Here is a 110,592-nt window from a genome sequence, read left to right as displayed (position 1 = left end):
TGTCTCTCATATTGAGTCAACATTAAAAACCGACTCATCTTTAATAACATTGTAAAGTTGCTGTGTAAGGTGGAGGAGCAGATCTATAGTACATGGAAGGGTGAAAGAGATTTTATGAAGATGCTCAATCAAATCAATCATTTCATTGATTAAATAAACGTTTATACATACTGACTCTCTAATTAACCCTTCTATTGTGTTAGGGTCAAATTTGACCTGTTTTCAAGTTTAGATGTGTGAAACATACTTTTAATTTTCTCTGATCAAAACAAGGCTTCATATCATCCTCTACCATGGCCTACGGAATATGATAAAAACACATTTTGATCTTTATTCTTTTTTTAAATGCCCATTAAAAAAACAGGTCAAATTTGACCCAGTTGTAATTATGGGTTGTTTATGCAGAGAAATACATATTAAATGATGCCAAACCATCATGAATAACAAAAAACACAACAAAACAAAAATAATAGTAATAAAATCCTATAAAAAATAGTGTAATAACATTATTTAATGACATAAAAATTATGTTTCATGCCAAGAAAGCGTATTGACTTGAATTCAATTGTAGAGTGGCACGCAGCAAATATGATCCCAAGCACATGCAATCAATTTTGGGCCATAACACAACAGATGCAACAATAATTGCTCATTTTAGCATATAAAAAAATATAAACAAGTTATTTTGGGAATTATTTTGTTATTTTGCCATTAGCCTCTCATGGTCTTATAATGTATTTGCCTATTCTATTCATCATAAGCAATAAAATAGATAAAGTTTGCTTATTTTAAACTAAAAATGATTTGTACATTGTAAGTTAAATGTGGTCTAAGGTACATAAAATATCAAAGTAAGTATATATATATATATTATGGTTATGGTTGAATAACAAGTCACTTAGCAGATAAAACATGTTTCTGGATGATAATTAGGTTTTTTTTCAGTGCTTGTTGATGAATTCAAACACAACTAAAGGTGTAAACCCTTTTCTAACACATTAGAAGGGTTAAGTAAATCTCCATTATCCTGACCAAAACTGAGAGTATACACAGCGCTATAGTCTGTTGCACCTATGACCCTACCCATCATCACTGATGGACAGTGTTGGAGAAGCTACTTTGAAACTGTAGCTCCTGAGGCTACCCTTCATTGGAAGTAGTTCAGTTACAGCACTTAAGTTGAAAGGAACAAGCTACACTACAGGGTAAAGAAACATTACTGGTAAGTAACAAACAAATGCCCATTATTTTGTGGTGTGATTCATTCATTGGTTGTCAGAGATTCCACTTTGCAGTCTAGTTCCATACTCTTCTACATACTTCTACTATACTTCTTTCCTGCACTATAGATACATTATAAGGATTGAATTCCAGAGTTGAAAATGGAGCCCCTTCACTGAAAATTGCTCAACAAGTGCATAAGCCAAAAAGTTTTCTAATTTCCAGATTTAGCTCTGCGTTGTTCAGCCCACTGCACTGGCTCATTAGTGTTTCTCCTTCTCTTTTCTAGGCTCTGGGAAAGTTTAAAAAATATAAAATCTTCATCATTTAAAAATTCATAGTACATAGTGTGTCCTGTAATAAGTTTCACAGACATCTCTTTTATGATGGAGATCTATGGGGAAAAGTTCTTTTTAGGCCTATTTAGGCTTTTTTGTTGCAGTACCGTGAGTGGCCACCGGGACATATTGGCAGCAAGACTAAGTTGCAGCTCCACCTCACTTACCTGTCTGTTATTGGGAAATGTTGTTAAATTAGTTCTGTAGCTTCACTACATGTAGCACTGGTACTCACCAACACTGCTGATGGACATGTTGCTGTTATGTCATGGTGCACAGTAACACCCTGGAGCACACTTCAGCCTAGCAGAGTGAGAAGTTAAAACACTGGAGGTCATCATGTGAAAAGGTTTGTGCTCTTCCTTTTCACTAGGACCTGGATCCCAATGTTATCAGTCATCAGAACCAGCTATCCATGGGCCCTTCGACTGAGCTCATCTGTCCTGCTACACATCACATCCATCCAGATCTTCAGCTACATGCTCTTCACTCCATCACCACCACCAGCAGTGTTAAGACTCCATCGGGAGATATTCCTATATTGCTCATGGCTTGACTGCCCCCACTAAAAGAAAATCTGACACTGCAATGGGGCTTGTTGATCCTAATACAGGAGGACATCTAGTAAATTATTTGCTTAAAATATTGATGATGCACATGAACTAGGAGGTTTTTCTGAAAGTCATGTGACGTCATCAGCTCATCATTTTTGCAGAGAAGATTTGCCACTCTGTTGATCTTGCTGAACTAAAGCACAGGGATACAGTGGTGTTACAGAGTTATGTGTCTTTCAATCACAACTGGTCTATAGTTCTAGAGAGATCCTAGCTTGCAGAGAGCACATTAACCAGAGAACAGCCAAGTTTCATAATAGCCGATAAAGGATTTACGTTAATTAGAGCTGATATAATCTTCTGCTGGTGTCATTTTAACCAGTGAAAGCAGCAGTCAATGAGGACATTGCTACCTGAATACTTTCTACAGTACATTGCTCTTTACTAATCAAAAGTAATGAGAAGAGGTTTGACAGGGGATTTGAACCCTGGGGATTTTGCCTAAAGGATTTTATTGTTCACTATACTTCTGCAATGTGTTTGTGTTCCAGGCAATGAAGTTGTTTTTTTTTTACTACAACAGGTACTTAATAAATCTTGTATGTCACACTAGTATCAGCCGTACATTGACTGCAATATTTCACACTAAAATACTTGTCAGTGTAAGCTAATGCACAGCTTGTCTGGGTTTTAATAGACAATGGGCTCTATTTTCTCTTGTGAGTGGAAAAATTAAACTAATTGAACCTATTAGGATGATGGCATTATGTAATGACTTGTATGATTACAAAACAAATGAAGCTTAACAGAAGTCTACTTCACTCTCATTTATTCCTCTACTCTTGTATTCACCACTTCTATTATGCACCTCACCTTTTCCCCACTTTCAATTGAAATTCTACAGCCCACTCCCTCATAGAGTGAATCATCCAATCATCACTATTTCCCTCTCCAGCCCACAGTGCATTGTGTTCATCTGCCTTCCCCCCGCCAACACCACCAGCATCAGGACTCTCTGGAAACAAAATGATGATGGCTGGCAGGAATCTGTTGCTGTGTGATGAAGGGCTCATTAGCCTGAAATGGAGTCTGTGGAGCTTTGAATTTATGAACTAGTCTCTCCTGAATTGGATTAGTATTCAGACGGTCTGAACAAATGTTCTGTACGAAATACTCTGGCGTCAGACCTACTACACAGCCTCTACAGCAAAGCATTTCCTGTATTTGTATTTATTCCTGTTTTCAGCATTACGGTTGTTATTAGGGTAATCTAATATATAACAAAAAAAAAGAATACTGATTCCATACTGTTATGAAAAAAAATCACTTCAGTATTGAATTTTTATGAATGGTTGATACTTTAACACATTGTGTCCTGCAAGCAAGCAGAAAAGTGGTTTAAACCTCACCTGAGAAAGAAAATGAAGACAAAGTGGAATAGTGCAGGACACCATGTAGTCCACCATGTGTTGAAATAAATCTATGTGCAAAAGTTTTAGGCACTTAAAGTAAAGTGAAGAGGAATTTATCAATTAACTTCAAACAAAGTTAAATAAACAGAAGAAACCTAAATTAAATTGTTATTTGTTGTGAGCAGCTTTGCCTTTAAAACAGCAGCAGTTCTCCTCAGTACACCTGCACACAGTTTTTCAGGTACTTGGCAGGTCAGTTGTTCCTGCGTCTTGGAGAAGTTGCCGCAGTTCTTCTGTGGATTTAGGTGTCTCAGCTGCTTCTGTCTCTTCATATAATCCCAGACTGACTCCATGATGTTGAGATCAGGGCTCTGCGGGGGTCATACCATCTGTTGCAGGACTCCTTGTTCTTGTTGATGAAGATAGTTCTTTATGACTCTGGCTGTGTGTTTGGGGTCATTGTCATGCTGTAGAATAAATCTGGGCCTGATCAGATGCCTCCCTGATGGTATTGCATCATGGATAAGAATCTAAACATCTAAAGTGCCTAAATCTTTTTGGCCAGTGCTGTGCAGGACAACTGCTGTACAGGAAAGTCTCTTAATCCCTTGTAGCTCTGCATAGCGGTCCTTCATGTTGTATCTTATTTTGAAAAACTGATCATCACACTTTCTGGACCAGACAAATGGACAGATCCTGACTGACAGGAAGAGAGATCTCTATTAGCACCCGCCTGGCTGCACTCTGCACTGAGGGCTGTATCTGATACTAGTTGTTAGATTTCACCCCTAAGAGGCAACTTAACTGGAACCATGACTATTAAAGCTGCTCAGCTTCAGCTCAGTTTCACGATTCCTCTTGATACAATATTGCTAGATCATTAAATATATATATATATATACAGTATATATAAAATTCAGGTTTATTACAGCAAGGGTATTTTATTTATTTTAGTGACTTCCATGTTCTGTTATGATAACAGTGTACTCATCAAGTTCACTTCTGAAATCTAAGAACATTGTAACATCACTACAACGAAGTCTGATGGGTCAACACACACAAGCAGTCAGACAAGTTGGAAACAAACCAATTTTATCCAGATTATGTATGTATTTATTTGGTAGTCAAACTGAAAGACAGCTCACCTGAAATGTTACTGATAGTCCTTCATTACACAGGATACTGTGTGCCCACAACTAGAGTAACTAGGTCAAAGTTGAAGCAGGAAGTAAACTGTGATGGATGTTTATAATAGACATGAAGTAAAATAAGTTTGGCTGTTGGTGGTTTACAATCTGTCGGATGGTCTGTCTGATAATGTTTCTTGCTCCATCAGAGTTCTTTTTGCGTTTCCAGATTGAATTAACTTGGTCAGCAAGCTACGTATGTGAAAGCAGAATAAATTATTTGTTTGTGTTACTGACATGAATTCTAGCTGACCAAATATAAGACACTGATTTTAACAGTAGTTAGTGTTTGAGCTATTTTCCAACAAACAACTGCTGGTACAGTAACTGCAGCATCTTAAAAGTCCTCACTAACTTGCTTGCCAGCTAATAAGATGTAAGTCTCAGAGCCAATGGCATATAATGTAAGTATATACTGACTTACTATATATATCATCCTGATTTAGAAACAGGAGTATGTGTGCTACTTTTCAGCTAAGCCATCATTCTGTTCTCAGGTCTTGCATGGAAGACAGAAGAACAGTTGGAGTAAATATGCTGTTTAGTAGAAAGCAGCATAGTATTTTCTGACATCCTAGAATAGTAACGGTCATCAGCTTAAGGGCAAAGTGACCCTGCACCACAGCAAAATAACTAAATCTGCTTTTGCAGAGCCAACAAAACTTGTTCACCATCTGACACACTGAGTCAACACTACTGGGCTGAAAGGATTTGGGTGGGTATTTTTTACATGTAGTTTCAGAAAAGAACATTGTCACACAGTGGTGCTTCTTCACACTTACTGCAGACTTCCAGTGGAGGATTGTCATGACGCATTTTCTTCCAGTTTCAGACAGATGCACAACACTTCATGTAGAATCATTAAGGAATTTCCATGAAGTTTACTGTTATATCAAGTGTATCCATATTTCTTTGCAAATAACAGCAACAATAGAATTTGACAGCAAAAAATGAAAATTGTCAGCTTTCAGAAGATAAGAATTGTTTCCACTAACAAGAGCCTCAATAAACCAAAATACACTGCAGCCAAAAAGCCACGTTAGCCCTTAATTACAAAACTGTGCACGGTAGGATGATTCCTGCAGCTCGGTAATTTGTGTTATTGTCAGCTGTGTCCTCGGTAAAAGCCAGTGAAAATGATCATATTAATGAGGTGTTACATATTTAACACAGCTATGACCAGTCATGTGTGAAATCACAATGGAGAGTCATGTCTGAAAGGCTGACTGTCAGCAAGACAGTTAGCAAACAAGCATTTTCCCCCAAATATCCAACTGTTCTTCTAATCGAGCTATTCTTTAACCCTAAAGGTGCACTTCTTTGCACTGATGTGCCACTTATTAGACACCACATCAGCTTTTCTGCAACAGCTCACTGAAGCACAAACTGCAGCAGCCTGATTTATCAAGGGGAGCGAGCCATCTGGACATAGCAGGACAAGCTCTCATGTGGATCTGAGTAAAAGAATCTCCAGAGACTCTGTCGATGAGACAAAAGCTCATTTGACAATAGATGTGTTTTCACAAGTGTCATGTGGCAGCCCCGATAGTGAATAAACAAAATGAAATCTACATATATAGTATGTACACTAGATGTGTCTTATAGGAGACACTGTGTCAGTGAGATCCCACAGGGAAAGGATTGTTAAATGGTTCAGTAATTCTACACAATTAGATGTGATGTCAATCATTAATACAAGGAGAATCACGTACAGGAAGGCAAATTTGTACATCTTTAGAAAAATTAAGTGAGAACATGAGCAGGAGAGGGATTTAAAAGATAATAGTTTGAAGTTGACAGTGGTTACACAGAAGAGTAAATAGTGAATGGTAATAGTTTTTGTAAGACAGGATTGAATTCACAAGCCTACATTGTCAACAACAATAATGGAGCAATAAAAGCATTATGATGCATATATTCACTGTGATGGATTATAACTCAAGCAAGTTTCAAGTCTCTGGAAAGCAATGCAGATTGCAGCAATTCCTCAAGTTCTGAGGTTATATTAACATGAAAAGGACTTTAACCCAGCCACTGGGGATGCACAAGCCAGTGGCATCCAGCATAAACCTATGCCAAATCAAATATATAATATATATAAATCAGATTTCCATACGAGGCCCAGGTTATCAACGGCCACAACCAGTACTGTTGACCAGCAGGATGTTGGTTAAAACTATGCTACTGTTGGGTGAAGGAAAAGGAGAGGGGGAAGGCATGTCCGGAGGCATCAGGAAAGGAGGAGGGTAGGAGTGTGAAGGTGAGAGTCCGAACTTTGAATGTCGGCACTATGACTGGTGAAGGCAGAAAGCTGGCGGATATGAGGGAGAAGTTAGGTAGATATACAGTGGTGCAAGAGACCAGGTGGAAGGGGAGTAAGGCCAGGGGCATCAGAGGTGGGTTCAAACTGTTCTACCATGGTGTGGATGGGAGGAGAAATGGGTGTGCCCAAGAAGGAGAGAGTGGTAATTGGAGCAAACTTAAATGTTGGTGAGGTGATGTGGAGGTGATGGGCACGTATTGTGTCAAGGAGAGGAATGTGGAAGGACAGACGGTGGTGGATTTTGCAAAAAGGATGGAAATGGCTGTGGTGAGCAAAACAAAGTGCATACAGGTGGACTATGTCTTATGCAGAAGGTGCAATCTGAAAATGAGTGGAGACTACAAAATCTAAGGAAAAGGCATATGGTGAGTTGGATGAGAGGTTGGACACTAAGGAAGGAGAAAAGGACTTGTAGTGATTGGACAGACAGAAGGACCAACTGGGAAGGATGTGCAACAGGTTAGGGTGTTGAAGGCGACCCCTAATGGGAACAGCCAAAAAAAGAAGATTGACATGAAAAGGACTTTATATTCTGCAACTTGACTCTATACATATACTATACATAATAGGTTTCTAAAGCTAATTTTTAGACTATTTTTAGTTTAAAAACCAAACAAACTGTAAATCTCTACAATAATGACATATCTGGCATCAGACCCTAATGTATAAAGATCAAATTTACAAAAAAAATAGAATTGAATAGTTACCATAAAATGCTGAAATTGTATTGAGTTTCTTTTACTGCCATGTAAAATGTGGTTTCCCTTTACTTTTTATAGTTTCTGGCATAATAGTATTGCCATACCTGAAAAACGATTGCAAAATCTAATGTTTGGTGTTCTGAATGACCGTTTTATTCCAAAAATTCAAAAATGATCAAAAATCATATGCATGCTTTATGAGATGCTCTACAAAAAAGAGTACAGAATTTTGTTTTACTGCTGGAGTTTTCACATTAATCAATTTGTTGTGAGTGTGTAGCTGAAACAGTAGTGAAACACTGCACAAGCTTAAATATTTATCCATGATTTTACATTCAAATAATGTCTGCAGCAGCCTGGTCCCTGTTTCAAGCTAGTAAGAACTGCCACCACATAATTTGTTTGTGACATTTATTTCTCTAATTTTTTACAGTTTGTCAAATATGTCTTTTTTGTAATGCTGTTGTGTTTCCTAAATTTATGTTCTGTTTTCTGAGGTGGTGTGTTATCTGTTTTTTGAAACATCATTGTGTTATCTGATTTGTTGAATTGTTTTTTCCAGTGTGCTTTGCACCTCAGGCCATTGTAGAAAGGACTTTTCTTTGCAAACAAGGTCTAAATCTCAATCTGTTTCTCACAAGGCCAGCAGTACAAGACCATACACACACACACACACACACACACGCACGCACACACAGATAAAGATAGATTCTGAGCATTTTCATGAAGACATTTAGAATCTATCAGCTTTAATAAATAATAAAGCTAATCTTAGCAGCCATCTGAGGATTCGAACAGAAATCTCACTCTTCCAGTCCTGATCCATGTGCGGCCCAGAGGAAAAGTATAGCAAGCCTTTCTCTTAGTGAAATGCCTCATAAACAATGTATGACACGTATATGTCAGTGGAAGTACTCTCTGAGATGGCCTTTCCTATTTTAAAGCATGACAGAGAAATGTCCCATCTATCCCATCTTCTACCAAAAGCTTTGGTGCATTTAGACCCAACACTGTGCCGGAAATGGATTATATGGAAATAGGAGGGCTGGGGAGAGGTCATATATAATGGTTGAGCACTATTACAAACATGTTTTTAGTACATACATTACAGATCAGGGACAGCCTGAATAAAACATGGTGCTTTGATTTTTGACAAAATCTATTCTTCATTAAACTACCACCTGCAGCCCCACAGTGAAATAATGGTATCATACAGGAGAAATGGACAGGAGAAACCAATCTGACAGCTGTAGTTACTAGTTACTTTTAAGAGTAAGATTTTACATAAAAACATATAAGCTTATAAAATGCAATGCTTTGTTACAGATTAAGCTAGTGCTTCACAACCTTTTTTGCTTGTGGCCCTGTTAAAAAAGCAGTGGTTGGGGCCCCTTGTCACATTTTAGATATCTGTAAGTTGTTAGCCTTTCTTGAAAAGAAACATTTCACTTTTCAGTTGGTTTCATTTAAATAATGATTCAAAGCTGAAAAAGGTAAAACTATATAGAACTACAAAAAAGCAAGGAGTGGAGAATATCCTTCTTTCCTCTCCCATTAATCATCCTATGACCCCTCAGATTTAGCTTGTCACCCTAAATTGAACATCTAGACTTAACAGTATATGAAGTAGTTCAAGCTCACTTAAATCAGCTACAACGGTAAACTGTGGCTTACTTATGTTTGCTAATAATGTTATAATGATATCAGCCACAGGGGCCTATTTTCAAGAATGATGACTTTTACTTTTGATACTAACCCTTACATACACTTCATATTGTGACCCTTCACAGTCATTTTTGACCATGCATCCCATAATAATAATTAGTCTCTATAATTAGTCTCTATACCAAATTTTGAACCACAAATCTATTTTGCATTGATAAATACCTTATCAGTCCTGATAAATGGGTAATAAACCCCTGATTAATGTTTCAGAGAGCAGAGATGTAACAACATTTTTGAATGGTGGGTTTCACTATAAACATATACATTTTGTGGATAATCCGTTTATTTTTAATTATTTAAACTTACAATAACTGTTTTTTGGCCACTTGGGGGCAGCAAAACAAGCTGTGAACATGACAATTGACATATTATCACCTTTTAAGTTGATATGTTGTACTTGTCAGCAAATAGTTGCTTATTTCCACATCTAACAGTTACTAAGCAACATTATCATTCATTCAGAGTCATGTTTCTGTCCACCTGGTGAATGTAAGTCCAATATTCACTCTCTTTTAACCTTGTTTTTGCTCTCTACCAACTCCTGAGGGAAATATCTGACTCTTTAGCTGCTAAATGCTCCACTATGTTCACCACCTAGTCTACAGCTAACTGTGTCTGTTTGCTCTTTGGTGCTGAGCAGGTAGTGTACAGTGGCTTTACCCTGGTGTGTTTGCTTAATATCTGTAGTGTGTGTCCGATTAGCTAGTTACTATATTGTTTAAAGACAGAAAGGGAAGGGACATCTGTGCCCAAGCTTGTCCTAAAAGGTGCTTTGAGACAGTAGGTGGTTGCAATGGGGCTGCCTTTGGACAGAGCCAGGCGAGCTGCTTCCCCTGTTTCCATCCTTTATGCTAAGCTAAGCTAATGGTATAATGGCATTAGCTTCATATTTACCGTACAGCCATGAGAGTGGTATTCATCTTCTCATCAAACTCTTAGAAAGAAAGCAATTAAGTTTATTTTACAAACTGTTCCTTCACCCCACCACCCCGCCCCTCACCCGCAAACATGAATTGCTTGCAACTTATAAATCAATGTGAGCATCAGCTCAGACAGCAAACTCCAATCAGTTGTTTGCAGTGTTTACACTGCATGGTGGACTGAGATTGAAGCCTGGGAGCTCTGCTTTCTTTTGACCCTTCAGGCTGTGTTGCTGTAATCAATACTAACATTTCAGTCAGGTGGAGCAAAAGTTAATTGATTATTTGCATGTTTACCTTCAAAAATTAATGTAGATTATGGTCTGCATGGGTGCCTGTGCATGTACGGGTTAATGAGGACATGGCTTCATTATTGTAGCCATTCTCATCAGAATACAGCAGTTCCAGAGATGCTCTTGGACCTCTTTTTTTAGGTGAAAGAACAGCTGATATATGGTTACAATGATCAAGTAACACATCATCCTGCAGCTGCACAAATGGCATATAAATTCCCACTACCCCACTTTCACAGGCAGCTGGTGCATGACTTATTAATGCAACAAGGCATATGGGTTCATTATTTAAAGAACACAATGTGAAAGTGCTCCCCCCCTTCAGTCTTGATATAATGGAAGCTGAGGCTGATGGGCTTTGGCATCATAAATAACCTTTAGGAATGATGTCACATTGGATCACGAGAAGGATGGGGGATTGATGTGTCTTCAGAGAGTAACATATACACTTAACAAAACCCTCTACTGATTTTAAAGACACTGGTATTGATAGAAATTTCCCCCAGTAAGTAGTAATTGCTGACAGTGAACATTTAATGGCTCTTAACATTAGAACCGCTAAACATGCAAATACATGTTAAAATAAAACTCATAAATCTCTCAGTTCTCCTAAAATGCATTTATTAATCATCTAGTGAATTATGGGGGGTGTGGGATAAAAGAAGAAAAGTATGTAAATTTGTACTTCGAACCACCTAGAAATCATTTTTACCCCCCATAGAAACTGCTGTATAATGCCTTGCTCAACGTTTGCGCCAAGTCCGGTTGCTTAGCAACACCCATTGCTAAAATGTCTTTTGATAAGCAGGCTGCCATATCACGAGCTAGCGCTAGCTAGATTTGATTGAGGAAGAATTACAGTGTAAAACGCAAGTGCGCAAAAAACAAAGCAACAAAAATGTGCATGAAGTGCCTAAGTGCACCGTGGGAGTCTACGACGTGTGCTGATTGTGAGTGGTGTCCGTGTGTGCGTGTGTACTGTATCTTTCTTGTTGAAACAGTGGGCAAGGCACAATTCTTTGACTTGATAAAGAAAATGCCTGTAAGTCTGTTGCTGCATATAGCAAGACTTTACATTCCCTCATCATCTCCTTGCAGTTTGCTGTCTCTTGTTGCAATAACAAGTGAGAATGGAAATTGAAAACCATGTTCAGTTCAGGTTCATTTTGTCTCAATGTATATATTGTAATAGCTCCCAACCCTACTCATCAGCAGTTATTTTTAAGCACACAGATAATTTAGCGCTACTGTATATGATCCATGGGTGAACAGATGAAGAGTGCTGCCAAAGCACTGTGTGTGTGTGTGTGTAGGAGAGAGAGAGAGTAAGCTGTTTCTTTATTCACAGTATAAAACAACACATTATTATCCAAAATCTGTCCTCTTCTACAATAATTAAATTACTTAAATGTGTTAATTATTTTGTTGTTTATTTGTTGTAGCCTACAGTTTATTGATGAATTTTAAAATGTATTTGACCTTGTCGATCTGTAATGAAATAGCCTAAAGCAATTGTAAAAATAATAAACCCCATAAACTGAATTTTAAATTGTTATTTTGTCAAGTCTTACTTATTAAAAAAATAGATGAAAATGAAAACTTAACTGCTTCAAGAAATAACATCTTTGCGATTGCTGCAGCAGGGGGTAAAAACAACCCCCCAACCCATGGCTGTTTAATGTTAAATCTGCACTTTCTACCTCCCATTTCATCCAGTAATGCTGAACGGCTGACAGTTTAACTGATGTCAAATGAGTGTTGCTTTTCAGTCCAGTCCTGCCTCTTGCTGTGAACACATAGGCCTGCCATAAGATGAGACTTCATTGATCCCTGAGAAAGAGAATTCAGTTTGAGCAGCAGGACAGAACAAAGGTCACAGAGGACACAGATCAATACTGATCTGAACAGGAGGTAGTTAACAACAGGTCAACAGAATTAGAATAAAATTGAAATTAGAATAATACTCCATAATACCATAGTCATGGACATAGCAAGAATTCAAGTGAAGCACATCAAGTGCAGAGAATAATATAGAATATGATATAAACATTTGGTTTGGATCATTATGATGTTGATGATGATTGTGTTATGATGTCACTGTGTTGTGATCTGAAGTGAGATAATATCCCAAATCTCTGGCTACACCTGCAGATTTGATGAGCAATTAGAACCAAAACCATCATACTGATGATGGTTTACAGTGATGGATTCATGATACAAGCACTATAAACAGTCACAGCCATGCATGATAGCCGCATGTAATGACAGCTGCTCTGCCAGTGTCGGAGAACATCAATGTGACACTATCTATGAAATCTTACCTTCATTTTCACTGACAGGTCTAACAAGTGATGGAGCAGACAGGAGTGTTGATATACATAGATTATTAACGCTGTGTCTACATCCAATTATGTCTCACTGTGGGAGTGGAAATCAGGCTCATGCACATGCACCCAGTTTATAAAAAACAACTATGAGTATGTATGGCTTTATAAAGCTGACAAAAATGCATATTTCTGTCATTGTGATGGTTCATAATGAGTTTTATGCATCTGGCCCCTGAGGATGTGTTTGAGAAGCAATCCAACAAGTTTGTAGGAAGAATAACAAACAAGGACATCATGTTACTGTGTCTGAGGCAGAAAGAATAGCTACATCAACTGAAAATAATGACAGAAAAATGACAACAAAATGGTGACAAGCACAGATGAGATTGACGCAGCAGTAAAGGTTGTTGTAAGTTGACATAATATTGTGAAAAAGACCAATACCAAAGCATCCATGACAACCAAAAATAACTATGGCAGGACAGACACGTCACACATTACAGATTGATTTTTAAAGTTGTTTTTAAAGAAACATACACACATTGCTTCTGGTGCACACCCAACATGTGCACACTCAACCATGTCCATTCACATACACACACTGTCTCTCACATATGCGCACACACAGACACTCTGTTTTGTTCTTTAGTTAAGTACATTGAGTTAGATTACATATTGTGTGTTTTTAGCCTAGTTATCTTTTAAATAAATGCTTTTGAGTATACATGCTATCGATTTAATGTTGCACAAGAGTGAATGCTGCCAAACTCTACTCTTCAGAACTCCAAAACCCTTCAACCTTTACTAGCTATTGATATGTCTCTCTCTCTGTCCTGTGTAATGATGTAATGTCTTTCAATATTTGGCGTGAGTAGCTTTGCCTTTAAAACAGCCGCAGTTCTCCTCGGTACACCTGCACACAGTTTTTCAGGTACTTGGCAGGTCAGTTGTTCCTGCATCTTGGAGAAGTTGCCACAGTTCTTCTGTGGATTTAGGCATCTCAGCTGCTTCTGTCTCTTCATGTAATCCCAGACTGACTCCATGATGTTGAGATCAGGGCTCTGTGGAGGCCAAACCATCTGTTGCAGGACTCCTTGTTCTTCTTTTTGCTGCAGATAGTTCTTTATGACTCTGGCCGGATGTTTGGGCTTTTTGTCATGCTGCAGAATAAATCTGGGACAGATCAGATGCCTCCCTGATGGTATTGCATTATGGATAATAATCTAAAAATCTAAAGTGCCTAAAACCTTTGCACAGCACAGGGTATATGAATGCCATCAAAACAAATTCCATACAGTATTATAATGTCCCCCTGACAGGGTGAATGTGGCTCCTCATCATCCTGTGTTGGTGTCAGTGTGCTGTCCAGATGTCAGGGGAGGTAAACAGGCCCCAGTGGGTCAGGCACACTGTGTTATGGTCTCTGTGCTGCTGGAGGACCTCAGCTGTGCCGTCCTGCCTTACTCCTCTCAATGCGTGATTATGTAGTCCCTGTTGGTTTGTCTCCTCAGTGCCACTCTAACCCCTGATGTGTCAGACTTCTTTCTCTGATGTCTCTGCGTGCACTCTGCTCAAAGTGTCACTGACAGTCAAGATCATGTGAGGACAGATGTCACATTGCATACCTATGGAACTCTTTACACAAACTTACTACTGAAACAACTGCTTATAAAAGTAATTATACAACTGCAAGTGGTACTGGAGTTCAAAGCTGTGATGACTGTGATGTGTTTTGTTTTTGTTTTTTTTACATGTTGGTAGTAGGTTTACCTCAAAGGAACTGTGTTGAATGAACTGACATTACGGTGAATACAATAGGCATGTTTGCCACCTTCAACTGAAGTGAAAATCAATATCGATTTCATCTCTGTATGTTCAGTAGAGACATAGGTTCTGCTTGGACAGTAGGGGTGGGCCCGAATACAAATACATTATTTGGCAAAGCACAAATAGTTGGTTTATTATGAGTATTTGTTTCATACAAATTATTTGTTTTTGGGAAGAACAAAAAACCATTTCAAATACCAGCGGGCCGGTCGGTTACATCGCTATCTCAGTCTCTCTCCTCTGCTCCCGTTATGTCTATCAGCCGGTCTCAATAAGGAGAGTCACATCCACCTGCTACATGACGCACCTTTCCTAATTTGGACATCACTCTCAGAGATAAAACTGAGCTACTGACACACATGAAGTGCTCCCAAGGGACTCTCCATAACCTGTTGTTCCCTTTCTCCTTTCCACAAAGTTAGGTTGTGAAAAATAGGCAACAGATAAGTGCAAAGCAAGAATTGCCTGCACGTTACATGCTGTGCTATCTCTGTGTTATGGGTGTATAAATAAGTAAAGACCTGTTTGCATATTTGCAATTAACTCAGTAGTCAATGCAGTCATCTATGATCTGGGAGACTGAGTTCAAGACCTGGTGTGGGGACTTCCTTCGTACGGTAGTTAATTCATGAACACTTTTTGTAACACTTTAATTTTCTAAAATTAAAAGCGTAAAAACAAAAACAGGTTTTTAAGCCTCTTTCCACCTCTTTTTTTTAAATTCAAATACAAGTACAAATACAAATACAAATAATTTTGCTGCCTCAACAAATACAGATACAAATACAAATACTGGGCTTTCTGCACATCCCTGTTGGACAGATGACTTATTTACACAATGTAACCTGTTTATTTCACACATGTAGGAGTCAAAGTGTGGCTTCAGATCAGTCAACACTGGACTGATTTTTGACAATATGGTTCAGTGACTACAGTATCTAAAACAGCCTGTCTTCATAGTGGGGTTGTCCAGTTTGAGCTCTGTCCTAATTCTGAACAAAACCCAGCTAAAGCCTAGCTTGCTCAATAACAAGATACAATATTTATCTTATAGTCTACCTGATTTGTCTCCACATAGAATAATCAATTCTCTCATCTGACTTTAGGTAGGACAGCAATCAAGTATATTTTACATAAATGTGAATGATTTTACATGATTATAGCATTTTCAAAAAAATGTTTTTGTTTGAGGAAAAAAAGAACAACACCTGTGCCCACAGATTGGATACATGGGGGCTGAATTTTCAGATTCTCCTCTTAGAGAGTGGAGATTCATTCTGGACTTTGGTAAAACATACTGTATCTCTGGTAAATCCTGGCACTTTTTACCATTTCCCAGAGCCTTCTTCTTCTTAATTATGGTAATTACAAGTTTCTGACGTGAAAATACTAAGTGAACTGAATAAGTTCAAGACACATGACCAAGAATTATATGGTACTTAGGCCACAAGATGATAACTAAATTCCATTAGCTAAAGAAGGCCATTGGATATGGTTGAAGGCTCACATGAATAGCTCGCAGATACAGTTGCTTTAACTCAGATACTTTTATCTATCTATTAATTTGAATAGGATAGCGTTGATGCGGAATAGTTAAAAATTTTGGGAAATACACTAATTTGATTTGTGAGATGAAAAGACTGATACCAATCTCACCTCTAAAGCTCACTACATACTAGATACATCATATCACATTTGTTTGTCTCGTTTCTTGAGGTTGCCAGGTTTGGTATCATTATGTCTGAAGAGTCCAAAACCTGTGCTTACTGACACAGAGGTATGAGTGGATGGATACACTGTTGTTCAAGAAATTAGTTCCAGCATATTACTCCCCCTGTCTTTATGCTAAGCTAGGCTAACCATGTCCTGACTCCAGCTCCACACTTAATGCACACATGAGATTGATCTTTTCATCTCACTCTTGGAAAATAAGCAAATAAGCATATTTCCCAAAAGGGTAGAGGGCTCAGTCAGTTGCACTTTATTTTTCAATACATTAATAAGATGTAATAAGCCATACTTTTATCAAATTAGACAAATACTAGAAATAATGTTCTTTATTAGACAGTAAACAAACATGGTTAATCCCTAATTAGACACCATACACCTAAATTATGCTGAAACTAGAAATCGCATATAATGCTGTATTAGACCCAAAATATACTATATATTTAGACACTATTGTATCAAATTATACTCTAATTAGAAACCACATAAAGATACACTCGTTCATATACATAGTCTGATTAGAAATCAAATACAATGCCATATCAGATCCAAAATATGCGACAGTTATACACTATTCTACCCTTACTACCAATTTATGTTGTAATTAGACACCAAATTTAATGCCATATTATATCAGGCATAGCATAAACTAAAGTGAAATCACATATCTGCGACTTGAGACATACCTACACCCTCTTCGGCTGGTCCCATGCTGAATGTCCTTCCTGGGTGTCCCAGTAAAAAATATAGTTAAAATATGTTGTTATTATCAACGGGCATATTCATCTATTGTACTAAAGTTTATGAACACAGTGTGCATTCTGCAGCTTTATCCATCCTATATGTCCAGATTAACACTTAACATACTTTACAGTCTGAAATTGTCTAACCAACGTCCTGTCAGACCCGGTCATCTGTTAAACATCTTAACAACATTTTCAAGATAATCGTGATAAATGATCAATGATATATAACTTAACACACAGCAAACATATTAAGTATGTTAGTTAATACAAGACATATGCATCATTCTGCATCATCATCTCTCAACTCTCATGGTGAACTGCGTGTATTCTCGCAAGACAGGGTCTGTCTCTGCTTCATCAAACACAAATGATATCATATGAATATGAAGATAATACATCCATGAAGATATGTTACTATATGTGATAATAAACCCGTCATAACATTTATTTACCCAGATAAAGCTCATATCATTGCTAAACTGTTGAAAACGTATAATTATTGATATTTGGTTTCAAATTAGAATATTATTTGGTATAATAGTATTTTGGGTCTAATACGGCATTGTATGCCGTTTCTAATTACAGCATAATTTAGATGAATGGAGTTATTAGGTTATAACTCTGTTTGTTATTGTCTAATGAAGAACATATTATTTCTAGTTTTTGTCTAACTTAACACAAAATACAGCTTATTATGTTTTATTATTGTACTGTATAATAAAGTGTGACTGCACCATGTTACCTTTTTGATGGGAAAAGATACATTCAAAGATGTGCTATAGAGTGAGAAATACTACGATATAGTACCTGTGTTGAATAAGTCAATAAAAGCAAGCAATAGAGTCTTAGGTGAACAAAGTGCTGTGGATACAGTGATGCTTGTCTGTCCTATTGTTGTCTGTGTCTGTGTGTTGTTGTCCTGTGTTGCTGGATGTGCTGGATTACTTCTTGTCACGTTCACTCTCCATTCCTCATCACAGCAGCTCAGTTTCCATGGAAGCAGACGAGTCATGACCATGAATAGCATACTAGTGTGCTGAGCGTCAGGTCAGAGCCTGCACACATGCACCATGAGGGGAGGTATAAGAGTGGTAGAGATGAATCATGAGCAGGGTGACGCAAAGTAAGAAAATATTTGCTGGGATGCTGGGATTAATGTGTCTCACTCAGCACCAAATAGGTTTGACCAATGGAGCAATCCACCTGAGACACTGGGGTGTGTCTGTTAGTATAAATGTGCAGTGAAATCTAAATCTTGGGTTTGATTTGGGTAATGGAAAAATCCATTATTGAAAAGCACTATTTGTGTTTGACATCAGTGAAAAGCAAACATAAGAGTGCAAAATAAAGTGAGCAAAAATAACAGCTTCCCCAAAAATGGTTGAAATGGCTAAATGTCTCCTATGATATGAACACAGCCCTTAATGTTTAAGTGTAAGGGTAAAGACTGTCTTATGAGGATGTAGGTGGAAGTGATCTGACTGTATCTGCAATCACTCCCTATTTCCATATAGTCCACTATATTTACCCCCCACCTTTTTATTAGAGAGTCTGAATTCTGAGTGTGTAAATATATCCGCTATATTAAAAAAAAATCCACAATGGAATTAAAAGAGTAGTGTCCATGGCATATAAACTACTTTCTGCTAACAATCCCAAGTGACCACATGAGGATGAACAGTGAGTGTCTGAAATCTCGATTCGCTGCTCACTATAGAGTAGACTATTGAGTGTGTATTAAATAGGGAGTAGTAATGATTTTGGACACAGCCTCACTGTCATTACGACAGTGGCATCTCACTTATAAATCTGAACAATAACACTGCAATGTATGATAATTATTTACATTTTAACTGCTTTTGCACAACTTCCAATAAAATTTAGTCCAGTTTTAATAGACAGCTTGACATCTTTTCACCTGAAAACCACATTTACTTGGCTGTGCTGTAATCAGCTGTTCCAACAATAAATTTGAACTTTTGAAAGAATACAGAGGGCAAATTCCCATACCTAAGCTCCATGCAGAACTGTAGCCCGGTTTTTAGGAACAATGAGAACATCAGTCCATGTCCCCTAAATGCAAAGGTTTAATTATTTGGATTTTTCACATATTACTTATTAAGTTAACAGTTTCATTGTATAATCAGTAAAATGTATTTCCCATTATGAATAAATGCTGTTTTAAAGCCTTCTTTACTCTTCCATAAATAAAGTTCATGTCCTCACCTGGGTATCAAACCTCAATAGTTGAGTTAAGTATCAAAAAGCATCAAAAGTTGGCCTTGTTTGGTCTGATTCATAAGCTTTTTTTCTTTGTTCAAATATTTCCTGGAAACATTATCTGGAAACAAACAAACATTGCGAAGTTATATATTTCACACATAGGCATTGAGCTATATGTGAAATATATATATAGATATATTTTGTTACAAGCTTAAACATTTATATTCCACAAACTAAGTGCATTTTATAAGCACTGATAATTATAATAATACCAAGTCCTACTTTATGCATATCAAGTATCATCATACATGAATCAGCTAGTAAATACCCACCATGTGTGCATATTTAACTGTAGATGGAAAACTCCTCTTATGTTGTAAAAAAAAAAAAAAATCCTAGAAAAAAAATAAAGATGAATGTTTCAGATTTTTATTAAATGATGTATTTAATCCAATTGCAACGCAAGAAAACAGACTGCAAGCTTGTTGATTTGTAATTATAAACTTGCGTCTTCCATACTGTGGAGATTGGATGCTGTCACACTAGTTTGACTAAACAATCCCAAGCTTTACTTACTAGCTTTATCTGGAGCTTTCAGCTGTATCAAACAGTCTTCAACAAAGATACTTGAGATTGTGTTGTGATAGAGCTGATAGCATCTCTATGGACAAAGAGTGAGGCACAGAGTTAAATATAAAATCTCTAATGATTGCTTGGGCATGGATGGAAAAGGCAGCACAGGTGTATATTATCTGTGATAAATCACCAGAAATACACAGCAAAATTTTAGCCCATTACATGCCTGTGGTCAAAGACATCCTCTGCTGGCCAAATAGTACAAACATGATAAGAAGTGACCACATGGTAGGTTGTGGTGAATAGCGCCGCCATTGTGTACATGTGCATCACACGTTGTGCGTAGGACACCAAGTGCCAGAGAGGGCACCAAACAGCACCTCGGTAAGGTTGGAAATATGTTTACAGAACTGAAATTCTCAGATCAATAACTCATAAGCAAAACTCACACACAAAACACAAACAACGCCTCTTTCCTACCATAGCAAGGTAGACAAAACTACAACCTAATTTTCACCCAAACAAGCCATCCTCCAAGCTGGACTAATAACACTGATCTCTATGTACAGCCGACTGTGAGACAAGTGCGCAGGGATCGTCTAAAAAGTGCAACACCAAAAGATATTACAAAAATATTAAATAATGTGGAGTTAGACAGCACAACGTGAGAAGAGTCAGTATTGAAAATCAAAGTCATCTTAATCTTGTTGTGAACGGTTTAAAGGGATTGTAATGAAATTAACAGATATTTCTGTTGATAGCGTACACACTAAGGCAATGCTTTCTTGTGTCATTCAGTCACATATCTATAGTATAATTAGGAACCAGCATGATGTGAACGTCCTCCATCAGATATGCGATGTTCAGCTGCTGCACAGAGGGATTCCACAGACCCCAGGGCTGTTTCACACTGCAGAGCATCATGAGAAACCACTGGCTGGCAGAGGCTTACCCGATCAGTAAGGCTGGCAGTTGCCATGGTGACAGTGCCCACACTCTGCCAAAGGGGGATGTCCAACCCCCCATCTGAAGGGAATCCTAATCATTCCCAATCATTCAGTGAGATGCAGAGTGAGGGGCGAGGGAGGATGAAGGTGAGGAATGAAGGGGCTGCTGATGTCTCTCTGTTCATTTATATCACACACATCTGATCATGTTTAATGTACCATCATATTTACAATGCTACTCTGCTATAGCACTAACAAAAACAAGTCATTTGGAATACCAACATTTTTTCTAAAGTATTAAAATAAATTTTTGGTTGGTTGAACCAACAAGCATTTATCAGTTTAAAATGATAACATTTTGACACCTGGTTTTGATTTGGTTTTAGTCTTTTGATGAAAATGTGTAGTCAAATTTCAGTGACATTTATAATCTCATTTTTGTCGCATTTTTAATTTTTATGTCTTCGAAGCATTTTGGGGCTACAACTGTCACCATCTTTGTTGTGTGCAGTTACCATGGTTTCAAGTGTTGCTACAGGTTAGTAGACAAGGCAGTGTGGCACTTGTTAACACACACAGTGTCCATGTGACTGTGTTTGTCCAGCTGTTTCTTATCTAATTCTCGGTAGATTGTAGATGAATTTAGTCCATAAATCTTTTCTTCCAAGAGGCGCTAACGTCAGATAACATTACTGACAGAGACAGGATGTTACTGAATGCAAGATGCTTCTTATTAACATTAGTGCTACAGGTCAAACAGCTATATCAATGAGATATAATTGGCTGCTGGCCTTTAATGAGACTTTGCATTAAAACAGTAATTAATTCATTTGTCCATTTGTCTATCTCTCACATCATTGTTTAGTTTTTATTCATTGATGAAAAATATAATACATTTGACCATAGCTTTCATTTTCAAAAGTTATTTTTTATTTAGTTTTAGTCTCATTTTTGTTGTGTCAAAAAAAAGTTTTCATTGATAAAATGAACACTGATTGATTTAAATTTTTGTTGCACAACTGTACTCTCCACAACCATCATCAAAACATCAAATGAAGGAATATCTTTTAGAAGAATGATGTTCATCTCTCCAGAAGAGTTCAGAGACTGTAGAATCAATGCCAAAGTGCACTGAAGACACTTTATACAGTTTTTTCCTTTTATTTGTCACCTGTCTGGGTAATTCTTTAGCTTGAGAAATGTCAAATCTATCTGCAGCAGCATCACAGGAGACTCTTTTTTCCAGACCAAGGACACACCAGTGACATGAGAATCCAAATTACACTAGAGGTAAGGGGTCCTTTTGAATACCCAATTATTGTTGTTGTGTGGTTTTGGAGGTCTGTGAAGCTGGAGTCCCAAAGAAGTTGACGCCATCCCGAAATTTTGTTGTATAGTTGTGAAAGGGGGTTGATGAAAAGGTTAAGAGGTTTACTCTGTAGAGGGTTAGGGTTACTCTGCAGAGATGTATAGGAATGTTTACATTTTTTATAACCTCACAATCTGACTTGGTTGTAAAGTTTGCTTGCCTCTTCGTAGCTTAGAATCTGACTCACTCTTCTCAAGGTTTTAATATTTCAGGTAACAGAGATAGGAAATAGAAAATGGCCAATGAGAAATAGAAAAGACCAGTCCACAGTGTTTGGAACACTGAGTGAGAAATAGGCCAATGCAGGATTGGGAGGCAGAAGTAGGGACTTAGGGATATATTTAATTTTTGTAGGGATCTGATTAATTCTCCTTACACAAATGGGAATGACTTGTATCTTCTGAGTAGAATGTTGATTGGAAGGATTAGAAAGTGAATTGTAAAAGTAAGTGTAAATGAAAGTTTTATTGAAGGGATTTTACAGAAAGTGTTAAGAGTGGATTAGGTCTCCCATATTCCCTGTGTTCTCCTCTGTTTTTGCCTCCCTTGTGTATGGGTTTGTCCTCAGTTTGTCTCTCTTTGTGTTTGTGTGTGTGTGTGTGTGTGTGTGTGTGTGTGTGTATGCTGGACATAGCATCCTGGTTTCCTGCTCCCACTGTTAAACCAGTGCACCCGCAGCTGATCACCTATTCAACTCAACAAACCACTGCAACATAAAACTTTGGCTCATTCATCCAGACTCTGCCAGATCATTCTCTCTACCACACAATACAAACGTCAAGGCCTGTTCTAATATGTTGTTCAGTTTGCACATTCACACCACACAGTTGCCTGCCATGACCAGCTTTGTCCTTGTCACCTGTGTCTGGTTTGGATCCTTAACTCACTGCCTGCCCAACTCTGCTGCAAACCCTATTCCTCAACCTGCTTAAACAATGCAGAACCTTCACCTGCTCTGCTTCACCTGCTCCGTCTGCCACTCTCTGCCTCACTCCTACATTGGACTCTGATGATATCCAACCAAACTGTTTTACAATAAACTCTTTTCTAAACTGCTTCTATCTACGAGTCTGTGTCCTGGATTTTGGATCCTAGATTGAGTAATTATAACAGAAAGATAATGAGAAGTTTTAGTAGAGGGTCAGAGGATGAGTTAACTAATCCTGTGATATACATGTATGATAGTTGGTAAAAGCATAAAAAATTTTTAAAAAGTAATATGTGATGAACAAAACAAAAATATGTAGGAAAATGTTGTATGACCAACATTTACAACAAATGAGAAAAATGCAACTATGCAACCTATACAACTTAAAGCCTAGTTCATTGCACAAATACAAAAGAGAAAAAACAATGCAGAGTTGAACTAGTGCAACAACTAGAGCAATCTAAGTCTTCCTGAAGCACCAAAACAAACATGATTAAATTGAAAGATTTAATCTTATAGTGCTGGGTTATTGTTGATGTTTGTCACTTATGTGTCTATTTCCGTTACTGTGGTGAAATGTGTCTTTTGTTTTCTTTTCTTTTCCAAATCTTAAAGTTACTTTGATGAAGAATTATATGGTGATATGGCACGCAAACTGCAAGTATGCACAGAAGCATTTATGCTCAGTGCATCGTTCGTTGCGGTATTCTCTGAAACGCCAGAGGGCATACCAACAAAATATTCTGTGAATAAGTAGGAAGTCAATGAGTGTTACCGGAAGAACGTTATTATCCAACATGGCTGCACGTGCTGCCCTGGAGGTTGTTGTTGCTGTGAAAGAAATTATATGCTTATGGCTTTTAAAAACTCAAAGGCAGTGCAAGAGGAGATGGTCTGTTCATCCCTTACATGCAGAGAGACGTCTCGATGGGGAATATAACAGTATTGTGAGGCCGATGCGTGCTATAGACAAGGAAATGCACTTCAACTAATTCATTGCATTGAGCCATACATACAACATGGTAGGACCCACAGTAGCCCGGTCAGTTTGCAGGAGAGACTGGCTGTAACTTTGAGGATCCTTGCATCGTTGGCTGCAATTGCAGTCAGAAACGACCGGAATTTGTACTTCCAGACACCACAGGGTCTTGTGCCCTGGCAGGACACAGTTATTAGGAGAGGCTGTTTGAACTAGTGATGTGTTTTTGTTTTTTACCAACCAGACGACTCAGGATCTTCAAGGTCCCATCTGAGTACAGTTCATAGATTATGAGCTTCAAAATGTGACTTGTAACTTTGATATAAAAATATTGTGCTGTTTTAATATGTCAACTCATGTTTCTTCCTGTATCCTTTTGACATTATGATTGTTTATATGGAAAAGAAGCTTGGCAACACCATGTTCTGTTATCTTTGAAAATGATGCTTCACAATAAAAACATTTGAAACATAAACATATCAACTCATTAGCATAATTCCGCATTCAATTGGTCATTAATATTTGGAGAACTTATATTGACAAGAAAAAAAGTAAGATACAGGGGGCCTACACTCTTTCTTAAATCAAATTCAAGCACTTCTCAGGCTGTTTGGTTGTTTATAGCACAATAACACCTGATTTAATGTGATGAAGTTAAATAATTATATATATAGTATATAATTTACCACACCCGTAAGGTGCCTGATAGCTTGAAAATTTTTGTGTGAAATAAGCCACACACCCAAACACTGTAAATACAAAAACTTTTACTTAAAAACACATTTTATGTTGTTTACACACATTTAAATCAAAATTAAAAACAAAACTATATATATATATATAAAGCATGTCCATGGTCCTTGTATGTGTATGTGATTATTCTTTTGGGAAGTCCCTCTTTGCTTCGAAGAGCACCTGGTAGACTTTAAATTTCACATCCCACTTATGTGCTGGATGGACATTTGCCAGCATGTCCCTGATGATGTTGGCAAACTGACTGCATTGTCCTGTTCAGCCAATTTTCTCCCTCAGGTGGTCCAGGTATACCAGTCTCTTCAGAAGAAAATCTTCTGTGCACCTCTTCTTCTGAGCTGGGGTGCAGGGAGATGCTGAACATGCTGGAGTGCAGGGAGATGCTGAGGGTTGAGGGCAGGGTAGAGGTGTCTGTAGAGGTGAACCTGTTCGGCCAGTCTACCTTTGAAGGCATCCATCTTTAAATGAAAAGCGCAGCAGGCGCCCAGTTACAAAAATTCAGAGGTGCACAACCAAGTATCGCAACAACTTGAGGAGCCTTCACGCTCAACGTAAAAGACATTGTTGTTGGTGCATGCACCCTCGTGCCAGAGACACTGCACTGACCATAAACCAAGCTTTAGTCTTTCCTTAAAGATTGAGATGGACTCTTTGGTATCGCGTGACTCATGGTAATGCGTGATATTACAAGAGCCTGGAATTACATGACAAACATGAAAGAGGATGAGAGGGAGACAGCAGGCTCCATTGTATGACATTCTGTACCAAAGAGGTACAGGTACCAAGCTCTGGTGGTAATGCCCATTAAATTATTTGCTTAACATTACTGCATACATATGACACACTTTGAGGGATGAGGGCAGTGATGGATTTCAGATCTAATTCTATATTCAAAACACAGGAGTAAAGAAAGTTCAAACAATATATCCAATAGGCAATATTTCTCAGAGCCTTTGCACATTTATGAAATGTGACACACAAACAGCGTTATCTGAAAGGAATTTTCATAATCAGAAGATTTACTCACACAACACCGAAGCCTATCTAAGTTGAGATTTCTCATTTTCTCATGTGCCTGGTCTCCCAAATTCAACCTAACTCCAGTGGTATCTACCCATGGAGATAATTTTGGTTTTATTTACCAAAGTCTTAATCTTTGGAGGGCATGTTTGTAATCACCTGATGGAACAGATATGTTTCTATTTTAATCAATACAGTATATTCAGTTTTACATGTGTAACACAGTGATTATTCACCCAAGGCTTACAGTAAGTCCAGAGTTGAAGATTTGCAATGACATGCCAGTGTTAACATCTTCAGAAATGTTACAGCAGGCACCTTGTTGAGATTAGATCAAACAAAAACATTCCAATTTTTAGTTTTCAAGATCCAGACATGATTTAGGACATATTAAAAAAATCTGTTTGGAATAATAATTTGTGTCTGATACAAACTTTCCATGAAAAAGGTTTAATTGCCTCGTTAGACATTCTTAAAATGACATCTCCTCCTTCTCCAGATTGAAAAATCCCAAATCTATGAATTGCTCATTTCAAAAGTTTACCTGCTAGACACAAGATGTCACCTACTCCTACTACTCTGTAAAGTCCATTCTCAAGTGCACTGGAGGCTTCAAGTTTCAAAATCACACTTGTTTAAGTTGCATACTAGACAGTGATTGGCTCCAAATTATTTGTGATGTCACAAATCATGCTCGTAGGTGCACGTCTTAAACTGGCATTTAAGATGAGCACAGAGAAAATTTCCTCCTTCAGCAGATGAATGTGAAAACAGAATTCTGCACATACATCATACTGCACAGAGAAGAGAACAACATCCCACTGAAGGAGTAAAAAGCAAGACAGATTTTTGATTGGACTGGGACTTTAACTCTAGTTCACACTAGTGACATTAGCCCTGTGTTTGAGGATAGGAAATTGAGGAAATTTTGCTCTAGTTTGGGGTTCAGCTAGTTTAATGGCTAAGTGTGGGGGGATCCCACATTCCAAGCTGAGAGTGTGAAATTACTGATATGGCTAAATAGGACTGTAAGCCTTGGGCTAAATGTAGAGAGGTAATCCCTTTATCAAGCAGAAGAGCCTATTGCCAACTGACTTTCTTCTGCTGGTGCCACATCATCATAGATCCAACCAGTTAATAAAGCATATCATAATTCATCAGCATGTTTAATTACTCTATTTACAAATAATTACTGATAAAAACAACTGTTAAAACATCAGAAAAAATGAATAAAATAGTTTACCAAAATACTATTGACTCAAGGCCCACTCATTAGCTTTCAACCACATCTCATGGCCTTCATTGGCAAAAGGAGTTCAGTAATCACATGACCTGAGTGTGAGTGTGTGAGAACTTGTATCATGTGGTGTATATAGGGGGAGATGTTAACTTCTGTCTCTCACTTTCATACTTCGTCATATGATGAAAACTCCATGCCAGTAGAGGTCTTCACAGGTCCAACAAAACCCTAGGATCTGAGACCCGACCTGGGACACGTACGGATTCGGATCCACGTTTTATATGGTCAGGTCCAGGTCGGGTCCCATTCTATTCCCGCAGGTCTCAGGTCTGTTTAACTTTAAGTGTAATACCGAGATCAGACAGTGCTGATCATGATGGAAGTGCTGTGTGTGTGGTTGTGTAGTGCAACAGCAAGCAAACTGCAAAGTGCATCTGTGGCCTAAAGGTGGTACCAAATGACATGCACGAGCGAGTGCCCCTGCTCAGGAGGTGAAGGGTCAGAGGAGCAGAGGTCAGACTCATCTCGGAGAGCACAGATGATAATAAATTAGCAATGCTTACATTAGCAGCTGTGGCAATGACTGAGAAATCGTTACTATAGTTCAAAAGGGCAGACAGTCAAAGCTGATTCTTAATGAGTTGCATTTGTCATTCATCACTGTGACAGCAAGTGGACTTTTAAGCTGAAATAACGAGTGGATTAGCCATGTTGTTTCAATCAGCAAGAGAGGAATACCAGAAAACCTGTACAGACCAAACCCCTGCGTACACTTCCACATCACTGCAACACTTAAAAAGTTTAACTGCTGGAAAACAAGATTTTCAGTTGCTGTAGTTTCATCTTTGCCAGCAGTTGGATCAGCACATTTGAGAAAAATCGGCCCCAAAATTTGAATAATAAGAAAGAAAATAAGAATAATGGAGTGTGACATCTATTGTAGCCAATGATGTCACAAAATGGCCTTCATAAGTTTACTCTTATTCATGTGAAGTCACAGTCATGGAAGATGACTATCAAAACAGATCTCTGTAGGGAATGTTCATTTGAGAATGAGCCTCAGTTAATTTCCAGAAAGCTGGTCACTTGACCGAACCTGGAAAAGTGAATATTTACTCACTATGTGGATGGGGAGTCTCAAAGGTCTGGCTTGTCATAGAAATTGATTTGCAGAAGCAGTGGGAAGCAGCAGGTGAAGAGCATCGTCGGAGGAGTTTTATCGGAATGTCAGATACTGTCAGCATCTGCCCTGATCACTGATGCAGGAAGACACTGCTCCATCCCAGTCCAGCTGAACACAGGGACTGTGTTCATACTCAGTGCACACACACAAAGGGCTGTAGAATACTGCAGTGGCAAATCACAAAACACTCAATCATCTCATAAGAATAGATGGAAAACCAGGCTTTCACTGAACAATAAATAATCAGACTGAATTCGATACCACATATCAAGGAAAAGTGCAGCAGATACACTGAAGTATATCTTTGTAAGGATGACCTGAGCAAACAATAGGCTGTTTTTAATTTGATTCTGCAAGAGAGTTTTGCAATCAAAAGGAACTACAGTCTACAGGAGTTGACTGTAGTGATAGCTGTGAGCAGCAATAAGGCAACTGGGCTTCAATCCAGCAGTGTAGGCATTATTTCTGTTTCTGCTCACAGAGTGTTAGCTGATACTGTGTTACAATGTATTTAGGTGAATTTGGATGAAAATGACATGATTTGTTAATGTATGTGGCACAGGTCTTTCTGCTGAAAACAGTGGCAATGTGTCAGCAACAGTAAGTGTGTGCAAATTTTCCATCCAGTAAAAGCTGTAATTTGTAGGTAGTGTGATGATTAACAGCCCTGGAGAGCAGAGGTTTGGACTCAAGTCACAAGACTTGGACTCAGACTGCAATCAATCATTTGACTTTAGACTTGACTCGACTTTAACACCATACTGTATATCTCGTGATTTCACCTGGACTTTCACTTTTTGACTTAGAATGACTTCCCAAGCTCAAAGATAAAAGATTATCTTATAAAAAGGTGCAGTGAATCAACTCTTTATTTTCCTACAACAAATATACCTAGAATCAATCAGACATAACTTGAGGATTGTTGGTCTTGACTTGACACACTTCATAGTCGAGACTTGAGACAATGGTGGGACACCACTGTTGGAGGATTCTCTGTCACTGGAATTAAGCAAATTTGAAATACATTCTTATTATCTTAGATTTAACTTATTTTCTCAAGTTAGCAATTTTATATTAGCACAAGTAGAGACTGGACCAATTATGATGTTTCTGAGTTCTGATTTGACTAAGGTCAGACTCTGAGAGAAAGGTATGGTAACGTTACAATTTTGGTGGTGGGTTCTGTATGGGGAAGTGTGAACACAGTATGCCTGACCTTCAGGTGAGTGTACACTCTGCAACTGCTGGTTGAAAGGTCAGATAGCTTTGGAAAGCCCTTCCTCACACACCTTTCTGACATGGGAATTGAATGGGCTGTGTCATTCATTTCTGTAACTTTCCAAATTTATTTGATATTAACACCCACTCCACACAGTGGTAGACCAGGCTTGTGGAGGTGAGAAAGTAAGCAGGGTTTGAACTTTGAACACTCTCAAGCTCCCTTTTTTACGGTGGCCCTGAGGGTCAAAACACAACAACATTTCGGAAAACACAACAATATTTCAGAAAACACATTTCACAAAATACACTATTGGACTGTTTTCCAAAGTACACCATCCACTTCTATGGTGAATTTTTACCTTACAGGAGAAATTTTATCTGGGACTTCCTAATCAGTTGCTAAAAGTCATGCGCTATTGTACAAATTAAACCCAAAAGGCAAATACTAAGCAGTCTTCAGAATTACAAACTAGAGAAATGTAATACCTGATACCTTTTGTTATACCCAATTTGATAGCTTTCATCAGGGTCTCTGCACATTGTCAGTTCAAAATAACATACTTCAGAGGAGCTAAACTATTTGTTCAGAGTTTGAATATGATGGGCAGTGACAGTAACTGGGCTATATGATTGCCAACAAACCCATATCAAACTATGGATAAATATCTGTTAATAATGTGATATTTCACATATATCCAGAGGGATAAAGAGGGATTTGTAATAAGATGGAGCACTCGTATCACACCCTGCCATTACTTTTATAAACAGCTGGGACATGATTTACATGATGAGGACATTGATTAGCACATAGACTAATAAAGCCTTGTTCATTAGTATGTAAAATATGTAAGCGCACTTTCAAACAATCAGAAGTAACTTCTTTTCGAGAAAAAAAAAGAAAGAATTGCCTTCTGTCTTCTCTCTCATGTCTAATCTGTATACTGTGAGCTGGGTTATGTAAGAAAAGTACTGGTTCTTATGATGTGTTGTCCGACCATGTTGAAAATCAAAATCTGTATCGAATGGCCACACTCAAGGAGAGGTGAAATCCAGCTGTCACAAAGAGGGGGGAGACACGATAACAAATAATAGAATAACAGTGGTCTCTATTGGCAGTCATTCAGTGTTATGCTTGGTTGTGACAGAAGTAGAGGAAAAAGTACAGAGGCCCTGAGGGTCAAAACACAACAACATTTCACAAAACACAACATTTCACAAAACACAACAACATTTCAGATTACGGAAAGGGTTGGACAACACTTCTTGTTTGTGATTGGATAGAAATGGTATGTCTGCTTTGAGTGACAGGTGGACCAGTTTCCGTTATATATCCTCTTGGATGTATAAAGAGAACTTAATACAGGAACAGTGCTGGGCTAACCCAAACCATGTAATTACAACGTCATGTGATGCACACTGGCCCAAAAAGATTTTTTCCTATAGACTTACATTGTATCAGTGGATACATTTTTTTGAGCGCCACAACCCCCGCAAAATGACTCATTTCACTATCAGAATTTGATTCATTCGGTCCAATCACATTTTGAAAGTCTAGAAGAGCCACACGATTGAATTATTTTATCCCCATTCAAGTTAGCCGGAGGGCTAAACTAGAAGTTAGCCGTCTCAGCCGGCAGAAGTCTCTAGTGGGCATGCTCCATGGGTGCATACAGCCCATAGAGCGTGCACAGTATGTTTTCATCCGGGTAATTTCTTTACAGGGAAGTTTTGGCTTCATGCACCACTGACCAACTTTCATAGGAATGAACAGGGCCCCGCCTCCAACGCTGTCTCCAGTTCTCTTTATACATCCATTGGCTGGCTAGCTGTGCACTTAAGCTAACAGAGCGATGAACCAGAGCTCTAGCTGCAGTTGCTGTTCCTGATGCTTTTGGTGACTTTTGATTCCAGTATCAGACTACAAATAAGACGACTTGTTGTGTGTTAGACTGTAGACTGGCCAGCCAGAGGAACCTGACCCACCTTTCACTCATAGCAGACACACTGGTTCTGTCCAATCACAAAACAGAAGTGTTGTCCAACCCTTTCTGTAATCTGAAATGTCATTGTGTTTTGTGAAATGTTGTGTTTTGTGAAATGTAATTTTCCTCTACTTCTGTCACAATCAAGCATAACACTGAATGACTGCCAATGGAGACCGCTGTTATTCTATTATTCATTAACGTGTCTCTCCCCATTTTGTGACAGCTGGATTTCACCTCTCCTTGAGTGTGGCCTTTCAATACAGATTTCCATTTTCAACATGGTCGGACAACACATCATAAGAACCAGTACATTTCTTACATAACCCAGCCCACAGTATACAGATGAGACATCAGAAGTAACTTCTCAAAAAGAAGTTACTTCTGATTGTGTGAAAGTGTGTCTACATATTTTACATACTAATGAACAAGGCTTTATTAATCTATGTGCTAATCAATGTCCTCATCACGTAAATCATGTCCCAGCTGTTTAATAAAAGTGATGGCAGGGTGTGATACGAGTGCACCGTCTTATTACAAATCCCTCTTTATCTCTCTGGATATATAGATGGGTGACAAATGAAAGGAAAAACTGGTCCAGGTCTGCATGCTTGACCCCTACAGTGAGGGGATCTGGTGGCTCTGTTATGCTTTGAGGGAGCATTTTGCTGGCATGGTTTGGGTCCACTTGTCCCCTTAGAGGGAAGAGTCACTGCAAATCAGTACAAAGTTGTTCTGAGTGATTACCTTTATCCTATGATGAAACATTTCTATCCTGATGGGAGTGGTCTCCTCCAGGATGACAATGCCCCAATTCACAGTGCACGAGGGGTCACTGAATGCTTTGATGAGTATGAAAATGATGTGAATCATATGTTATGGCCTTCACAGTCACCAGATCTCAACCCAGTTGAATACCCATGGAAGATTTTGGACTGACATGTTAGACAGTGCTCTCCACCACCATCATCAAAACACCAGATGAGGGAATATCTTTTGGAAGAACAGTGTTCCTTGGCATTGATTCTACAAGTGTACGGAACTCTTCTGGAGGGATGAACACCATCGGTATATATTTTACCTGAGTCCTTCAGCTACAAATGTGAACATAGTAATCATTTGCACATAGTTGTTTTTTGTGGAAAATGGATAAAATGTTGAAAAAATAATTTGACTTATAACTTATAACTTTTTATCATGTCATGTGATATCACTGCAGCATACATATTCAAATAGCCCATGTTGATGTTGATGAAAAAATGATATCAGTTACTTGCTTGTAACATACAGTACTGAATTTATACAAATGTTTATATATTAAGAGAGTCATAGCACCAGTAATAAGAAAAAATGGCTCAGACCCCAGAGGTTTTAAGAGTATTAATGGAGGCAATGATAAAGTACTTTTATGAAAAGACAAAAATAGAGGAGTAATGATGATGTAATGTGCTAACAATAATGTTTTCACAATACCTATATGGAAATATTAGTGTAATACCTTCACAATTACAAGAAAACAACTGTACAATTCTACATAAAACACTTTTTTTCCCAGGAAACACAGATGGTAGTTTTAGTGTAATTACCATAAACCAAGTGTTTAGTCTGGTGGGTTAGGTCCAGGTGCAACAATGGTGTCACGTGTCAGAGGGCTCAATAGATTTATGACAATTTATGACTGCCTGATACCCACTCATGATAGTTAAAACATCATTTAACATCAGGACTGAGCTTCCAGGTAGAAATGCTCACCCAATTTTTGGCACATTTCACCATGTGTATTGCTAACTGCCATGTATCAGAGCTAGAAAATGATAAACAACATAGTTCTTCAGTTGCATTGATATATTACTTTAAACTCAATACTAAGGCCAAAGTCACTATCTGGAAACATAGGCAGCCTGTGAACACCTGTTTCTACTTCATTTTACAGTTATATTACTTTGACTTTATGGCTGAAACACATATGACACTTCAAATATTACCACATTAATGTAGCATATTACCCTATTGTTATCAGTTCATCAGTTTTCATTGTTATTACTGTCATTAGATATTTTTTCACTGATATTTTTTCCCATCATCACTGGGAAAATATTATAATTAAAGCATTACCTATATATAACGATATTATATATAATATAACTTAATTATTGTACGACGATGAGCCTGTTGTTACCCCATTATTACCATGTTATTATTGAAATGTTCTGCCCCATTATTACACTATTACAGATATTAATCTGGACCTCTTGTTGTTATTATTGCCAAGATATTTACAAGTTATTACCTTTCAGTATTAAGGTATTAAGTATTACTAAGAGTAGTATTAGTCACTACTACAATTGCTGTTGTTCTAAGCTATTAAACCCCCGGTAGTACTGAGCTGTAATGTAAAGTTCTACCATTTATTAATTTGTATACCTTGGTTAATTCTCCTAATCTTCAAAAGGTCTTCATCAAAAACTGGGCTATAATCAGGGACATTGACATTTGATTCAGTACAGCATGTCTACAGCCACAGGATGTAAGGGGTGAGGTGAGTATGTGGTCCTGACTGGGTGTCACACCTACAGACCTGCTATATACCGATGGATTATACAGCCTTTAAATAGAACATACACCCATGTGATCTCTCTGAAGAGCCACAGTGGAGCTGCAGGTGAGCTGTTTCATGCTGTGTAGGACACTGTGCAGGCTCAGGCTATCAACGAATTAAGTCATATATTCCTGATTGCAACTACTGATGGTGAACACATTGTGCTATTAGAGGTAAATTATTTGTGGCACTCATGATGCACTCAATGCTGATGAGCCAAAGATGTAAAGACACTTTCTTTTAGAGATTTTAATCAGTCAAATTGACTGATATATTAATTCTATCACCCAACTCTAGATGCTACATGACCATGAAAAAACACTGGATATTACTCCATGCCCCTGTCAAAACCTTTGGAGAGAATCCCTGACATGTTAACTATGGCTCAATATAAGGACTGAATAATCACTACAGTACATGACTGTTTTCTGGATGCATATCTGCACCTCTCCTCATTTTATGAGCTTCCCAAAGTCCACACAGAATAGCTCTCAAGTTTAGAAGAATCTAAAGTTTAGAATCTAAAAAACAACAGATTTAAATAGTATTTTTCAAAATTATTAAAAACACATCACTGAGCCACACTAGTGCACTGAGTGACATGTCCCTTCATTACCATGAACACACACACTGTAGTTTATTTTGACTCAGTCCCACACACACCGTCCTGCTGCTAGAAATACTCACTAGAACACTTAAAATAGTCCTCAACAAATGCATTATTTCCTCCTGTATGAGAAATGTTAAAAACTACAGTGATCAGCTGTTTTTTGAAACTCATGAATCTTTTTTAATTTTATTTAATTTTATTTTATTTGATAAATGTGTATTGTACATGTACGAACACATCTTTATCAGTGAATTTGGAAGTGAACTGACTATACTGTCAGCTCAGCCGTGATTCACAGTACATTACCTCCTCATTAAAGCTTGAAAGCTACAGAAACAACCATGATGTGATAACTCTGTCATAATAAACAGCTTGGACTAGCAATGGACTGAATGTACTACTGAAATGAAGACAGTCAAAATCAGCTCTGATTGTCAGGCCATAGACTGGTGATGCAATCACTTACTGTTGTACATAGTGAAGTACATTTTAACAGTGATGTGACTGCTTAATTTAGGAAAAAAGTGAACAAACTACATAGTCAATGACTGTGAACTGAGCAAAGTGATTTGTGATTTCCGCCTCCAATTTGTGAGTCATTTTAAAGTTTTACATCGTCAGGAGGCACCACTGGTGTTAGGGCTGTGAGCCACAGACAGGGTAAGGAAACCAGAAAGTACTGATGCACTAACACATTGTTGGTTTGGGTCTCTTCTTAGGGTTTATTGATATTTGTAAAATTTTCAGCTTTAGAAAATGGTGCTGCATTTCCACAAGTAGGTTATTGGCTCAACTGAAACATATAACAACACACTGTATGTCATTCCCCTTTAAAGGCCAAATAGGTCATTTTTGACCCTGTAAATTGCAGATATATCTGCAGACATGATTGGAGATGTAAGAAGGGTTGAAATGGGTATGCTAAATGGAAATCAGTCAAAATGATGGTTAGTGGTGTACTACTCAAATAGCTGTATAATGTGTTCTGTGGCTCTGGAGGAGCTTTGTTAAGTCTGGGCTCAGGTTTAGAGACATTTGCCAGGCATGAATGCTCTAATAAAACGACTTTATTTTATTGCATTATGGGAAACTTTGCCCATTTTTGTCCCACAACTTTATGAAAGTGCAACACCAAATTGTTGGAGTGTTCTTTTGATGACATCAGTAAACATGATTAACTAGATTCAGATGTCTTTTGTTAGTCTGTATTAAAACACCCGTCAGTTGCTCTGTGAAGGCTGAAGTCTTCAATCTTGTGGTCTGAAACTTGGTAGTGGAGTGATTATTTTATTTATATTTCAATCAAAGATTGTTTTTGACAAAAGCTTTCACTGCCCTACGGAGCCCCCAAAGTCCCAAAAGGTGGTATTTTTTTTATCTTGTGCATACAAGATGATTATCTTGTGGGAACAGGTTAATACCTGTACAGTAAAGGCATGATAGGCCTATGCTTTGAAGATCATGGAGGTAAGTTGCATTTATAGCTGTCAATATTTTGTTGATTTCTCAAGTGTGTTAGAAACATGGCGGTGTTCATTGCTTTATTTGAATAGTCATACTATGTTATTTACAGAGCCCCTAAAGTCCCAAAAGGTGGTATATTTTTTATCTTGTGCGCACAAGTTAATATCATGTGGGAACAAGTTATTATCTTGTGCGCACAAGATAAAAAAAATACCACCTTTTGTGATTTTAGGGGCTCCGTACTGCCCCAATACCCCTCCTACTCACTATATCTTCTAGTTTTTAGCCAGGCCATTGTTGTACATCAAAAATTTAATTTCCTACAACGTCACCACAAGGACCTGTATTCTGTTTGCTTTATCACACATTCAAATTAGAGAAGCAAAAAGCAACTGTCAGATTGTTTCATCAGAGAGGAAAACACAGAGGTTGGTGTGCTGCTGTCATCCTGCTGGCTGTTTAATCAGGTCTCGCTGCATTATAATAAAGTAATTACTCACTTCTTATAGATGTCATATTTAATCACCAGCATGAATTTCAGAGGTGCTGAAATGCAGACACATCACTGTTCACTGTGTCAAACAGCTACTGTGAGCCACACTGAACCTGTACCTGATTCAAGCAGGCAGTACCACAGTGCATCGTGCTGTTTGAATGCAGGCAACAGTCCCCACTGAAAGCATACTCAGAGGTAAATATGAAGTGAAATGTGTATAACTTCCAAACTTGCATACAATTAAACCAAAAGTACAACCTGGTGTTATGTTACATTCATATTTAACATTTCATTCATCCATTGCAACAAATTGTGAGGTAATTGTAACAGTAAATGAAACCTCTCTATGATGTGTGCAATTGCTATTGATGCTATTGATCGATGCTATTGATATGTGCTATTGTGATGCACTTACAATGTAAGTGATGGGGACCAAAATCCACAGTCCTTGTTTTGAGCAAAAGAATATTTAAAAGTTGCTTATATGAGGCTTCATCAGTCTGAGTTAGTCATATCAAGTGGATATCTGACACATTTACTGTCTTTTTAGCATCAAATTCCCTCTTTGTGTTTCTTCAGACAGTGTTTCCCTGTTGAGCTGTGGTGGAAGTGTAGTAACAAAAAGAGGACGCTGAAGCTCCATATTAGCTTCACATAAACTTTTAAATACATTTTTGCTCAGAGGGAGGACTGTGAATTTTGTCCTCCATCACTTCCATTGTAAGTGCATTATGAAGGGATCTTCTAATGGTCAGTATGAACAAGACAAATTATTAAAAAACATGTTTCACTGATCATTTGGGCTCCTGACTGTTTAAGACAGACTTGAAAAATTGTGAACTTACCCTTTAAGGTTTTGAATGATATTGTGAACGAATGATGTGTGAACTTTGACACTGTTGACCACACAGCACCGTTTCATGCTGTGTAGGACATTGTGCAGGCTCAGGTTATCAATGAATGAAGCCATATATTACTGCTTGCAACTACTGATGGTGAACACATTGTGCTGTTAGAGGTAAATTATCTGTGGCACTCATGATGCACTCAATGCTGATGAGCCAAAGATGTAAAGACACTTACTTTGGAGATTTTAATCAGTCAAGGATGAGTTAATTGGCTGTAGATTGAGCCAGTCACAGATAGTTGATATATTGATTCTATCACACAACCCTGATTACCAAATACTACCTCATGTCCCTGGCAAATCTTTTGAAGTGAATGAAAATGAACCTGCTACATCACATGACTACATCTACACCTCCCCTCACTTTATATGTTTCCTAAAGTCCAGAATCCACCAGGCGGAACAGTCAAACCTCTACCCAAATTCACTTTTTCATTGCACACTTTATGGCTGAACCACTTTCACACAATAAAGATTGTACTCAAGTTCACAAAAAAAGCATTCAAATACTGTTTCCAGTCTTTATGCTAAGCTAGGCTAACCAGCTGCTGGCTGTGGCTTCTTGTTTAATGGGCAGATAGAAAGAGGTAGATATTGATTTTCTCATCTAACTCTACAGCAAAGTGAATAAATCTATTTCCCAAAATGTCAACCTATTCCTTTAATCAAATAGAATCAATTGAAAAGCCTCTCAATGAAACTGGTCACAATATAAATCCTTGTACCAGACGAGTTTGGGAGAAATAAATCAAACTTTTGTTCATGCTGCTAACACTGCTATCTGCACACACAACACACTCACACGTCACTCACCACTCCATTCTGTTCCCTGAACTTCTCCTATGTATTTGAGTTGATATAGTATTCAGTACCTTTTTACTTTTTCAGTGTTAATATTGTATGTAGTAGGTACACATAATGTACTAGATATTAAAAGTTACTGATTTATTCTATGAATTTGTTGTTATACTTCCTTTAGCTGCTGTGACACTAACTTCCCTGCTCTGGAGCAATACAGTCTGACAGTGAAACTCTTCTGAATTCATGTGTCATTATAACATCTCTTTATTTAACTTAAATCAACTTCTGACTGAGTCAATGATGTTGTGTTTGCACTAAAGATGAAAATTCACTGACAAATAAGACCAAGGTGCTTCTGTGATCCAGTGTTTGTCTATATACACCATTTCTGTTCAATCCATTTCATGAGCACACATACTGTGGGTTTCCATTGAGAGCTGAGGAATGACTGCCACACTGTGGAAAACAATGGAACTGCATTACAACACAGATGGATAAGAGGGGTTTCTGACAGTGTAATCTTTCAGAAAAAAGGATGTCATTATCCCCTTCACCTTCTAATACTTAGTTCATAAAAGACAAGAACGGAGCAAAAGATTCTTAGCAAAATTTTTATTGTCATTAGAAAATAAAGAGTTAGAAACTACAGTACATGTGCAAAACCACTGACTAGAAGTTGTAACTGTAACAGCCTGTTACAGTTACAACTGTAATCAGGAGGAATGTTGTAACCAAACACAAAATATGGAAATTAATCTGATCTTTACACTGGAGATATTTAACAGCTGCAAAATGAAACTGATTATACAAGTGAAATGCTGAATAGATGCATCATGAATCCAGGTGCTGCAGTCACTGTAAATTTAGTTATCAAGGTCGTCTTTACACTGACAATAGTTAACCCTTCAATTTCCACAGAACAGGAATGTGGAGGTGGGACAGGCATCTGCTGCAGTGACGCAGAAAAAGCAGCAACTGTCATTGAATCCCATTTAAAATAAAATCAAAACAAATATGTTTAGTATGTTTTATTTTGTAAAGCTCAGCTGCTTTGAATTGTCTTGATGCAACAGTCCAAAACTAAACTAAATGGGCTGTTTTAGCATTGAAGATCATTCTTGACATCAGGATGTGACAAAATAATCTCAACTCAAGGTTCACTGACCAGCTTGTTCCCAGCTTTCAACCACATCTCACAGTCTTCAGAGACTGGATGAACACTGCAAACACCAGCAGCTACAACCACCTGTTATCATGTTACCAAGTATTGAACTTCATTCACATGATGACAACTTAGCAAACTCAGTTTGTCAATGAAAGCTTTGACAAAGCTAATAAGACCTGGAGTTGAGACTGGTGTGTCTCACATAAAACGGGTTGTTGTTTTGAAAATTCAAGTTAAATTCAGTGAAGGCTCAGTGGTTTGGATGTGGTTTTGTGTCCAGCAGTGGAAGATGAAGGCTGGAAGTGTGCCAGCAGAAGCAAGAGGCTGCTGAGACTTCACATTCCAGGGACACAAAAATGCAAAAACTATACAAAGGCAACAGAGTGGAAGTCAAAGTTGACTTTCAACATCATTTGATTGTATTAAGGAAAGTTTCACATTTACACATTTAATTTGAAAGTTATTACACATACATGTAGTATTTGTTTCTTCTGGCCAATCACTGAATCACTGGTGAATGAACAAAGCTAACATAAAGAAAAGTAATTAAGTATATATTGTATTGTTTCACTCACAGAGAACAGTCACTTTGGCTTCAGTCTTCACTCTGAACAAACCATGAAGGCTTTATGTTTACCATCATGACTTTAAATCTAGCCTTCAAAGTTCTCATACTGAAAAAAAATGAAGAGGGCCAACCGAGACCTCCAGCAGTGATTACAAAAAGTAAACAGGTACTATCCCTTTAAATAGCTAAACAAAGACCCTGAACCTCCACAGTGCAACTGATGAGTGCAGCTGTTTCATGATTACATCTAAAATGCAAGATGCCTGCTCATTTATCTCTCATTAATTAACTGTAACAGTCTGATGCCACAATGCCAACAGGCAGTCTGTGGCCATGACAAACAGTTCCTCAAAACCAGAGTAGTAAGGCCTTTTTCAAACCAGGGACTGGGGATCAGGAATCATGTCGAAGTCTGTGGTCCTTGGTGGTCTTCTCTGTGTTACTGGTCCTTGATGCTGAGCACTGGGTCCACCAGTTTATTATGAACGTGCATTAAACCTACAATGATAAAGACAAGAGTAAAACAGCATATTAGATAAAGAAACACACTTTTGCAAAACAGAAAATTACTGAAATGGTTACTTCATTGTGTGTATTTGTGAGATCTAACAAATCTGTATTGTTTATGAGCCTGTCTGTTAGCTAGCAGTCAAATCAAATTGCAGTGCCTCTAAGGAAGTCATGCATTCTTTTTTTGAAAATGAACACAGATGATAAAAACAAGCTGGTTAATGTCCCACTTTTGTCCAACATGACCTGCAACACCATGAGTACACATATGATTTTGGCTACTCTCACATCACAGACCTTTCATGATCAATTCTGATTTTTTAGTCAGATCCTGCCACCCGTTCCCCTTTTTTGGTATTGACATAGAGAGGGGGTGAGCCTGAATATTTTCAGTTGACCGCACTCACGTACGCTAATTTATGATTCAGTCATTGGTACCAGTCGTGTTTTCACGTGTTTATGATGTTGGATGTTGTTTATAAGGCAGTAGTAAATTGACTGATCGTTGATTGGACTGCTTGGATTCTTGGATGATTTGTTGTACGTAGGAAATGGCAACAGGTGGATCAAAGTCAAGTTCAGATGTCAGTGGCTCGAAAATGGATGAACACAAGAGAGAAATCAAACTCACTACCAATGCTTTGGTGAATAAATTTAAAGGCTCCAGAAAGAGCATTAAGCAAAAGTTCACAAAATTAAAGGTCTAATAAAGGCAATGAAGGATCTCATGCAAAAGGATGATAATGCCCCACAAGTGCGACCTCAACTTGAGAATATCATTCAAATGATTGAAAAAAAAACACCCTGTTACATGATTCTGATTCCTTTACTCCCTAATGAGGAACCAGAAAAACAAAATGAATGGTTTGCGAATGTACTCAAATGCAACAACAGATTTATCGAGGATGTAAAGCAATGGTTTTCTGAAACCCATATGTGTAAGACAACGGGAGTCAACTCACATTGCGATATCTGATGTACACCATGATGAGAATGAGTCTTGTGTTTCAAAACACTCTTGGCAAAATGTTGAAGCATCTGTCACAAGATGAGATTAAACCAAGCGACAGTGTGTCAAACACAGGAAGCAGAGGGTCTAGCAAGTGGAGCTCTGCTGGAACTAGGTCCAGTGTCTCAACATCATCATCAGCACGCATTAAAGCTGAGGCTGACATGGCCGCTCTCATTGCATGACAAAGGCTACTAAAAGGACAAGCACGCATTAGAAGAACAAGACGAGCAGCAAGGAAAAGAAAGGAGCAACTTGAACTTGAATTGACAATAGCCGAATAATTGGCTGAAGTGAACATGCTAAGTAATACATCTGTGAATTCCACTGGTATGAACTCTTATTTTGAGAGGGGACAAAGGAAAGTTCAAACACTCAGTGCTGATGCAGAACCATTTGTGCCTGATACAAACATTTCAACAGGTGGCCAGCCCGATTCACATTTTTCCAGGCACAAGACCTTAATTGGAAAATGTAGCTCAGGATCTACAACCTCAACTCACATTGTCAAGACGCTAAGAGTCCAAGAGACATCAAAGTGCAATAAAAACCGCTCAATCACATCTGCAGTTTGAGCACCAAAGCAATCACCCTGCAGCACTGGTGCCAAGCAGCAGTAATCAGAGTCACATAATTACTCTTGGAAAAACAAAATGAAATAACAGCCTTGTTAGTTCAGCTACAGTCTCTTTCATTTTTGCCCAGAAAAGACATTCAGATTTTCCACAGTGACCCTGTGCAATATCACACAGTCATAAGGGCTTTTGAGCACAGCACTGAAGAGAAGACTGACAACCCTAAAGACTGCTTATACTTCCTAAAACAGTACACCAGGGGGTAGCCTAGGGAGCTTGTCAGAAGCTGTCAGCATTTGGCCCATGATAGAGGATATGCCAAGGCTAAGGCTTTCCTACAAGAGCATTTTGGTGATTCACAGAAAATTGCTTCTGCCTACATGGAAAAGGCTATTTCATGGCCACCAATAAAATCAGAAGATGTGAGAGCTCTGCAGGCATGCAATCTCTTTCTGAGAGTATGTTGCAACGCCATGGAAGATGTTGAATACAGGTATGAGATGAACACACCTGCCAATATGCTAAATATCATAAAAAAGTTGCCCTACAAACACAGGGACAGATGGAGAATTGTGGTCTGCAGGAAAATCACAGCCAGAAAGCTATGTTTACTGATATTGTTGACATCATTGGAAGACAAGTGAAGATTCCAAGTGATCCACTGTTTAGAGGTATACAGGACACTCATCAATGGCAGCAGCCAAGGATGTGAAGAAATTGAAGTTTCAACATAGTTCTAGGGCAAAGGGGAGTAGCTTTGCTACCACCATTACAACAGTGGAATTTAAAGTTGAAACTGGAACAAAAATTAAGTTGAGAAGCTCATCTGGTACGAGGATTTGCCTGTTTTGTAGAGGTGGACATACATGGGATCTGTGCCTTCAATTGGAGAAGAGGGTGCATAGCAAGAAAATTGCTTTCTTAAAAGAACATGGTGTGTGTTTTGGCTGCTTGTGTATTGGCCACATGAATAAAGACTGTAGGAAGCGCCTCTCATTTAAAGTATGCAGTTTGAAGCACATTAGCATATTTCATGTTAACCCCAAAGAAAAAGAAACGGACTCAATGCGAGCCAAAGGAGAATCTGAGTTAGCAACAGGCAGCGTCTGATCTCTGTTAAATCTAGTGGTCTCACAGGGGCCAGTGAACATGACTGTACATTCTCTATAGTACCAGTTCAAGTCTAACCTAAGAAGGGGCATGAGACATTGATTACTTATGCCTTGATTCAGGGGTTGACCTGTTGATTGGAAACAATATTCCCAAGGCACTGAGCCATGGCAAGTTGTTCGGAATGTAGACAGGGGCCCATACGCAGTCAAAACTACGCTTGGTTGGACTGTGAATGGACCTCTCAGAGGAGACGGTAGTAGTGAAACTATTTGTGGACAGCCAGATGTAGCAGTCAATAGGATCTCTGTTGCAAGCCTTGATGATCTGTGGAAGCAGCAGCTGAAGGTCTATTTTCCTGAATGCAGTCAGGAGGAATACGTCACAAAGTCTGCTAAGTTGATGGATGGCCATTACAGTATTGGCTTACCTTTGAGGAAAAGGGATGTAAATATGCCTAACAACAGGAGAGTTTCAGAACAGCGTGCTCTGACCCTCAAGAGGAGATCTGATAAAGAAGCTTCATCTCATGTTGATTACACTACTTTCATGAATGACATAATCTCCAAAGGCTATGCAGAGAAAGTGCTAGCTGAGGATCTGGAACGCAGTGATGGTAGGATATGGTATACACCACACCATGGTGCATACCAACCGAAGAAGAGAAAGATCAGGTTTGTACGTATTCAACTGTGTAGTTACATTCTAGGGAACATCATTGAATGTGCAGGGGACCTACAGGGACCAGATCTTACTAGCACACTGATTGGAGTCATGACCAGATTCAGAAAGGAGCCTGTTGTACTCATGGCAGACATTGAGGCCATGCTTCATCAGGTTAGAGTACCAGCTGAGGATTCAGATCTGTTGAGGTTTCTCTGGTAGCCAGATGGAGACCAAGATCAGAACCTGGCACAGAATGGTTGCACATCTGTTTGGAGCTACATTCTCACCAAGTTGTCCAAGTTTTGCTCTTAGGAAGTGTGCAGCGGATAATCAGGAGCAGTTTAGTTCTGCACGATTTCTATGTTGATGACTACCTTGCATCAGTGGCTTCTGAGGAAGAGGCAGTAGCACTCTATCAAGACCTTCGTGCCCTTTGTGCTAAAGGGGGCTGTCATCTCACAAAGAAGATTAGCAACAGACATTGTGTTCAGTCTGACATCTTTAAGTTCAAGATCATGATCAAAGACAGCCCCTTAACCAGAAGACCACGGTCAGTTCAATGTATGAGCCCTTAGGGATCTTGGCACTTGTGGTCCTATCTGCCAAAAAGGTCCTTCAAGACTTGTGCAGAAAGGAACTTGGTTGGGACAATGCTATACCAGCCTCAGCTGCACAAGAGTGTCTTACATCTTATTTATTTATTGGGACCATGTACAGTGTTAAAAATAAATGTTACCATCTGATGTACTGTACCAAAGCTAGGTTATAGCTAATTCTGATCTGGGCAAATTGGCTGAAGGAGCTCTGTCAGCTTGAAGATTTTAAAGTTGACAGATGACTGAAACCGTTGGATTTTGGGGAAGTGACTTCTGCTCAGTTTAGAAGTAATAGGTTAGAAAGTTAGAAATAACGCTCGGAGGAATAGTACAAGCAGAAACAGCCACAGTGAGATGTTTGATGAAGAGCTGTAGACAGGCTCTTACTGCATTTTCTGCAAACCAGCACACCTCCAACAGGTAAACAACTTCTTTTACCTTGCTGTGCTGTGCTGTGATGGGACAACACTGGCAGCGTGCCAGCTTGGATCAAGTGCTCCCAGCATGGCTCGGCGCAACGACCCCAAACACAATGGAAAAACACCAAAAGATTCAAAAGATTATGAGTGAAAAGACTCACCACTCTGTAACACCACTGTACTGCTAGTGGACTGTGTGTTTTTATAATTTCAGAATGGAGACACTTCTCCAGAGAAATGATCAGCTGATGATCTCATGTCACTTTAAGAATCCTCCAGTTAAACTTTGATTCAGATCAGATCAACATATGAATCTGATCAGCTTCATAGTTGTCATTCAGGAGCTTCAATATTTGGAATCAGTACCTGGTGAAGTACAGCAGACTGCAGCTTTTAATCAACATTTCGTATACTGTATTGGCCCGTATACAAGACAATCCTGATTATAAGACGGCCCCCTCCTTTTTCAAGACTCATTTTTGGAAAAAGACTTACAACTTGGATTAAATTAGTCTTATTTGCTTTTTATTCAAAAAACTTTTATTGCACTCACAGTAATGTAATGGATGTAGTTGTCAACTCGAGTATTTCACCTGGTTCAGTGTCTCTCCTCTACCACGCTGAGCACCGTGTGTGGAGAGCTCAGCCTCGCCCACAGTGAAACAGAGTAGAGAAGAGAGCCTCAGCGCAACCATAAATGACAGCAAAACCCAGTACAAACTATGTTCATTCATGTTATTTATCTAATTTATGTGCACTCGTTTCATTTCAGCACAGTGTGAGGCTCTCTACTGCTGCTGTTTTGCTGTCAGTTATAGTTGCGCTGAGTTTCTCTCCTATGTTTCACTGTGGGCGGAGCTGCCGCTCCACATACACACGGAGCTCAACACAGTAGAGGAGAGACAGTGAAGCAGTCGGGTTGACGACAACACTCGTTATGTTAGTGTTACTCAGTTTTTGAGTGATTGAGCTACTTTTGAGGCACTTTGTTCGAGACGATCACTGTGTCTCTCCATCTTTCAGGCCCCTGGCTCTGTAGGCTATCTGTGACAGATGGTGGCTCGCTTCAGTCAGGAGGGGAGCGCTTGTTTTACAGATTTTTAGCACCATCTGTTGTTGTGAATGTATATTGACATTTAAAAGTATAGACCCTGAATATAAGATGACCTCACTTTTTTCAGACTTATCTCCAGGAAAAAAAGCCTGTCTTTCATTTGGACCAATATGGTATTATGCTGCTCATCTCATTTTCAGGTTATAAACATTAGTTATGTGCCAGTAAAAAGTTCTCTGTCCCCTCAGCCAACAAAAGCTGATTAGACATCTTTGAGTTATATATTTCAGCCTTTAGTAACTTGCAAATCTTTAAATCAAATTGAATTCCATTCTTGATTAGAATTAGCTAAAATTCAAACCCCATCCTTAATCACAAGAACAACAGACTGGAGTTGTGAATTCTGATCTTCTGTCCAGTTGCCACTACTGCTGATACACAAGCGTCAACACAGACACAGCAAGCTGCACAAATTATTGTTATTTGTTATAAGTGATTGTACAGAATATCATTAAATCTAGAAATGTGTTTTTGGACCTGGTTTGAACTTCTAGCCCTCTAAACAGCTGCTCACAGTGTGGACAAGCAGTATTTCCATAAGCCAGCCACAGTGCTGCCGTTATTGGTACCTTTAAAGTATTTGACAGTTTTGACACGTAGCTCCAGGGTAGCATCCTCGTCGCAGACAAAGATGGTGCGTGGGTGCTGCTGGAAGGCTGATACTGTCCACATGTGGTTCACTCCCTCCTCTATGGCTTTATACAGAGCAAAGGCTTTGTGTGCTCCAGTGATCAGGATCATCACCTGAGCAGAGAAGAGGGACAGTATGATACTGCTTGGTGTTTATCCAGGAAAGTAGGAAAAGACTAGTCAGGCAACATATATTCTTCAAATATATATGAAACTGCCATAGGTTTAAAGTCCCCTTCTCTAGACTTAAAAAGTAATTCTGAACAAGAGTGTAAGTTTGGTTTTAACTTTGATAGGGACATTTTTTTTGTGTTGTGTACGTGTACTTGCTCTCTGTCACTCTTTTCTCTTTCATAAGCACATGTGCACACACACATACACACATAAAGAGCCTGACTCTGCAAAACTTTTACTTTACAGAATATACATTTACTGACTTGCCTGAAACTGGACATGCATCTGATTTTTTTCTGTGATTTTTACATTTTATTGTATTGATTGACTGCTTAACTATAAATCTGAGACCCAAAATTAATATTTAAAAATAACAGATCATAGACTGTCACAATAAATGTTACAATAAAATAAATGTATAGAAACCTGTAGGTAATGTGCTGCTCTGTAACTCACTGCTGTAAGGTTTCCAAATCTCACCTGAGATTCTGTCATTTCAGTTTGTGGATTTGGGCGACACAACTCAAGAGTTCATGACAACCACACTGATGCTCAAACCTATCTTTAAATCATCTCAAAAACATCTGTTTGTATTATTTTTCATTCAACTCCTGAACTTCTGGTCAGATCTTTCACTATGACATCAGAGCTCAGCTGAGAGGCTGCAGCTCACCTGTCTGTGTGTCTCTGTGCTGCTCAGGCTGCTGCTGACAGGATTTTCAAAATTTAGCTTATAAATAATGTTCATATCTTAATGACACATATGCAATAATAACTCTGCTGTTGATCCACTCATGATAAAGGGGAGAGATGGCATTAAATAGTAAATATTTCTCCCACTAACCTCAAAAATTAATGTTTGGATTGATTACAGAACATTCTTATTAAGTAAGTTCAACTGTTACTGACACTTTGATTCTTCTTTTAAAAAGGACCAGATGTCCTTATTTGCTTTTCGGAGGGATTTTCACCAACAGTAATGAAGTTGTTTAATTAAACAGCATTTTTGAGAAACAATCACAAATTGGCGAACAACACTTAACACCTGAAAATAAATATAATATCAAATGGTCTTAGTTTTGTCCAGTTTTCAATGCTGTGAGGTTTGGAATGTTTAAACTATAAATACTGATCTCTTCAGATTCTCCACTTCACTGACTCCACTACTGCTGCTGGACTGCTGCTAGTCAACAATGTCTACAGCTGGAAGTTAAAGGTTGCCAGATCATCAGATCAAGTATCCCCCATATCCTGCTCTTTCACTCCTTATCATAATAGCACACTCTTTTGCAGAAAACACACAAACCTGCCAACTTGGCAGAGATCTTACAGTTAACATTACATGGAGTTAGATTGGATGGAGTTAGTGCTAGATTGTTTGAGATTGGTGCAAATACTGGTAGGACAATCAATCAACGTCCATACCCAAATCTACGCCCGTGATTCTGAAATACTTGAGGTAAGATTATCTTATGGAAGGACAATGGAGGAATGAAATAACTGTCCTCCCCTCTGACCTCTTTGGCATCCATGACAGTTCCTACTCCCACAGTCAGAGCCATGGTAGGAACCTTGGAGAGGTCGTTGCCAAAGAATCGAGCATTGGCTACAATGGTGTCCTTAGCCAGGGTCTTCACTCTGGTCCTGGAAACAAGGCTGGAACCTGGCTCATTGAACGCTATGTGACCATCAGGGCCGATACCTGCAGACAGACAATGAGTAGGAACAGGACAAAGAGTGAGCTAAAGAGGAAGCTTTATATCACACATGGGACAAAACGATCCCTGAGACATCTGCAGCAGACTGCGTGTGACTGACGAGATCTGGCAGACAAAACAATACAAACATTCAACCGCTTGTTCCTGACCTCCTACGAACAACTGGATCCCTCCAGCCTCTGAGATCTTCTGCTCGTAGGCTTGACACTCTGCTTCCAGGTCCTCTGCATTTCCATCCAGGATGTGAGCGTTGGCTGGATCAATGTCAATCTGCTTGAAGAAATTGTTCCACATGTAGGAGTGGTAGCTCTCTGGGTGCGCTCGAGGTAGACCTGCAGAACAAGATAATTAGCTGCAGTGCCATGAATCCAGCCTCCAAAGTGCTGAGAGGACTGCAGTATTCTGTCCTGTCTTATTCTCAGGCTGAAGGTAAAACAGTCCACAACTGATAGAAGTAAACTCTCTGTAACTGGATGAAACTCTGCAGCACTGCTGTTAATGTCATCTTAAATGATTCCTGGCTGATTCCACAATACAAAGAGTACTCTCTGAATAAATGTGATGCTCAGTCTTTCTTTATTATTTTATAGACTTTTATTTTGCAACAATTTTCAAAAATGTCTTCTGTGGCCATTTTGCTTTGCATGTATATATGGATGGTAGGCACCATAGATATGTACAGTATACAGTATAACAAAACTGAGTACACCCCTGGTCAATATCACTAAAATGTTAAGTAATTACAAATCCTGTCTATTAAATACAAATTTATTTGTTTTAGACAAAACCCAAGAAGAATTAAGCCAATTAATTTAAAAACTATAATGAAAGGTCCATATTTAAGAACAAACTGCAACCAAAGTCAGCAGACCCTTCATTAGTGAGACACATTCTTTTATTTGTCAATATTTAGTATACTTGATTACCCGCCTTTATTTCTGATAACAGATTGATTCTTCTGGGCAGAGATGATACCAGTCTTGCCCAAATCTGTGGAGATGTTCTGTCATTCTTCAAAGGTGATTATTTCAGCTGCTCTTTGCTAGAGGGATTTGGTTGCTCCACTTTCCTTTCTAAAATACTCTAAATGTGTTCTATTGGATTCAGGTCAGGGGTCATACTTGGCCAAGTCATGCTTTTCACTTTTTTTTCACTAAAAACTTTTACAGTGTGTTTTGGATCATTGTCATGTTGGAAAATTCCTCTACTGCCAAGCTATTTGAGACTGGGAGTCATCTTTTCATTCATTCATAGTGCCATCTATAACCTTTTGCACTCATGCAGCCCCATATCAGCACACTAACACCTCGATGTTTCACTGTTGCCACTATACAGTCACTGTGGTAGTCCTGGCCAAGTCCACGCCAAACATCCTGGACCCCGTCTGATCAAAACTAATTTATTTTGGTTTCATCTGACCAAAGAATGTGCTGTCAGTATTCATCAGGCTTCTTTTCATGGTCTTTGACAAAGTTTAATCTTGCAGTTTTGTGCCATTTTGTGAGCAATGGTTTGTGCCAAGTCAGACGCACTTGCCTGTCTGTTTTTCAATGCAAGGTTGCTTAAATAGTGAATTGTGTGTGCTGTCATTTTTCGAGGACAGCCTCTGTGCCTTCTGTTTTTGGTAGTATGGGTCCTCCTGTACCTCCTAACCACTGCTGCAACTGTGTTTTGGCTTCTGTTCAGTAGCCTACTGATGATCTTCTACCCTCTCCCATCTCTATGAAGTCTCACAATCTGGTTTCTTACTTGTTCGGGCAATTCCTCACCATGTGGAGCCATGTTGCATCAGACACAACCCAGGTCAAAATTGAGAAAGTTGTTGTGTTTTTTCTGCTCTTCTTTTATAACCTTGTTAGAGGTTATAAAAAATTTATCAGCCTTTAACTCACCTACATATTCATCCATGTTGAAGGTTTTCACATACTTGAATGAAATATCTCCATTTTTGTAGTATTCAATTAACTTCTGGTAACAGCCATATGGAGTACTCCCTAAAAGAGATGAGACACTTTAACATACATTAAACTCAAAGTTGGAAAAGTGACATGAATTGTTCGACCGCTTACACTGCCACCTCACCTGTTGGAAGCCCCAGAGTGAAGTATCTGTCAGCAGAGGGCTTGAACTGGATGATTCTGTTGCGGATGTATTTTGCTGCCCACTCACTGGCCAACTCATAGTCGTCCAGAATGACCAGCCTCATTTTGTCGGTTTACTAAAGAAACACAAGGAATGTGATGTTTCAGTTTGAAAAACAGCAAGAGATTTAATTGGATAGAAATGTGAGAAATTACATCGCATAGCACCACAGCACTATACTCCATTCAAAAAAATCAAACAACTTTTTCATCATATGTTTATCTCAATAAAGACTAGGTGACTATTGCTGCACAAACAGGTCACCTGTTATGGTCCATAACAGTACCCATTGGCCATCATGCATGAATGTTTTCTTATTTTTCTCTTATATTTGTTCTTGCACAAAGCAATAAGAGGAAAATAAGAAAATCCTACATGGGAGTCAACAAACTCTCTTAACTGCCTGACTTGTAGTAAATCGCTGGTTTCAGCCTGATGACTGCCACCTGTTCATGAGAGATGATTATTAACATAATCCAAGCCCCTACTAATTGCCATATAAAGCTCCATGTTCCGCTCTGTTTGTGGGTGACTTTCATTCACATAAATCCCCAGGAATAAAAACATTGCGCAGCTTCGAGTCCTGCTTTCAGAAATCAGAAGACAAACACATACATTTAGGAGTGAAATTAAGAGACCTGAAATAATTAGAAAATATGAATCAAGCTAACATCATCCGAGCAGCTCTGCACTGTGACAGAAATAAAGATGGAATGATTTGACATGAAGTCAGATGATAAAAAATCTTTCTAAAGCAAAGTGCTCGTGATGAGAGGTGGTCATGTGACAGTCACAGAGACGTTAGAAGAGAGAATATTACAGCCTACAGTAGGTGATGTTACACTGTCAGCTACAACACAACATGATACTGGACAGAGAGCTAAAATGGTAAACTGAATATATATTTTGCATTAAATTTGTTTTACTTATACATGTTTTTGTCACTTCCGGTATCATATTTAAACTCAAAATTAATCCCGGTCCGGACATTATAATTGCAAGTCGAAGTGTTTCTCCCCCTTTCTCTTTTCATCACTCGTACCACAGGTCTGGATCACTCGTAAATTTCGTTCGTACCTCAGAGGAAACTTTAGGTACAAAAAAAATGGATGAATGCCGCAGATATTGTTATTATTATATTATATTATCGTACGTGCATTTCAGAATGGATCTGTTCGTACGAGTACTTTTTGCATGCCGCCCCATGTTCGTAAATAAAACCATACTCAATTGTCGGATTTTTCAATTGAGTGTGGTGGGCAGTGGCTAACGTTAGCAAGCGAAGCAACGTGAGCAGTAGAGGATTATTGCAAGTTTAGTTAAATGTATATTTACTGTTAACTAGTCGACTAATGTCCATCCGCTAATCTGAAACTAACAGTTGGTAGTTAACACGAACAAATATGACAATAACGTGTTTTCACCTGTTAAAGTACGCTATTTGTCCGACGAGATGTTGCAACACTTCAGTCACATGATCCTCCACCGGTCAGGTGATTAACAATGCCCATGTATGGAAGTCCGTGTAGGCCAAAGTAAAATAAAATAATAGTAATGATAATTGAAAGTTTTAATTAACACATTTAATACAATTTATAATAACAGTATGACTATGTATATATACTAAGTAGAGAGAAAACTAATCTCATCACTTTTCATGACAGTGTCATTGTCACCATTTCCCACACCTGCCAACACTACCGGATCCAAAAGTTTTGTATGTTTGTCTGACTAATCCAAGTTGCCAAATCATCTATGAAACACAATCTGAACACATAATCCACATACAACATACAATTTCAACCCATCTGTCCCCACAACTTCATTCAAAGGCACGCCCACATTTCTGCACAACCCTGTGGGAAGTTGCAGCATTGCCGGATTTTGTGGGAATGCAGCTGAAGTGCATGCCTATCCTGTGCACTGTGGTCTCTCTGCTCTGCGTGTGTGTGTGTATGTGTGTGGCTCAGCCCTGCCTTCAGTCAAACAGACACACAGACAGCAGAGGAGTAGCACGCTGCACACAACAGAGAGATGGAGAAGCAGGGCAAACACTGAAGCACATAAAAAAAACAGCAATGTAACCTATGCTTCAAGTCCTGACTGTTATGGTTCCATATGACTGAAGGACCCACACCCTGTGCGCTGGGGGCTACACACCCACTGCCCCAAGGTTGATGCCCAGAAGCATCCCAAACACAGCAAAATAAGAAAATAAGCAAATACAGAAAGAGGGAAAGGTCTTTGCAGATAAATACACCGCCACACACTTCTAGTGGGTCAAAAGTTATGATTGAGAGGGATTTCTTTTGTGAGTGTATACATTGTTTTTTTTAGGAAAATCCTGCATAGTATACCTTGAGGGTTGAATTTCTAAGTTTAAATACATTTTAAGTGCAAAAAATCTTTTCAATGGTATCTATGTCTATATTTATGATTGAATCCACAGATATACACGTAGATACCACAATGGGTGATGCTAGCCACTGTATCAATATATTAAAGGACATGTTCATGTTTTTCAAGTCTGTGTGGACACACTGTGGATTTTGGCCCCGTCACTAACATTGAAAGCACATTTGAAGGGGATATTTTAATAGCCAGTATGAGCAGGAGGAATGATTACAGCGAGGAAAACCTCTTTCACTGTTCATATGGACACCTCACTGTTGTTTTAAGATAGATTTGAAAAAATATGAACCTGTTCTTTAAAGGCTCTGCAAACTTGAGCCGTTTCCACCACATGGTACCGGCTCAACTCTACTTGCTTTTTTTTTTACCAGACACTTTTCTAGATTTCATTTTCCACTGCGGATAGTGCCCCCTCAATGTAGCTGATCATCATAGCGACGCTGCATGAAACTGCCATGATGTCATCTTCAACGCGACACACACAGGAACAATGGAGGATATCCAAGGGATGGTGTTCTTGATTCTCAGTATGTGGCTGTTTGTCAGAGCAAGGAGACAAATTATGTTTCAGAAGATGCTGAGGGCAGCAAGACAAAAGACTGTTGAGGAAAAAAAAAACAGGAGCCTTTCGTGTTTTGAGTAGCCCAGTCAATTAAAAAAAATTGAGGCTGCTATGGTAGTTTGGTCTGCAGTGTAACGTCACCTATTAGTATCAGCTCAGCTCACTTGGAAATGTGATGGAGGTGACACTAAAAAAAGTACCAGATACTAGGTAGTATCCACAACTTTTGCCTTTGAAAAACCAAAAAAGAACAGTTCCAAGTGAGTGGAGTCGAGCTGCACTATGCGGTGGAGAAGCGGTACCTACTAGAGAACACTGGTGTTTTTACTCATTTATTTATTCATTGGCTGACCTCATATAATTCCCTGCATGGCTCCATCCACCTTCAACCTCAGCATTGGTGTAATCACTCAGGCTAACTGAAAACCTCAGTGTGCAGTTGCATGCAGTCAAATCTTAATTGATAAGGTTTCGGTGTAATTGTTGACCGTCTTGTTCAGACTTTCAGGGTACCACTATAACATCAACAGGAGTGGAGAATCTAATATTTCATTAAAGCAATTCTGCTCACTGATTTGCTAAATTGCCCACAATGGCCAACCTAGAGATAATAAAGAGACGAGTACCTTTATGTCTGACCTCTGACTCATTCTATCATCTCAAAGTACAGCTCATCCTGACTCAACTTGAAAATTACAACCTCAATTACAACTGTAATTAAAATATAGCTCTTAGTACCTTAACATAAATGTTCTGTCTTTTACTGATGAGCAGTGATGGAAAGTCACAAAGTTCTTTATGTGCCTGGCTACAATTTTGCTGTTAATCCTCTGTACTGTGGTTTTGAATGCAGGACTTTTACTTGAAATGGGAATATCTTCATATTTTGTCATTACTACTTTTACTTAAGGATCGTCTTCCACTGCCGCTGTCTTCAGTCTCATCCAGGGGGTGTGGTTTACCTGCAGCATTATCAGCAGATATTTGCTCTTCATTCTCCTTTTTGTTTCCTTTCTATCAACAGTAGTTGTTACTCTGAGCACACCAGACAACCAGAGGACCCAGTTTAACAGTGCTCTCTGGCACCATGAAACCTTAAGGAGCATCCAGCAGAAAAGTCAACTTTAAACTCATTCATTCTTCAAAGAATTATCTGTAAGCCTTATTTTAAGGAGACAAAATATACACATAACGAGCAACATAGTTGTGTTTAAAATTTAATGTTGTAACATACTCCTTCTAAAGGAAGATGTACAATACAATTTTCATTGCTTAAGAGTCAATGTGTTGGAAACAGTTGGTTGTTGGGATGTGGAGTGGAATTGTCGCAGAGGTAGAAGAGTGAAAGGTAAAACTTGTTCCACATTCTTCTCAGGTGTGGAATATGATGATGATGATGATGGTCCCAGGTTATCTCTGGAGACAGGAAGCTGGATTCACCAGGTATTAGACTGTTAAAATGTCCACTTTTATTCTTTCTTCTTGTAGTCCTCCAGGTGGCACAGGATCCATCCAGATGGTCCCAGGATCGCTAGAGAAAACATGCCCAATCCGACGACCGATTCCTGGATAACACATAGAGAGAGAGACAGAGCGTTCAGTCAGCTGATTCAATCAGCACCTTCACTGCTACATGAAGCCAGTTTATCTGAGCACAGTGTGCTGTAGGCCTACATGTGACAGCACTCAAGACTGTGTATCAAAGGCTGTGTTTATACTGCTGCTCCAAATTTGAAATAAACGCTCATATCAGGATTTTTCCTGAAACAATTTTCAAATAGGTTCTCCCTCTGCTTCTCACGCATCTCGTTTTTTTTTTTCTATACAGCCCACCAAAAATCTTTTTATTGTAGTTTGGAAAATTGAAATAATTGTAAGTTGACCCACCCATATCAACTACAACATAAAAAAATTCTCTACTTCCTTGAAACTTCCAGGTGTGTCATCTAGAGCCAATCCCAAAAACGGGCTTTTATTAGTTATTGTACATACATTGATATTGGCATTAATGCAGCTGATAGGTAGGGATGCACCAATCCAACTTTTTAGTCCTGATACCTGGGCTTTGGGTTTAATTAATAAGCTGTATGCCTCACTGTGTGGAAGAGACTGGGATCATTCTTAATGTGTAAGGCAACATCAGGCTTGACTTAAACATTGATTTCCTAACTTTGTAAAACAAAATGTAACAACTACATAGATATAAATTGACTGACTTGAGTCAGTATCAGACTGATATCCGATATCAGCATCGGTGCGGCTCCACTGATAGGTGACAAATGTCAGTACAGAAATACCAAAGATATGTTTGAGGTCATTTAGAAATAGTGTCTTCATTAAATAGTTTGTCTACCAGAGAGCACTGCTGACACTGTATATACATATATGTTATATACCAGTCATGTTTCATATATTCATCAGCATGCAAGGTCACTGATAAAACAGTTGCATTGATACTGAAACCCTGTGCAGACCTACTTTTTCCCCCCCCACACAGAAAATTGATCAGGAATCGATAAAGAATCAGACCGATAAGCAGAATCCATAATGGCAGTGGTATCACTAAAATCTTAACAATTCCCCTCAACCATAACTGGGTAATTCCTACAAATTACCCAGTTATGGTTGAGGCCTTTTTTACCCATAGGTCTAAGATACTTCTACCAAGCCAAAAGATATGAAACTGATTAATTTATTAATTATTGAAGCAATGCTGACTCAAGTGTTGACCACCATTTCCTCTGTTTAGATCTGGGCAGGAACCTCTGTTGCATCTTTGTCTCCCTTGTTTCCTGTCATCTCTCCACTATCCCTATCTAATGTAGGAAATTATGTCATTAAATCGAGTGACCTGGACAAGATAATACACTAGAAATTGTCTGTCTATGAAATTCAGTATAAAGATCTTCTGTACTGTCGTATAAAATACTTGTTAATGTTAATGATCAATCAATCGCTGTTGAGAATTTCACCAAATAAAAATGTATTAACTGACAATGTATATTTTGTGTACCATTTCTCCGGAGCTGACATATGTTTACTTTTATACCACAAGAGGGCATACTTCACCTTTGCAGCTCAGGAAAGCTACTGGTGCAACAAAGGAAGAAGCAGTGGGGTGGGGGGAGGGAACTGGTGAGGCAGATGAAGAGGGCAAAATGTAGTCCAGCACCAGAATATAACAGTAATAAACTGTAATGTCGGTGTTAGCTACAAGACGCTGTATGATGTGCATGCAGAGACAAAAACTCAGAGGCTTTGCTTTATGGTTGAAAAAGACCTGAGGCCTATAAAAGCTTCTAAAGCACTGGACAGAAAGCAGCGACAACTGAAGCTACCAGCTCACCAACTAATTCAGGCCAGCAAAACCAGATGGAACTTGTTCTGCGGGATGTTTGATATTTAGAAATTGGGATAGGTATGGTCTGCTTTGTTTTCTTTAGCAGCACCATTTGTTGAGTAAGGAAAGGTGTTTCGAGCAACAGGTTGGTTGTTTTAATATTATGTTCATTTCAATGATTTGTGCTCCACTAATTAATGTTTCACACAATCTATTAGCTAGGATTTCCCGCTGGAATGGTTTAAATAAAACTTAAACTGAGAAAAACATGGGTTTTGTATCTTATTAATCACCAGTGATTGGCCAATTACTAATTATTGACGTGTTCAACTATCTGTAAAGGAAAATGTGTGAAATGTGAGACCCTAACACTTTTATCAGTATCAAATACCAAAATGAGGATCGCCCATTATACTCAGTTCACGTCTATTACAACAGGATCACCAGTTCCTGCATTGGGTAACGTTATCACCACGTCCTGCGGCACTGAGGCAGACATTATGGCAAAATAGCATTGCTGGGGTCACATCTTAAATAACTACATTGTATAACTCACATATGTGCAACTGTCCTTTAAAATGGCATCTTGACACATTTTTGTTCATCATTAAACATACACTGAGGAAAGCGGTAACGTTACGAGAGATAAGTTACAGTTATATACAGCTCGGTACAGTTAGCTTAGGGCCACCGTGTTGAAGGAATGGGTGCTTTCACACTAATATGAAAATTTCACTTAAAAGCTGCAACGTAACCTTTACTCTGATATACGGTGATTTAAACACAGTTACGTGATTACATAAGTTAGCTTGTATAAGTACATAACAGCGTTTATCAGTGTTTAACAGTAACTTTACAGACGGCGGTTTGACCTCGTCAGCCAAGGACAGCTTAGCTGCTAGCTAGCCATTCAGTTAGCATTAGCATGACAGCGAACTAGACTTACAACAGCCCCGATCTTCTCCTTGGCGGGTCTAGTGTAGACATTAGCCCGCTGAGTGACGGTGTGTCCCCGCAGGACAGGGGCAGCACGGCTAGCGACAGTCCTCAGAAGACCCGACATGTTTGTCTGCTGTAATGAAGGGACGTCTTCTCGTCTGAAGATCCGATTGTGGTATGAAAAGGAAGTGGAAGCGCGGCTTCACTGCCGAGGTCACCTCCTCACTGTGCCTCACAGTGCCACCTGCTGTCCTGGATGGTGACGTACAGAAGTCCTCCTGAGGCAAGGTTTTTCCATAAACAATATCAATTACCCACTATATGTATATAAAGTAATGTCATTTTTTCTCATCACTCCTTGCACACTTGCTCTTTGCTTTGCTGTTTACAGTTCAAAGAAACAGTTTCACCTGTATATAGTCATTCCTTGTGTATATTTCTGAAGATTGATGTGTTGTTATTCTGTGTAACTACACACTAAACTGGAGTCTCCCTCACTCTCTCTCTCTCTTGCTGCTGCTTTCAGCTCTCTCTCTCTCTTTCTCTCGTCAAGAAGCAGACAGCAAAGCCTAATTTTACTTTTAACGTTATCAAACAAAGAGAAATGTCCTCCCCTCACTTGGTACCGTCTTTGTGCTCCCTCATGGCAGAGTTTACTGCTCTGATCTATCTGATCTCTGGCTGTGATTGGCCACTGCGTCAGGTTGCGTTTCTCCAAACATTGACTCTGGCTCAACTTTCCAACCACAGTCTGGTGCAGCGCTGCAGCAGCCAAAGCGCCCGCAGACAAAACATACTACTCCCATTCAAATGAATGGGAGAACTGGCGTTTTCACCTCACCGCCTGATTTGGTCTGAATACGGCCTAAAAAACATAACACATATTAATCACATATTAATCACACATTAATAGCAGTTCTAAAAAGGTGAGTTTTGATTAGTGATTTGAATATTGACAGATTGGTGATCTCGGATGTATTTGGTTGAGAGAGTTCCAGAGGGAGGGAGCAACTATGGAAAAAGCCCTGACACCCCAGGTCCAGTGCTTGGTCTTGAATGGTGGAGAGAGAACGTTGGCATCAGAGGAGCGGAGGCTGCGGGAGGGAGTGTGGTGATGGAGCAGATTGGTGAGATAGGAGGGGCCCTGCTTATGGAGGGCTTTGTGAGTGAGGAGAAGGACTTTGAATTCAATCCATTGTGGGACAGGGAGCCATTGGAGGTTCCAGGGGACAGGGGTGATGTGGTCATGGGAGAGGGTGAGCAGGCGAGCAGCAGAATTCTGGGTGTACTGGAGTTTATTTCAGACTTTGGATGATGTACCATAAAGAATGCTGTAGTAGTCAATTCTGGATGTTATGAAACCATTGATCAGATATTCAGCAACAGAGAAGGAGAGTGATGGGTGGAGACAAGCTATGTTTTTTAGGTGGAAAAAGGCAGTTCTGGTGATTTGTTTGACGTGGTGTTCAAAGGAGAGGTTGCTGTCGAAAATGACTCCGAGGTTGCAGATGTGTGGGGAGGGAGACCAAGTGGAATTATCAATGGTGAGGCAGAAGTTGTGAGTGGTTTTGGTGAGGGATTTGGGACCGAATCTGATTTATCACAGTTTAGGAAGTTGGCTTGCATCCATGATTTAACTTCTGTGAGGCAGTTGGTCAGGGTAATGTGAGTTGGAAGGTGATAACACATTCCAGTATTTTTGACAGAATGGAGAGATTGGAGATGGACCGGAAATTGCTCAGGATATTAGGGTTGAGTCTAGGTTTTTTGAGGATGGAGGTGACAGTAGCCTGTTTGAGTGTTTGGGGGACTAAACCAACGCTGAAGGAGGAGTTAGCAAGGAGTGAGGAGATACAGTTGCAATCGGAAATATTCAACCCCCCCAAAGATTGTAATTTACTATTTTAATTGATTTACCAATTTAAGTTTTTTCAAAGAGCTAGATTTTGATTTGGATGACTTCTTTATCAGTTGAGTGATACATAAAATCAACAAAGAAAATGCCTGATGTAGTAGTAACAGTATATTTTGTTAATATAGCCATGTCACAATTATCCAACCCCTATATAATATTACTGTTTTTAAAACCTTCTGCTAGTTTTTATGGCTTAAAGTGGAGTTAAAACATAATCAAGCCTTTGTGAACTCTATAATGATCCTTAATTTGCTCCATCTGTGATGCATATATAAACCCCACCCATGAAGGTGTTCAAGGTGAGTTGCAATCATGGGTAAGACTGAGGAGCTTCCACAAAAGCTGAGAGAGGAAATTCTTTTATTGCACCTGAAGGGCATTGGGCGTAAGAAGATTTCCCAAACATTTAACATTCCAAGAGACACCGCTGGGAGCATTATAAAGAAGTTTAAAACTTATGGCGCAGCTGCAAATCTGCCTGGCTGTGGGAGAAAGCCCAAAATTTCATCACGAGCCCTTAGAAACTGAATCAGGACAACTAAGAAAAACCCCTGTGTTACTGCAAAATGCCTACAGGATGACTTGATGAAGGCCGGGACAAGTGCTTCAGTGGCAACTATAAGGCAAACACTGAATAAATAAGGACTTCGTGGCTGGACTCCAAGATGCACTCCACTCTTGACCATGAGGAACATCAAAAGTCGACTAGAATATGCTAGGAGGAATTTGGACAGAGTTTTGGGAGAAAGTTCTGCGGACTGATTTGGACTGTTTGGACACATGGACCAGCAGTATGTCTGGCATGAGAAAGGTAAGGCTTATGACCAGAAGAATACCATCCCCACGGTCAAGCATGGAGGTTGGTCATTGATGATGTGGGGATGTTTTTCTGCTGCAGGAACTGGCAATCTTGACCGTGTACCTGGCATCATGTATTCCCAGAAATACCAGGCCATTTTAAAGAGGAACTTGATGCCTTCTGGTGGGAAATTGAACCTTGGTGATCATTGGACTCTCCAGCAAGACAGTGATTCCAAGCACACCTTCAAGTCAACCAAAGCTTGGTTGGCCTTCTCAAAATCTTTGGTGGAATTTAAAGAAGGCAGTTGCAGCACAGAAGCCATCAAACATCAATGAGCTAGAGGCTTTCGCACGTGAAGAATGGGCAAAGATTCCAATAGAGAGGTGTAGGAAGCTTGTCAGCACTTACCGAAAATGCTTGTTAGAAGTCATAAAGGCTAAAGGACTCTCCACAAAGTACTGAAACTGGAGGTTTAATAATAGTGCATATGCACATTTGTGAAAAGAGTTACATTTTTCATTTGAACTCAAAGTTAAGTCAATTTATGTCCTCAAAATAACCCAAATATGTATCAATAAGTATTTTTTGTTGTTTAATGAGGTTTTTTGTCATATATTTTCATTATCCTCTTCACATCACTATAACGTCTTTTGAGATGAAGGGGTTGAATATTTCCGATTGCAAATGTAGCTGGGAGGCAGTCCTTGACAAGATTGTGTGTGTGTGTGTGTGTGTGTGTGTGTGTGTGTGTGTGTGTGTGTGTGGGAAGTTCCAATACATAACGTTTGATAATGTGTCAGAGAGAACTCCTTCTGGTTTTTCAAGATTTTGAGGGTTTGACATTATATGCTCAACTGTTGACAAAAATATTGGTTTACTGTAGTGTGATGAGTAATATGTAGTCAGTAGTACAGTAGCCGTAGTAGCACTAGTACTACGTTTACTACTAAAACCTTAGAAAGCCCCTCTACAAGACAGGAGCAGAGTCACCTAAAAGCCCTTTGCATTACAGTTATTAATTGACTAATCAAACTAATTACCACACATTGAACTTGGTGCCTTTGTGGATCCTGAGGGTCTGGGGCTCTGGAGCAGGTGCCAGCTGGTAATCCAGATTTAATTGTACCTGCAGTATTTGCCCTCTGTGAAGTGAATTGTCCTCAGTCTGAGTTAGTTCAGGCTCAACTTTTGTAATGTCAAAGCTTATTGGCCAGAGCCCAGCTTGCAAGCAATTCCACGTGAGTGGTAATCCTCTCTTGTGTAGCCCTGTTGCCCATGTTACACACAGACAGCCTCCTGCTAACTGGTAACAGGGGAGCAGTGGTATGTAATAATCCTCTTCACCCCATCCCTGCACATGTACCTCCCCTTCCTCTCCACAACAATATCCTACAGATTTTAGGTAGAAGCAGCATTTTGCAATACTGACTCTCTACATCTCTTTTGTACATATTTTTCATTCTGCTTCATTCTGCAGGATTTGTGTATTTTTTCCCCCAACACTGTTAATGTGAAGGCTGTTTACTTCAGTCAGGTGTCATTCTTCTTGTTTTTTTGAACACCTCAGAAGATGGGGATTGACTCTGGAGTCAATGTTTCAGATGATGTTTCACCTTATGGGGGAGAAAGTGCCTTTACCCAACTGGAGCACAACATAGTGGCTGGATATCTTATCACTGCAGGTAACAGAGATGACAATTTGAAATGGATGTATTACAGTGTGATTTGTTCAATATTGTGAGTGTTGTCTTGGTTCAGTGTGATTTCTGGACTGGGCTGTTTTCAGCTGATGAATCCACTGCAAACTACCTATTCTGCACAAAACAGCAGACAGACAAAGTTAGTGACTAGCTGGTGAACAGAGTGAAGCATTTAGAACATAAAGAGCAGAGATATTTCCCTCAGGAGTTGGTGGAGACCAAACCAGAGCTAAAAGCAAAGTGGATATCAGACTTACATGTGTCCTGTGCACACAAACGCAACTCCAAATAAATGTTGCTTTGCAGAATGCATAAATAAGTAACTGTTTGCCAGCAAGTTCACCAAATCAACTTTATGAAGTGATAAGTCAATGTTATGCTTAGTGGCCAAAAATCAATTAGCCTAATGCAGCTTTAATGATGGTTATAGGATGACAAAATCTATCAGCATAGAGAGATACCACTGCAGGGTAATCAATTACTACTACTATTATTATTATTATTATTATTATTATCATTATTATTATATTTATAATTTGGGTGAACACTATGATTATCATAGGTAAAAATATTATGGTAAATGGTATTATCATGATATTCAAAAAAAGTTTCCTGAAAACCTACCATTAGTGCTAAAATATAGTTAAATGACTTCTTCACACTATGATCACCTTAAATTTTATTCACTGAACAGTGGTCTGTATGTTGCAACCTTGTTGGACTCTGCATAGGAAATAACATCAAAAACAGTTTAAACACTGAACAAAAGCAGGTTGTTCAAACTTTAAGACAGTTGACTGGAAATCACTTTAAATCCAGCTTAGTGTCTCTTAGATTCTACAGTATACACCCATTCATATCTTGAAAATGTATGAATTTTTCCTGATGAAATTGATCGACTTCTGGAGTGCAAGAACTTTGTAGGCCATGACCATAGACTGTAAAAAATAATGGTAGAAGCCACCGTGACATCACTCAATGGTTTGTGGATGCCCGTTTTGAAGCCTTGAGTTTACATTTTGATATTTAGTGTCAATTTACAATTACCCCCCCCCCCCCCCATACAGTTGTCAAGAACTGTAAATTGGCTATAGAGACCAAACGTTTTTTGTACCAGGCTGCACCTTCATGCATTTTACATTCAAAAACATTCCATTTGTTTTTGTGTGTTTTCGTAACATAATGTACACCACACACTGCTGACAATTGGCTTATATTGCTTCCAAAAAGTTTGATCATATTACAGTGGGTGTAGGTGCTGAAATACATGGTGTATTATGTTAATCTGTAAAGTATTTGTATTTGCAGTATGTTTATGTATGTTGTTGTTAGATGATGTTTTGAATACTTTGAGTGTAAGGAAAAATGCAGTAAAATACTTACAGTTGTGACTGTATCAAATAAATGGGTGAGTTTATACTTCCCATGGCCATTAATGGTGAAAAGAAAAGCATAATGAGTTTATTATTATCATGTGAAAAGCTATTCTGATAGCATTATGTAACTTATCCGTATCTTGGCACTGTATCCAATGTTGGAATTTTAACAGGACTGGCTAATATAAAAGCATGTTAAATGTAAAGATCCTGTTCTCCACTTATACCAAATAGCTTTCAAATTAGTTTCTGAATGCCTAGTTTCATTTCTGATCTGTCAATTTTATGAAGATAAATAGATCTTGTGTATCAAGCTTTTATCACTAAAAAAGATCTTAACCCTGGTTTCAATTCGGTTTGTTCATCTGAGTGAGTCTGAAAGGCAACACACTGGTAACTGTTAACACAAACTGACCCCACCATACTGAGAGAACAACTACAGGTGCAGTGGCTGGGATGCGCCAAATGTCATAAAATTGCTGCTTTTCTCAAGAGTTAATGAACAGTGTCAGGCAAGTTGAAAAATGTAATTACTTACACATTACATATTACTAATTTTAAAAGTAATTGCATTACTGTACTAATTACTCAACAGCAAAAGTAATTAGTTACATTAGGCTTGTTATTTTACTTTGTTTACTTTTACTTTGCTTACTTTGTTACTCTGTTAACTCCATCTAAGTTGCCTTTAAACAACTTCAAAGCCTCCAAAGCCACAAATTCTGTGTTCGACACATGTTGAAGAAAAGGAGACATCATGGTTCAACAAGCAGCAGCTGACAGTTTGAGGGTATTTATTGACCATCAACCGCTAACGTTAGCTAACGAAGTCCTGTCCTCCCACAGCTTCCAACTCTGAACTAAACCATCTAATTCCTGAATGTAGCCTTACCAGTGGTTAACGTTAGCAAGCCAGCTAAGAATACAAGAACACAGAAGAATACAACTTTGAAGTAATCTGGAGTTGCATTTCTCCTCTTTTGGTGTAGGCTAACCGCACAACCCAACCAGCGAAGGCACCGAGTACTAGCCAGTCAGAGGCAGAGTAGGGCGGGTCATGACTTCGCCATCCTGGGAATAAAAGAGTCTGTCCACTGAACGCAAAGACACCATCAGTAGCTATGTGTTGCCCTTGAGTCAAATGGTTCCCAAATGTTTTCATGTCCCCTGCATTCACAGAAATTCACAGAGAGAAAGATACTTCTTTATACAGTACTGTTGATTTGCCCGACATGTTTGCCTGATGAAAATCTGTCCATCTTGTTCTGTACTACTTGTTTTACATCATGTTGCTTTACAGCTAACCTGAACCTTGACTGTCTTGCTACTGTCACAACACTATGTCTATTCTTTCCAGATGAATCAGATTCTTGGTCCTTTTTCACAGCAGACATTTTGACTCGTCATAGCAGGAAGTGCACAGGTGTAGCTAATTACGTACGATTCAACAATTAATGTAATGCAATTAATGTCTGCTTTTCAGTTATTAGTTTTACTCCATATTTCAGGCCACATTCCCTCTGGATCCTCACAGTTGACCCACATCTCTGTTAATGTCTGGTTCAGTGTATCATAGACCTGTCAATTTATGTCTCTCAACATAAAGAAGCACCAGGAAACTTCACATTGTCAGCTGAGACTTGAATATGTACTGTAAATAGTACAGCATGCTCCTGTTTACCAACCTCAACAATTATTCTCAAAATCACCAGAAGCTTATTAGAAAAAGATAATTTTGCATTCAATCCAATGCAGTAATTTTTTTTGAGTTATCAGAGAATCTGCAGCTTCTGCATTCACTTTGCCACACGTCCACTGTGGCTTCAGGTGTGAGTAAGTATATGATTAAGTGTTGAAATTTTGAATTTTACCTTCAACATTTGGACATTGTGCTTTTTATCTTTACAGGTGTCATCAGTTTAATGAGCAACATTGTGGTTCTGCTGATGTTTGTGAAGTTTAAGGAGCTCCGCACTGCCACCAACTTCATTATAATCAACCTGGCTTTTACTGACATCGGAGTGGCTGGTATTGGCTATCCCATGTCCGCTGCCTCGGACATCCACGGCAGCTGGAAATTTGGCTACACTGGTTGTCAGGTGGGTGATATGTGAGCACCTTCCCATTTACATTATTTCATTGATAAAACAACCTACATCTACATTGGAAACTCATGTAAATGGTACCAAATTTAAAGCTGAGATGAACGACAGTGTAGGTTTGGTCTTTTTGTGTGTGTGTGTGTTTTTTGACATGGACCACACCAAAATTAATTAAATGAATGCAAAATGCAAAAATGTCTTTCCTCTGAACTTGCACCAGGAATTTGAGTTTGCTTTGCACAATGCATAGCTAACATTTGCAGACCGGTTTATTGTGTAAAACATTAGCACGTTCTATGGACCCCTCCTACGTGAGCTGCTTTAGCGGCGTTAAAAATGGAATATCAGGGTGTTTTTAGCAATTCTATTACTGATATTGAAATGAAAATGAATGAAAATGTACTCCTTATTCTTATTATTTCAAATATACTAAAAACCAGTTGACAGAACATACACTGCCCAACAAGGTCTGTATTATCTGAAATACCTTCATCATTTTGTAAAATGTGAATTTGTTGGTCCTGAAACTGAACCACAGTGTCATGTAAACCTATGAGGAAGAATTTTATTGATATAATTCCTCCCAGATGTATGTAAATATATGTAAATTATTCATAAAACCAAGTTAGAACTCAGCCTTTTACTGTAGCTCAACATGTCATAATGTTTGCTAAAACCTACAAAAGTGTGTAACTAATGTGACTAACCTGAACTGCTCATGAGACTAAACCTGCGAGCAGGCAGACTCACGTTCACATTCAGCTGCTGCAGTGCAGCGGGCCGCGTGTTCAGATTCTTTTGGCAGATTATAAGTTTTTTCCTCAGTTCTTGTTATTGCACAGTAATACTGGGCCATGTGATGCTAATCTAGAATAAGAAGCAGAGCTTGGAAACCCAGAGCATCTGCTACACTCAAGCGTTTTAACATATGCTCCCCCCTTTGTTTTCTCAGTTACACTGTACGCAGTATGGCATCTTAAAGGGGACATATTATGCTTTTTGTGATTTTGAAGCAAGGGCTTCAACCTACTCTGAATGCTCTGTTTGCAAAGTTACCTCTACTTGCCCATCAAACTGGTGTCAGATCATTTGCGCATGCTCACAAACCACTCTGTAGCCTTTTTTGCTAAGGTTGTTAGTGAGGTTTTTTGATGTGTTGTTCATGTTGTCCACTCTCATATTTCAGATCTGATTTGGGGGTCAAACATGTATGGATGTATTTGAGAAGTTTACATTTTGAGTAAAGAACAAGAAAAAGAAGTGAAATCTGACTACTATAGTTTGTATACATTGCCTCCAGCGCTGGCAAGGGTCAGCTTCCTAAAGCTAACCAATCAGAACAGGGTGGGTATATCAGGAAGGGTCCCTTAAAGGCCGAACTGAGGGGCTGCATAAAGGGCCAGTATAAGATAAATAAGGATTTTTTAACTGTAAATCATGCAAAGGTTTTCCACGAGAGCCCCAGAATATAAATATAGACCTGGAAATGTGCATTATGTGTCCTTTTGTCACCTTCCTAAAATAATGGCCCAAGTCATTTTTTTCAGGTTTCTCAAAAAAACACAAAAAAATCATCATGGTGTGCATACAACCCTAGGGTGCACAAGCTGCCTCTAGACACTGCACAACAAGCATACTATAATACCGGTCAAATGATGTTATGATTACTAATATTATGTTCAAGTTTCATTAAATAAAAACACAAAAGTGAAGAGGATCCTTTGTAATTTTTTAGTCATACACATAATTTCTAGCTGTTAGATTACAATACGGTATTCAAATCTTTCTTAATTAGATCATGTAATGTGGAAAAAATGAGACAAAAACTGTAGATGAAATATTGTTTAAAAGGCAGAGAAGAGTTAACAGAAAGCCTATCACTTGTAACAGCCACAGATTCTGAAGCCTTTCCAGTCTTTGCTAAATGCTAGCTTCATGGGCTTAGCTATTTTGCTGACTAAAATGCTAACTAAAAAGACTGAATAAAAAGACTAAATAACTACGCAATATGACAATTTGGTCACACTCTTGACATAGGCCATTATACTACAGGGGTAGAATCACATGATCTGTTCAACTGAGGATGTAAGCGATTTTACCAGAGGTGGCCAGCATCATGAGGAGATAATTTAGGCAAAAAAAAACATTTTTGTCAAAAAATGACTTGGGCTATTATTTTAAGAAGGTGACACTTTGTAAGTGTCTAGGGAAAGTCTGTCATTATCTATTCAAATTTTATCTATGCAACTTTTTGTACATTGAAGTCCATCTACTCTACTACTAAACATTGACCATGTATGCAGTGGCCAGGTAGTATGGTTTCAGTTCATTTCAGAACCACAATTTTCCACTGCAGGAACTCAACAAAATGTAACATAGCATTCATTTTCAATTTTTTTTTTATTTGAGGATAAGCCCCTAGTGATGCATCATCTCTTTTTCAAGGATATCCTCCAACACAAAAAACATGGAAATTATCATGTATCCATGATGTATAATGTTCTCAGTCTTCTTGGGGACAATTTCCTGGAGCTAAACTATGACCTATTCTTATCAGGTATTTCCCAGGTATTTTGACCAAAGGATGAAAACTTGTTGTCTAAATAGAAGTCTTTTATAGACTTAAGCCCATTTCCACACCATGTCGCAAATGTGTTATCCAGCAATGCTGGAATAAAGGAGTGGTTGTGGCAAAATGGTGTATTTATTGAAATACTAGAAAATTTGTAAATATGTTTAATTTGAGTAAGAATCTTCAGTGAATTTCTGACAACAAAACTGTGACTTACCAATTTATTATCAGATTCATGATTTGTAAAAAGTAAGGAGGACAGTTAGGTATATGGTTTTATTAATGACATGAGCTCTAATTTTAGCCACAGCTGGCAGAATTGAGTGATTCGGGGTCTGGAGAACAACATTACTGGTATGCCAATGCCCTGTCATTAGCTGCCCAATAGTAATCTTCAACTACTGTAAGACCCAGACCTCCATCTAGAGTGGGTCTAAATAGATGGGGTTTTTTTTGATAATCTGTATTTTTTATATCCCCAAATGAATCCTATAATAATTGTCTCGCTCCTCTTAAAAAAGTCAGCCAAGATCAATATCAAATTATAGAAAATTTTGAAAGAGATATAAAAATAGAGAGATACCATCTTAATGGCATTTACGCGGCCAATCATAGGACAAAGTCCTCCAGTATTCTTTGCTGTGTTTTAATGTATCCATACCTTCTAACAAGTTTATTTTGATAAAAAGTTTAGGATTTTTTATAAATTTTGAGTCCTAAATATTAAATATAATACTGAACAACCTTAGCAGGGCAATCCTGTAAAATTGTATTTTCTCCAATAGACATAAGTTCACTTTTAGCCCAAAATATTGTGTAACCAGAAATTTTACTGAATGATTCAATATATTAATATACAACTCACAAGTTTTTAAAATTTCAACACATAGTAATCTGCCACAAGTGGCATGCTGTAAGTCAGGATATCTCTGCTTCTGCTCCAAAGATTTAGATCATTCCTTGTGCAGTATGGTATTTTTAAGACACATTAAAAATCAAAACACTGCTTTAGAAAATGATTAGCAGTAATGTAAATGTACTTCAATAGGCCAGATCCTGCAAAAACATTGGACTGGTCCTTTAATTTAACTTGTGTTTTGATTTTTGTGGTTTTTTCTCCAGATCTATGCAGCTCTCAACATCTTCTTTGGCATGGCCAGTATCGGCCTGCTGACCGTGGTGGCCATTGACCGCTACCTCACCATATGCAGACCAGACATAGGTATCTACTTACTGCTCCTCTGACATTCTATCTGCTCTTAGTATCACCTTGGTGGCAAGTCCTAAATTATGATGGACAGATACAATGTAATATCAAACACCTTCATGTTTCTAGCACCACCTTCAGGACACTTTATTTTCAGGCCCACTTGGCTGTAAAAATAGCAAAATTATAAATACAGTATGTTCATCCAACACTTTCATTAAAAAGGGTTAGAGTTAGCGAATTTATAAGAATTAGAGTTAGTTGATTTATGCAGAAACTACACCAATACATCTTAATACAATACATCTTTTCTTAAGCAGTGTATTTTAAAGTGTTCACAGCAGAAAAAAATAGTGCAAGCCTGTCTGGATGTTATGTAAGTGTTACAACAATTGGAAAACTAATGAGAACATGTGATCAACTCTATCAAATAATTTGTAATAGCAGTATCTACAGACCTGGCTCGATATTTACAATTTCTTGACTTTCATTGTGCATGCACTGCATATGTCATTAATCTCTACAGGACAGAAGATGACAGTGCGATCATACAACCTTCTTATTCTGGCAGCATGGCTTAATGCTGTGTTTTGGTCTTGCATGCCGATAGTGGGCTGGGCAGGATATGCCCCTGACCCCACTGGAGCTACATGCACCATCAACTGGAGGAAGAATGATGCGTGAGTTATGTTGTGGATAGACTGCATATGCCATTGCATTACCCTTTGTCCCAGGTTTTAGCATGCTTGACAGTAACTATAACTAACAAAACTGTGATTGCTGTCATTACTTAATACTGCTGCTACCATGATTGGATTATAGTTAATGCAGTGTATTGATGTCTAAGTATGTCTGTTAGTCATTACCTTTTCATTAACCACAAGTTAGTAAACTGGCTGTATTCCACTTTTTGAGCACTTTTGAGGCTTAAAAGTTGAGCTTGAAAAGTTCATTCTTGACTTCAGAAACACCCATTTGGCACACCAATTTCAACTCAAAGTCCACTTACTAGCTTGATCCAGAACTTTCAACTGTATCTCACGTCTTCATCAGCAGACTGTTGTTTCCAAGGTTAAGATCAACCTTCAAGCTCGACTTTGAAGCCATCAAGGATGGACAAGTCTTAAAAATGCTCAGAAAAATATTAAGTTTGAACATCTATATTTCCATGACAACTGAGCAAACTCCATCTGCTGAGGAAGACTGTGTGATACACTTAAAAGCTCCGGAACAAGCTTGTAAGTAGACCTTGAGTTGAAATCTTTTGGTCAAATGCTAAGGATTACATTACTTAGAAATACACCTACTATTAAAGGAAAATTCTGGTTTATTTCAACCTGATGTAAACTTAGCACAAAAAGTAAGGAAATTTGTTTTTGGTAGATTATTTCTTTGTTGTAACAATGCTTCTTGGCAATAAATCTTATACTGTTAGAAAGCCTGTTTATTTCCTTTTTAAATGGTGCCACATTTGTAAGGAACATGCATTTGTGAGATGAGCAGCAGAGCTGAGTATGTGGGTTGCGCCCATGAAAAATTTGCCAAATCTTCTCTGCCAATGCCAAACAGCTTATTCTGCCCTACTCTTCTTTGGTGTTTGGTTGATTGGATGATTGAAGTTTGAAGAAACAAGACATATTGTCAATTTAACAATTTATTCATTTAACAAACAGGAGCCTCAGGCATGTGTGGAAGAACCACACACAGCCACAATAGCCTGGCACCTCCTCCTCATGCTGGTCACCAACTTGGTCACACACTGCTGTGGGATGGCATCCCATTCTTCAACCAGCATTTGTTGCAAGTCAGCCAACGTGGTTGTGTTGGTCACTCTGGCACGAACAGCATGCCCAAGTTGATCCCAAAAGTGTTCAATGGGGTTGAGGTCAGGACTGCTGGCAGGCCATTCCATCCTCTCCACTCCCAAATTCTGGAGGTTGTCTCTGATAAACCCCACTCTGTGGGGGCGAGCGTTTTCATCTTGGAGGATAGAGTTTGGTCCCAGACTGTGGAGATATGGGATTGCCACTGGTTGCAGAATCTCATCTCGATATCTCTCTGCATTAAGATTGCCTCCAATGATGACAAGTGTCATTTTTCCAGTGAGGGAGATGCAGCCCCACACCATCACACTGCCTCCACCAAAAGATGTTACTCTATAGGTGCAGCAATCCGCACAGCGTTTTCTGCGTCTTCTCCACACTTTGACCCTACGATCCAACTGCCTTAGGCAGAATCTGGACTCATCACTGAACATCATCACCACTTCGCGGCCTGTCTCTGACATACCCAGTTATATGGAACTTGGCCTTCACTTTAGAGATGGTACTTGGGCGCACTCCAAATAATGCCACAACTTGCCAATCAGGTGCCAATCAGGCACCAAAGGTGCCAATTGGCAGCACCTGGGAGTACCAGAAGCTCAAAATAAGAGTTAATAGCAACAGCAAAATAAACTGTTTGGCATTGGCAGAGAAGATTTGGCAAATTTTTATACTTTATACACAGTTCTGCTGCTCATCCCACAAATGCATGCTCCTTACAAATGTGGCACCATTTAAAAGGGAAATAAACAGGCTTTCCAAAGATGTATTGCCAAGAAGCATTGTTACAACAATGAAATAATCTACCAAACACAAATTTCCTTACTTTTTGTGCTAAATTTATTTCTCTTTATTTTTATTGCTCTCTCCAGCTCCTTTATAGAGATTGTGACAATTCACATAAAGATGTTTATTGCACACAACAATGATCATTGGGGCAAGCTGCTGAGACTCCTATATCTTTCCAAATAAACGTAATTTTTACATGAATCACTTCAAACGTTTGTTTCTGAGTCTAACTGAAAGTAAATACAAAAACTAGCTGTTTGCTTACATGCATAAGGCTGTGGATAGCTCAATGTCAGTTCCTGCAATAGAAGTAGAAACTTAGTAGATAAATTCTGTAAAATGGTTCATGTCTGCAAGTTTCCAAGTATCAAGGATAAACTTACATGATACACTGTGAAGTTTTCATAGGCTGTACCGCTGGATGATAGAGACTTGCTGTAATTCCTCACAGAGTTACGTGTTGTAATCACATTTTCTTACCATGTGGAGCTGAACGTGTGGGCCAGCCGGCCTTGCTCTTTTCACCCAGTTTATTTGGAGGAGGTGGAACAGCCTCTAGGACGGCAATGTTGATAAACGCTTTAAAACCATGTGTAGTAGTTACACAGCTGGGTTTACTCTCATCCGTGGACACCTCTATTATCGAGTCTGGTAGCAGCAGCAGTGACTGCAACACCAGCACTTTCTCTGAGGTAACCGTTACTGTACGTTTGCCTTTCTGCCTCCATTCTTTGTTTTTCCTCTTTCCTCTTTTTTCTCCTCTCTGTGTAAGTTACTCCAGCTCAAATAAATACGGTTGGCCATTTAAAGTGAAATGACTCACAATCATTCTCATAAAAGTCCACGGGATATTGCATTGCACTTTGTTTTTTTCGTTTCCTTACAGTCTAACCATGGTGAAAGTCAACCTCATACATGTAAACAAAGTTTACAAATGCCGTGCACAGGTTGTCTAGTTACGTTAGCCAGCAAACTGCCCTGGATATAGATCTCGATACAATTAGCCATAATGGCTGCTACAGGTGGCTAGTTCCTGTGTTTACTTTCAATCAGACTCAGAAACAAACTTTTGAAGCGATTCATGTAAAAATCATGTTTATTTGGAAAGATGTAGAAGTCTCAGCAGCTTGCCCTGATGATCATTGTTTCGCCAGAATCTCTATAACAGAGCCGGAGAGAGCAAAGTTAGCATGAAACATAGAGCCACAATGGCCCCATTTATGGGAAGTATATCAGGCTGAAATAAAGAAATATTTTCCTTGAATAGTACCATAAGTAATACTCATGTTATCACAACTACAGCTAATACTGTTACTACTACTACTTTCTACTGCTACCACAATTAGCAAAGCTACTGAATTCCCCAGTTAGCATACAGTATGGAATAATTAGGATTCATAGCACTGTTTTAAACATTGAAAACTGATTTTTGTTTAATGAGTATTGTTCTGGGTAACTGCCAAAATACCATAAATGCACATATAATACAAATCTTAATACTAGTACTAATACTAATACCTGGTGGCCAGCCATATCATAAGACATTGGTCAGTATATTGTTAATTGTAACTAACTCTGCTTTTCCTTCACAGTTCCTTTATTTCTTACACCATGGCAGTGATTGCTGTGAACTTTGTGTTGCCTCTGACCGTCATGTTTTACTGCTACTACAATGTGTCAGCCACTGTGAGGAGATATAAAGCTAGCAACTGCCTGGACAGCATCAACGTCGACTGGTCGGACCAGATGGATGTAACTAAGGTGAAAGAGCCAAACAGAACCATTTTCAGGCTGTCACTGAGTAAGCTTGCCACGCAGCTTTAGTGGTTAGACAAAGTTGGCTAACATCTTGATTGGCTATGGAAAACATTAACAAATCAGTTAGTGCTGTGACTTCATTTCTCAGTCCATTTTCAGTATTTTCTCTTGAGCTTGTGCTTTATTGTTGGTCTGTAAAGCCCAGTGAGACATTGTATGTGATATTGAGCAAGACCAATGGCCTTTTTTGATTACCAGACCTCTTCTGATGAGGTGAGTAAAGTTACTAATGGGCACATTTGAAGCCTATACAAGAATGACAAAAATAATGCAAAATCTAGCTGCTGATTGCTCAGGTTGCATAAAGATGTGCTACTTGGGAAACACTCCCAATGCAATTTGTAACCACAGCAGAGATGTGACAGTCTTATTGCACCTGGAATGTAATGTTGCTGCATCTAGTGCCCACTAGATGCTGTGAGCTTCTGAGAGGACATCAGTGCAGTGAGCTTGTCTAATAAACCTGATGTGGGTTGACTTGACCAGGAACTGACCAAACCAACCAAAAGAGAGAGATGACTGAACCTTTCCCCCATGGTTCCTAACAGTTTGAACATGCCTATTTTTCACCTTAATGTGTATTTGCTTAATTGAACTTCAGTTCTGAGGCTGTGTCATTCCTCAAATCTGATACAAGTAAAAGCACACATTCAGCTGTATATTAGATAAGGAATTGTTCCTGTATCATGTGAAAACTGTATTGCTTTGTTTGGGGCCGGCAGATGTCCATAGTGATGATTATCATGTTCCTGGTGGCCTGGTCTCCATACTCCATGGTGTGTCTCTGGGCATCATTTGGTGACCCCAAGACGATCCCTGCCCCCATGGCTATCATCGCTCCACTCTTTGCCAAGTCCTCCACCTTTTATAACCCCTGCATTTATGTCATTGCCAACAAAAAGTCAGTTTATTTTTCTCTTTTCTCTATCTGGTTTTGTTATTGTAATGCTTTAATGCTGTGCTGCACTCTGCTGTAAGTAGTGAGTGGATGGTGCGTTCAGTAACTTGATCGATCTTTTGCTGCAGGTTCAGAAGAGCCATCATAGGGATGATTCGATGTCAAACAAGGCAGCGGATCACCATCAATACCCAGGTTCCCATGACAACCTCTCAACAACCTCTGACCGAGTGAGATGAAACTGCTTCAGTATCAGATTGTATTAATATATCCTGCATTAAAAGCATGTATAGAAAAGTGCTATGATGGCACAACATGAATCACTATCAGAGTTTTTCTTTCTATTGTAGCTTATTTTCTTTTGAATAAACTAATGCACTGTGGTGTTTACTGTGTAAATTCCACTTGCTGTAGCCATATTTTGTGCCCAAGTCATGTCAATAACGAACTGATAATGAAAAACTTTGTGTGTGGTCTACATGCTAAAAACTGCTTTACAGTCATCTCCTGATCTTGAGGAAGGCCAGGCAAGAATAGATAAGAAGGAATAACTCTACTAAGATCCTTTTTACTTAAGTGAAAGTATCAATACCACAGTGTAAACTTGACTTTTATTTGCAATGGAGGATTTCTCCATTGCAAATAAAAGTCCTGCATTCAAAATGTTTTACCTATCATGATCTGTTTTAATTAACAATGGGTTTTGCAACAACCTACAGGCTACAACATGAATATTATAAGACTAGTTAGATTAATCTTCCAGTACAGCTCTGTTAAACAAATCATTGTGATATGATAGTTGTCACTTGAATGTTGTTGTACTTGATTTTTGATTATTGGTGGGGCTTTACACTGCCTGACACTATAGAGCACTCTGCTGTTGGATGTCTGTCTTTACCTGTAATGTCTTGTGTTGTTGTTTTATTTGTCTGACAGTTGCCACACACACACATACAAAAGGAATCTCCCAAAGGACAATAAACAAATCTAACTAACAATATAGAGACTGAAATGTTGGGTTTGTAATAATCAGGTATCTGGTCGGTGATTCTGTATGTTCATATTTTGTCCAGCAAAATGATGAAAAAAATTCCAAAGCATTAGTTCACTTTATCATTTCAGGCGTATAATATTTCTATAATACTCATATTGGATGACTTTTAAGTTACTAAACCTTAAAATGTTTATTGTCATCAGTACTGTTTATGTACTCTGTTATTATACATTTATTATATAGATCCCCTCCTTTTTTAAGATATATAAAAATACTCTTTAAATAATAATTTGTGTCTCCTCTCCCTTGAAGAGTGCAGAATCTATGAATATCTAAATATTTTTCATTTCAAAAGTTGAACTTCTGGACACAAGATGTCTCCTACCTCACTCCATGCTCAGTGTTTGTGCACTGGAGGCTTCTAGTTTCCACATCACACATGTGTAAGTTGCATATGGACTACGATTGGCTCCAAACTAGTTGATGTCACAAATCATGTTCATAGGTACATGTGTTAAACTGAGATCTAAGTTGAGCTCAGATAAACTTTCCTCTTTCAGTAGATAAATGTGAAACAAACTCTGTGCATACATCATTCTGCACAGAGAAGAGAACAACATCCAACTGAAGGAACAAGAAGAAATACACACGTCTGAGTGAAGGGGGACTTTAATATATAATGTAGTAGCATATCTTCTGTTGAGTTTACTTCAGCCAGAGTATCAGTATAGTATAGGTTGTGTTCCTCAGTGTATCCTGTCCAGAAGCTCTCCAGATGGTGTGGGAATGTAGGCAGAGTATTTATAAAACACCCACAGCAATGGGAAAACACACCATGCTGCAGTGTTATCAGCTGTACTGCTGTGAAACTACAGGCCAGTGAGTCTTACTTTAGGTTTTACTACTAGTGAGGCAAGAATAAAATGAAAAGGCAATGACACAAAGTAATTTTAGTAAAAATGTATTCATTCAACTTCTCATTTCCAACATCCAACATTTGCATTTTGTTGAGACATTGTGTACAAATGAAAAAAATACAGGGCTCTCATTTTATGATCATGTCGGCTGCCCAGGTGAAGGAAAATCCTCACTGAACAAAATGTCACTTCCAAAGTGCATAATATACCTGCACCATGATACAGTCCACAGCTGCTCATGAGGATTCAAACACCGAGATTGAAAGTCAATTTAATTCAATTCAAAAGAGTGTATCATACAAATATTTGCATTCGTGACCTGTTGATAACAAAATAATTCAGATTTCCTTTATAAGTTAAAATTTTACAAAAATATATTGACGAAACAATAATAAAATGTGTAAAGTACATGGAGAAGTAGGGGCTGAATAATATATAAATATCCTAGTCATGAGCATGACTGCAGAAATGAACAGAAAATTAGTTAGTAGAGCAAAAGAAAAGGCCATCACTGTCACCATTTGTTTTGTGTTTGATTTGTTCTGATTGTTCTCTTTTCCAATGTTGATTCAGATCAGCAGCCCCCTCCTGTGGCCCTTAAAAAGAATACAAACTCAACCTCACCCTGTGTACTGAATGGGAGTATCTACAGGGGGTTGTGAATGCTCCTGCTCTGCATCAGTGCAGTCTTAAGCAACATTGCTGTGCAGCCACCCTTTGATCTCGTCCTCATTCCTCTTGATCCATTCAATGTTGTTCCTCACAGTCTCCAGCGCCTGCTGCCTTGGCATCTCCCCAGCACCAGCATCTGGAGTCAGTCTGAAGAAATTTTCCATCTACAAGACCAGGGGGTAGAAATATGTTACAAGAAGCATGAATATGAACTGTCAACCTCTACCTGCGACAACACTACATTAAAACATTTGTCCCCCTTCTGGCCATCAGAAGGTGCAAGAAATGTTCTTACCAGCAGTAGTTTTCAAAATAATGTAAAAATCTTTAAAATACTGGAGCATATCAGTGCCATATACACCAATTAGCAAGTCTGTCTCTGGTTTGGTCTTTTTATTTCTAAATATTTTTATGATATTTTAATTCAGTCAACCTTTTATCTGTGTCATGTCATAAGTATAGGAGAACAAAGACAGGAACAAAGGAAAAGTTTAATTCTTTCAGAAACATTATGATATTTTAATTTAACAGCCTGTCTGCATGGATGCAAGAGCTTACACACACACAATGACCTCTGACCTCAAGGCATTAGGATGTCAAGGAAACATTGGACAGAACTAAAAACCCAGCCTTCTCATTAGCAGTCATGGAGAGAAAATTGACAGTTTTGGAAATTAATGACTGTACCAACCTGGATGGGCCATCCTCCTTTCTTCTGCTAGCCAACTATCTCTTAAGTCGTAAATTTTGGGAGAAGCCACATTCCTTTGAGTTGCTCCCTTTTTATGCACAATAACTGTCTGAAATGGTCTGATGCCACAGGAATGTGTAAATATATATGCATCTTGACTTATGTAACCAATGTTAACTTTTATTGTGTTTCAGAACAATTTAATTAATTTGATATTATGGAAATTCAAACTGCTTTGAAACTGTTAATTATAAGTTACACATATTATTGTATTTGATTTATTTGATATTAACAAAGAAACTATTATTAGAATATTATTATTATTATTATCATAAAAGAGCGCCAAGGATCCTATTTCTTCCAAAACACACCTCCTAGACTATGAGAGGTCTTATAATTCTTTGTCTGGTGCTCTTCTTTTGTTTTTTTTTCTTTTTTCTTTTTTTTTCTTTGGCTTGCTGACCACTGCTGCTTCTTCTGTGTTCTTCTCGGCCCTGCCAGCTGGGATGGCCTGGCATTTCGGCCATTGTCCTTTTTTTCTATGGCTGAGAGCTGAGAGCTCCAGAAAGAGACTCAACTAAGAAGCAAAAGACTGCAAAGATGCCTAAGCCATGAGCCAAGCCATGCTGTTTGATATTTGAGTATCTATTAAAGTTGTAATCCCCCATTTTTATTGCGTAGTTAAACTAAAAGACTTTTCCAAGGACCCTTTTGGTAGTCAGAGCTCAGCCTCAACTCTCCAGCCTGCCTCTGAATGCATCAAGATCAAAGCACACAACCCTACAGCGTGTTTAGTCTACTATGTGGCTTCAGCGATGCTGAGCCCTCCCCAGCTTTGGATTCACTCTCCTGAAGAAATCCTGAACCAGAGCGCTTCACTGAAACTGCAGCATTTCTCATCTGGCTGTTACCCTGGCGACCCGAGGATCACACTGATTCTGCTTCACCTTGTTCGGCTCTTTCCAGGAAGCTCCTCATCATCAGCCCTTTATCACCCACCGAAATAGTAAGAAATCATCTGTCATGCTTTTGTCTGTGAGTTGATGCAAAGAGCTAATTCTAAATACATTATTAAATTGGTTTTAGTTAGTTACTGTATTTGTCCCTCATTGTGCTTTTGACTCGTTTTGACATTCATTCATTAAATCATTCATTCCATCGGCAATAACCTGTTCATTTAATTTACCCATTCATTCATTCATTCATTCATTCATTCATTCACTTTCCCTATTCCTGCCTATTCCTTAGTAGTTCAATAAATAGCTTGATTTATCGCCAAGTCATTGTATTTGTCTGTTCCTTTACAACAGAGATGGAGGTCACTATATTCAGAGTTCATGACTTTTTGATATAAGACTGATTCATTTGGTGTAATTAATTTTCCTCCTAATTACACATGAACCATTTTATTTCATCTAGTTAGTTACTATTTTTCTCACAGGAACAGACGCTGAGCTATCCACAGCTTCAGACGTAAACATACCGGCATGCAAACTGCCAGGGATGTAGTTCACTATGCAGTTGCATAATGCTGCTACAGGCAGCTAGTTCCTGTGTTTACTTTCACAGAGCAAACATCTGGTGTAGCTGATGCCTACACTATATTCATCTTAAGTGTCTGAACTGATCCCAATCTGGAGACATCCTTAGTGTCCTTTTAATGTCAGGGTGAAAGTCTCTACAACTTATATCATTATATCTTTTATTAACTGATTAACTACATGACTCAAGTTGATGACATGCCTGCACACATACATGCACAGTATTCCTGTTATCCATATTCAGAATATGATGTTTGCATGAGTATAATGATGTTTGAACATAAGCAGCCTAATATACCCGAATGAACTGGTGTACTATCAGCAGACAGCAGTCTGAAGCTTCAGCTCACACAAGTTGCTCTTGCTTCATTCTGGATACTGGCTGCCAGTCAGTATCCCTCTCTGTCAAAACAGGCAATCAAATTTCTGTTGCTTTTCACCACCACCTATTCATGTGAGTCAGGGGTTTCCATTGTGACTGTCACAAAATCAAAGACAAGGAACAAACTGAAAGCAACTTGGAATGCTACTCTGCGTGTCAGCCTCTCACTCATCCCACAACAACCTGATGTCATTGTTTCCCAGAAGCAAGCCCAAGTGTCTCATTGAGGGTAAACAGAATATATATTTTGGTCATTACAGCTGACAGTGGCATAACACATATTTACAGCCCAGTTTATTTTTTTCTCCTTTTTTGTCATGTTATGTTTTTTTCTCATTTATTTGGGAAGGTGGTCCTTGGAATTTTTTTTAGCAATCAGAAATGAGCCTTAAGTTACAAAAGGTTGAGAACCCCCGCTCTAGAATGTCCTCAGGTCTAAATTGCAGTGCGACCACTGGATTAATAATTAAATATTGGCATAGGGATGAGTGGGATAGACTTCTAAAAGTAGTTTGAGAGTCTTAAATACATCACAAACATTTGTCCCTCAATCTTATGGCACTCTATGGGTGACCGCCTAGCTCACCAGTACTAAAAACACATTTGCCAAGGTTTCTCAATGTGAAAATTGTCCATAGAAGCTTCTCAACCTCCCCCTGTGGCAGATTCAATTCTCTACTGTCCATTAGTACACTTACTAGAATGATTGTTTTACCAAAATATAGCTAAACACACACCTTCTGGCAGATCTTTGAAGCTTTGATGCAGGTGATAGCACAGCAGAGAGCAACATATTTAACCATATTTTAAAATAATTTTCCTGTGTGTTGGAATCCACTGTAACAGATGTAGCCTGAGCTGATCAGTATTCATATTTTTTGTTTGGTACGACTGTGCAAGTTATGGTGAAGACAAAGTTACCACTACCAACTTTTCAGCCCCAAACTGATTCAAAAACACTCATAAAAATTAATGAGTTTAATTCAAATAGTCTAACTGTATTCCAAAAAAGACCAGTCCTAACCTTCCACAGCTGGAGCTCTGTGTTGTAGGTGGTTGTGATTCGACTCAGTAGGCGGCCAAGGTTCCTATCATTGATGGTGTATCTGTTAAAAAGAAAATGCATTACCATGATCAGCAAAATACAGCAAGAACAACAGCATCACTATCATCTTTCTGAAGGCGTCATTATCTGTCCAATAAATCAGAACGCTGTTTGAAATTCAGCGTATTCTGTACTGTGAGAAAATACAAGCAGTATATTTTTTTGTGTGTGTTCATTTTCAGTAAAGTGAGAACAGCTGTTCACACTACAACATGCTCTGGACTTTGGAATGTCTCTGTGTAAAGCAGCAACTGAGAGGTAACATTAGGTCAGAGCTTCCTTGTTCATAACAACACCATCTAACTTTTTATGGACGATTCTACTGGATGAAGAAATGGCTTTATCCATGTCTACTGAACAACAATGTTTATGAGACACGCTGTTCTGCCTTTTGTCCTTATCAGCAATGACCTCAAACCTATCGACATAGTATCACATGGTGCTTTAGTGTACATGTTACTGTTTAACCCAACATATTCTGCACAGAAGGTAGTTATCCACTAAACACACCATATAATGTTCATATGACACTTGTTAGCTTGCTGTCAAAGTCTAAAGGAGGAACAATCACGTTTTAAGCACATTAAAAAAAAAAAAACAGTTGACCAAAGTGCTGTACACTAAAATAACAAATTAAAAACAAAAATTAAATAAACATGGAGACAGCAAAAAAGCAGTAGAGAAAACATAACAATACTATTCCATGAGCATACAAAAAAACATGGAGACAGCAAAAAAGCAGTAGAGAAAACATAACAATACTATTCCATGAGCATACAAAAAAACCAAAAACCATAAAGGAACAATTGGAAAAAATGGAAGAGTAAAAAGTGAAACATAAAACCTTAAGGACACTCAAAGGACTGAGAACACATGAGTCTTAAGTTTAGCCTTGAAAGTATCTACACAGGGGGAACACTTAACTGAAAATGGTAAACTGTTCCAAATCTTTGGGGTGGCTATTGCAAATGCACAATCGCCCCTACCCCTTAGCCTCAATTGAGGGACAGCCAGGAGCAGCTGGTCTGAGGATCTGAGAGATCTGGGGTGAGAAAGGGGGCAGAGGAGCTCAGAGATGTACTGGGGGCCAGGCTGTGTAAAGCTTTGAAAACAAATAATAGAACCTTGAACTCAGTCCTATACTTGACCGGTAGCCAATGCAGGGACGCCAATACAGGTTGCCAGTTAGTAGTCTAGCAGCAGCATTCTGCACCAGCTGTAATTGAGACAGGGATGACTGGCTAATACCCAAATAAAGAGCATTGTATTAGTCCAGCTGAGAGGAAATTAAGGCATTTGTGACAATCATCAGGTCATTGAATGAGAGGAACGGTTTGAGTTTGGCGGTATTTATAAGCTGGAAAAACAACCTTTCAAAACAGTGTTAATATGTTTGTCAAATTTTAATGCTAGATCGAAGATGACACCAAGATTTCTGGCATTGGCATAAAGGTTTGGGACCAGGTGCCCTAAGTGATTGGTTATACCCCTGATGGAATTTGAGGGACCAAATAAGACCACTACAGTCTTACTATCATTTAATTAAAGACAGTTCTTTGCCATCCAATATCTCACATGCTGGAAGCAGTCATGGAGGGACCTAACTGGGTTATTATTATTATCACCAGGTTCTAATGGGAGGTATAGCTGGGTGTCATCTGTATAGGTAGGAGGTATTGTATTTTTTGAAGATAGAGCCTAAAGGGAGCATGTATAAGGTGCATAATATAGACCCTAAAATGGAGCCTTGAGGTACTCCACAGGTGATGGGAGCAGACAAGGAGAAGAGGTTTCCAGTTTTGACATAAAAAGATCTATCTGTTAGGTAAGAAGCAAGCCACTGGAGGGTGCTACCCTGGATACCAACCTGGTGCTTGAGATGGTTCAGGAGAATATTATGGTTAACTGTATCAAAGGCAGAGCTAAGGTCTAGAAGAATGAGTATGGCACATTTACCAGAGTCAAGAGATAGCAGTAGATTGTTGGAGACTTTAAGTAGAGCTGACTCCGTGCTGTGACGTGCCCTGAAGCCTGACTGAAATTTCTCAATAATGTTATTTTCTAAAAAGGATAAGAGCTGAAAATAGACAATTTTTCCATGACTTTAAATAAAAATGGCAACTTAGAAATTATTTAGAACAGTTGCATCAAGGTTAGTATTGTATACCACATGTTAAAGCAAGACAGAACAGAAACATTAGCTAGACTACTGTTTAGGATGAGTGAAATTGTAGGACCTATGGTGTTGAACACTTCCTTCAACAGGCATGTGGGAATAATGTCCAGGGAACAAGTAGTCGGTTTACTGTTAGACACTATGTCTTTAATATGAGCAAGGGACACAGGCTTAAACTTACTTAGAACAGCAGAGCAAGGAGGGAGGACGGAGGGCTCATAGGCAGGAGGTGTAATAGCAGATCTGATGTTATCAATTTTACTTGTGAAAAAGTTTAGAAATTCATCACAAGTGACGGGTTGGCACAGGGCAGGCAGTAGCAGCAGGTTTTAGGACTGTATTAACTGTGTCAAATAATACTGTAGGAGAGTGGGAATTTCTGGAAATAATGTCAGCAAAGTATTTTGCCCTCGCTGCTTTAACGGATTGCTGATAATTGACAAGACAGCTTCTCATCATGACATATGAGACTTGAAGTCTGTCTTTTTTTCCATTTTCTCTCTGCTTTCCTACATAATTGCCTAAAAGCGTGGGTGTCATCGTTGAGCCAGGGTTGAGTTTAAGTTTTAAGTTGAGTTTAACCAGATAATTAACTTCTCTGTGCTCTGTTGCAGAATATGGAATAAGCTATATAAGCATCAGAGAATTTGCTGGCAGTGGAAGAGTTTATCGTGTGGGAGTAAGAAGCAGGTAATTGAGGTTTGGGAACAGTATGGAACATGGTGGAAAACCTGACGCACAGATGATCTGAGATCCCCATCTCCTCCACAGTCAGAGAGGCAATAATGAGACCAAGCATGAAAACTAAATCTAATATGTGGCCACGCCTATGGGTTGGGCTGGAAACAAGTTGCACAAAGTTAAAAGGGTCCATTATACCCAGAAATTCAGTGGCTCTAACATTTGATGAGAGGTCAACATGAAAATTAAAATCACCAGAGTTTAAAATTTTGTCATGATTCACAACAACTGAAGATAAAAACTCAGAGAACTCAGTGAGGAAAATGGCATCCAGCCTAGGGCGATACACAACTACACACAGTACTGGACATGAACCACCGGTTTTAAACATCAAGATTTCAAAGCTGGAATAATCATTAGTACCAATGGGAGTGCATTTATGGCAGTTTCTGAAAATGAGAGCTAAGCCTCCCCCACAGCCACTGGGCTGTAAAAGTCATACTCAGGGGGACATACTTCCAAGAGCTGACTGTGTTTACCAGGTTTCAGCCATGTTTCAGTCAAAAATAGGAAATCTAGGTGGGTGGATAAAATCATATCCACCAGGTGGGAGATAAAATCATGTACAATGAAAGACTTATCCAAGAGAAACCTCACATTTAGAAGAGCCAGATTATACAGGGTGGCAGGTGAAGAGGAAGCATGGACACTATGTTTTATGTAAGAGAACATGTTTTTGTTTACAGCTTTGACACTGTGATGTGGACGGGAAAACCTGTCTGCCATAATAGTCTGAATGGGGCGATCAGCAGCTTAAGGGGTTAATGACAGGTTGGGCCAGCAGGGAGAGTTCTCATAATAAACAGCTCTCTGAGGTGGCACCATAATGGAAGAGGTACAGGTGGGGGGTTATGGAGTAAACAGTCAGCCTGCTGCTACCCAGCTTCTTAGGATGGATACAGTCTATCTGTAAAAAGGAAAAGCGCTCCCAAAACAAATTAAAATTGTCAATGAAGCCTACTTTGACAAGCACTGGATGTGCGAATGATAATAATCTCTGCATTCAGTGGAGAAATCGGTCCAGGACATGCCCATTGGTTCCCACTGAAGAGGTACATCTTTAAAACAGCTCACAAATATATAGCTTTAAGGCTCTGTAATTTTGTAATTTTCTAAAAAATGTCTAAAACATCCGGTCACTGTAGTTTTTAAAGCCCCCACCCCCACCATAGTGTATGCATATAAGTAGTGTGTCATCAGATTTGCCTGTGCAATACTTCACATTTATCATATAGCAATAAGACAATAGAAAGAGGTTGGACACCTAACAAATTATATATATATAGCTACGGATAGCTAGGAAAACAAAAGAGCTATCCTCTTCCTCTTTTAGTTGCGCAATGGTTGACGCACTTCCTTTGTGCTGTAAATCAAGCCTTCATTTTCTCTGGAGCTCATGACCAATGGCAGACAGAATTGCATAGTGAAAGCGAAGCTTATAGGGAACAAATCTAAATGCCAATGGTGTCATTATTCTATATCCATTACACTGTACAATCAACATTTACTTCATAATGATAAGTTAAAACAAAAAAGTTGTCTATTTCCACTTTAACAAACATTACTCAAACAGGAGGAAACAATATATTCACTGGGGACTATTTCCAGTGGCAGATTAATCCACATTTGGTGATCCATTGAGTACCTCAGGTAGCAGGGCAGTGCGTGTGAGATTGAATCATATTCATTCTTTTCTTTAATATTACTCTATGATTAGTCACTGAGAAGATATCTAGTTCAGGTTGAGGTAAGGGAGACCAGTACAACAGTGGTAACTTCTTCTTAGTTTCTGAGTTGCTGCTTGTAACTGTCCATTCATGAATCAGCTGGGTTTTTCACATTTGTTACAGTTCATATGGCTTGTGGAGGTATTTTGCTTGCTCACTCACTAGAAGCTTTACTCTATGACCACCCTGCTTTCTGATGATGGACAAGCTACCATTTAACATTATAACTAACTGGCTCTTTATTTTAAATCACAGTTGAAATGGAACCACTGGTGGCGTTTTTAAGCTGTTTCTTTATAGCCACTAAATAGATTCAAGAAAACTGTAGTAAAGTTTAGAAAGTCATGCATTAAAAAACAAGACCAATACATTCATACGACATGATTCTTTATAGTTAAGTTCACCTCTTGTAACGTGTCAATGCAGTGGCAATTTGGAGATTCACGGTTCCATTAAGGAGACATTAAGGCTTAAGAAGAAGTATATTTTGCAGCATGTTTGCTGGGTAAATATCTCAGCCTGAGTCAGCCTTTTCTAGTCCTGTTGAGTCTCCCTGTCAATTCAAAGACCTTGATGCACTGACCTGTTGACCAGGTAGTCCCAGTTGAGTGTGGTCCAGTCCCAGGCCATGCTCTGGCCCAGTGGGTTGAGGGACACATATCTCACCACAGTGAACAGATCCTGACTCCTCACCACATTCTCATCTTTAGTTGCCTCTAGCAGCCTGTTGGACAGAAAAACGTTTATTCCCTCAACATCTCTACTCCTCATTATGATTTTTAAACTTCACAAGGCAAGATTTTTAAAAATTGCAGTCATCTTACCAGACAAAAACAAACAGTGGTTCTATTAAATTCCAAGGTGCTCTACCTCCTCTCCTCTTGCTTAAATGTAAACTCACTGTAATAACACAATATAAACTCAAGGTTTACTTTCTGCATTTTTGTGGAGCTGTCAACCATATCTCACAGACTTATGTGGGACTCAAACACAGAACTTTAGTCTTATGATTACAGGTGATTGTATATTAGGGAAAGATCATCAGGATGTAGAAGTTCCATATATCATAGGATCCATGTGCTGAGGTGATATGGTCAAAAGCTCCAGAAAAAGCTAGTGAGTGAATATTTTATCACAGATATGTGTGCCCAAGGTTATCAAGAATGAATCTGCATGCTAAATTTGTATGTCTTTATGTATGAGATATCAGTTTCATCTCTTTCTATTGAATTGAATTTGACCTTTTCTGATTCTGGCTGAGATGGAAAGTGTATTTCCCAAAATATGAGACTGTTCCTTTAAGAGTGAAAAGTCCAAAAGTGTCTTCTAAGTAGCAACATGGGAGCAGTCTTTCCATTTAAAAAAAAAAAAACAGGACTCCTGATGATGGCTGCAACTCTTTACCACACCAACACCCAGCCCAAACTAAGAAGACATTCATTTGTAGATCTCTCCCTAGAGGAAGTCTGGGCGATTAGGCCGAGTGAAGCCAAATAATACACAGATATGTGTTTGAGGTGTGGTTACTGAGCAAAGACACATATTGCTGCAGTACACCAGAAAAATAATTACATCATGGCTTCACCTTACTACAACCCCAGTACAAGTCTAACCAAATGTGTGATCTCATCACAGCCAAAATGATGTAATAAAACATTCGTTGGGTTATAAACTCAACCATTCTGTAAAGATAAGATTTTTAGATTACCTGTGCAGAAGTTCCACATTCTCCACAGATGCTAGTCCATACAGCAACTTGTCCTTTTCTTGAGCCAGAGAAGTGTCTTTGTACCTCTGGAACATTACGTCCCATTTTGCCTTTGTGCCTGAGTTCTTCATGCCATATCGATAAACCAGCAGCCTTAGGTTCACTTCTACGTCTCTGGAGACCAAAAGATCAAGACATTTTAATGTGACGCTACCAGTTACATTACATGCAGAGCTCCTGGACCTACTCCAGCCACTGGCATAATCTACTGTGAAACACATAAGCTCTCTTACATGATAAAAATATATGAATAAAGTCTAATCTAACAGCCCTGCAATAAAACCCACCTTCATGAAGGTTCTAATGTTGAATTTGTTTGTTTTCTGCTCATGCTTTTCTTGTATATTTTTTTAATTTTACTTTACAGAATGAAAATGTTATTTGTGAGTTTGGATAGCTTTAACAGTAATTGCATATAATGAAAATTGAATAAGCAATTAAGTGTGTGATAAGGACTGATTGATTATGATATAACAGTTATCACTTTACAGCACAAATATCAGCTCATTAAACACATTATAAACCTACATAATGTTATTGTATTGATTCAAATTATTCACCAACATGTTTAGTTTGAGTTGGGTTTTATGTTCTGTACCTTCCATTGATCCACTGGTCAAAAATGCGAGAGGCTTCATTCAGGGCCTCCTTATCTCCCATCTGACAGGCAATGCTGAGCACAGTCTCCCTCAGTAACCTGACAAACACATCCAATAGTCACATGACAGGATCATGGACCACTTCTCTGCATCAGGTGTTAAGTTAATACGTAAGTTAGCATAAAAGAATGAGGAAGACTTTGTTTAAGAGCAGTAATATTGTTACTGTTGTCAAGTTCACTGACTGTATGTTGAAAAGGAGACTAAGGAAAGATTTGATGTGTTTTCTGAAATATGAAAATCTGATGATTAGATTACAGTATATTGTGTTTGTCCCTGCTGTACCTCTGTGTCTGTTCTCCTTCATCTTTCCACCCAAGTTGAGTTGAAATTGCTTTAACGTGGTAACGAAACAGTGTCTAGAGAGAAGAAACAAAAGCAGGGTTCTTAATTAACACAGGGAAACTGTATGAAACTTTACTGACCCAGGTTGTCAAGTTTGTACTGTCCAATTACACAGTCTGCAATCTACAATATGCATTTACAACTGATGTGCTTTTGATCAACTATGACATAGCCCAATGATTCTATTTGCAGCTGGAAATATTTTCTGGCTTGCTCTCATTTTTGGAAATAACTCCACAGACAGTTTTTTTTTTTTTTTTGCTTAACTCTGGAGGCAAAAACAAACTTGATGAGAGAATGTGCACACCTGTACGAAAACTCTGACCTATGCGTACGAACATATTGGAGACAGGGGAAATTGGCGAAGCAGATGGTGAGGTGGTGAATTGAGGCCAGATTATGTAATGATTCCTCTAGAACATTCAATTTCACTTAATATCAAACATTAATTATAGATCCACTTTATCATAAACATTCAAGCCAGCAATGTTACTTGTGCTTCTAGTAGGATTACTCCTTCGTTCATCATTCAGGATGTTTTTACAGGGAGCCGAATTATCTGCAGAGGTCTCCTCAACTCCGGAACAAACGTACACATGGATTAAAAAAACAATAAAAATACTGAATAAAGCTGTTTCACGTAACAAATCAATGTTTTTCCTACAATTTTCAACAAGCACTGGACTTCCAGGAGGGGCTGCTAGCCAAGCTGCTGCTAACATTTGTTCAGCTTGTTTCTCTGATAACTTAAGATCCAGACATCTGATGACTAAAATCTTTAATCTGGTTAAAAGGTATAGTTAAGAACGACCAAGATCTAAAAAGTTTATCATAAAAATGTGGCTTAAAGCTGAATAAAAGTCAATGTATTACGGTTTCTGTTGAACAACCACAACGTCGATGTATTATCTTGTAGGTGTATACTCTTTGGTAGATGCCATTGTAGCAATTGTAACACAACGCTGATGCATGCATCTTGTGCAGAGTTAAATTCCCTTATGTGAAGAGTTAATGAATGTTTGATAACCATGTATTTGTATTTTAAGTGTTTAACTTGTGATCTATTAACCTCATAGACAATCATATTTTAGTAGTTAAATTAGATAAGTAGTTTGGTTGAAAGAATGAAGTTTCTAAAATAATAGGAATGTAAAGATAATATTTAAAGGATTTGAGTTTAAAGTTATAGTTTAAGGGTTTAAGGTTAGAGTTTAAGGGTGTCATTTATTGTTAAACAATAGTCACGTTGAATGCTTTTATATTATGAAGTAAGTTATGTCAACTTATATTTAAATATGTTTCTGAAAGTAATTGTAAAAGTAAGTGTTGCCTAACTTTATTTCCTTTCACTGAAGTATTAAACTTTATTTCAGTAGATAGTTTAAGTTGTGTAAATAGTTTGAGAAAGTTGAACTAAAGGTCGTAAGCTTAGACATCGTGAAGTGTTAATATGAAGGTTAATGTTTGTTATTAGAAGAACTGACTTATCATGAATCATGTAAATTGCTTAACTGTTTTTGAATGGTTTCACAAATATGATACGATCTGACAGGACCGTTATTAATCAGAAATATCATGAATCCTCGGACATTATGAAAAGAATGTGTTTACAAGGAAATTGAATATTCATCAATAATTCAGCGCGAAACCGTTTAGAACACACCCAAACTCCTCCCTCGTTCATTCTAACGTATAAAAACAGCCTCAAAGAGATTCCTCTTTGAGCTGGCCTCCAAGAACTCAAGAAAACTCTTAAGACGTCTCTTCTATTTGTTTTTCAACCAAATATATCCGTGTTTAACCTTTTATTGCAACTACTTAATTTGTTTTGTTTTGTTTTGTTTATTTATGAGGAGAAGAAGAAGAAGAAGAAGAAGAAGAAGAAGAAGAAGAAGAAGAAGAAGAAAAAGAAGAACGCTTGAAACTGCTCTCTGAGAGCTAGACTGCAACCCTGGAGTGAAGCCGACCTGAAGACTCTGCCAGAGCAGCCTGAAACGGCTTGATTCTTTACCGACATTCAACGCCTCTGCATCCACTAAGATGCGCCACAGCCCACAGCTGATACACCGCTGGTGATGCTGCGTCAAACAACGCTGGACCTGCCGAGATGACGCCTCTACCACGACGACACACTTCAACAGTAGGGCATAACATGGCTTTGTGATCAAGGGTTGATGTCGAATAACGTTAAAATTCAAGAATTTATCTAGAGAAGTTGAATTAGCTTTCCCTTTAGCATTCCCGGTACATCACGTTAAGCCTCGAGTCACGCACTTCGAGCCACTCTTGCTGAATAATTTTCTTTATTAATTTTTTATCATTCTTTGGCCTTCTTTATTTATTTATTTATTTTACTTTCTTTTTATTTATTATTTTCCGTATATTATCTGTATATTTTATATTATCTATGCTTTATCATGTATCCTCAAGACGTTTAGCTATTAATAAATGTCTTCATTTATCCTAAAAGTGTTTGGTTGTTTCTTTGAGCTGCAGTAAACAGAGGTCACTGTTTGGGACAAGAACTCACGATTATGAGACTTATTCATTGATTAAATTGAACAAGGGTTAGTGCTCCCTCTTGGCACTAACAAATCCTAACCAAAAAGGAGGTTCCCTAATGACGAGGTAATTCATCAATAAAGTACATACAACATTATGAAAAGAAAATTAATTATTAATTAAATTAATTTTGCTGAGGTGGTTGGTTGACAATTCTAATTAATTTGTGACAGATAAACATATGTATGAAGGGGTTTTTCTGTTTGAAATTTGATACATCAGCACATAGAAAGCTTAGCAGCTCGCTCACCTGAAACTTTGGGTAGAGTTCAGCATTGTTTGACAGCATGTCCCGAACATAGGCGATAGAAGAGGCCACACGGTCCCAGACTATGTACTCAGTCTCATTTGTTAGATACTTGGTAAGGTTGAAGGCATTGCCATAATCTATGATGTCTGCCCTGAACAGTGAAATGAAACAGAATTCAAAGCTAGTGTATATGATTCTTGACGTGAATAGTTGTACAGTGTAGTGTAGTGGGTTGAAATCTTACCTTGCAAGAGCAAAAACATCATCAATGTAGCTTGTGCGATCAGCTGCATCAAACTCCTGTTTAAGCAAGAAAACTGTGTCAAACTGCAGATTAAAACAACAGTCAGTTCTCTGAAGATTTTCCTGTTGGTAAATCTCACTGCAAGTGAGTCCATGATGATGAACTACAGTCAAATGCTTCAATGCTAAGATATTAGCATTGTAGGTACAAAGCATCGTATAGAAGACTAAGATCCAAACCTTTTGACTTATTTTAAATAATGTGTATATCTGGCAGTTTTAAATCAAAAATTGGTTAAATGTAGGCAAAAGTATTTAAAATATATGGAATATAAGGAAAATGTTTTGGGAACAAAGAGGTCTTGCAGTATGCCAGTATTGAGGGTATGACAGAGAATTAGGGTCACTGGATATTCATTGAATACAAATACAACAGTTACAATATCATATAATATCAGTTATTATAATAAATATATTACATACAACAACAAAATGTATTTTATGCAATTTTTTCAAACTAAAATTATGACTTTCTTCTTGTAATTACTTCAGTCTCATAGCATTACAACTTAATTCTCAAAATTCATAATACTCCTGTCATGTGATGGTATTCAGCCCAGCTGAAAATCACTGACCGTTGTCTGTCCATCTTTGGTGCGAATTAAAAATGAAATTACTACTTCTTGGCGTTTTACTCGCAAAGATTTTATTGCACTTACAGTAACATAATGAGTGTAGTTGTTGTCAACTCACGTATTTCACCTGCTTTACTGTCTCTCCTCTGAAAAGCCAGTCACTCCCCATAAACCCCCATGTTAAAATGCCCAACTGTACAGTATGAATAAACATGTTTACAGCCTGGTACAAAAAACAGTTGTGGTCTCTATAGTTAATTTCCTCATTCATGACAACTGTGGGGTGAATTTTTATATAATTTACATATTAAATTTTATTAAGGCTTCAAGTTATACACAATTAAGGGTATGGCCGCTTTGAGTGACAGGTGGGTGCCATTACAGGCAAGTCACTACCGTGGCGCTGGTTAGGTAGCATAACCATGACGTAACCCCAGGTTCACAGAGTTTACGTGTGGGTGTAGCCGTCTCTATTTAAGTGTTTTCAGTTCATGTAAGTTAATTATAACATTTTGGTCGACTAAAGTCTTGTTTAGCATTTGGTTGTACTAAAAGACCATCTAAGGAGTCAGATGTTCAGTTTTTTCCAGTAAGTGCATTTTGTTTTAATGGTTTTAATCTTGTTTTTTGCTAGTAAAAATTAGCATTAGCATTAGCATCAACACAGTTAACCATATACTGTAAATGCACTGTGCTAACCAAGCTAGCAGCTAGTTTTAGGGTCAGCTCCAGCCTCTCTTCCAAATATGGTCACTTCTGGCTCCAAAAATTCAAGATGGCGATGGTCATAATGCAAACTCGTTTCAAAATGGGGGTCCACAAACCAATGAGTGATGTCTCAGTGGCTACGTTTTTATTATTTTTTACAGTCTATGCTCTACACACGGAGGGTTCAGCTCAGCTTGCGATGAACCATAGAAAGCAGAGGAGAGTAGCGCGACCATAAATGACAGAAAAACTGAAACTGAAATGAAACAAGTGCACATAAATGAGGTAAAAAACATAAATAAACATAGCCTGTTCTGCATTTAGCTGTCATTTATGGTCACGCTACTCTCCTTCTCTATGTGCTTCACTGCGGACAGGGTCTCAGCCCCACCACACCATGGATGTATAATAAGAGCTGGATAGGACGCTGCCACTCAGCCAATTTTTCCCAGTGGCCACTCACAGTATTGCAGCAAAAAATCCCCCTGCAACCCAAAAAATTTTCCCCATAGACCACTATTGTTAAAGAGATGCCTGTAAAACTGTTGACAGGACGCCTCGAGCTGCAAACGTCAATTATGATTCTTTCTATTATGAACTTTTAATCCATGAAGGTTTTATGTTTGTAAAACTTTCCTCGAGCCGAGAAAAGCGATCACAATGTAAAGTCGGACTGAATGGGCGCCTTTTTAGTCCAGTATCCAGCTCTTATAATACATCCATGCTCCACACACGGAGCTCAGCAAAGCGGAGGACAGACAGACAGCGGTGGAGAGTTGGAGAGTAAGTGCAATAAAAGCTTCACGAGTAAAAAGCCAAGAAGAGTAATTCTATAATGTAATCCAAGCAAAAGATGGAGAGAGTCCAAATGACAAAAAATATTGAGTATAATATGAAACAATAGACGTTTTTCTATCATCACACGATATATATCATCATATCGCACAGCCCTACCGAGTGGTTGTTTTGAAACTGTTGGCTGATAGCATCCCACTGGTGGCCATCATGGTTGACTCTATAGAATCCAATGTGATCATGGTTGATCTTCAGCAGGCCATCCACAGAAGGTGAGTAGTTATTGATAATAAGCTCTGAAAAACAGCACAGATCATTATGATTCTGTAAGTGTGTGAGTGACAATGGAAAGCTTGTTTAAATCAGTTTTTCCTATAAAATTTAAACCTTCTGACTATATTAACTGGAAAACAAATGAGATGAAAATAAAATGTAAAACTAACAAAGAAATACTTGTTAATATTTTATTTATATTAATTTCATTCTTACTTTTCTTCTTTTATCTTTGAATAAATATTTTTGATTATTTTGAATGTTTTGAAGATGATTACACACTTCTGAAGTTGAGCATACTACCTTTGTTGCTCTTGTCAAACATATTCAATATATTCTTGTTGCTTTTCACAGAGTGCCATCTGACTGGGATGGTCCAGCTGTAGCTGTAACAAAAACAAACGTATTATTGTTATTAATGCACTATCATACAAAACCTAGAAAATATAACATGAAATCTTTTTAGGCCATCGTTGAGAAACAAATTCTCACTTATATATAATTTATATATTTTTTCAAAATATCTGGGCTTGTATTTATCACACCTCTAAAAGTAAAATTTAGGACTTCAGTGAAAGATAAAAATATAAATCCTTCACTTTTAATCACAAACATCAGATTAAAAACTATTATCAAACTAGTTCTGAGTGTAAAATGCTGCAGAGGTGTGTTGAGTTGGTTCAGAGTAGAACCTGGATGACTGCAGTACAGAAACTCTGTTCTCTGTCTGATTGCAGCATCATTAAGAATGGAGTCACTTCAGTCTATTATTATTTGTATTTGAACATTTGATAGGATGTTACACCACTTTTTATTGTTTTCTTATGTCTATCGATTTGATCAAACAGACAACAAGAATAAATCAGCATTGATTTGATTATTATCCACTTTCTAAACATCTTCATTGTCTGCAGTTGTCAGTGTGGAACTAAATTCTCCTTATTATATGATATCTCGTTTACCAACAGCAGAACATCCCAAAGATAACTTGCTGTTATTTCATCCCTATTTATATATTTATCTATTATAATTATATTAGATTGATGTTCATGTCACATGTTTATTATTCATGGAGATTTAACGATTACACACAAATAAAATTAACTTTTAAACAAAGTCTAGTTATAGATGTTCTTATAGAATAACATACCACTGACCAATCTGTGAGGAGTTTTTAAAAGAATGTACAATATGACAGATGTAGGGTCAGTTTATATCTCTGATTGGCTGTTCCCTCATGTGATTAATCATGTGATCACTTGCGAGTTGCTCTTAAAAGTTACTTTTACACTTTGCTGTAAGTAGGAAAAAGTCACTTCATAAATGTGTCATTGCTCCCACTCAGAGAAGATAGGTTTGATAAGGGCCCTGATAACAAGGTTGTATTCTTGAGATCAAAATAATAAGCAACTACGTCCAAAGCTGCTAAGTACAGTATTTGGCAGGCCTTGGACTTTTTGGATTGTTTAATTAAGCCAAACTATGGCAATGCCATCTTTATCCACTTCAGAAAGCTCTGAGAATTTAACCAGTGAAAGAGGGTTTTTAATCTCCTTTGTATCCCTGACCCAAGAGCTGAAGGAGGCTGGCTGGCATCAGCTTTGGGATCGAGGAGGAAGCGCTTTTGGCTCAGTTTGGCAGTCCCCTCTGAGACAAACAGGTTCAGAAGAGGATAACCCATCTGTTTGGTCCATGTGTCCATAACCTCTGCAACTGGCAACCCACTCACCTGAGCAGAGAGAGAAGAATATGGGTAAAGATCAGAAAACAAAACACAAAACAGTTCATCTTAATAAAGTGGTTTTCAGTCAGGCTTTGAATGGATGTAAGCTCAAACATACACTAGCCAGAGATGCCCAGAAGTTGTCAGTTTTGGCATTCTTAAAGTGGTAGTCTTTTAAATATTTCTGTTGGAAGAAGAAAGACAGGCTTTTATCAGTCAGCTGCTGGAGACATTGAAGCTTTATTGATAGAACATTTAGGAAAAAGATTCACTTTTAGATCCAAATTTTCAAAACATCTTGTAAATAAGATCCATGTTGAGATTCATACTTCACTTAGACAGCTTATTATCTTGGATAAGAAGGATTGACTCTGACTTACTCTACAGCCGTCTCTGAACACGTCTTTACCCATCCAGTCCTCCAGCATCCTGAGAATGGACGCTCCCTGGAAAATGTTGAAGTATATTCATTGTTTTCTGTTGCATGATGCTTGATACTTTTTGGCTGTTTTATGTTGATAATGTAATTGACATGTCAATGTCTCCATGGAGGCAAAATTTTAAGATTTGGGTTAAGTACAGGATCAAACATTTTACTGTATTCATTTGCAATGATGCAATGAAGGGTTTTCCAGTGGTCATACCTTGTTGTATGATATGGCATCAAACACAGAGGTGATCTCTGCTGGGGTCGACACATTCACAATTATTGGGTGAGAGGAGAGGAGAGCGTCATCCACCATGACAGGAAGCACATCACTGATTATCATGATGTCTCGCTGCACACCACAAGAGGAGACAATACAAGTTTCAGGGTACTAAAGTCCTCAAAGTGACCAGTCTTCTGTCATTGTGACTAATAGTGTAGTGCAGCTTTGAGAACTCACCATGCCCCAGTTGGGCTCAGCTTTCTCCACACCGATGTACTCAAAGAAACTGGCAAAGCCCTCATTAAGCCAGAGGTCATCCCACCAATCCATAGTCACAATGTTCCCAAACCACTGCAAAAAGACATTTACCATGAGTTTCTAGGAGCCAAACAAAGGAAAGGGAGTACATAGAGATTTGTAAAGGGCAAACAAAAATTTGATATGGACCACTTCTGACTCCCCATTCTTACATCTCTGCTTGTGCTTTATGCATTTATCCTGTTGCCATCCAGCCCTGTATTCCTAGCAATAACATTCATATTGGACAGTTTACCTCCAGTGCCAACGTTTAGTGTGAATGCAGGAAGCAGCATGCCCTTTGTGTGGCAAAGCAGACAGTGTAGATGTGAAGATTGGGGTTTTGAATGGACAGTCTTTCCCTAAACTTAACCATGCACAGATATTGCAGATATAAATATATTTTTTCAAAGTGTTGGCACTAAACATTAAAAAATGTTGTCATTGGCTGCAGTGCACACTGCGGACAATAAGTGAGTGGTACCTTCTTTTTATTTTAACAAAAGCCCCAGAGGCCAGTTAGTACTGTTATACTGGAATACTACCACCTCATGTTTGCTGTGGGTACATTATTTTGTGGAAATTCTAATGAGAAACCAAATTAGAATTTCTAATTTAGAGAAGTCTAACTAGCAATATGCGTCATTCAAGCATTTACATTTTCCACAGTACATCAATGCAACATCAATGTCTCTCCTCTGACAGTAATACTGTTTTTATTCATAAATCATTTACTGATTTCCTGGATCACTGTTAAGCTATGGCAATAAAACTCAACCCCTCCTGTACAGATGTTTTACATTACAGTTTAAAAGGTATAATCACTTTCATTCCTGGTGGGCTTTTTTATGCTACGTTTGATATTGAAAATCACACACAGTGAGGTGTATACCACTGTGAGCTTCAATGTAAGTTCAACAAATCATGTCACACAGCTCTGCACCATGCTTTAATCACCACACATTTTCAGCTCTCTTGCCTTCTTCCTGGTTGTGTCTGAGGTTGTTTTCCATACAGTCCATTGATTAATCATGAGACTTACAGTATTAAACACCATATTACCAAACAAATTAGCACTTTTAAACACCCTGCTGTAGATGAATTAAATTATTTCATGAAGATTAATGAAGATGAATCGTATTACCACAAACGTGGGGCCTACTCTCGGACCTTTGAGTGTCTCGTGCCCTGACGCAGCAGCAGCCCACTTTGGTAATCCCATTTAGCATACTGTATGTGTGTACAGTATTTCTTCTACACTGTAAAAGTTTATTGTTCAGTACTTGTGCAAAGAGAGCCTCATAAAAGCTTGCAGCTATATGTGATGCCTCATTCCTGTAACTTTGACATAAAACTTTATTGACTGCCTCAAGGTCTCTTATCACAGTAAGATAGCTGATATTCCGGAGAGTAATGTGATGACAATGTAATTTATGTTGGCAATGCTTCTGACATTCTACTGCCCCTTCTTCAGATCTTCATAAACTTTATCTGGATGTTTATCTGGATTTTAATGACCTGTAAATGAGCTGATCTTTTTCACCTCTGAATGAGGTAATTTTATGTCTCTGATATTCTGAGATAAAACAAATCTGTGATTTATTACTTAAAGATGTACAGTATATTGTAAAAGCTTATTCGATATAGATGGGCATAAATTGCCTTTGGTTGTGGTGTAGTACCTGGTGAACCAGCTCATGGGCGATAACACTGGCCACTCGCTGCTTGTTGTAGGAGGATGACTGCTTCTCATCATACAGCAGGTTGGTCTCCCTGTAGGTGATGAGGCCCCAGTTCTCCATTGCACCAGTACCAAAGTCAGGGATGGCTATCTTATCTGGATCAAAACAACACAGAGAGCGCATTAGAGTAACTGCTTATCAGATTTTTTATTGCATTACTGCTTTAGTCATTCAAACAGGGAGATAGTGACTGACTGTAAGATTATATTATACAAAATAGTGGCCATGAAAGTTGGAATGGATATTAATGGTTCCTAGAGAATTTCTACAGTATATAACAAAACTGAGTACACCCCTCGTCAATATCACTAAAATGTTAAGTAATTACAAATCCTGTCTATTAAATACAATTTTATTTGTTTTTAGACAAAACCCAAGAAGAATTAAACAGCTTTGACTAATAAAACTATAATGAAAGGTCCATATTTAAGAATGAACTGCAACAAAAGTCAGCAGACCCTTCATTAGTGAGACGCATCCTTTTATTTGTCAATATTTAGTATGCTTGATTACCCGCCTTTATTTCTGATAACAGATTGATTCTTCTGGGCAGAGATGATACCAGTCTTGCCCAAATCTGTGGAGATGTTCTGTCATTCTTCAAAGGTGATTATTTCAGCTGCTCTTTGCTAGAGGGATTTGGTTGCTCAACTTTCCTTTCTAAAATACTCTAAATGTGTTCTATTGGATTCAGGTCAGGGGAAATACCTGGTCAAGTCAAAGTTTTCACTTTTTTCTTATTTAAAAGCTCTTGTGTGATTTTTGCAGTGTGTTTTGGATCATTGTCACGTTAGAAAATTCCTCTACTTCTAAGCTTCTTGAGACTGGGAGTCATCTTTTCATTCAGTATTTGGGCTTGCAAATGTGCATTCACATTGCCATGCATATATGTCATCTCCCCTACATCTTTTGCGCTGGAAGTAGGGGAGCCAAGGTGCCATTGCCCCCCCCCCCACTTTACCCTCCTCCTACATTCTTTTTAAGTTGCAAATCACTGTATCCCTTCAAATTGCCCTATATTGCAACATTTACGGTAAAAAGACGCAGCAGGTTTTCTGTAATTCACAGAAACCCTGCTGCTGTGAGTGCAGTGCCAAAGCTTTGGGTCTGTCCTGTAGGTCATGTGGGCTGCCACTACTTCAGTCCTGAATTGTGTGAGCCAAGCTCTGCATATTTCTGCTCATCAAAACTGGTATTTTAATTTGACAGAGTGGAACTCAGGACATTTTTATTCTAAGTGGCTAAAAGTGAAGATTTCACCCTTGCTGAAAACAGTCCTGAGTAAAACAATACAAGGGGCTGTGTTGGTGTGGGCGTGTTGTTTAAAGTGCTGGTGAAACAATGAAATATGATCCAGCATGGAGTAACAGGTTACTGTGTTTAAAGGCTGCACAATGATTTGTAATACTTACAACTCTCATTTACTAGTGCGCACATGTGGAATGTGTCTGTGTGTCCGCGGACCCCCGAAAAGTAAGCTATGAATGGAACTGTGTCCGCGGCCGTGGTCCGCATGCAAGTCCACAGCTGTCCGCTAACGCGGAAAGTATGAAAAGGCCTTCGCACACACACACGCACACACACACTTTTTGGCCCCCGCACTTCTGAAATTAATCCGGCTCCCCTGCCCACCTCCATGTTTCACTGTCGGCACTATATAGTCACTGTGGTAGTCCTGGCCAGGTCCACGCCAAACATGCTGGACCCCATCTGATCCAAACTAATTTATTTTGGTTTCATCTGACCAAAGAATGTGCTGCCAGTATTCATCAGGCTTCTTTTCATGGTCTTTGGCAAAGTTTTACCTTGCAGTTTTGTGTCATTTGGTGAGCAATGGTTTTCTTCTTGGATGTCGTCTGTAGAGGTTGACTTCATGCAGTGTCCTTCACACTGTCTGAACAGTCACTGTTTCCACAGATAATCCTTTACTGAATTGTGTGTGCCGTCATTTTCCGAGGACAGCCACTGTGCCTTCTGTTATTGGTAGCATGGGTACTCCTGTTCCTCCTAACCACTGCTGCAACTGTGTTTTGGCTTCTGTTCAGTAGTCCATGATCTTCTACCCTCTCCCATCTTATGAAGTCTCACAATCTGGTTTCTTTCTGTTCAGGCAATTCCTCACCATGTGGAGCCATGTTGCATTAGACACAACCCAGGCCAAAACTGAGAAAGTTGTTGTGTTCACAGGTTCTTTTATAACCTTGATCAGGCAGTTAGTCTGAATTAGAAGTCACAGCTGTAATCATTTTTGTTTCAGTGGTCACCTGTATTCTCACTCTTGTGTCAGTAGTCACAGATATATTCACTTTTGTTGCATTGACATCAGCAAATTAAAATAAAGCAATAATGGTCAATGTTACTGATCTGAGGGGGCAAGTCCCCTGCAGCGATTATACACCTGTTGCTTGACCTACAGGAACAGTTTAAGAGTAGACAGGCCTTTTACTCTTTGAAAAGGTAGCAGTGTTTAGACTGAACACTATGTGTGTATTAGTGTTACTGTTTATTTAAATCTACTGAACGTATTAAATTATTATTAATACCATTGATCAGCTGTTCTCAGGAACAGAATCACAATTAAAATTTACTTGAGAACATATTCCCAAGAGAATAATACTGCAACCTCTATGGGCCCCTAGCAGGGACATTTAGACTTGTTATTCTTATTTGGAAAGTGTGACCCCTTAAACAAAGTAGGTCTCACCATGATCACAAAGGTGGAACAAAGAAAAAGATCAATTACATGTAGTGTAATCAGAAATGATTTACATAGTATGTGACAGTATAGCAATATGTAAATCACAGCATTTGGTGAGGGAGTGAGCCACTTCCCTGTTTAATGTGGAGTGATAAGAGGTTGACGATGATTACTACAGAGTATTTCTATACGTACCCAGTTTTGAGATGGAGTATGACATGTTGAAGTATTCCTCAAAGTAATCAAAGATGACCTTGGTCACGTTGGCAGCATAGATTGCGGTGTCTAATTGAGTTGGCTGGGCGTAGATTCTCAACTGTAAAGACAAATTAAGACAAAACTCAAAAGTATGTGTGTATGGGTTTGTTTGTCTGACAGTATAAATCTTATAGTATATTCATTTCAAATCTTTTCAACAATTCTCACTGTAAATTAATGGTACTGATTGTGACACATAGTGGTAAACTCACAGGAATTCCTCGGGCGGATGTTCTTTCCACATGGCTGAACTGGTGCACAGCAAAACATACCAAATAGGTACTCATTGGAATGGACTTCTGGAAGGAGGTCCTCACTTTATTGCCAAGCAGTTGTTGAGGGTTTCCCTAGAGATAGGAAAAGGCTAATGGGTTAATGTGGCTGTCACTCTGCCTGTAGAGATGGGTGGATCCCCTGGTCCAAAAACAGAGGCACAAGATTGATTCCTCTGCTTTTAGTATTCAAAGCATTCACTACAAGCCCAGCTTACTCTTTCTTTGTTTTGTTTTTTTTCTTTAACCATGGGAAAGTTTTAGAAATTATGCTCCTTCCACCTACTGCAACTATACTGAGTCCAACAGGATTATGAACAGTTTTATTCGCAAAGTGATGATGTATGATTTTCTCTAGAATGAAAAACTTAATAGTCAAAACTACCATAATGAACTTAATTAAAATTAAATTAAAAGGGCAGAAAATAGAGCTAAAAAACACTGCTATTGAGCTGTGATAGATCTTTTTCAGACATTTTTCTGGCAATATTGACAGTTGTCACTAGCAGATTTGATTAGCTGTAGCTAGCTATCTGCTTAATACTAACTCATAGGAAACTTGGTTGGTTGGAAACTCTGTATCCAACTGATTTTTTAATATTTCCAGCTGATTAATAGAAGTCTGTCTAATGGTCTTAAATGTAGGCTAAACATGATGGCATATATGGTGTAATTCTAAAATACTGTTAAAGCTACTCAGGCAAAAATTAGCAACCTCACCAGTTGATGATCCATGATCCATTGCAAGAGAAAGGATTTGGGGATGAAGACTAACTGATGTGTTTGGCAAATCTAGCACTATCTTAGGTAATGCTCCGTGCACACCACTTAAGGAGCATGCGGACAAATCCAAAACCTGACAGACCAGGGGAGGGATTTAGCAAAAGTCAATTTGTCCTGGGCAGCATTCACTGGGCAATGATGCATCTGTACAAGTTGAAAATGTTTCAACTTCAGCAAAAAAAAAAATCAGCTTACTGACATTACAAATGTACAGAGACATGAAGAAAAAGGAGTGGAAGAACTTATATTTCTGACTTTAGTCCTACCTCAGGTGGCATGTTGGACAGAGCATTATAGTTAGCATCATGCGTGATGGAGATTTTGTAAGTAGCCTTCTTGTTGGGTTCATCGAAGCATGGAAATGACTTGCGGGCATCTGTTGGCTCATGATCAGTTGCAGCAATCTTTCTGTTGATCAAATAAAGGACAGATTATTGCAGAAAGGGTTTGAGACCAGAAACTTTATTTTTTTTTAAAACTCTGTAAGTACAAAAGAAAATTGTTTGCCATCTTTAATTTAGAACAAAAGCTGTCCTCTATATTATTTTGTATTAGTTAGCTCCCCTGACTGAGCCTGATCCCAGAGAAACTTCTCAACTACTTGTGAAAGTAAAAGCATCTTTTAGTGGACTCAACCAGGGCAGCTTCATTGAAAAGTCCATTCTCAGTGTATGTGCACTGGAGCCTTCAAGTTTCCACATTACGTTTGTTAATTGCATACTGCATCATGATTGGCTCCTAACTAATTGTGATGTCACAATCATGCTCGTATTTAACTGAGATTTAAGGTGAACACAGAGAAACTTTCCTCCTTCAGCCGATGAATGTGAAAACAAAGTCTGCACATACATCATTCTGTACAGAGAAGAGAACAACATCCAAGTGAGGGTACAAGAAGCAAAGTAGAACATATTTTTGAGTGGAGAGGGACTTTTTTCATGTCAGCAAAAAGATATCAAAATATAAAAACTTCTCCACCCACGCAAAACTGGACATCAGTTTGTAATACTCACAATTCTGTAATCTCAAAGTAATCTCTAATATCTATCCACATGCTCAGTGTGTATGAGATTATGTATTTAGCCAATGACTGTTTGAATATATACATAGAGTCCAGCACAGCAGATCAGAAGTGGATTATGTCTCTGGAGTGGTTTGAGAAAATCTAAGTATGTTTTGATCATTTTTTCCTTGCAACCTAAACATGTGTCACCATTGGAATCTTTTGTAACATTGACATGAATCCAAGCTGACCACAGCTGCTCTCCGTAAAGGAGCACACAGTGTTTACAGAGCAGAGGTAAGAGTGTTTGTTACTCAAAATATTAATTCTGGACGGTGTACCATTTCAACCAATTTACTCAAAGAAATTGAGCAAAGATTTAATGATTATCTGTATGGTGTCTTGAAACTTTTTTCTGTTACAACAAAGCTTACAGAGTAAGTTATGTTATTTATGTTGTCTTTTTATACAGCAAAAAAAATCATGTTTTTGTCTTCAAGGCACCCTACCAAATGGCTTCCAATGACTCCTCTGATCAGGTTAACATTAGCATTTGATTTTTGCTTATTATGAAATTTAATAACTGAAATTTGTTTTGTTTTATCTTTATTTCAATCATAGAAATAAGAAAAGTGAGAGGCAAAAGGAAGATAGAGAATGAAAACTCTACCCTTGGTAAACACAGTCACAAAAACATTCTTTTCGTTGAAGTGCTGCCACACTAATGTTTTTCATTAATTTGATGTACAGCAGACATCATCATAAAATGAAATCTGATTAATATGCAATGCAATTACAACTGGGCATTCCATGGAACGTCTGACTCAATAATGTGCATGAGGTTTTTTAAGTTCTTGGACAGGTCATTCATGCTTTTATTTCTACTTCATTTACTCTGTTACCCTCCTGTTTGCAGCTGCTGCAATACTACTGACATACTGTAAGAGACTAATTATTACGCCACACAAAATTTCTGAGAAATTTCTCAGAAATCCAACAAATAGTCTAACAGCCAGATCTTTGATCATTCAGGCATTGTGACCCCAAACTGCACATCAAACCACAACCAATCTGGCTGAAATTCATCCCATTTCTAAAATTTGACAACCAGTTCAGGATTAATATCAGGCCTAATCTGTATGGTGTCTGGCCAGTTTAAGGGTGACTGGTCTTTTGCAGTTGATGAACCCAACCTGTGGGACCAGTGGATCAGTGAAACCAGTGAAATAGTTTGCAGCTAGTTTGTCTGAATTTTCATCAAACCAAGTGTGTACAGTACACCTGTTCCATATGGCCACACTTAAAGGCAGGATGAAAAGCCTGCTGTCATAGAGAGGAAGGAGACGTGATCAATAGCAAAAATGAGAATAATGGCACAAACAGATCAGTCTGTCCTCTAAGACATTCTTGCACTTCGTTGTTTACATGAATAGTGACAGAAGTAGTTCTGTGAAGAATGAAAAAAGAGCTTCATTGATTGGCACACACCTGGCCAATTACTGCCTGAGGTAGGCCTGCTTGTTGTTGGTTTCAGAAAGTTACAAAAACAGTCTGACACAGACTGTCCAATTCTGGCTTTGGAAAGGTGTGGGGTAGGGTACACACTTCATACAAACTGTTTCATTTGAGGTGTACTGAATCCTTAACAATGGCTGGTAATTTGTTGTACCCACCAGCTGATCCAATATTGTCACTGTTGAGTGAAAATCATGGATCTCAAAATATAGTGATTTTTATACATTTTCAGATAACTCGCACTAATCATTTGCTCCTTTATAAGATGAAATTCATTCTTAGGCTGATGAAGAAATCAAAACCCATTCGATTATCTGTAAAAGTGCATTGTCATACATTTTTTGAAAAGTTGACATTTTGGAGATGTGTGGTTTTTATAGGACAGTCACAGTGATGCATAGCCAAGCATAGTTTGAAACCCCAAAATGTTATTTCAAATGCTGGCAGAGATACCCATAAATCTGATTGAATTTGGGGACAATATACAGTATATGAAATTATATAATTATTATTTCATGACGCAGCCAGAAGATGATAAATGATTAATCAACCAATATAATCATCCCAGAGCATCAGGAGATAGCCGGGAATAGTAATAATAGTAAAGTAATTTTAGTAATTTTTCTTTTCTTTTCTGTTTGTCTGTTATTTTCTCTTTGTTATTTTCAAATTATATACACTGGTAACATTATTATAATGTATAAAAGAATAAATATATTACTTTACACACACAGACAATCCTTGTGTTATAAGGCAATTATTAACTGTTTATACAAATCATTTACAGGTGGGTTTAAAACTGTTAATCTGTTCCAAAAACATGAAGAGATATTGTTATATAGGATTGGGTAAGTCAAAATACTGTTGAGTGTAATAAAGTGCTCTTTTGCTTTTGTGAATAAGCATGTGTGATATGTGTTGGTTATGACAGATTCAAATCCCATCAAACAACTTACTTGGTGACCCCCTGCTCAGTGTAGATGACCCTGTAGAATCCCACAACAGAGCCATTCAGCCACCCCTGGAAGTCCAGACTGAGCACGTACACCTCTCCTGGGCCAGTGATGGGCAGCTCCTCTGTGGCCTCCACCACCACATACTGCTGAGGGTTGTACTCAAAGCAGCTTTTTACAGACACCTCCTTCTGCCCCCCCTGGCTGTCCAGCATCCTCAGCCTGGGCATGGCACTGACAAATGTCTCCCTGATGTGGAGCCACAGATGGCGGGTAGGCTTGCTGACTTCCACGTGGATTTCCACAGTGCCCGTGTAGGTGTCGTCGACCAGGTCTGGCTCCAGGTGCAGGTCATAGTGGATCGGGTTCACGTAACGGGGCAGACGGAAATTCCTCCAGTCCCCGCTGGAGTCAGAGGAAGGCGTACAGGGCCCTCTGCCAGATGAGGGGGGCTGTGTAGGCTCTGCTGTGGGGGCTGGTGTAGTGGTGGTGTCAGGCAAAGAGAGGCCCACCCCAAGGCCCACTGCCAAAGAGCACACCAACACCGTCACACCGATGATAATTCCTTGTTTGCCACTGATGCAGCAGCGCTTCTGCTGCTTCTCCATGTCCATGCTGTCAACCATGGCGACTTCTAAGCCCCCACACTTCTCTGGACTAAAATACAACTGTCTCCAGGTAAAAGCCTCTAATGTTGACCTGAAGTCAGAGCTGCAGGCTTTGGCTCCTGCAGTATTTAGATTAGCTGTGTGAGCTGATCCAAAGCTTGCCTCTGTGGTGCTGAGGGGTGGAGAGAAGAAAGAGGAGGAGAAGTGAGGAGAGGGAATCTGTCAGACAGTGGAGAGAATCCCACATTGAGCGAGAGATTTATTCTGTCCTCAGTGCTGCTAACACACCTCCTCCTGTTAAACATCTACTATCTGCCTGTCAATCAACAGCTAAACTTTATACGCTGTGTTGCAAAAATGCAAAGTACATAAAACATGGTGATAAGTGCAACATTTTGTGTGTGTGTGTGTGTGTGTGTGTGTGTGTGTGTGTGTGTGTGTGTGTGTGTGTGTGTGTGTGTTTGGTTTGAGTCTATCACAGCCATTTAAATTTCAAAGTGAGTTGGAAACTGGGGAATCTGTCCTGCTGACAGTGGATACACAGAGGAAAGGGTCTATTGTTTAGACATGCCTGCGCCTGTTATTGCATTTGCTCTTTGGTCAACATAACAGTGATTGCAACAGAGTTGTGTGAAAAGAAAAAGAAAACAATGGCTGTACTGTGTTGCACCACAGTGGCAGGATTAACTATTCAGAAATATCCTTTTTTCCTTCATGTTCCAGTGGCAGGAGAATGATGATGTTGGCCATCTACTCAGGTGATCAGTTGTTTGTCCAACACATCAGTCCAGAGCAAGATAATTCAACACCTATTGGTAAGATGACCATGAAACTTGATGTGGATATTCATCCACAGAGGAGAATCCTAAACTTCATTGACCCGCTGACCTTTCATCTAGCCCCCGTCAGGCCAAAATTACCACTTATACACAAAAATCTGAAAGTCTAATAGGCATTTACAGTTGGAACTCTTCAAGCCATGAATGAACAGGAAACTGTCCTGGTTAAAACAAGCAGCATCTACCACAGCTTGATGCTGAAGCTAATGTGTTTTAAGTGTAATGCCACCAACAGCTGCTAGATGCTAGTTCCAAAAAATCCCTGGCAGCTATTGACTCAACTGGAATCCTTTTCTCTCAAGTCAAAATTATTTATGGTCATTATGGTCTCAATCTCTAAATCCAGGCCCTCTAATAAGTGAGCTGGTGGTCATTTTGGAAATGATTGCTTCATTAATTAGATTTGAAGACTTATAGTACCTTTGATGTCTGCCATGTGGGCGTTGACTGACAGCTGTGATTGACAGTTGGCTCACCTGTTGCTCTCTCCAGCTCTGGGACTCGCACTGAGTTGGACTATTGTTGCAATATTTCACTAAGTTTCATGTTACTTGATTATGATACCTGCCCTGTTAGCACAATTTAGCTAAAGTAGCTAACATTAGCCCAGGTGTGCAGCGCTCAGTGTTCCCAGTAAACCAGTGTTAACTTGGGTCCGAGGTAGCAGGGTACCGTTTCTATGTATCTATATATGTACAGACGGGTGACAAATTAAAGGAAAAACTGGTCCAGGTCTGAATGTGTGAGCCCTTCAGTGAGGGGATCTGGTGGCTCTGTTTTGCTTTGGGGGGCATTTTGCTGGCATGGTTTGGGTCCACTTGTCCCCTTAGAGGGAAGAGTCACTGCAAATCAATACAAAGTTTTTCTGAGTGATCACCTTTGTCCTATGATGAAACATTTCTATCCTGATGGGAGTGGTCTCTTCCAGGATGACAATGCCCCAATTCACAGGGCACGAGGGGTCACTGAATGCTTTGATGAGTATGAAAATGATGTGAAACATATGCTATGACCTTCACAATCAGAGAGAGAGAGAGAGAGAGAGAGAGAGAGAGAGAGAGAGAGAGAGAGATGTTATCCTCATCTTGATAAACAAATGACAAAGTAATTTACCAGAAATGTGCGCTTGCATATATTTTATTGGCCCTGCATTGGCACAGTGGGTGTCATAATTTATTGAAATGAATGCTAGGAATACTTTTTTTTACAACTCTGTTGCCAGATAAGAAAGTAGATATCCTGCAAAATCCTGGATTGGGTTCAATGACATGGTAATTATTTTTGTCCAGTGCCAAAGTTTTCTGCAATACCTGTGCATGGAAACTTACAATAAGTTTAAGGTTAAGACAGATCATGGTTTTAGCACATAAACTAAGCTTAAGGTAATGTTAGGGTTGGACAACTAAAATATTTTGCTATGGTCAGGGAAAGATCTTGGTCACTGTTACAAAAAGTAAAGAATTGGATGTAAAATGTGAGGTGTGGAATCTTATATGGATATGTACTTAATTCCCAGGATACGGTGTTGATTCATGCAACTCTAGTGTCAGACTAAACAAGGTTTAAGGTGTTGTTCCACCATGAGCCTCCAGAACAGCTTGAATTCTCCTTGTCTTAGATCCTCCAAGTGTGTGGAACTCTGCTGGAGGGATGAACAGAATTTTCTCTCATTTATAGTTTTGATGGTGGTGATGGAGAGCGCTGTCTAACAAAAATCTGGTCACGGTGAAGGCCATAGGGCATGACTCATATCATTTCCATCCTCTTCAAACCATTGAGTGAGCCCTGTGACCTGTATAGACGCATTTGTATTTGATACTCATTTATTCAGGTTTTTTCTTCAATATGTCACCCATGTATAGTTCTTAATCTAATAAGAGCATGGTCATGAATTGACTGCCAAGAGGATAATTCCTTCTGACTTTAATGAGCCCATGGTCTTTCTTTTCCATGACAAACTTTACATTTTTAGACCCCACAATACTACCATTAGGTTAATATGTTGTCAGGTCTGTCCAACACATGATCATTGTAGCCTCTACAGGGTGATACTAGGGCTCTAAACGTTTAGTTTTGTTTCTAAAAAGAGCTAAAGGGCCAAAGCAGTTTCAGCAGTCCAGCTTATGCAACTAGTCTGACCCTGAGCTCCCTCATCACATTGTATCTTTATTGTCTTAGCAGGTTTGCAAGAGAGATAAGACACTGATAAATGTTATGACTCGCTCATCCTTGACCTCCACTAAAATATCTGCAGTAAAGAAACAACACTTACATTCTCAATTGGTCAGTTCTGTACAGGAGCCCTGAGAGGCATGTGAGATTAAAAAAAATTAAGTCTGATCTAAATTGTTCTCTCCCATGTGTTTATGACTTAAGAACACGTGGAAAAAAAGGTTTTACCAGGATAATTTTTCTAAGTCCCTTACTTTTTTCATCTTTGAAATAGGTGGGAAAAAAAGTTTTGCCATGTGAAAAAAAAACAAAAAAATGTTTTGCCAGGATCATTTATCCGAGTTACTTTTTTACATATGTGAAAACAGGTGGGAAAAAAAAGTTTGGCAGGTGAATTTTTATTTTTCTATTTATTTTTTATTTTTTGGGAACATTTCCCTAAGTGTTTTGTGTTATAGTACTCATTTCGGCCACAAGAGGCTGAAGTTCACCCATAGACTGTAAAAAAATATGGACGTAGTCACCGTGACATTGGTTTGTGAACTGCCGTTTCTAAGCATCCACTGTAGCAATTTGACCATCGCCATCTTGGATTTGGCCGTTGCCATGTTTGGGTTTTGGAGCGAGAAGTGACCAGAAGTGAC

General features: G+C 38.7%; 4 protein-coding genes across 7 annotated transcripts; 1 reads left to right on the top strand and 3 right to left on the bottom strand.

The window, feature by feature from the left end:
• Positions 1-39,197: 39,197 nt before the first annotated feature.
• LOC137199553 (glucosamine-6-phosphate isomerase 2) lies at positions 39,198-52,529 on the bottom strand. Of its 2 annotated transcripts, none has more exons than XM_067613913.1 (7): positions 52,421-52,529; positions 50,937-51,072; positions 50,747-50,848; positions 49,004-49,186; positions 48,654-48,838; positions 46,902-47,076; positions 39,198-40,831 (listed from the first exon to the last, which is right to left on the bottom strand). In XM_067613913.1, the coding sequence occupies exons 2-7, from the start codon at positions 51,058-51,060 to the stop codon at positions 40,773-40,775; spliced, it is 828 nt and encodes a 275-aa protein (XP_067470014.1). In that variant the 5' UTR covers positions 51,061-51,072; positions 52,421-52,529; the 3' UTR covers positions 39,198-40,772. The 2 variants fall into 2 exon arrangements, with proteins under 2 accessions (XP_067470014.1, XP_067470015.1); XM_067613914.1 differs by lacking the exon at positions 52,421-52,529 and adding an exon at positions 52,332-52,352.
• A 2,645-nt stretch (positions 52,530-55,174) lies between these two features.
• Positions 55,175-58,444, bottom strand: cox8a (cytochrome c oxidase subunit 8A). Its single transcript, XM_067613915.1, has 2 exons — positions 58,257-58,444; positions 55,175-55,535 (listed from the first exon to the last, which is right to left on the bottom strand). The coding sequence occupies exons 1-2, from the start codon at positions 58,371-58,373 to the stop codon at positions 55,440-55,442; spliced, it is 213 nt and encodes a 70-aa protein (XP_067470016.1). The 5' UTR covers positions 58,374-58,444; the 3' UTR covers positions 55,175-55,439.
• A 1,628-nt stretch (positions 58,445-60,072) lies between these two features.
• On the top strand, positions 60,073-76,251 carry rrh (retinal pigment epithelium-derived rhodopsin homolog). Of its 2 annotated transcripts, XM_067613912.1 has the most exons (8): positions 62,560-62,648; positions 65,032-65,875; positions 65,951-66,141; positions 69,839-69,938; positions 70,450-70,603; positions 74,128-74,296; positions 75,076-75,254; positions 75,380-76,251. In XM_067613912.1, the coding sequence occupies exons 3-8, from the start codon at positions 65,965-65,967 to the stop codon at positions 75,483-75,485; spliced, it is 885 nt and encodes a 294-aa protein (XP_067470013.1). In that variant the 5' UTR covers positions 62,560-62,648; positions 65,032-65,875; positions 65,951-65,964; the 3' UTR covers positions 75,486-76,251. The 2 variants fall into 2 exon arrangements, with proteins under 2 accessions (XP_067470012.1, XP_067470013.1); XM_067613911.1 differs by lacking the exon at positions 65,032-65,875 and having other exon boundaries at positions 60,073-62,648.
• Positions 76,252-77,190: 939 nt separating this feature from the next.
• Positions 77,191-107,189, bottom strand: enpep (glutamyl aminopeptidase). Of its 2 annotated transcripts, XM_067614078.1 has the most exons (20): positions 106,333-107,188; positions 103,125-103,266; positions 102,016-102,150; positions 101,741-101,861; positions 98,788-98,942; positions 97,046-97,159; positions 96,803-96,937; positions 96,539-96,604; positions 96,277-96,342; positions 96,004-96,164; positions 94,739-94,821; positions 94,322-94,458; positions 92,026-92,081; positions 91,782-91,932; positions 88,910-88,983; positions 88,564-88,662; positions 87,906-88,079; positions 86,781-86,921; positions 81,473-81,554; positions 77,191-77,998 (listed from the first exon to the last, which is right to left on the bottom strand). In XM_067614078.1, the coding sequence occupies exons 1-20, from the start codon at positions 106,953-106,955 to the stop codon at positions 77,852-77,854; spliced, it is 2,862 nt and encodes a 953-aa protein (XP_067470179.1). In that variant the 5' UTR covers positions 106,956-107,188; the 3' UTR covers positions 77,191-77,851. The 2 variants fall into 2 exon arrangements, with proteins under 2 accessions (XP_067470179.1, XP_067470181.1); XM_067614080.1 differs by lacking the exons at positions 77,191-77,998; positions 81,473-81,554 and adding an exon at positions 81,581-81,971 and having other exon boundaries at positions 106,333-107,189.
• Positions 107,190-110,592: the final 3,403 nt, after the last annotated feature.

The sequence above is a fragment of the Thunnus thynnus genome, chromosome 16 (genome assembly GCF_963924715.1).
Source record: "Thunnus thynnus chromosome 16, fThuThy2.1, whole genome shotgun sequence".
NCBI lineage: Eukaryota > Metazoa > Chordata > Actinopteri > Scombriformes > Scombridae > Thunnus > Thunnus thynnus.
Note: the sequence above shows the minus strand (reverse complement) of the source record. Positions and strands in the feature narration are given on the sequence as shown.

What these genes read in the sequence shown, in the direction of transcription:
- LOC137199553 (XM_067613913.1), bottom strand. Translation starts at nt 51,060, where the DNA reads ATGAGGCTGGTCATTCTGGACGACTATGAGTTGGCCAGTGAGTGGGCA. An exon ending in CACTCTGGGGCTTCCAACAG is followed by an intron (nt 50,849 to 50,936) that starts GTGAGGTGGCAG and finishes CATCTCTTTTAG; the next exon opens with GGAGTACTCCATATGGCTGT. An exon ending in CAACATGGATGAATATGTAG is followed by an intron (nt 49,187 to 50,746) that starts GTGAGTTAAAGG and finishes CTTGTTCTGCAG; the next exon opens with GTCTACCTCGAGCGCACCCA.
- cox8a (XM_067613915.1), bottom strand. Translation starts at nt 58,373, where the DNA reads ATGTCGGGTCTTCTGAGGACTGTCGCTAGCCGTGCTGCCCCTGTCCTG. An exon ending in AGGAGAAGATCGGGGCTGTT is followed by an intron (nt 55,536 to 58,256) that starts GTAAGTCTAGTT and finishes TGTGTTATCCAG; the next exon opens with GAATCGGTCGTCGGATTGGG.
- rrh (XM_067613911.1), top strand. Translation starts at nt 62,537, where the DNA reads ATGGGGATTGACTCTGGAGTCAATGTTTCAGATGATGTTTCACCTTAT. An exon ending in AACTGGAGGAAGAATGATGC is followed by an intron (nt 70,604 to 74,127) that starts GTGAGTTATGTT and finishes TTTCCTTCACAG; the next exon opens with TTCCTTTATTTCTTACACCA. An exon ending in ACCAGATGGATGTAACTAAG is followed by an intron (nt 74,297 to 75,075) that starts GTGAAAGAGCCA and finishes TGGGGCCGGCAG; the next exon opens with ATGTCCATAGTGATGATTAT.
- enpep (XM_067614078.1), bottom strand. Translation starts at nt 106,955, where the DNA reads ATGGTTGACAGCATGGACATGGAGAAGCAGCAGAAGCGCTGCTGCATC. An exon ending in CATCCGCCCGAGGAATTCCT is followed by an intron (nt 101,862 to 102,015) that starts GTGAGTTTACCA and finishes TTGTCTTTACAG; the next exon opens with TTGAGAATCTACGCCCAGCC. An exon ending in GTTTGACAAGAGCAACAAAG is followed by an intron (nt 94,459 to 94,738) that starts GTAGTATGCTCA and finishes GCTGTTTTTCAG; the next exon opens with AGCTTATTATCAATAACTAC.